The 131,914-nt window shown below is 45.7% G+C and overlaps 1 protein-coding gene across 3 annotated transcripts; it reads left to right on the plus strand.

Moving 5' to 3' along the window:
• Positions 1-10,493: 10,493 nt before the first annotated feature.
• Positions 10,494-113,364, plus strand: Sppl3 (signal peptide peptidase like 3). 3 transcript variants are annotated; one of them, XM_059248742.1, is made up of 12 exons: positions 10,600-10,726; positions 12,651-12,912; positions 66,251-66,328; positions 83,684-83,772; positions 101,614-101,733; positions 102,233-102,311; positions 103,878-103,990; positions 107,124-107,230; positions 107,631-107,794; positions 110,839-111,038; positions 111,597-111,706; positions 112,816-113,364. In XM_059248742.1, coding segments are annotated over exons 2-12 (1,134 nt in total). In that variant the 5' UTR covers positions 10,600-10,726; positions 12,651-12,910; the 3' UTR covers positions 112,888-113,364. The 3 variants fall into 3 exon arrangements, with proteins under 3 accessions (XP_059104724.1, XP_059104725.1, XP_059104726.1); XM_059248741.1 differs by lacking the exon at positions 12,651-12,912 and having other exon boundaries at positions 10,494-10,726; XM_059248743.1 differs by lacking the exons at positions 10,600-10,726; positions 12,651-12,912; positions 66,251-66,328 and adding an exon at positions 67,125-67,145.
• The last annotated feature ends 18,550 nt before the right edge of the window (positions 113,365-131,914 follow it).

A 131,914-nucleotide genomic window follows, 5' to 3' on the forward strand; every position in this document is an offset into this window, starting at 1 on the left:
GGAAGACCCGATCTCCCCCCTTAGTCGTTGATCGCCTATAGCTCTTTGTCTAGGGATGGGGTGTCAACGTGGCGTGGTGGTTGTTTTGTTTTGTTTTTTACATGTGGACATACGTATGTGGTGTGTGTGTTTCCTGAATCCTGGGATTTATGTGGGTGCTGTGGATCTGAACTCTAGTCCTCGTATCTGGCAAGCGCTTTACCCCCTGAGCCATCTCCAAGGTTTCATCCCGCAGGCGTCCTACAAACAAGGGACGTGAGAAACTCCAAGAGAGCCTAGGACGTTTGTAACTCAGCAAATGGGAGCTTTTGGCTAATGCCATGAGTAAATGTTTAGCGAGTATTTTGCCAAGTGTTGGAAATCCAGAGGGGATGAAAGACACTGTGGAAAGTGGATAAGGTTAGGTAAAGAATATACTGTGCTTAGCTGGGTGGTGGTGGTGCACGCCTTTAATTCCGGCATTGGGTAGGCAGAGGCAGGCGGATCTCTGTAAATTTGAGGCCAGTCTGGTCTACAGAGTGAGTTCCAGGACAGACAGGTCTACACAGAGAAACCTTTTCTGGAAAAACAAAAGATTTAAAAGAAGAAGAAGGAGGAGGAGGAGGAGGAGGAGGAGGAGGGGGAGGAGGAGGAGAAGGAGAAGGAGAAGGAGAAGGAAATATACAGCACCTGGCAGGAACAGGATGCCCAGGAAACAGTGGGGCCTCCACCTTTCTTCCCAGGGGCATGCCCTCGCTCTGAGAAAGCCCCAGTGCTCATGGAAACCTACAGACCTAAATCTCTGAAGCGGGAGGATGAGCTGCAAGAGATGAGCCAATCTAGTCACTAGAGAATGTGCCAACCAGGAAGTTTCTCTGGGAAATGTATGAGATGGGCGAGTTTTGAGGGTGGCAACCAAATCCTCGCTTCTAACCTCTGCTCATATGTTCAGTTAGCATCTAAAAATGAGACAGGAAGTGTTTGCCTTCTCTGGTCCTGGGACAGTCCTGATTTCCGTAGGATACTGTGATCCATTCTTAAATCTCCAAAACAGAAATGGGTAGTATCACCCGTTGGCAGCTGACTTTGCAGTCTTCATACCCCATTGAGAGTTGCTACCTCAGACTTCATAGTCCGTGTGGTCTCTAACAAGCAGGGAGGGCCGTAATCTGAGGCTGGGGGCATCTGGACACTTATAAGAGGTTCTTTGGGGCTCTGGGATAAGTTTAAATGTTTCTTATTTTGAGAGTGTGGCTTGAGGGGAAGAGTATTTCCCTAGCATGTTTAAGGCCTGGGGTTCCATCCCTGGTACTGCAAAAATAAATAGATATAGAAGTGCGTCCTGTTTTTCGAAAGAAGCCCAGAAATGGAATGGATGGATTGAAGGGCAGAGGCTGGGGGAAGGGATTCTGAAGTAACTTAGAGAACACAGGTATAATTTGACTATAGACATTTGAGATAATATGTCAGAGATTGTGACAGAAGGAAATGGGAGGGAGACTATGTTAAGAATTACATACCAGGGCTGGAGAGATGGCTCATTGGTTAAGAGCACTGGCTGTTCTTATAGAGGACTCAAGTTCGGTTCCTAGCACCCACATGGTGGCTCACAGCCATCCACAATTCCAGTTTCAGGTGACCCAACATCCTCTTCTGGCTTTCTTGGGCACCCAGCATGCACATGGTGTACACACATGTATGCAGGCAAAACACTCATACAAATAAAGTAAAAGTAAATAAATGTAAAAAAAAAAAATTGCGGCCGGGCGGTGGTGGCACACGCCTTTAATCCCAGCACTTGGGAGGCAGAGCCAGGCGGATCTCTGTGAGTTCGAGGCCAGCCTGGTCTACTGAGCGAGATCCAGGAAAGGTGCAAAGCTACACAGAAAAACCCTGTCTCGTAAAAACCAAAAAAAAAAAAAAAAAAAAAATTGCATCCTAGTCTGGGCATGGTGATGCACACCTGTAATTCCAGCACTCAGGAGGCCGAGGGAAGCAGATCTCTGAGAGTTCAAGGCTAACCTGGTTTATATAGCAAGTTTTAGGATAGCCAGGGCTACTTAGTGAGACATTTCTTTAAAAAAAAAAAAAAGATATTTCAACCTAGAGGCTGGAGAGATGGCTCAGTGGTTAAGAACACATCCTATTCTTGCAGAAGACCAGAGTTGGGGTCCCAGTACCCACGTCAGGTAACTCACAGCTGCCTGTAACTCCAACTCCAGGGCTATCTGCTGCCCTCTTCTGGCCTCCACAGTCACTGCACTCACATGCACACTCCGCCCCATCTCTAACCCTAACTCTAACCACAAATAATCTTTAAAAAAATAAAAATGTACAGCCTGCTGGATGCTGAGGGGGATGCTGGGCATTCCCTCATTCCTCACGGGTGTTATCTCACCACAGACCCCTGAGGCTGGTGCCAATTTTTAATCTTCATTTAAGAGAGGAGTCAGGGACCCCAGAAAGAGAACCATTCTTTCCTAAGGCCTCACAACTAAGAGACAGGACCTGATGGCCAAAGGGGCGCTTCTAGAACCTGAGCACTCACGTCACCTGCTAGGTGAAGCATGATGGGAAAGTAGGAGTCTTGAGCAGAGGAATACCCGTGGGAGGGACTGCCTTGGCCGGACGGGGTTTTCGCCTGGCTGAGTTCCAGGGAAGTGGAATAAATTGCTAATTTCTCTGTCCCTACTGCAGAGTGATTACCTGGGTAGATGAAGCATGCCATCTCTATCTTGCATGGATTCTCGGATGACTCTGGTGATTGACAGCTTATCTACTACTCTGAATAGGGGTTTGGAGAGCTCTCACTTCCTCTTGGCCCCCAAGGATCTTCCAGAGGCGTCTAGGCTGCTGTCCAAACCGCTCTGAAGGTGTGGTGGGGAAGTGAGGGCGAGCATTGGGATGGTATCTCACGGTTTCAAACCCTCCCTCCGTCCTGGGCTTAACTGTGTGGCCTTGGACAGCTGGTTTCACCGTTTTGGTTTCCGGTGCCTCAGTTTCCTCACCTTAGCAATGGGAGGGCGCTCTCCAAATGCTCAATGAGCTGGACACGGTGTTGCGTGACTGGGACCCCAGCACGGGGAAGCTAGAGCGAGGACAGAGAATATGAAGCCAGCCTGGGTTACACGGGGAGTTCCAGGCCAGTGCGGCTCTCAAGGGTGGGGGCTGGGCTCCCAAGCGAGGTTTCTGTATCTAGTCACACTTCCCTTAAAAAAGAGTGAAATATCAGCAGACCTGTGTTATAGGAAATATGGAACCAAGCTAGGCATGCAGGCCTTTAATCCTAGCACTCGGGAGGCAAAGACATGCGGATCTCTGAGTTCAAGGCCAGCCTGGTCTACAGAGTGAGTTCCAAGACAGCCAGGGTTATATAGAGAAACTCTGCCTTAAAAAAAAAAAAAAAAAAAAAAGTTGATTGGGGTAAGTTAAAAATCCGTGACATTCATTCTTACGGTAGCAGCCAGTACAAAGCAATTTGAAGAACATAAAGGGAAAAAGAGTGAAAAGAAAACCAATTAAAGGAATTAAAATATAATACTAAAATTATTCAAATCACACACTAGAAAATTAGGGAAGCAAAACAAAGGGAAAATAACAATTAAAACAGAAGGATGGAAGGCTGGCTCAGCAGATAAGGCATTTGCCACAAAAGTGTGTGGACCATGGAAAAGAGGGTCTGCATGAAGCACTTGTAATCCCAGCACTGGTGGGGAGCAGAGGCAGGGGATCTCTGTGAGTTCGAGGTCAGCCTGGACTACAGAGTGAGTACCAGGACGGCCAGGACTACACAGAGAAACTTTTCTCAAAAAAGACAAAATATATTAATATTAGATAAAGGAAACTTCAAAGGGGAGATTTAATAAAAAAGGCTCTTAACTGGGAGAATATTATAACTTTAAGTGTGTATTAACGTAATCATATAGGGTCTGGGCTGTATTTGTGGCTCAGTGGTGGAGCATCTGCCTAGCATGTGTAAGGCCCTGAGTTCAATCCCCAGCACCACACACACATACAAAAATGTGTATTAAATACATAAAGGAAATTGGATAGAATTAAAAGAAGCAGACAGCCATAACGTGTGTGGGGTGTGTGTGTGTGGTATCTCTGCAAGTTCCACTGCTGGCAGAGGAATGAGAGACAAGAAGGAACCTGGTTCAACACGACTCAGTTAGGCGGGCCGGTTCAAACTTCTGGAGTCTGACCCTGAGTGGTTTATTTTCTTACATAATTAAACACAGTACAACTTTGGTTTTCTGTGACAATCCTCACAGTAAAGCTCAGGGCATGACTACATCAAAACTCCTTTGCAAAGCACCTGTGACCTCTTCCACAAGAATGGGTTCTGTTGACCGAGAAACAGTGCTCCGGATAAGGGGGATTCCAGTGAAGCCTGGCTCCACAGAATAGCAGAGATTCCCAGGTTATTAACATATCCACTCCCATCCTTCTGGGTGGAAAATAGGTATGCATATCCCTTCTGTTGAAAAGTCTGCATGTTTAACAATTCTGGTTTATTTTTATCTGTAAGCACGTGAACCTTTTGCCATCTACAATAACACAATTACTTCTGCTTTTTAAAAACGGAGCTGGAGACATGGCTTTAGCGGTTAAGAGTACTCGCTGCTCTTGCAGAGGACCAGAATTGGTTCCCAGCAGCCCACGTAGGGGCTCGCAACCACCTGTAACTCCAGGTTCAGAGGATCTGATGCTCTCTCTGGCCTCTGAGGGCTCCTGCACCCACACGGTGCACATAAACTCAAGCAAGCACATGGATACATAAATAAAAATAAATTCATCTTTAAATATTGCATTGCTAGAATGTGGCTAAAGCAAAGATCTTTAGAGAACAGGGCCAATTCAACTAATGCTGCTACCACACACACGTGAAATCAGTAAAGATAGACTGTATGGACATTATTGACCACCTTGAATTAATTTACTTGGATGGAACACCAACCCCCAAATAACACAATTCTAACTGAACAAAGAGTGCGCAAAAACAAACCAGATGCTGGGTCATAAGCACATTTTAATAAGCTTCAGAACATTGAAATCTTACAGAATATGTTAAATTTGAAAAATTCAACAATAAGATATCTGGAAAAGCCATAAGTGTTTGGGAAATTAAACAATATGTTTGCAAAAACCCAAATAAATGGCACATATGCCCAAACAAAGTCTGCTTGTGGATGTTTATCATCATGTTATTCATAATTTCCAACACTTGGAAGCAGCCAAGCTATCCTTCAGTAAGGGAATGTATAAACAAGCCCCAGGATTTTCACATAAAAGGGTATTGCTTGGTGACTAAGGAGGCTCTGGGCCTGGGCCTGTTGATGCAGGCTTGTGATCCAAGCACTCGGGCCCCTGACCCGGAACACATAGGTCTGGTGTTGCTTTTCAACACTTTCATGTGTACATGTGGAAGTCAGAGGGTGTCTTTCTGGCGCTAGTTCCCTTCTATCTTGTGAGTTCCAGGGACTGAACTCAGGACATCAGGCTGGGCAGCTAGCACCTTTACCTGCTGAGTCGTCTCACAGGCTTTCTTTTTTGACAGGGACTCACGCAGCTCAGGCTGGCCTCCCACTTTCTGAGTGTGTGAGGATGACATTAAACCTGTGATCCTCCTGCCTCCACCCCGCAAATGCTGGGATTGTAGCATTTTACGCGGATCAAACTGGCGGGCTTCGTTCATGCCAGGCAAACACGCTTTACCACCTGAGCCGCATTCCCAGTCCTAGCCTGGATATAGGGCAAAAATCTGTCTCAAGTTTAAAAAAAAAAATCTGGGACGAAGAGCTAGCTCAGCAGCTGAGAGTACTTACTGCCCTTTCAGAGGCCTTGGGTTCAATTCTCAGCACTGACATGTAATTTCACAACTATCTCCTGTGGCCGTGGTTCCCAACCTTCCTCCTGCGGCAACCCTTTAACCAAGTTCCTCATGTTGTGATGACTCCCAACCATTATTTTGTGGCTACTTCCTAACTGTAATTTTGCTACTATTTTGAATCGTAATGTAAATATCTGACATCTTGAGAACTACTGCTCTGTGGGTACCAGGCATGCACATGGTACACTTACTTACATTCAAGCAAAACACTCATAGAGATAAAATAATAAACCTTAAAAAGGTGTTTTGAAATCTATGAAGAAGCCATGACAAGACCTGGAGAGGGGCTGGATCGTAGTGCAGCTGGTGGAGTCCTTGCTTAGCATGCGTACAGCCCTGGGTTAGACCTCCAAATAATCCGGGTGTGTGTGGCCCAGAAGATCTCAGCAGGAGGATCGGAAATCCAGTCCTGCCCAGGACACACGAGACACACAGAACCTGAACGTGTGTTTCTAAGTGATAAAGGGCCTATCTGAGGGAGCTACATCGTGCATTGTTCTAATTGCAGGACATTCTGGAAAAAATTAAAACGATGAAAACGGTAGAAAGATCACGGGTCCTCCATGTCTGAGGGGACAGACGAACAGGCACGACCTGGGAATTTTTAAGACGACATTGGTCATGTGACACTGTAAAGGCCGATACATACTGTGACCAGCTTGTCCAAGCCCACAGAACTAAGATGCATCACAGAGGGGAGATGCACAGTGTTACTGGTGAATCAGTTAGGGGAAGTTGTCAGAGAATGCTCTGTACTTTCCCATAATTTTTTGCTGTAGCTTGAAACTATTCTCTTTCCACATGTATGCGTGTGTGTGCGTGTGTGTGTGTGTGTGTGTGTGTGTGTGTGTGTGTGTGTATGCTTGCTTGTTTTTCTTTTGGTACTGGAGATTGGACCCAGGGTCTTGTGTGTGCACAACACACGCCCTACTACAGAGCTACACACTTCACTCCGTGTTTAGGGCCAGTGAGATGGTTCAGTGGGTAAAAACACCTGCTCCCAGGCTTGACGACCTGAGTTGGGCTCCCAGGACCCACGTGTGCAGGAGAAGAAAGCTGCAGGTGGGTACAATGAGGAAGCTGCCTGCACTTCATCACCGATAATGGAAGCAAAAGAGAACACAGGCCATCGGGGACAGACAGGTGGGGCCTCGGGGAAGACCAAGTGTCCCCTGCTTGTTGGTGCAGCGGAAGTGCGAAGCCAGAAGTGAGAGAGAGGCTGGAGGGGCAGGTAGGGCTCAGGCCAGACCTGAGCCCTCGACCCTCACAGAAGCATGCCTAAGCCAGACCTGGCAAAGTCTGCTCCCTGGAGTCTGTGCCTAAGGCAGATGATGCATCCTGGGAGGCTCTCCAAGTCTCCTTTGAACACACTCAGTGGATAGAACTATCCTATAATTACCATGGGGATAATTAGAGGCGCTTTCATGGTCTCTTTCAACAAACATTACACAAGTTATGGCCCTCTCATCTTGGGGGTAGGGTTGGTGAGGGTTGAGCATCCCTCCTGAGGGACAGCCGACACCTGAACTCTTGCCAAACACACCTGACTCCTCGGCTGAGGCTCAGAGATGCGCAGATACACCTGGGGCCACTCCAGCTTGGGGCCAAGAGCTGGCGCAGGCCCTCGAAGTCACTCCTTGGGTGCCACGAGCTGGGAGACTTCCAGCAATGCTCGGGTTTCTAGTTTACTCCAGAATGGCCTTCCCAGAGGATTGCAAGCTTGTGGAGATCTTGATGTTGACCTGGAGGTGTCTACTACATTCTCATAGCCTTAGGTACTCAAGTCACAAGGCTCCGGGTTCTCTTCATCCCGAGGGACCATGCTCACAGGGTTTCTGGGGTCTGGATGATCTCCTAGCCCCACCAAGTGCTATTTGGTACTTGTCATAGACGTCCTGTGTTTTCCTAAGAGACACTTCGGGAGCCTCTGGTTCAGATCTCTATTCTATACCTCCACCAAGCCCCGCCTCCCTCCTTTCTTACACCAAAACTTCCCCCACTGGGGAGTGTAGTCTTCGCTTCTAGTAAAGCTTTGGCGTTGTTCTCTCAGTCTTTCAGCCACTCCTGATCGGTTCACCTCATACTAACTTCTCCCTTGGCTTAACTTCCTGTGACTCACTGGGAATCAAAGCCGAAGAGAATTGCCCAGAGCACCTGCTTGTCATTTTTTTTTTTTTGTTTCATTAACGACACGTCTGGTTTGTTTTGTTCTTAGCTCCCCTGGGAAAGAGCTTCGGTACCTCCCACGGCCACACCTGCTTATGGCTTCGGGCTTTTCCCATGGGATCTGAAACCTCACTCGCTGGGCTTAGAGACTCAGGATGACTGTGTCACACTTAAGGTCACAGCCGGCTTTTCTGTAGAAGTACCTAAGAAACTGTAAGGAGTTCCATGCACGTCAGGAATGTGGGATCTTAGCTGTTTCATCTCCCCATGCCACCCGTGGGGGCCGTGGCTGGGCAGATGCTTTCTGCGTGGTTAGAGAGAGGTAGTTTGGGATTAAACCCTCCCTGACACCTCTTCTAGGGCCTTCTCTCTGGTGATGCTCAGGAGGGGACACCTAGACCTAGGCTGGTCCTAGCAGCGCCTGGTGTTGGGGGGAGAGGAGGGAGGCGGAAAGCTTGCAGGAACTGTGTACTTGGCCTACTCGGAAAGTCTTCCCCTTTGGGGACATGTAAGCAGCAGCCATATGGGTAATGGCCAACTCATCTTTTTGGAGATAGATTCGGGGTGTGGAGTTCCCTGTAAGCCTGGGCAGGCCCTGGGAAACTGGAGCAGAGTTACAGTCTGGCCTAACTAACACTGGGTGAGCCACCGAGGATCCTGGGTGTGCAGAGCACAGCTGTGCAAGCCTTGCTCTCTGTGAAGGGAGGAGGAAAGGGGACCTCCAGGAAGAGGAGTGTGCTCCTTAGCCAGCCATGTTTCTGAAACCTGATCATTTTCATTCACGAGCACAGTAACTGAGAGGGAGGCGTCGGGAGACCCTTCAGAGCCTCCACCCAGCATTTCAGTGTCTTCGGTCAACAGCGTATAGCACAAATCACCCATGCCCTGCCTGGCTCCAAGCTCAGCCCAGACATTTCCATTTCTGGGTCTTGCTTGGTGCCACTCTCTTGCCAAAATGATTTTTCTATTGGTAAGCTGAAGGGGAAGGGGGGACGGGGGCTTTCAGTTCATCCCACCATTCCATTTTTACCTAAGGCCTAGGTTCCTGAGGTGGGTCTCTGGTCTATTAAGTTTACATCGGTGGCAGTTTTCTCACTTCTCTTGTTCTTTCTCTTTAAATAAGGTTTCATTTGCTCAGCCTGGCCTTAAACTCTCTGTCAAACCCCGTGAGTCAAATCCCCCGTATAGCTGAGGATGACCCTCATCTTTTGCTCCGCTTACCCCCACTTCTGCAGTTCCGGGGTTACAGTGTCATGTAGCCCAGTTTTGTGGCTTTAAAAATCCTCTATTTGTCCCTCCGGCCCCAGATGCCCAGTGACCTTTACATTGTTTCCATAGTTATTGTTCCAGAATGTCATGTGATCAGAAACATACACTATGTAGCTTTCTCAGATACTCTTACATTTAGACATATGCTTTTCGCTTTTCTCCGTCTTTCTTATTCATTCATTTACTTATTTATTTGCTACAGTGCCTCTCTATGTAGTCTTGGCTGGCCCGGAACTCTATATAGAGATCTGCCTGCCTCGACCTCCCGATTAAAGGCGTGCGCCACTAGACCTGGCCATATTTTTTTTTCCCCTAAGACAGGGTCTCACATAGCACTCTACCAACTGCGCTGTGCCCATCCACCCTATCTAAAGTAGCCTGCGCCTTTCCTCTCTGTCCCTTTGTAAACAGCTTCCTAACTCTGCAATCATCTCCGTGCTTCGGTCGGCGCGAACAACTCATGCCTCTCTTCCTTTCGCTGAGACTTGTGTCTGCAAGGACAAGGGCCCAGGCGAAGGAGCTTGTCACCCAACCAGGCTCCGCTGATGGGCTCGACGAAGACAAGCCGTGGAGCATCGGACTTGGCACCCGGGCGCCGCGCCGCGTGAGCTACGGGGCCGGCCTGCCTGCCTGGCACCGGAACGCCACCCGCTTGAATGACAGTTGACGGGCCGTTGAGGACCCAGGTCAAAGCACGGATGACGGAAGCCTTGACAGTTGAGTGGCAGCCGAACGACGGGCGCACCGGGCGCCTAGCACGCGGCTGCGGCCTCGAGAGAGCCCGGGGCTGGCCGGAGGGGCGCTCCGCGCATGGGCCGCGCGCGCGCGAGGGGCGGGGCGCGGGCGCGCGGGGGTCACGTGAGCGTGTTTTGGCCACGTGACGCGCGGCCCGGGCTCTCTCCGCCTCCCTCCCCCCCCAGCCCCCCACCTCCACCCGTTCCCTCCTCCCTCGGCGGGTGTGCTCCGAGCGGCCTCGCCTCACCGCCTAGCGCCCCCGTCAGCCGTTGCCGCCGCCGCCGCCGCCGGCCATGTCCCCCGGCCGCCGCCGCCGCCGCCCGAGCGCGGCGCTCCCGCGGCCCGGCGCGCACTGAGCGCGGGCCCGAGCTGCCGTTCGCCCGCGCCCGGGGCCCTTGTTCTCCGCCGCCGCCGCCGCCGCCGCCGCCGCCATGTTGGGTTTGGAGCCGCAGCGGAGCCGCCGCCGCCGCCGCGGCTGACGAGGCCCGAGCGCGGAGCCCGGGGCCGCGCCGGGGCCCAGGGAAGCGGGGCCCGTCGGAGTGTCCCGTCGGAGCCCGAGTTGCCCGTCCGCCGTGCGAGCGAGCGAGCGAGCCGCCGGGCCCCCGGCCGCGCCCTCTGCCGCCCGGCCGAGCGAGCCGCGGAGCCCCGAGAGGCAAGCACCATGGCGGAGCAGACCTATTCGTGGTGAGTGCGGGCTTTGGGGGTGGTGGTGATGGTGGTGATGATGGTGATGATGGTGGTGGTGGTGGTTGGAGCGGGGGAATCCGGGCCGCAGGTGGCGTGCGGGGCCGGGGTGCGGGCGTCCTCGGAGCCCAGGGGGAGGGGCGGGCATCCGAGCTGCACCGCGGAACCGACTGGCGCGGGTGTCGGCGGGCAGGAGGGACTGGAGAAAGGGTGGGCAGAGGCGGGCCTGGGTGGAGGTGCACCCCACTCTGGCGAGAACAGGTGGTAAGAGGCGCAACTTGCAAGTAGTGGGGTGTGTGTGTGTGTGTGTGTGTGTGTGTGGCGGGGGGTGCGGTGGGGTGGGGGGAGCGGCCGCCTCCACGGTGGGCAGAGGCCCTGCGCCGAGAGCGAGCGAGCCTTGCACGGCGGCGGCGGAGGGGAGTGTGTTCGGATGACCACATTCTGGAAAGGAAGTCGTCGTTGGTAGCAGTGGGGGCATGGGCCGTCTTTGTAAGGGTTGGTACTCCGCTGTAGGGATTCGAGGTGTGCTCGCGTCGTCGTCGTGTGGGTCGATTACGGAGATGGAGGGCGTGCAAGTTAAGTCCCTTTCTGGGGGACTTGTCAGCGTGTTAAGGGGACTGAGTGAGACACAGGCTTGTACTTTACAGGGGGTGTGTGTGACAAAGGCGTTCTGATCCAGGGAGTCCCAAGTTTGGGGCGAGAGAGATGTGAGAAGTGCAGAGGTGTGGAGTGTTTGCAGTGGAGGGAAGTTGATTATATTCGGGACGAGTGGAGAGGGTGTAGTTGAGCAAGTAATGGCTTAGGGGGGATGAGAAAACAAGAGATGGATGGTAGGTTGTAGGTGTGGGGCGGGGAGGGAGCCTGGTTGCAGTCTGGAGAGGCTGGAGGTGGTTTGAAGCACTTGTGGTTTGTTACAGAGCTGTAGACTCTCCCTAGAGTAGGGTTGAATGTCCACTTCGTTTTGTCATTGGAAAAGTGAGTGAGTTCTTCTTTCTTTTTCCCTGAACTCTAAAGTACAAGAATTGCCTTTTCCACAGCCTGTGCGGATTAAGTGGATACCCTCACAAAGCACAGGACAAGCTGTCAGGTGTCAACATTATAATCGTCGTTGTAGGGAGACAGTGAAAGAAATGGGTTATATATGAAAACAGAGAATGGTTATGGTAAGTCAGGAACTCATCGTGATTGGAGATAATTTAATACAAACTTCAGTCAAGTGTACATGGCCTCAGAAAGAAGAGAAACTGAGAGGAAGTAACTGAAAGAAAGTTAGGTTTTGGTTGACTACAGCTGTGTTTTCAAAGGACAGACTGACAGTTTTTGGCAGCAGTGAGGGCAGGTGGTGTGGGACCCGGGGTTACAGCTTGCTTTCCTGAGGCTGGAGTAGGAAGTGAAGGGGCTGGGGACAGTGATGCTGCCTGCAGTGGGCGGTGGCTGTGCACCCGGAGCTGGGCCTGCACCACAGGACTCCTGCACCGGGAACCCTGTGGTACTGTGAAAAGGCTGGGGTTGGTTGGAAAAATAACACAGTGGTCAGGAAATGGGGAAACTGCTGTACATGGTGGCACACACTTGCAGTCCCCGTTTGAGGCTGGCCTGGGCTGCAAAGTCATAACCCTGTCCATAAACTGGAAAGGTAAAGAGTCTTTCTGTGACACTCATGGGCCCTACTGGTTAAGGAGAGCCCATGTGAACTACTGGTTAAGGGGAGACCATGTGAACTACTGGTTAAGGGGAGACCATGTGAACTACTGGTTAAGGAGAGCCCATGTGAACTACTGGTTAAGGGGAAACCACTTGGTGAAAGCTGAGCATTTACAAGATACAGTCTCTTGAAATATTTCCTTAGGTCTCAGCTCTGAGGATTGACCGTTGAGGAAGCACCTTGCCATCAGGATGCTCAGCCTCTCTTGTGTGTTTTCAGGTGCAGACAGTCCACAGCGTCTTGAGAGAGGATGAGGAGGCTAGGCTCTTACCCCATTGTGTGGGTCTTCCCAAGCCAACCAAGGGACAGAAGACTAAACACACAGTGTCAATCTGCAGCCGTTTAGTTCCCGCTTGTCTCTACGGGGAATCATCCCTAGTTTCAGAGGAGGAAACATGCCGAGTATGGGCCGCAAGTTCTCTCCTCACTTTACCCATTCTCACAGACACACCAACGTGGAGGAGGAATCCTGCACATAGATGTGGCTGAATTGGGGTTTCTGTCATTTGCAGTATCTTTTGTCATTCTTCACTTGAATTATACAGATACATAAAAAATGGTTTTTTAAAAAAACAAAATCGTGTATGATTACTAGTATTCTGCCTTAAGGAAAAATTTACTATGACCCTGTACACGGTCTGAGAACAAGTTCAGAAGGAATGTAGTATTTAAAAAATAAGCTTAAGAAGTAAGAAGCCAGGTAGTGGTGGAACATGCCTTTAATTCCAGTCCTGGGGAGGCAGAGACAGGGGAATCTCTGAGTTCGAGGCCAGGCTGATCTCAAAAGCGAGTTCCAGGACAGGCTCCAAAGCTACAGAGAAACCCTGTCTCGAAAAATCAAATAAAACTAAACAAAAATAGGCGTATGTTATAGGCTGTGACATGTAAGTTGTATATGAAACAAGATTGCTAGGATTGCTAAATACTGTGATCTCTCATATCTGTTATTTTATTCTGTTGTTTTGTGCATGTTTAACTTTTTTTGTAATAAAATTAAAACATTAAACTCTGCCTATAAGATTGTATGGTTCAGAGTTCTTGTGCTTGCTCATTTCCTAGAAGATTCTGTCACCCAAGGTCTAGCTCAAGCTCCATCTAGCTGTGAAGTATTTTTTGCCCACTCCTGAAAGGTGGTCTTTTTATTTTTAATACTTGATATCATCCTGTCTGCATCACCCCTTCCATTTCTTGAGTGAAAACTGAGCCTGCTCACTAAACTTTCAGAGGGAGGACCACGTGACACTAACCTTTGTCCTCTAGTGCCTAGTGCACCGTCTGGCACATAACTTCTGCCGGGTAGTAAATATTGTGTGATTAATGTGATGGCATCTTTTCAGTTTATCTTCTGTTGAAAGAATGTTGAGTAGGAGGAGGGGCTACTGCAGGATTCCTGTCTACTAGCTTTTCCTGATGTCCCGTTGTGTTTACAATATGGAGTGTCATACTTTGTTTATACTTCTGAGACAAGATCTCACTGTAGCATCCAGACTGACCTGGAACACAATATGATTTCAGGTTGACCTTGAACTCACTGTCTTCCTGTCTGCTGGATGCTGGGATGGCAAGGCTGCCACACCACTCCCTGTTAAGGTGTGAAATAAAAGTTGCTAACAGAAGTTTAAAGTAGTTGGTAGGGACACCAGGGTCTTCTTTATGTAGCTGAGACTGGCTTTGAATCCTGATGGTCTCTTCCTCTCTAGTGAGTATGGGCACTTGTGTCGCATTGGTTCATCAAGTGCTGGGATTAGACTCACAGTTTTACCATTCATGCTAGGCGAGTAGTTACTAACTGAGCTACATCCCAGCCTCAAGAATTAGCTGCACGGTTCTGTTTCTGTCCTTTTTACTCACAGTGAGGAAGTAAAAGAATGCACGCAGAAACACAAATTGAAGGTTGAAGGAAAACACTTGGCTAGTGTATACTCAGGAGTAGTTGTTTCAGTGTCAGTCTGTGAGAAGCCCCAACTTGGCTCTTGAAATCAATGCAACCCTTGTTTAGGATTGCCCTTCAACCTGCAAGGGATGTGCTTGGCTTACTGTTTGTAAGGAGAAGGCCATCATCCTTAAACATTCAAGTGAGTCTCATTACCAAAGAACTAGCATAGTGATTTATTTTGTATTTCTGTGTGTTCATGTTTTGAGGATTGCAAAGGAAAAAAACTGGGGTCCAAAAGAGTATAAGGTGGGAGTGATGAGATGGATCACCAGGTAAAACTGACTGCCTCACAAGCCTGGCCTCCTGAGCGCCGCTACTGGAAGCAACGTAAATATAGAAGAAGAGACCCAGCTCCACAAAGTTGTCCTGTGCCACACTTGAATGCTGGCACTCAGATGCACATATCACACGCATGCACATGTTCCACATACAAACAAAATGAAAAGTTTAAAAGAATGCAAGAAACTCACCCAAGGATACAAACCATAAAAGGGCTCAGAGTCCAGACTGTTCGACAGTGATACTAACACAATCTAAGTAACTCAGGCAGAGATGGCTGTGAGCTGGAGGCCAGCCTGGTCTACACAGCCAGTTCCAGGATAGCCAGAGCTCCATAGAGAAACCTCAAGAAAAGAGAAAGAAAAAGAAAAGCAAACAAGCTATAAACATTGAGTTTAGGAGCTTAGGGAGAAGACAGGAGGAGTTTGTGTTTATGTGAGAGAGAGAGAGAGAGAGAGAGAGAGAGAGAGAGAGAGAAGGCTTTTACCAGACAGTTGTGTATAGAAATGAAATAGGGTTTTAATAAAAAATCTGATTAGTGATCAAAAAACCCAGAGTCTGTGTGGTATGTTCCTACAGTCCTTTTCCAGTGTCTTCTGTCGCTGAGTTTCTGTGTTGGCTTCCTCTTTGGAGGCCAGTTTTCTGAGTGGCCTTCTGTGATCTAAGTTAGATTATAGCAGTCCTATGCTAGTGGTTTTGGCCACAGTTGAATAAAATTCCAATTCCTTAGTGCAGTCCTTCAAGGTTTAGTCTGTTTCTCCGAGAGATGACAGATGGCAAACAAAATACCCTACAGAAGGTGAGTGTTTGTGCTCTGTGGACTTCTTGCTCTCTAGTAGGTGATTGGTACTGAGCAGATGAATGAGAATACTTCTGCCTGCACTGCTGTCTAAAATCAGATCCGATTCCATTAAGGTGGTGGTGGTCTGTGACCATGGACATTATCATTCATGTGCAGAGAATGAAAAACAGGTCTCCAGAGCTGCTGGAGGTCAGTTCTGATTTAGGGTATTGTGTTTGTTCTGATCATCACTGTTTTAGCAGCTGCAGCTTTTTCAGAACGTAGTTTAAAACACCTAGGGCCGTGGGCTGGTTTATTCAGACGTGTTTTGCCTATAGGTTAAAGTGCTGTGATGATATAATTTGGGTAACAATGAGATTTAAGCTAAAATTAACCAACGTTAACACCTTAAATTTGTTTTTAAATCACTTCTCAATTTTATGATGAAGTCCTTGAGGGGAAAAGAAACTGGACACATTTTTATGTGATCGTTTCCTTTACAGATGGCAGATGCCATGGTAGTGTGAGATGTCACACAGCTGTATCTGATTGTAACGTCAATAACATCAGTAAATCACTAAGTTTCATTGTTCTTACCTGTTTCTTCAAACATTTCATGCAAAATGAAAAGCTGTTTTGTAGACCAGGCTGGCCTGGAACTCACAGGTTCACCTGCCTCTTGCTCTGGACTGTGGGATTAGAACCTCACACCACTTCTGGGCTGGAGAATATTTTGAGAGTAGCTGACCAAGCACGGCTTTAGTTGGGTGTCGACATCTGAACACTTAAGTAATTTATTGCCCTGACAATAAGCCATGAGGACATTTTGACTTTTAAAGTGCTGTAATTTATTTTTTAAAATTTTTTTAAAGTTTTTTTGTTTGTTTTGTTTTTGTTTCTTTCTTTTTATTTATTTATTTTTGTTTGTTTTTTTTTTTCTTTTTTTTTTTTTTCTTCTTGAGACAGGGTTTCTCTGTGTAGCCCTAGCTGTAGGCCTGTAACTCTCTCTGTAGACCAGGCTGGCCTCAGACTCAGAGATTTCTCTGCCTCTGCCTCCCAAGTGCTGGGGTTTTTAAAGGCATGTGCCACCACCATGGGCTATGTTTTTAAAGTTTAATAATTCTTTTTTGGAAGTTAAAATATTTGTTTTACATGATTCTGTAAACTGAGAAGTATCTGTAACTTGGAGTTTCTGTATCACATTTTCTAAACTTAAGGAGTTAAGAGCAGAATGCCTTAGAGTTTGAGCCTTTTAGGTATCCCCAGGGACCCCCAGGTAACCAAATTGAATTTTATAGGGAAAAATTCTGCAGTTAGTTCCTAGGACCTTTGGAAAGAATCGGCACCTTTCGGATTTTAGTAATCACTCTCACTTGTGCTGTATCTTAAAGAAAAAAAGCTCATTTACTGATGGAGCCCCAATAAAAAGGTTGTAGCTTTAAAAAACAAAACAAAACAAAAAACTGTTAGACTAGTCACTGCACTAGCCTGTCAGAGACCTTCAGAAAAGTGTTGTTTTCTTCGCTTGTAGGATTTACTGTAACTTGTAGAAAAGTTGTAGATGAACTCTTGGGAATTGAGTACTGATGGCCCCCTCCCATCTAGACAGATTCTCCTCTCGTTTTCACTGTGACTTCCACTGAATGAAGTGACTGCTCAGAAGCGGTCACCTTCTGACTGAAGTTCAGTTTGAAATCCCAAGGTGGAATTCTGCTCTTGGACTGGAATCTTTGTTGGAGAGTGACTTTTCACCTCTGATTAACTGTGACCTCACTGTATCATAGGTGCAGTGTTTCCTCAAGCACTGTACCACTGACAAACACCCCCCCCCCCCCTCCGGGCTTCTACAGGTCCTGCCTCTGCAGGGCTGCAGAGGTTCTGTGAGATGCCCTGTAGAAATGCTTTCTGTTTTCTACAGCTATCTCTGGTAGGCTCAAAACAGGTCTTTAGCATAGGAATGCTTTCTCTTGTTGACAGTCTAGCCAGCATTTAAACTCTTGAGACGTCCACTTTATCAGGAATGCCAAGTGATGATATATAAGAAGAAGGAGAATAACTTGCAAATTGCTACTGACTTATAGGTCTGAGTAGTCAAGTCACGACCTTCACAGGTTTCATTGTCCACCCCTGCAGTTCACAGCGGAAGAGAAATCGTAAGGTTACATTTATTTTCATGTAATAATTAGTGAGTCCTTTCAGGGCAAGTGGACTTTCCCTGGATTTCTCTGTAATGCACAGGAAAGTTTTCTATTCTTCTAACGGCCAGGGCAAGGCTTTACCAGTTTCTTATCTGTTTCCTTACCCACAGAGTCTGAAGACACACCCACTTCCCTCTATCTAGCAGCAGGCCTAGCCTTCACTCTTGACCTAAATAGGACATACTCGCTAGAATTTTGTCCATTGTTTCTTCAGCCTGGCTGCACAGACATTCTGACTGTTGTGCCTGACTTCATTTTGTTGTGTCTTTGTCTTAATCTGTACATAATATCCTCTAACTTTACCTTCAAAACTTGATCAACTTTAGGCCTTGCTTTTTTTTTAAGAAAATATTTTGTTGGCATCCAGAGCTCTTTCTTGTTGTTCTAAACATCTACACACTTGAATCCATTCCTCAGAAATTTTATAAGAATCTTAGAAGTAGGAATTAATTGTAAAGAACCAATTCTCTTTGCTTTGGTTAGTGCAAACGTTTTTAGCAATGCTGTCTGGTACCCCAAGCCCGGTTAGCCAGCAGTGAGCCAGAGAGAGAGAGAAGGTCAGTAACTGAGTGAGGGCCAAGAGTAGACGACCAGACACTCTGCACACTTGGGAAACTTAACGGTGAGAAACAGGAGGGAGAGGAATCAGAAGCTGTGTGAGGCAGAGTGATTGGGAAAGTGAGGGGTACAAAAGGAGTTTGAGGAGCAGGACTGTAAAAAGCTTTGGGATTCAGAGGGGATGACTTTGCAAAGGAATTAGTGGAAGTGTGCTGGTGAGATCAGAGCAGAGGGGTGGGACGCAGGAGGGCTGGACAGTGGAGGTGTAAAGGCCTCTCTCTAGAGAGGACCAGGGAAGGAGGGAAGAGGTGGCTGGGTACCAGTGGGGCCCTAAAGGGTGGGTTTTCACTCTGAGTCAGAAAGAATTGTGTGTGAGGGCGGGAAGAAGAAACTGATTTTGGAAAGAGAAAAGGCTTTGTTTTGTTTTCTTTGTAGTTTAGAGTTTACTTTTCTTTACATTATTATGGATATTGTCTAAGAGCTGTACACTTAGTGTGCGCAGCTACCCTTTGTCACCTGGCCTGTGTTATGTGGTCACTAGAGCTGTACACTTAGTGTGCGCAGCTACCCTTTGTCACCTGGCCTGTGTTATGTGGTCACTAGGTTTGGTGGTGGTAGATTTAGTAATCTTTTTTTCAATTGCTTGGATATAAAATTCAACCTCTTTACATCTGACATTTGAACAAATACGGCCTTACAATCCCATTTACCTTAAAAATGTTATTTCAGCTAAATTAAATAACTGGTTTGTCTAGTTACAGGGACTTTTAGGTGGTCCTTGTCCATCTCTAGATGTGTGTAGGTCCTACCTGTCCTTTCAAGGTCCAGCGGAAATGTTGTCCTCTTTAAAACTTTATGAAATTTCTCTGTATTTTACTTGTTGGCAAGTGTGTGCTGATGTATGTGGGCAAGCGAACTATGGATTTTGTGTGGAGGTCAGAGGACAACTTTTGGGAGTCGGTTCTTGCTGTTGACCTTTTAAGGTCCAGCCTAGGCCAGGCTCGGCAGCCAGTATGTTACCTGAGGAGCCAGCTTGCTAACCCAAATGTTGTCCTGCTGTTCCAAGGCCTTTTGGTTAAACCTATAGCTGTCTATTTGTTGTGCCATATGGGCAGCACCTATGGTTTCTGACTTGGTATTGACTGTATTTAATATGGTTCTTTTCCCACCTCGTGACAGTAAAACTATAACAAAGTAGGATTCAAGCTATTTGTTTGGTCGTGTAAGGACCTATACATAGTAGGTGCTCAGAATTTTTTTTTTAATTTAGTTTTTATTTTGTGGTGTTTCAAGACAGGGTTTCTCTGTGTAGACCTGGCTGTCCTAGAACCCATGCTGTAGACCAGGCTGGCCTCTGTCTCCAGAGTGCTGGGATTAAATGCATGCACCACCACTGTCCAGCTGGGTGGTGGTGGTTGTAGACAGTCAGTTCTTTTTCTTTCAGTTTTTATTTTATGTGTATTGGTATTTTCCCTGCATGTGTGTCTGTGTAAGGGGGTTGACTTACAGATAGTTGGACTTAAAGATAGTTGTGAGCTACCATGTAGGTGCTGGGAATTGAACATGGGTCCTCTGGAAGAGCAGCAGCCAATGCTTTTAACTGCTGAGCCGTCTCTCCAGCCCTAGATTGTGAGTTCAAAAACAGCCAGAGCTACATAGTGAGACCCACTCTCAAAAAAGTAAATAAATAAATTTGTTTTTTGTATTTATTTATTTTGTGGGCCGTGTGTGTGTGTGTGTGTGTGTGTGTGTGTGTGTGTGTGTACACCAGTACCAGTGTACCACAGTGCATGTGTGAAAGTTGGAGGGTAACTTTGTAGAGTGGGTTTTCTCTCCACCATGTGGGTTCCAAGGACTGAATCCAGGTCACTTGACCTGCTGAGCCACCTCAAAGACTCTGAAGTTCCCTTGTAACTTATACTTGTTTCATGTTTGATCATCGTTATCCAGAAAGGGTGATTTAGAGCAGTTCCGTGACGTGTCTGTGTGCACTGCCTTCCTACCGTGGCAGTGCCTCAGTCTCAGGTCATGGTTGTGTCCTGGTGGCTTCTGTGTCTTTACATGCAGTCACTTTAAAGTTTTACCTTCTCTCACTGTCCTCATTCCCCCAAAGAGAGAAGGCTCTTTTCCTAGACTTGCCTCTTGCAAGAAGTGTGGGCATTTGTTTTTCGACAGGCTTTCACACTGTAGCTCAGGCTAGCCTGGAACTTGCTCTTTAGCGCAGGTTGGTTTTAGACTCTGGGTATTCTTACCGCCTTAGCCTTTCACATGATGGGATTGCAAGAGCAAGCCACTAAACTAGGCTCTCCTTCTCCCCGAAATGGGATCCTCCTGCCTCAGCCTTCCTTGTGCTAAGATGACAGGTCTGCACCGCCACACCTTACTCTTGTCTTCTCTTTCTTGTATCAAGTTTAAGAACACAGTCAAATGCTAACTTGTGAGGAGTTTATAAGCTTGGCTCCTCTGCCTCAGATTAGGCCTGTAGCTTTGGAGATGGGGAAGAGGCGACAGGATATCCCTCCCCCTTCCCTTAGGTACACTAGGGGAATCACAGAGGTAAATTGCATGTGACTACAGTTTCACCTGTCCATGGAGTCCCAATAGTAAACTGTGGCTTATTTCAGGGCGTATGACAAGTGACAGTTACACTACAGCAGGAAACAAGACTCATTTAGAGCCGTCTAGGGAAGAGAAGCCAGCAGGGTTTCTCTCTTACAAGTATGGAGCAGGGCCGGGCTGTCGTGCCTGGTTATCTCAGATAACAGACTGATTTAAGGTTAATTGAAAGATTGTTGGGGATATATAATTTAAATATTATATCTTTTATTTAATTATTAAAATTATTTCTATTAATACTTAAATACATCTTATTTAAACAGTAGTGTCAAGGGATGATCAGCAAATGAATGAATAGTAGCCAATTTGTATCAAGTCGTTTGTCAGCTGTGTTGAGACTCAGTCTCTTGGTTAGGTGCTTTGGTGAGGGGAGGCTGTGGGGTGGGTGGTTTTGTTTTGGAGACAGTCTTGGAGTCTAAGCTGGCCTTAAGTGTGCTAGGTAGCTGGGATGACCTTGAGTTCGTGATTCTTTTTGTACTTTCTGAGTGTTGGCATTACAGGTGGGCACTACCACCCACGTGGTTAGGCATTGCTTTTAGTGTTTCATACGGCTGACTGTGTCCTAATGGGTTTCTTGGTTTTGAGACAGGATCACTGCAGCTCACAATGACTGGCCTGGAACTAACTCACTGTGCATTCCAGTATATCCTTGAACTCATGGAGATTTGCTGTCTCAGCCTCTCGAGTGTTGGATTACAGGTGTGAGCCCCATGCTCACTCACCTCTTAGGTTTTATAGAATGTTCTTTGGTATTTTGCCCATTTATTTTTCCAACTTTCCAAGTTCTGTAAAGTATCTTAATGTTTTATTTGAAAGTTGATTATAGTAGCTGTTTAACTCCGTCTTTGTGATCTAGTACAGTTTTTCTCTACAGCTATGTTAAAGCCCTAAAAACTTACATTCATTACATTGATTACCTAGTGTTCTGTGCTTGTTGTTTCTGTCCTAATGGAGATATTGCCTCATTCTTTTTGCAGTTGCTTATGAATGACTCAGAATTCTCCTTGTAGCCCAGGCTGATATCGAACTCAATACCTTCCTTTGCCTACCCAGTGCTGAGATTATAGGTGTGTGCCAACTCACGCAGCGATGCGTTTATTAATCTGTGTCTTTATATGTACAGTAGTTCTCGATGGTTGGGGCTTGCTTGTTGTCTGATTTGGCAATCATTGTCCTTTTTTGTGGTCTTACTAACACCAACTATTTTCTGCCATTGAGCTATACCCCTGCAAATCTTTATTGCATTTTAATTGAAGAAGTTAGCTTACATTTGATGTAATTATTTAATATGCTTATATTTGATTCTTTTCCTTTTTGAAACATTAGTCATCTTTCCTTTCTTTCCTACTTTTTCCCTTAACGTGAGTTGAGGGGTTTTTGTTTGTTTTTAGAATTATATTTAATTATGTGTGTGTGTTTGAGGGTGTATGCACATGAATGCAGTTGCCTACAGAGGCCAGAGAGGGGGCTTGGATCCCCTGGAACTGGAGTTACAGGTGGTGGTGAGTCTTTTGACATGGGTGCTGGGAACTTGACTTGGATCTTCTGGAATAGCAACACTTGGATTTAACTTCTGAGTGCCTCTCTAGCCTGGAGTTAGTTTTTATGGCTTCATATTTGTTACATTCTCTCTCTCTCTCTACTTTTTTCTTTCTTATTTCTCCCCCCACCCCCAAAACAGGGTTTCTCTGTGTAGCCCTGGCTGTCCTGGAACTCACCTTGTAGACCAGGCTGGCCTCAAATTCAGAGATCCGCCTGCCTATGCCTCTCAAGTGCTGGGATTAAAGGCATACGCCACCACCGCCTGGCCTTATTTTTATTTTTAATGTTCTTGTTTTGGTTACTTTAGTGATTCAAGAATCACCAGTAAGCTGGGTGTGGTGGGTACTCCTTTAGCCCCAGCACTTGGGAGGGAGAGAAACCCTGTTTTTGGGGGGGAAAAGGAATTATCAGTAACTCAGTACTAAAATAGCATTATACCAGCTTGGTCTGTAGGTTGAACAGAAAATGGGGCACAGTAGAAAGGTGTGCCCCACTCCAGGATGCCTGTGGCTCTTCTGAGGGAGCTCAAAGCTGGGACTGGAATTATCCGAAGGTGGTGTTTGGATGGCGGTTTTGTATTTAAGATGGTGTGTCATTGCATAGGCCTGGGCTCCTCCTGCCTCGGTTCCCTGAATTTTGGGGTTACAGGTGTATACTGCACTTAGCTCTGAAGGTTTGCTTACTTACATATCATGTTTTTTTTTTTTTTTTTTTTTTTTTTGAGACAGAGTTTCTCTGTGTAGCCCTGGCTATCCTGGATCTCACTCTGTAGACCAGGCTGGCCTCAAACTCACAGAGATCCACCTGCCTCTGCCTCTCAAGTGCTGGGATTAAAAGTGTTTACTACCACTGCCCGGCCATGCTCTTTGGTTTTTTTTTGTTTTGTTTTGTTTTGTTTTGTTTGTTTTGTTTTGTTTTGTTTTAAGATTTATTTTTAGTTTTTTTAAGTGCGTTTGTTTGTGTGTATGTAGGAATGTATCCTTTGTATGTAGAGGCCAGAGTGGATGTTATATCCCTGGAGCTGGAGTTATACAGGGTTGTGAGCTGCCCATCGTGGGTGGAACCGAGCCCAGGTCCTCTATAAGAGCATCATGTGCTCTTAACCACTGAGCTATCTGTCTAGGAACCTCCTTCCTCCACCCCCAATTAATTTTTCTTCTAGTTATTTCACCTTTTCCTGCTTCTTTGTATGTCTCGACATTGTGAATTTTGTGTTTTCCTTATGCTGACTTTTGTTCCTTCATAGTCAAGTGGCTTTATGCTGTACCTAACCTTTGGGTACTGTAATGCTTTGTTAAGGTTTCCGTGACATTCACAGACGTTACTGTGCATGGACGGATTGAGCTCCCACTGCTAAGGGTTCCTCACAGAGATTCTTACAGAGACTTTGGTGTTGGGCTCTGTGGTGGTTTCTTTATTCTGACCAGTGGACCAAAACTGTTTCTAGTCCTTTGTGAGCTCTGGTGTCAGGTACTTGAGACTTAGGGGATTTCTGAAGAGTGCAGGCTTTCTGCGCTTTCCTTTCTCACAAGTCCTAGATGGTTCCTTCCCCCGAACTCTGTCTTCTCAATTCACTAAGACCTTCAGAGTCAGTGTTCTCTCCTTTCTGTAATTCTTTCTGCTTTTTTTTTTTTGTATTTATATTTGCTTTTATATATATATATATGGGCTGGAGAGATGGCTCAACAGTTAAGAGCACTTGGATGCTCTTCCAGACCAGGTTCAATTCCTAGTACCCACATGGCAGCTCACAACTGTCTGTAATTCCAGTTACAGGGGACCTGACACCCTCATACAGACATACATGCAGGTAAAACACATATTAAAATCAGTATATAAAAATACATATTTTTGTTGACAGAACAAAATGTTTTTTTTTTTTTAAGATTTATTTATTTATTATGTATACAGTGTTCTGTCTGCACATATCCCTGCAGGCCAGAAGAGGGCACCAGATCTCATTACAGATGGTTGTGAGCCACCATGTGGTTGCCGGGAATTGAACTCAGGACCTCTGGAAGAACAGCCAGCGCTCTTAACCTCTGAGCCATCTCTCCAGCCCCCAAAATGGTTTTTTTATGGTCTAGTCTGTAAAAACTGACTCTTTTTCTTAAAAGTTAACACCATTTTATTACCTTTTTGAAGAATTTTTTCACAAATTTTAAACTTAAATAACTTATATTCTGAAAAAGTATGTTATCATCAGTGTTTTTTGTTTTGTTTTCTTGCCCTGTGACAGATTTTTATTTTAGACAACATACTGGTGGGAGTGGCTTGCTGGTCTAGTAAATGCAATCTCCAGAGTTCTTGTCTTTTTCTCAATACATACTTGAAATTCCTTTTTATAATTCTATGTTATTTCAATTCTCCATTGTATTTGAGCTGTGTTGGATTACACAGCTTACAGTGTATGCATTCATAGTATTTGTTTCTGTACTCACAGCTTCTCCTGAGTTCTAACCACAGAGCAGTACTGTGTAGCACCAGACATACTTGCTTCAGGAAATGTGCAGCAGGTGCCAAGCCTTGCGCCCTCTTACCTAGTCGTGGCACGGATCCACATGTAGTGACCCTCTTTTGGAGTGTGTGTTTGGTTGTCATCCTGGTGGGGCTGTTGCAGGTGTTTGGTGGGCCGGCTTAGCTCTGTTAACTTCTGCAGTGTGGAGACCAGCATTCTGTAGTGACCTAGTCTGTCTCTGTGCTGGTTGACTCTTGTTTGGTTACCTAAGTCTGAAATGTTTTTGCATACAAATTCAGAGCATTTAACATGGTGCATTGTCCCTGAATCTCCGTGTTCATATGTTGGAGTACACTGTCCTTTTTTTTTTAGAGTTTGGCCAACAGTCTGTCATTTGGAAAGCATGTCACATGCACCAGTGCTCCTCTGGGGGTTCTAGTCACAGCTTAGCTACAGTTAGGACTTCATAATTGATTTCCTTAGTTTTCTATTTTGAGACAGGGTTTCACTTTGTAGTTCAGGCTGATCTTAGATTGAATTTATGGCAGTCTCCTTCAGTCGTCTGCATAACCTGAAGACAGTTTTATACAAGATTTTAAATAATGTTTTTTTCTTAAAACAAAAGCTTGTGTTCATTGGACTACTAGAAAGGAGCACTGTCACTATTTTAGCCATTCTGGTGTTGGTCTGTTTTTACCAGCCCGAGTCATCCCTGATTCTGAATCTATTGGCACTAATAAGGAATCATTTTCTTGCACTTATTTGCACATGAGTAGTTGCCAGTAAAAATCATGACACATGACTGCAGTGAATCAGTGATGTGTTTAAGGAAGCTAAGAGCAGTGTGGCCATACATCATCAGAGCACTGTATCAACCGTCACACATCAGCACAGCCACCAACAGCTGTCAATCTCCATTCTGCAGTGCTGTTAAAGGTTACTGTAAGCTGTAGTTTTCCTGTTTTATTTTAGTTGGGAACAAATATTAGAGGCAGTTTAATGGCCATGAACGTAAGGCTTAAGGAGACATTGTGCTGAGTGGTTTTCAGTGCCTAACTAACAGTGTCTCTCTTAGAGGACTGGCTTTGTGGGCTGCATTATTGCTTGTCTGTCAGAAATGCATGTGCTCTGGTCCTTTGATGAGCACTGCTTCTTCGCATTATTAAAATACCATCTTCAGCCAGATGGAGTGGTGCACTGTAGATGGACGTTTCCTGTCCCAACTGCCCGGTCTCAGGTAATTAACTCAGAGGCTTGTATTAATTATGAATGCTCGGCCAGTAGCTCAGGCTGTTATTAGCTAACTCTTACGGTTTAAGTTAACCCATATTCCCTATTTACATTCTGCCACATGATGGGACCTTTATTGGCATGGCACATTCATCTCCTGCTCCTCTGTGTCTGGCTGGCCACTCTTGCCTCGCGCTTCTCCTTAGTTGGACGTCACACCTATACTTCCTGCCCAGCTATTGGCCAATCAGTGTTTTATTAAACCAATTTGAGTGACAAATCTTGACAGTGTACAAGAGGATTACAGCAGTGCACACTTTTAATCCCAGCACTTGGGAGGTCAGAGGCAGATGAATTTTTGTGAGTTTGAGGCTAGCCTTGTCTACATAGTGAGTTCAAAGAAAGCCAGGGCTATAGAGAGATTTTCAAAAAACAAACAACTAAAAAAGGTTTAAAATTCATTGTCACTACTGACAACCCCCCCCCCCACACACACACACACTTTTCTGTGGTGTTAAAACATTTTTTTTCTTGCTTCATTGCCAAGTTGCAGTACCAGGTAGAATTTTATTGTACCTATTGTCATACTCCTGAGACAGGAACAAAAAAAAAAAAAAAAAAAAAAAAAAAGGAAAATAAAATAAAAGACTAGAATTTTAGTGCTGAACCATCAATACGAGTTAGCTTCCTGGATAAGCCGCTGCCTGCAAGGACAGAAAAGAGAAAGGTTAGACCTTGAAAACGTAAATTGTCTGCATAGTGCAGCAGTGCAAACGTGTGTGATCTGATCTAAGATGGGAATTCTGGGTGCTGAGGGGGTTAAAGGTAGAAAAGCGAGCCTTAAAGTCACCCTACCCCATTTGAGACAGGGTCTCCTACATCCCAGGCTGGCCTCAGACTCTGTGTCTCAAGGTCATTGAAAATAACCTTGAACTTCAGATTCTTCTGCGTCAGCTGGGAGTGTTGGGAGGCGCTCCTGGGAGAGCACACCACCATGATCTGTTTACGAGGTGCTGTGTCCAACCCTGGACTTGATACATGCTAAGCAAGCACTCCACCTGTTATGCCGCATTCCCAGCCAGAGGACGTTTTCTTTCACTGAATCACCTTTATAGGTGTTCTTCCAGAGAGCAGGTGACATGAACACATCTTACCATTTTCTTCTGTGTAAATAGTACCCAGCTATCCTCAGTATATTTACAGTGCACCTCAAGTATAAGGAAATGATACAGTTTTGATCCTGTACTGCGTTCAGACGTACTAGTCATCCCCCAGACCTTAACTGTATGCCTGCACCACTTACCAAGACATCCAGATGACAAAGAAGCCTGCTATCAAAATTCAAATTTAAGGGGACAAGACACAAGTATTCTTTCTACTGTCCCTGTAAAAATGTTGGATGCTGGCTAAATTTGACCCTTACATAGAATTTAAATAATCCCATCACCCCCCCCCACACACACACACACACATCCCAGTGCTGTTAACCTGCTGCCTCGTCCACAAGGTCCCCGATTGCAGGGACAGTTCTTCACTCCTTCCAAACGGCACTGGGCACCTGTGCTGACTTCTGCAGTTGCTGTATAGGAACAACAAAAGGTGCTCTAGTACGAGAAAGTGCAAGGAGTGATGCAGAGTTTGGCCACACTTAGTACATGCAGCCCACACACAGACACACAACTTGTGCACACCGCTTTTAAATTTATTAAGGGAAATACCAGTTTGGATGCACACGCCGCTGTGTTTGTTGAAAAGGTACTGATTCTATCCCATTCCGAAACTCTCATCTTCTCATTCTCACTGGAACCCTCCACTTCCACCCCATGGCTTAGGCTGCCAATGTTTTGTTTGTTTTGTTTTTATCGAGACAGGCTTTCTCTGTGAGGCCCGGGCTGTCCTGGAACTCTCTGTGTAGACCAGGCTGGCCTGAACTCAGAGATCTGCCTGCCTCTGCCTCCCGAGTGCTGGGATTAAGGATGGGTGGCTACCAGCTTTTTTTTTTCTTTTTTCTTTCTTTCTCTTTTTTTTTTTTTTTGTTTTTGTTTTTGTTTTTGTTTTTGTTTTTGTTTTTCAAGACACGGTTTCTCTGTGTAGCTTTGCGCCTTTCCTGGATCTCGCTCTGTAGACCAGGCTGGCCTCGAACTCACAAAGATCCGCCTGCCTCTGCCTCCCAAGTGCTGGGAGTGCTGGGACTAAAGGCGTGCGCCACCACCGCCCAGCGGCTACCAGCCTTTTTCTCCCCCAGCACCAGAAATTATGTCTTGTCATCTTTCTACAAACCATTTACGAAGTTATTACACCACCACCACCCCACCATCCCCCCCCCCCACACACACACACACATACTTTCTCCTAACTGCTGACTTTACACTAGAAAGCTGGCAAGAAAGTTCACCTTGGGGCCAGGCTGGAGACACAGGCAGCTCTTCCAGGGTGAAAGAGTCCTTCTGAAGAGAGCTCCGTCCACTCACAGCTTCCTGATCTTGGAAACCATTGCTAGGTGCTGCTTTCTCCAGTGTAGGTGGGAAATAAAACAACAAAAAGAACCTGGGGCACCTAGAGTCTGGTCTTCCATGAGGTGCACAAAATTGATCTTACACCCTCTGAAAACTTCCAAGGGCCAGGAGGCACCCTGGCTGTCCCCCAGACCTGCCTATCAGGGTCTGGGGGAAGGAGCTAAACACTGGGTCCTCACCTTCTTAATATGGGCGGCGATGTCCATTTCTCTTATTTTTCCAGTTGATTTCTGCCTGGGTAGCACACCCTGTTAAGTCCTGTTTCATCTTTTCCGGCATCTGGATAGTGTAGCACATCATTCTCTGTGGTGGACTCCAAATCCCCACCTCCTTTCTCTGCCAGCATAGTGAGGTTTGTTGTCGGGAGTAGAGGGTAGAAGTCTTAGGAGGGCAGGACTGCAGACATCGTCTGGGGAGGCCGCAGCTCAGCACAGTGGGAAGTGGATGATGCTGCTGCCTTCTGGTTTCCAGAACCCACCCCTGCCTCGCACCACTTGTCCCTATTGGCAGAACGTAATCCCCAGAATTCTCCCATTGGTCCGTTGACGCAGTGGTTGCTGGCTGGGTCTTTGCTGCTGCTTTGTGGTGAGGCACACCCGGCAGCTTTTCCCAGGTGTGTGGAAAGCCATGTAAAATCCCAAGTGGCTGTGAGTGTACTCAAGTACGCTCTTCAACGGCGGCCTCCAGGAGGTGGCCTCTCCCTTCTTCCAAAGGTACCCGAAATAGGGCCGGCTGGGCTACGGGGGTATGCAGGGGCGTTGGCACCGGAAGAGCCCTTGGGCTTCCACCGCTTACATTCTTAGCGAGGGACCAGTGTGAGGGCACTGGGGATGAGAAGGGAAGGAGATTTATGTTTGAACTCAGGATTATCCCCAGAGGGATCTCCACCAGGCAGTGCAGATTTAATTTAAGAAGTTGGGGCTCTGGATGGATCGGGGCTTATTGAGCCCCAAGATGTATATAAGATGTGTTTGCCCAGGGAAGGAAGTATTTACTCTGTGAGAGTCTCTCCTAATTTAGGATTGTATCCAGAGGGAAATACCCCAGTGGAGAAGAAGGCATTCTTCAGAGATGTCTCCCCTAATTTAGGGAAACTGATCACTGCAGTGCTTTCAGAGCAGTGAAGGTTGAGGGAGAGGGGCAGGGTCAGATCTGGGTGTGGACAGTATCGTCACACACTAGCTGTTTCAAGTTGATGGCTTTTGTTTTTACCTCTGGGAAGATCCTCAGCACAGTGTGGCACATAGTAAATGCTCAGTGAATCTAGTAATTGTATTTTGTGGAACTATCCCAAAGCCACAGAAGGCTTTGAACAACTGACTCTTAAACGCCTATATATGTAGTTTTGATCCTTCATACATAAAGTGTATGTTAAGAATGTAATTAGAGCCGGGCGGTGGTGGCGCACGCCTTTAATCCCAGCACTCGGGAGGCAGAGCCAGGCGGATCTCTGTGAGTTCGAGGCCAGCCTGGGCTACCAAGTGAGTTCCAGGAAAGGCGCAAAGCTACACAGAGAAACCTTGTCTCGAAAAACCCAAAAAAAAAAAAAAAAAAAAAAAAAAAAGAATGTAATTAGAAGCTTCCTGTTTACATTTCCACATTTTTCTCTTAGTCTGATTAACAGTTTGAACACAAACTGTGGTGGTATTGTGTTCTCCAAAATATTGTGTATGCTAATAAACTTATCTGGGGTGAGAGAAGAGAACAGCCACAATATTAAACATAGAGGATAGGCAGTGGTAGCACAGGCCTTTAATCCTAGCATTCCAGAGGCAGAAATCCCTCTGGATCTCTGTGAGTTCAAGGCCACATTGGAAACAGCCAGGCGTGGTGACTCACTCCTTTAATCCCAGAATGCGAGCCTTTAATCCCAGGGAGTGGTGGTAGAAAGCAGAAAGGTTTATAAGGCATGAGGACCAGAAACTAGAAGCATTTGGCCTGGTTAAGCTTTTAGGCTTTCGAGAAGCAGTTCAGCTGAGATTCATTTGGATGAGGACTCAGAGGCTTCCAGTCTGAGGAAACAGGATCAGCTTAGGAACTGGCAAGGTGAGGTAGCTGTGGCTTGTTCTGCTTCTCTGATCTTCCATCATTCACCCCAATACCTGGCTTCAGATTTGTTTTAATTAATAAGACCTTTTAAGATTCATGCTACAAGAGACACACAATATAAAGGAGAAAGATAGTAACAATGAGAATTTCTCCCAGGAGCAATAAATATATATCAAAATAAGAGTCCCTTTCTTCCTGCTTTTTCTATTGCTGGGCTTAGGAGTTTGAGGAGTTGATATTTCTATATGGTGTCTGTCCGGAGGAAGAAGTAGCACTAAGTGAGGCTGGGTTATTGTCAGTACCAGCTTGGGCCTAAGATTCAGCACTATGACTCTAATGATGATACCAAAATCTGAACCTCTGATACACACACACACACACACACACACACACACACACACACACACACTGCCCTCTGATCTAAGACTTGGCCAGCTATGTTTTATTTGAATAGAAGAACTGAGAGTTGTTTTTTTTTTTTTTTTTTTTTTGGTTTTTTTTTTTGGTTTTTCGAGACAGGGTTTCTCTATGTAGTTTTGGTGCCTGTCCTGGATCTCACTTTGTAGCCCAGGCTGACCTCGAACTCACAGAGATCCTCCTGGCTCTGCCTCCCGAGAGCTGGTACTAAAGGCGTATGCCACCACCGCCCGGCAAACTGAGAGTATTTAAGGAGAATGAGGGAAGGTCACTGAGTGGTTATAGCCATCCGATTCAGCACCAGCAGTCACTGGCAGTTGCTCAGACAGCAGCTCTTCCTGGGGCCGCTTTCTCCTTTCCTTTTGGCAAAGCTGTCTCCTCATTTAGACTCCAGCTTAAGTGGTACCCTCCACCCTGTTGTTTCTGCTCTTTTGGGGGCCCGCTACTGCTACTTAGCTCCCAAATAAATCACACACAGAGGCTTATTCTTAATTGTGAATACTTAGCCTTAGCTTGGTTTATTTCTTGCCAGCTTTCCTTAACTTAAATTATCCCATCTACCTTTTGCCTCTGGACTTTTCCCATTCTCATACTTCTGTAAATCTTACACTTACTCCGTGGCTTGCTGTGTAGCTGGGTGGCTGACCCCTGGAGTCCTCCTCATTCTCTGGCTCCTTCTTCTTGATCTTCCTCTCCTCCCAGATTTTGTGAGAGCTTACAAGGACTTGGCTTTGTGTCTTGATTTCCATGTTGACTCAAGGGCAGAGAGTTCAAGCTTGTCTTCGTTCCTTAAGGTCAAGCTTGTCTTTATTCCTTAAGGTTGGCTTAACAGCATATTTGACCCAAGGCATGATTACCAGGTGTCTTGAGAATTAAGGAGGTGTTCACACTTGTTTGTACCTTGAACATGATGTCCTTGAGAGGGAGAGGTCTTTTTCCCCCCTTGCTTTGGGTATAAAAAGGCTGTGAGAAATAAACTCAGGGCTGCTGTGGTATTGACTTAGATTCCTCCAGACTCTATTTTTCTGTCTCCAAACAAGACCACACCTCCTAATGCTTCCTAAACAGTTCAGCAGCCAGGAACCACATATTCAAATATATGAGCCTATAAGGCTCCTCTTCTTCCTGCAGGCTGCAGGTGTCCCATTAGCAGAAAAGTGCTGTGTTGTGCAGCTTTCGGAAGCTTGAAGTGTGTGTGGAGCCTCTTAGAATCCCACCCTCAAGGAGCTTCTGGATAGTAATAAACTACTTCTGGTGAGTCCTGAGAACATAGCAAATGAGTGTGAGCTAAGTGGGAATAGTGGGAACTGGTAAGTAGAAAAGCCCCTATAGAGATAGCAGCCTAATGCTGCCATTTAGAAGTGCTGCCCTGCAGTATTGCTAATATTTCTGATTTTTAAAGAAGAGATCAGCTATCTATTCTTTTCATGGGTATATCCTCATTTTGAAATGTAAATTCATTCACTAACGTATTTTACAGTTTAAATATAGCCTGGGCCTCCTACCTGCAGCCTCTCATTTCTTAGTCTGGCCTCAAATTCAGAGCTTTGTTATAGCGTCAGACAGGCTGGCTTATTCTTGGGTGCCAGGGCATTTCTACTTCTGTGGGGGCAAATGGGTTATATTACCTGGCCCATGATGTTTACTCAGTGAATCCTGAATAAATGAATGACTGTAGCACCAGCATCCACTTGGAGCTGCAGGAAGACAATCTAGTACAGTTTTGATTGGCATCCCGGAAGGTTTCCTTTGAAAAGTCAAGAGTAGGGGCTCCAAAGTCTTCTGTCCTGTCCTGTTGGACAGACAGACCAACTATAGATCATCCCTGGGTCCTCGGGAGCTGCTGCTGCTGCTGCTGAAGTAAGGCCCTTAAGAGTCCTCCCCACAGAGCCACCACCGCAGAAGGTGCTGTAGAGACAACTCAGTGGGTAAGGGCACTGGGTCCCAGCACTCACAGCTTCACTGGCGGCCAGAGAGGTGGCCCCACAGTCCAGAATGGTAGATGGAGTCCGTGAGCCACTCCACCTTCCTAGACAGCAGGGACTGTACAGACTCAGCGCCCTTGGCCCGTGGTAAAGAGCCTTCTAAATATGTCTAACTAGGTGAATGAAAGAAAGAAATGTTGGGTATTTCTTTTCATTCTTTACTTTTTTTTTTTTTTGAGATTTACTTATTTTTACTTTGAATGGTTGGTTTGCCTGTGTACCACAAGTGTGTAATACCTGTGGAAACCAGAAGAGGGCATCAGATCCCAGGACAGGAGTTACAGATGACTGTTAGCTGCTATGTGGGTGCTGGGAACCGAACCTGGGTCCTCTGGAAGATCAGCCAGTGAGTGCCTTTAACTGCTAGCCAGCTCTCCAGTCCCCAGTGTTGAGTATTTCTGACTAATGCAGCATTGCTTCATCAGCAACCAGTGCTCAAAACTTGATTTTTTTTTTTTTTTTTTTTTTTTTTTTTTTGGTTTTTCGAGACAGGGTTTCTCTGTGTAGCTTTGCGCCTCTCCTGGAACTCACTTGGTAGCCCAGGCTGGCCTCGAACTCACAGAGATCCGCCTGGCTCTGCCTCCCGAGTGCTGGGATTAAAGAAAACTTGATCTTAAATCAGCTGTAGTTGGAATTTTCTTTGGGCCACCAACCAGCTCCCATATAAAGACATGGAGACTTAATATTAATTATGAATGCCCAGACCTAGCTAAGGCTTGTCCTACTAGCTCTTTTAACCTAATTTAACCTGTTTTTTTTGTTTTGTTTTGTTTTGTTTTTTGTTTTTTTAAGATTTATTATGTATATAGCATGTATGACTGCAGGCCAGAAGAGGGACCAGATCTCGTTACAGATGGTTGTGAGCCACCATGTGATTGCTGGGAATTGAACTCAGGACCTTGGAAGAGCAGTCAGTGCTCTTAACCTCTGAGCCATCTCTCCAGCCCATTAACCTGTTTTTATGTACCCGTATTTTGCCTCCAGGCTTTTTATCTTTTATTCTGTATGGCCTACTTTCCTACTTCCTCCATGTTTGTCTGGCTGGCCCCTGGCGTCTCTCTTTCTTTCTTTTCCTGAGCCTAAATTCCTCCTCCTCTCCCTGCCAGGAAGTCCCACCTATATCTCCTCCCTTGCTATTGGCTGTTCATCTTTTTATTAGATCAATCAGTTGCCTTAGGCAGGCAAGGTAAAACAGCAACACATCTTTACATAATTAAACAAATGCAATATACCTTTACATAGTTAAACAAATATTCTTCAACATAAACAAATGCAACACATCTTTACATAGTTAAACGAATATTCTGAAACAACCAGCCCTTGATCATTTTGATCTTCCTAGTACAGAAAAGCCTTTCTACTCTGGTCTCCAGACTTTTCCAAGGCTCCTAGAAAACGCTTCACGGTTGTCATTCACAAGCAGGCAGAGTGATTTCTTGTAGAGCCTGGAGTGCTTTCTACCCACATTCTGACTAAAAAGAACCCTTGGCCTGCTCTCCCCACTGGCCCAGGATTACTCTTATTCTCTTGAGCTGTCTATTAAGCTATGAGTTCTGTGGTCATACTAAGCAGGAACTTCAGTCTTCCCTAATCTGAAAAAGATGGAGGGATCCTTGTGATTCCAGAGTTGACAGGATTCAAGGAGGAAGTTGTAAGGTCTAGATCTTGAACCGCTGTCCTGTACCTGGTAAAGCTGGGACTGGCAGCTGAGCTTTGGAGCTAAGGATGGTACTGCAATGTGGGCAGAGTGAAGCCAGATAGGGTGAGACAACTCAAGGCCCCTGTGATCATAGCCAAGCCTTGCCTGAGTAAATGGCACCCTGCTGTGTTACATACAGAGTGTCTGATAGGCTTCTCAGCTCCTAGTCAGTGGGCACAGCAGTTGTAGATCTGAGAAGGTAGGCGGTAGAAGGATCATGAAAACAACCTTGGGTCTACATCCCAATTCTGCCCCAGCAAAGTTTAATTTGGCAATTTACTCATTTACGAAGGGGGCTGTGATGGTCCTTGTTTCTTAGGGGCAGTTTGGAGAGGAGGTGAGATGCAGTATTCAAAATATGTGGTACAGTATACATCTTACCAAAGATGCTAGTAACCGTTTAGCCGTACCCTAAAAACCAATATTAATGTTTGGACTAGAAAGTTTTCTGTTGTTATTGTGAGTTGTCCTGTGCATCAAAAGATGTTGTCAAAGGATACAGTTAGGACAAACTTAAAGATCTGAATTGGTGTTAGTTGTGATTCTACAGTCATGGACACTTCACATAAAATTATTGTCTTTCTGTTCCCATGTGCTAAGCAGAGGAGGTTAGTTTATAGGCTCAAAGAGGCTGAAGGAAGTAAAAACACAGGAAAAAACAAACAAACAAGCTGCTCCTTTCCTTGGCAGATGGTAACAGGGAGACCGAACACTAGGAAGTAACTGGCTAGTTAAAATGTGTTGCTTTTGTAAAGTTCAAAGCAGAGGGGAGGGACTTTATTTTCATGCACATTGAAACTGGCCTGTTCGGGAAACCTTACTGTCCCATCACCTTGGAGGAGGGTCACATAGTTCATTTTAGTTTGATAAGGTGGAACTTCTGTATTTAATAACTCCGTCTTCACTTTTATCCTGGCCTTTTAGGGCCTGTTGTAGGAGCTTCGTGCAGAATAGGAACCTCCTACGGTTTTTAAAATTAGCAATTTAACACATATCTGACCACTACCCAGTAGATGCTGTCACACTGCACTTCCAGTGTTAAGAACAAAAATGTATGCAGAGAGTGCCAGATGTCCTCTGAAGGGTAAAACTGCTTACTTCTTGTTGAGCAACCACCCCAGACGGTCTGGACGGAGCACTTACCTCTCTCAGCAGCACATGAAATCTACAGGGCATTCAGGCCCAGGTACAGATGAAAGGCTGGAAATGTCCTCCATTACAGATCATACTGGCTCAAGAGTATACTGTACCATAGGACCTGTACTCAGCTCTCGGAGCTGAGGAGCTGGATCTGACTCAGAAATTGACCTCAGTGTCATGCTTTATGTATAGTGAGGTTCCTGGGTAACACTTGGGTTTTCTTCTTGCAGTTAGTGGAACAAAGGCCTGTGTATGACTGGTATGTATTGTATCACTGGGCTGCAACTCTCAATCATTACAGGCTCACACTGGGATATTCTAATTCACTGACTAGGGGAAAAAAATCTGGCTGTCCAGAAGTTAAGAGAGTTTGTTCAGACCTTTATGAAGATTACTGAGAGGGGCTGGAGAAATGACTCAGCAGCAAAGAGTGTTTGCTGCTCGTCCAGAGGACACAGTTCCCAGCACCCACATAGTGACTTACAGTTGCCTGTAACTCCAGTTCTAGGGGAGCTGATACATGCATGGTGCACAGACATACATGTAGGCAAAACACTCACATTCATAAAATAAGCTTGTTTGTGTTTGTGTGTGTGTGTGTGTGTGTGTGTGTGTGTGTGTGTGTAAGATTACTGAGAGATTTTTTGAGAGTATGCTTGTCATACTGTTCTAGGTGGTATGGATGCAAAGTGAGCAGTCTTTCTAGAACTTCTGTTCAACAAGACAATAAAGGTAATAAATGAGAATAAATAACATGGCCCTGGCAAGTGCAATAAATAAAAGCAAAGAATCAAAGTTGACAGGATGGAAAGCTTTGCTGTAATAGAATCTCAGGAAGATCTTCCTGAGAAATGCCCTTGGACCCTGGATGGGATGACCTAGCTCCTAGGTAGAGGACAGCCTTGGGAAGCCAGTGCACACAGATGAGTTAGTGATTGCTGCAGTAGTTAGGGCTAGTCATGCTATCTGATACCAGATAGCAATGGCAGAGATGAGGCAAGCGATGGCCAATTCCAGCTTTAAGGTAGAGCTGACGGATTTGCTAATGGATTGGATACAGAATAGGAGGGAAGGATAGTCAAGAAAGATTCCAGCTCTATGACCTGGACAGTGACAGGAATAGATTGTGATACACAGACTGGTGAAAAAAGTTCTGTTTGTGCCATGGTTTGGTTGAGGTACTTTTTAGACATTCTCAGTGGAGGTGTTAAATACACAGTTGCAATATATAAGTTCTTCGAGTAAGTGCAGCCTAGAGATAGAGTATAGGGAATCATAAACTTCTAGATGATATGTAAAGTGATGGGACTTGATAAGATCATGATTAAGGGAAGAATATGTGTAGGTGGAGGAAAGTAATGCTTATTCAGTTTGCATTTTCTCCTGTGTATTTACTGCAGACCAGGCTTTAAACAAAGTACAGATGGACTTGTCACCTGCCCAAGAGAAGTCCTATTACATATTATAATGTAATACAAATGGTTGTCTTGGCAATGTGCTAAGGTGGGTTGGGAACCACCTAGGTAAGTAAGCCACACCTTTGGGTGTGTGTGTGTGTGAGGGTGGTCCAGAGACCATGGGCTTTGACCTGATGGAGAGGTGACAACAGGTAGGAACTCCACTTTGGGGGCAGTATGTTACTCAGCATGTGTCCCATCCCGCCCTTCCTATATTCCCATCTGCTCTGCTTCCTGTCTGCCATTAAGTAAACAGCTTGTCTCTGCCACAAATGCCACATCCATCATGTTGTGCCCAAGCACACAGAGCCCAGTAACTGGACTGAAGTTTCTGAAACTGAGCCAAAACAAAGCTTCCTCTGAGTTGCCTTTTTCAGGTACTTGGCTACATTGTTTGTGAAACTACTTGGTACAAGGTGCCCATCTAGGCATTCAAGATAAAAAGGAGCAAACAGACATGGCTCTTCATGGAGGAGTCATTTTGTGGTGGAGGAAACAGCTGTTGAACAAGAGTACACCACAGGATGTGACGAAGCCGATGGGGTAGATAGCAGAGACTTTCCGAGTCTTAGTGAGCTTCCTTAAGGCATACAGACTTCATCCTGAGACATGGTGGCCCTGAAAGGTTATGTGGGGCTCACATGACTAGATGGCCACTGAATAGACTGAGGTTCAAAGGACACCAGAATACCAGTGAAGAGGTTCTTAAGGCCTGCGTCTCTTAGATCCTCTATTTTAAACATGTGTTTGCAGCCTGCATGTGGTGGTGCATGTCTGTGATCCTAACAATGGAGCTATAGGAGGATCAGGTGTTCAAAGCCAGCCTCAGCCACATAGAGTTCGAGATCAGTCTGGGCTATGGTGTGAGACCCTGTCTAAAAAATCTCAAAACAAATAGACAGATAAATAAGAACACATGTGTTCATAGACCCTCAGTTGGGAGGGAGGGAGGGAGGTGTGCATGACGTTGTTATTCTCTGTCAGTGCAGGACTCCTGGTAGCCCCCAGATTTGTCATGTGGGGATCATAAAGCCAAGGCTTAAGGCCAGACATAACAGTCTATTTCTTCTGCAGTGGGACGCTTTCATTTTATTAGCTGGTCCTAGAGCCTCTGTGGCCATATTCTATTTGAGTTTATGAAATCATCCTTCCTGGACTTACTTTGGAAGTATAATAATAAAGTAAGTGCGGCGACTGGGCCTGTCCTCAGTTTTCGTGTTACCCCTTGCACCTGGGAACTGTTTGTGGGAGCATAGGATCTCATTATATAGCCGTAGTGGGCCTGAAACTTGCTATGTAGGCCAGACTGCTTAGAGCTTATAGAGTTCTACCTGCCTCTGCTTTCAGAGTCCTGAGATGAAAGGTATATGCCACCATCCCTGACAACAATTATAAAAATAATAAATGTACATAGGAAACGATGTAGGGACTAGGAAGAATGCATGATAAATGTTGAGTATACAGAAATAGATGGCTATTAATGTTGTTCCTTAGATCTAATTACTTTGTGTGTCTGTATCCATAATCGTATCTGTAATGTGATATTTTATCTATTTCTATTACTTTTAAGCTTTCTGTAATATCAGTTTATGATAGTTTAATAGTTCATAACAGTTTTTCTACCCATTCATTTTTAAAAATAATCCCTTGTGTTAGATGTCTACATTATTTCCAGCTTTTCAGTATTATAAATATTACATATGGGTATATAATATTCCCACAAGAATTAAAAGAACCATTGTTTTAAGTTGACTTTCCAAATTTACTCACTGTTTAAAATCCAGACACTGAGGGAATTTAGAGCCTGAAGGCTGAGTTCCTGGTAATCTTACAACTCACAGATAACTTAAAATTATATATATAATTTTAGAGAGAGAAACTTTATGTATGTGTATGAATGGAGGCCAGAGGTCATGTTGGGTGTCTTTCTGATCTTATTTTTTGAGAGTCTCCTACTGAACCGGAGAATCACTGATTGGCTAGGGTGGCTGACCAGTAATTCCCTAGGGATCCACCTGTTCCCCACCACTGCCTCCACTGCACCTGACCTTGACGTGGGTTATGCTGAGGGCCTGAACTCAGACACTCAGGCTTGCCTAACATTCTTTAATGAGCCATTCCCCAGTTTACAAAAATGTCTCTCGATAATGTGATAGATTACCCCATTCTTCTAGTGAGCTTCTCCAAGTCCCCCCACCTCACCTGCTCACCTGCATCTGCTTGCAGCCTCTGCCCCCTTCCAGCAGAACGATCCATGCTCTGTCTCAGGCCATCACCCTGATTCTCAGTCCACCTCCTCCTGTGATCATCTTTTCTTCCTCTGCTACAGTCATTGCCTTTGGGATTGACCCGGCTCAGACAATAGAAGACACAGAAGAGCTGGAATTGGATGGGCCATGTGCTCTGATGGAGATACATCAGCAGCCTGGTTGTTGTGTGTGTGTGTGTGTGTGTGTGTGTGTGTCTGCCTGCCTGCCTGCCTGCTTGTCTGTCTGAAGGAGGACACAGGTCTGTCTGAAGGAGGACACAGGTTAGCTAATATCAGTGTGGTGTCTTTGTTGCTCTGCCAAGAGTTGCCTGTACTCACTGTCTGTCCTCTTGCTCTGTTTCAACCCACTGCACCAAAAATTTCTCAAAGTCACCAAGGACCACTGTGCGGCTGAGCGTAATTGCTTGATTAATTCTCCGTGTATCGACGCGCTTGTTCACGGTTGGCTGTCTTTCTTTAAGAAGCTTGTCAGGTCATCGCTTGGCTTCCAGGGTCCTACATCCTGTCATCTCTCTCCTGTGTCACTGGCTGCACCGTCTCAGTCTAGTACTTTTTCCAACTCTTGTCTCTCAGCCCACTGGCCATCACCCTCTTTCTCCCTGGTCTCCATTTTCATGGCCTATTTACTGTCCCTGTGCTTACAGCTTCCACATTTGTCTCCCCCTCCCATTCACTCCTAAACATTCAGCACAAATTTCCATCCTAGGTGAAACACTTCTGGACTAATAACCATCTCAAACTTAATGTCTGTCAGCCCTAGCACTGGGAGGCAGAGGCAGGAGAATTTCTGATTGGAGGCTAGCCTGGTATACATATCAAGTTTCAGGCCAGCCATGGCTACATAGTAAGACCCTGTCTCAGGTCAAAACCGAAACACCTAGTGCCTGCCCGCAGTGCTTCTGAGCCTGAGCTCTGGCCCTACCCCCAGCTGCTGTGAGGAGAAGCTGCTGCTTTGTTCAGAGTCTTGGGAAGAAATTGGATTTGTTGTTGTTGTTGTTGTTGTTCTGCCTCTTAGTGTTTCTTGGAGACACAGTAAGAAGTTCTCCTATGGGGAGATTTTAAAGTTTTATCTATAACAAAACTTAAAAGGTACTCTAAGTGAAATGCGCAAATAGCCAGGCTTTCCCTGCACTTGTGATTTAGAAGATAAAGCCCTCCCTACTAAACCTGGTCTGGTGCTACTCTCCTCTCCTGCACACTCCATGGTCACCATCAGGCAGGCCCTGTGTGTGCCTCCTTCTCTCCTGTCCCTCTCCTTGCTGAGCAACTTCACCAGCAACACGCACATATCGGAAAATCTAGCATGCTATATATAATTAGTCTCCATTCGTTTCTTAAATATTATCGCTACAAGAATGTTTTGCAGGAACGCGTTGTCAATTGAACTGGCTTCTATTATGCCAAAAACAAAGTGCTCTGTTTTGGAAACACTGGACTAAGCTATTGTTCAAAAGAACTAACAAGAAGTTCAAATCTCCATTCTGTCATAGAATGATTCCCAGACTTTGTGGCATCTAAATTTTAGGTGGATTCAATTAAAAGCTATTTTGAGTCTTAGAAATACTTGTAATATTATTAGAAATGTTTCTGTCTTAATAAAACATAAAGGATTTGTGGTGATATTGTGTTCCCCAAAATATTGTGCACCCTAATAAACTTATCTGGGGTCAGAGAACAGAACAGCCACTAGATATAGAGGCCAGAAAATGGTGGCACACATGCCTTTAGTCCTAGCATTCCAGAGGCAGAGATCCATCTGGATCTCTGTGAGTTCAAAGCCACACTGGAAACAGCTAGGCGTGAGGACGAGGAACTAGAGCTGGTTAAGCTTTTAGGTTTTCAAGAAGCAGTTCAGCTGAGATTCATTTGGATGAGGACACAGAGGCTTCCAGTCTGAGGAAACAGGATCAGCTGAGGAATTGCTAGACCTAACAAGGATTTAATCATTTTTTACTGTTACAGCTTTAATGGAACCTAAGACTCTTGCCCTTTGGTTACTGTTTCACTGATGGGAAAGAGTGTGTTACAAAGGAGGTGATTCTCTGGGCAGTGGTGCGCACACCTTTAATGCCAGCACTCGGGAGGCAGAGGCAGGTGGATCTCTGTGAGTTGGAGGCCAGCCTAGTCTACAGAGTGAGTTCCAGGAAGAGCTCCAAAGCTACACAGAGAAACCCTGTCTCAAAAACCAAACAAACAAACAAAAAAAGAGGTGATTCGGCCAGGCAATGGTGGCGCCCGCCTTTAATCCCAGTACTTGGGAGGCAGAGCCAGGCAGATGAATCTCTGTGAATTTGAGGCCAGCCTGGTGTACAGAGCAAGATCCAGGACAGGCACCAGAACTACGCAGAGAAACCCTGTCTTGAAAAACCAAAAAAAGAAAAGGAAAAAGGAGGTGATTCAGCATATAAGGGAGGAGGGAATCTGTGCTGCCTGTTTCCTTCTCTATACTTCATTAAAGAGTGTGTGTGTGTGTGTGTGTGTGTGTGTGTGTGTGCGCGCGCGCTTCTGAGCTTGTGCATGTGCTCATGTCAGAGGACAACTTGGTGAATCGGTTCTCTCCTCCATCTTTCCTTGGGTTGAGCTCTCGGGTGGCCAGGCTTTCCTAGCAAGAGCCTTACTCTCTGAGCCATCTCACTAGCCTATCTCTGTATTTTAGATCAGTATATCAATAAGACTAGATTTAATTACATCCAACTACTAGCATACATAATTTAACAAGTACTAACAAAACTTACTAGATTCAGTGGATCATACTTAATATATATCACACCCATTCACTGAATTTTTTTTCCATTTTGTTTAAATAGAATGTTTTATTAGTGTATTTTGAGGATTTCATACATGTACACAATGTTTTGTTTTTTGTTTTTTGGATTTTTTTTGTTTTATTTTGTTTTGGTTTGGTTTTTCAAGACAGGGTTTCTCTGTGTAGCTTTGCGCCTTTCCTGGAACTCACTTTGTAGACCAGGCTGGCCTTGAACTCACAGAGATCTGCCTGCCTCTGCCTCCCGAATGTTGGGACTAAAGGCGTGCACCACCACCGTCTGGCTTCCCCTCATTTTTAAAATACTGCTCATATACCCATGGGTATACTACAATGTGGTTGACTTAACAGGCCATACCTGTAAAGAAAACTGACTATCCTTCCCCAGAAATTATCCATAGCTCCTTAGTTAGGGGTGGTGACTGGTGAGTCCCTTCCACCTCCATGCTGGAATGCTGATTGGCTGCACAAGGCCGCACATGATGAAGCCAGTGCAGCTGCTGTGAGTTTGTGAGTGCTGTGCCCCATGAGAAGGCATTGTATTATTCTTGTCCTCCCTGGCCCTTGGCTCTACAGCCCTTCTGCCCCCTTCTGTGCGGATCCTTGAGCCTTCAGCACAGGATGGGATATAGATGTGAGCTTCCCTGGCACTTATCTCTACTTTGTTATGAGTTTCTGTGTTGACCACTGTCTGCTGCATAAAGAAACTGCTGGTGAGATCTGAGAGCTGCACTAATCTATGAATACGGTTTGATATTAGGTCCATTTAGCAGAATAATAGAAGGATCACCCCGGGGTTCTGCAGCCTCCCTAACCATGGGTTCTTGGCCAGATTTGCAGAATCAGGCTTGTGTTTCTCCCTCTGGACTGGGCCATAAACCCAATCAGGAGGCAGGTGGTGACCTCCATGACATTCATGCCACTATTGCCCTCGTGGATAGAAATGGGATCTTCGGTAATTTGTTAGAAAAAAAGAATACATCAAGGTCATAGATAAACGCAGTTTTAGTCCTAGTAATACAAAGAAATTTTATTGCTATCAAGTATGCATTAGACCCTGAAAGAGTGTGAGTAAAACAAAATAGAAGTTAAGTGTTAAAATGTTAAAGTTAATGGCTGGAGAGATGGCTCAGCAGATAAGAGCACTGGCTGCTCTTCCAGAGGTCCCAGGTTCAATTCCCAGCACCCACATGGTGGCTCCCAACCAGTTCCAGAGGAGCCTCCTCTGGTCTCCATGGGCACTGGACATGACATGGTGCATAGACATACATGCAGACAGAGCACCCATAACATAAAATAAAAAATTTAAAATGATAGAAGTTATTTAAATCTCTGTGTGCTTGTTACAGTTGTTGTACATATTGTTGATTAAAGAATAGTTCATAGCCGAGTGCTACGGTGTAAACCTCTTATCCCAGCACTCAGAAGGGTCAGGAGTTCGAGGTTGTCCTCAACATGCAGCATATTCAAGGCCAGCCTGAGTTATATGAAGTCTGTCTCAAAACAAAAACAAACAAACAAACAAACAAATGAGAATTTTTATCTTCAGTGCTTGCTTACATGTCACGTATAAGGAGATGTGACAAAAGGACTGACAGTTAAAGTACCAGTGAGGACCCAGCCGTTGGTGTACCTTTGGGTAAGTGGGATTTTTGGGAAATGGAACACTCAGTAGTAGTTAATGAAAATTAGGAATTTGGCTACCTTTAATTGTAAGTATGTAGTTCAGTTACACAGGTATATGTAAAATATGCCATTTAAAATAATATAACAATTCTAAAAAAATACTTGTGAAGCTAGCTCTAGGCATGGGGCAGCAAGGAACTCTGGGAAAATAAAGCTCTGTCATTCTGACCAGTCCAGGCCACTTGGACTAGCCTAGAAATAGCATCTGCCCCACACAGCCCTCCACCTCTTAGTTGAAGCTCGGTAACTTGTAGTGGTGTGAGGATAGATAGCTCTAGATCCAGACCTACTCCAGGTTGCCTTAGGACTGTTGGCTGTGACTAGGCACTTCTTGAGAGGTGCCCAACATGGATTATTCTGTTGCTGGTGTATTAGGAACTAGCTTATGAAGAAAATGAGATGAGACATTCAATCTACCTTTGTCTCTTTGTCAGAAAGCAGAAAAGTCAGTGCTGTTGAGTCGTCTTCTCTCCCTGTAGTAGATCCTGGCTGTTCCCCTCCTCAGGAGGTGGGAGTGGCCTGGGTTACATTATGCTCTCCCTGGCACATAGGTACCTCCTTCTCACCCAGTGGTGGTGATGCAAGCAACATTAGGTTGTTGAGTTTTTTCCAGACTTCTTTCTTTCACTATTGAGCTGCTTGTAAAAATTATTCTCTGGTTCGAGAGATGGCTTGGGTTACAGTATCTGCTCTTACAGAGGACCTGAATTCAATTCCCAGCACCCTTATCAGGTTGCTCACAACTGCCTCTGTAACTCTAGTTTCAGAGGACCTGATGCCCTCTTCTGAACTTCACAGACAACTCGCATACCTGTACCTCCCGCATATGCATAATTAAAAATAGTAGATATTACATCTAAAAAAATTATTCTCAAGCTCGTGATTATGCTTTTTAAGAGGAACAGAGTTGATATTTGCTGAGACAAATGAATATGGTACAGGATACAGGAGAGCAGGGAGACAGCACTGTGCTAGGGGATGTGAAGTTCAACACTATCATTCATCAGAAACCAGTTCAGTGTGTCCCTTAAAAGTGAGCCTGGGCCGGGTGGTGGTGGCGCACGCCTTTAATCCCAGCACTCGGGAGGCAGAGCCAGGCGGATCTCTGTGAGTTCGAGGCCAGCCTGGGCTACCAAGTGAGTTCCAGGAAAGGCACAAAGCTACACAGAGAAACCCTGTCTCGAAAAACCAAAAAAAAAAAAAAAGTGAGCCTGATCTATTCTTCAGACTCCCCAAAGCAAGGAGCTGCGTTAGCCCTTTCCTCCCCTGTTCCTTTATAATCAGCACTGACCACCTCTTCCTTGTCGCTTACATCTGTTCTGTGCATATGGACACTCAGCTATTGATGTAGGGATTCAATAACATGAAACTTCATTTATTTGTATTTATTAAGCCAAAATGATGTTGTACTTCTTGAGCCTCTGGAGAAACCTTGAAAAATCCATTGGGACTTAAGGTATAATAAGCACACCACACTCACTTAATTACCACCCTGAGCTTAGTCATAGTTCCCTGTCACAAATAGAGGGCTTGAAGAAGCCGCCACACCTCCACAAGCTCTGGGCTTTTCTATTCCTGTCCTCTGTCTGGCAAATAAAACCTTCTGTGAAAGCAGTTAGAAACTTGAGGCACCCATACACACACATCTCAGCCTCTAGAGCAGTAAGAAATACATTTCTCTTGTTTACACATTAACAGTATCAAATTTACTGTATCTGTTTTAGCAGCCCAGTCTTAAGATACTGTTTTCTTCTTTTCCACTGTTTTTTTTTTTTTTTTTTTTTGTTTTGTTTTGTTTTTGTTTGTTTTTTTGGTTTTTCGAGACAGGGTTTCTCTGTGTAGCTTTACGCCTTTCCTGGAACTCACTTGGTAGCCCAGGCTGGCCTCGAACTCACAGAGATCCGCCTGGCTCTGCCTCCCGAGTGCTGGGATTAAAGGCGTGCGCCACCACCGCCCGGCTTTTTCCACTGTTTTTGAAATAACTTCTTTCTTTCTTTCTTTCTTTAATGTGTGAGTGCTCTATCTACATGCACACCTTTATCCCAGAAGAGGGCATCGGATCCCATTATAGATGGTTGTGAGCCACCATGTGGTTGCTGGAAATTGAACTCTGGGACCTTTGGAAGAACAGCCAGTGCTCTTAACCACTGAGCCATCTCTCCAGACCTTAAAATGGCTTCTTCAACAACGTGTGTGTGTGTGTGTGTGTGTGTGTGTGTGTGTGTATACATACATGTCTGTGCATTCAGAAGAGGACATCAGATGTCCTGCACCCGTCTTATTCCCTTGAGACAGGATTTCTTACTGAACCTGGAGCACAGCTGGTGGCTAGCAAGTCCCAGCAATCTGCATCTCTTATTTTATGAGTGTGAGTGTTTTGGCTGCATGTGTTCCATGTGCATCCATTGCCCACAGAGCCAATAGAGGGTGTCAGATTCTCTGAAACTGGAGTTACAGGTGGTTATGAGCTGTCATGTGGGTGCTGGGAACCGAACCCAGATCTTCTGCAAGAGCAGCCAGTGCGCTCTCCAGCCCCATCATCTTCTTAAATAAGCATGGATCCTGGGATCCAAACTCAGGTCCTCAGGGTTGCATAGCAAGTGCTCTTACCTACCTCCAGTACAAACCTTGACGATACTCTTTTCTCTCCTGCCTGCAGCCATTTTGTAGTGACATACATACATACATACATACATACATACATACATACTCACTCCCTGCCCTTGCCTTAAGAGTTTCTGGTTTGTCTGTAGTCGTCCAACTCTATGGTACCTGTTGTATCATGACTTTCCTCAGTCAAGTAGACCATCAGGAGACTTGCATAGCAGTCTCTCCTTTACCTGAGCAGCACCAGCTTCCTGTGTGTGCTTCAGGCTTATAGTTTCAGAAATCTTGTTTACTTCTTAAGTCTGTATTGGTCTGGGACTGCTGGAGTTAGAGACCCTTCTACTTCTGGCTGGAAGCACCGCCTAGCTTGCCATTATGGATTTTTTTTCCCTGTACCTTATTTTCAATCTAAATTCCTGAATACAGTCTGTCTTGACAATTAAAATTATTTCACCCTTAAGATCCTCAGATGTACAGTTCCAGATAATAAGAAAGTACTGATGGGGCTGGCTGGGTGGTTAAGAGCACTGGCTGCTCTTCCAGAGGACCTGAATTAATTCCCAGCAGCACATGATGGCTCACAACCATCTAAATCTGCTGCCCTCTTCTGCTGTGCAAGCATAGACAACAGAACACTGTATATATAATAAATAGTAAAATCTTTAAAAAAAATTCATAATGTGGAAAATTGGGTCAAATGGAGAGATGTCTGACAAACTATTTTTTCCACTTAAACCAAAGAGAGCTAAAAAACTATTTTAATGGTTCAAGGGTTTGTTTGCCTTTTTTTTTTTTTTTTTTTTTTTTTAAATCTTGTTTCTTGTGGTAACAGCTTTCCACCTAACACAGGCATACTCTTTTCAGGTTGGAGAAAGGTAGTTTGGATCCCCAGGAACCTATCAGGTGGGCATGGTTAGCCACCCTAAGTCCAGCCTAGAAGAGTGGAGAGGGGATCCCTGGAGCAAGGCTCACAAGGCTAGCCATGCCTGTGAGCTCTGAGTTTGATTAGGAGGCCTTCAGTGAATAAAGTGAAAAGGCAGTCAGGGATAATTTCCAGCATCAGAGCACACACCATGTCATGTCATGTGTCACACCAGTAATGCCTTCTTTTCAGTGGCTCAAAAGGTCCCGTTACATTGCTCCACCACAGTTTGTGGATCCGTTCCTTTGGTAGTGGACATTTCTGCTATGCTTTCCTTTGGATTATCATGAATATTGCTGCTTTTAAACATGAAAGTACACATGTGTGTGATGTAAACATGTTTTTAATTCTGAATTAACTGGGTCATATGATTACTCTGTTTAATGTATTTTAAAGATTTATTCTTATTTTTAATTACATGTATGGGTATGTATATATGAGTGCAGGTTCCAGAGGTATCCTGTCCCCTCATGCTGGAATTACAGGAAGTTGTAAGCCACCCAAGGTGGGTGTTAGGAACCAAACTCTGGTCCTCTGCAGGAGCAGGAGGCTCTCTTACTGCTAAACCATCTCTGCAGCTCCCATGTTAGGGTTTGGAGGAGCTGTCAGGTTTGTTTCCAGAACGGTTGCACGGGCACACATTTTACAGTCTGTCTGTGTCTCCCCTGCCCTACCCCTTGTATGGCTGCAGTATTTTAGAGCGCACACACCCCCACCCCCACACACCCCCACAGCCCCCCCACCCCCACCGCCCACGTGCTGTGGGTGTGTGTGTGTGTGTGTGTGTGTGTGTACACACCATGGGTGTACCCAGAGCCCTGTTCATACTAGGAAAGTGCTTTACCACTGAGCTGTGGCCCAAAACATGGTCTACTTTGGTGTTTAGAGATAGGCTCTCATCTGGTTTTTCTTAAATAAAATAAGTTGTTGATTCATTAGGAAAATAGGATGTGAAGGTGTAAGTGTATACTGAGTTTAGCCACAGAGCTCAGGACTTTAATCTGCTTTCCTCTCCTTTTAAGGACTGCTTTTAATTTTAAACTGTTGAAGAGGTTGGGAGTGGTGGCGTACACCTTTGATCCCAGCCCTCGGGGCAGAGGCAGGTGGACTAGTCTCTGTGAGTTTGAAGCCAGCATGGCCTACTTCGTGAGTTCCAGGACAGCCAGAGCTATACAGTGAGACCCTCTTTTAAGCTGCCCCACCCAAACAAGGATGAAAAAGTACAGAAAGTCCTTCAGTTAGTTTTTTTTCTTCAATCTGCATGCTTTTTTGGAATGGTGATTATATACCTTGGTAGTCTTATAATTTTTCATTTACTCTTAATTTAGTGAAAATTTATCAGTTGAATGATTATATGCAAATAACAAAGCAGTCCAGTGACAAGCAGTAAGTTTCCTGATAGCGGTTGTGGAATGTCCATTCTACTCGTTCTGGGACTAAGTTCCTCCACATCTTCAACAGAAGTGTCAGTCAAATCTTTTTTTCTTTTTTCCCCTTCTTAAGACAGGGTCTCTGTTTCAAAATCAAATCTTCCTGGCCTCGATTGCTCTGCCTCCGGTTGCCAGCTTATATTTGGTTATAGTTTAGGATAAGCTAGAGCTGAGGATGTGGAAAATCCAACTTGGGGTTCTGCTAGGAGAGCAAGAAGAGTTTGTTGAAAAGATATGAGCAAGTCTGCACTTGAGTCACACTTTGTGTAGATGCGTGTTCATGAGTGGGAGTCTGTATGTGACAAACTCCCATTTCTTTCTCATGTATTTTGAGGGTCCTTTATATGTCTATGCTTTTTATTTAAATATTTGTTACATTTGAAAATGTATTGAAGTTGTGGGGCTAGCACCTGCCATGGTTCATGTGTAGAGGTCAGAGGACAGTTGTAGGAGTTGGTCCTCTCTCTCCTTTCGCCGTACGAGTCCTAGGGATCTTAGCTGTCAGGCTTGGTGGCATGTGCCTTTACCTGCTGAGCTCTCCTGCCTGCCAAGTGTGTTTGTTTTGTTGCTGTGTCTGACAAAGTCACCTTAAGGGAGGGAGAACTGACTTGGACTCTGGGTCTCAGAGGTTGGATCCGTGACTGGATAGTCTCATTGCCTTTTGGCCTCCAGCAAGGCAGACTCATGGTATGAAGGCAAAACAGAGGGACTCTGCTCACCGTGAGGCAGCTGGGAAGCAGAGGGATAGAAAGGAGCCAGCAATAGCATGTCCCCTGAAGTGCCCCTCGCCAGCTTCCTCACTGGGCCCCCAACTCCTAGTTTGCACCTCTTCCCAACAGTGCTGTCAGATTCTGTACCTATTAGTGGGTCAGTCTGCTGATTAGTCAGAGCTATCATTTGGTCCCTTCTTGGTTGAGCCGCCAGCTGAGGACCAAGCCATTAACACAAGTCTTTTAGCAGGGTACTTCTTACCCAGGCCATTGGGGATCAAGTGGCTGGTTGAGTTTAATGTTACATGCAGAAGAGGAGAAGGCCATATTTTCTTTTAAGAAGATTTCCTTATAAGTTCCACACAGAATTTCTACTGTGCCATCTTGGTATTGTCAAAATTTAGTTTCTTTGCTACATGTGACTGCAGGCAGATTCAGTGGTAGAAGACTTGGCATGCACACCTCCCTGGGTTCAGCAGTCGGGAGAGAATAGAGGTGGAAATGGAGCTTGCAGTCTCTGTTGTGTTAACAGCTCTGTTGTTTTCTTTTGTCTTTGTCTTGTCCTGTGCTAGTCAAGAGAGGTTATAGTGTAGTTGTTAATACAGTGAGTATTTGGGGATGCTGTGTAGGTGGCTGCCTGCTAAGTTGTGTTGGTGGAAGTTATTAATCTGTTGCCTTGTAGGGATCTCACCTCCTTCATAGTGAATGTAAGTTACCGTATAAGTAAGTGTGAGGACAGATGTGCTAATTCTCAAGTTGAGTGATTATACAGGGAAGAATTAAGACATCATTTGAAATGCACCTAATTTGAACTCAAAAGAATGATTGGAACATAATTTGTTTCAACTAATTGAAGATTGATTTTAAGCGAACCATTCTTTTTATGCCACCAAAGAAAAATAAGCTGCCCAATTTTAAAATGTTCTTTAGTTTCAAAGTTGCTAAAACGTGGAGCAGGTGGATCTTTACTAGTATTAACTTCTTCCACGATCGGCTTTTGTCTCCTGTTTCTCTCTAGTCAATCTAAGGGATAATTATTACATGCCATTGAGAACTGTGTGGTTAAATGCAAGTGTTATCTTTCTTCATTTTTGAAATGTGAATTACTTTGAAATCCTATAAAAAGCAAGAAATAGAATGTGATGATTGCATAGCTTCCTTTTGCAAACAACTGCTTCACATAAAACAGGTTCTGTTGCAAGGCAAGTTGCCAGAGTTAAATTATCAACTGTGTTGAGGATTCCCGAGGTGTCTGTAGTTTTTGCAGAACAAACGATTGCTTCAGGTGGCTGGTAGGACTCGAGGAATGACTCACCGCTCTCATTTACCCAGGCCGGCTGTTTCTTGTGCTCTTAAAATAGAGGGGGCTTGTGGACATAGTTCCAGATTCTGTGGTGCTAATATTGGGAGACCACACAAATTGTGCTGTTTTAGGCAAGGCATGTACAGATATTCTAGGGTATTTTTACAGAACAGACATTTTAAGAGGGTAAAGAAGGAGAGAGACTTTTTTAGACAAGTAATTGAAACTAGGAAAGCATATTTCTGTGAGATGTTTAACTTAACTTTGCTGTGAAAGTGACAGTGGAGTGGGATCAGAGGTTTAGGTTAGCTTCTTCAGCAGATCTCTGTCCTCTGTGTGTGTGTGTGTGTGTGTGTGTGTGTGTGTGTGTGTCCGTCCGTCCCAGCCTGGCCTCAGTAGTGGCTTTGAACTTGTGATCTTTTTGTCTGTGTCTCTTACACTGCTGGGATAATAGATGTCCTTACCTTGCCCAATTTATGTATTGCAAGCTATGGAACCTGGAGCTTTGTGAATGTTAAGCGCACACTTTACCAGCTGAGCTACAAACAACCCTAGCCATCTTTGGCAGATTTCCATTTATTTCTTTATTTCTTGTGTGTACGTATATGATGTAAGTGTGTAAGTGTGGACATGCTCCCACCACTTTATGGTATGGAGATCAGAGGACAACTTGTAGGAGTTGATTCTCTCCTTCCGCCATGTGGGTCCAGGAGTTCACACTTAGATCATTTGGCTTGGCAGCAGGTACCATTATCTACTGAGCCGTCTCAGTGGCTCTGGTATTGAATTTTTTTGTTTTTGTTTTTGTTTTTTGAGACAGGGTTTCTCTGTGTAGCTTTGGAGCCTGTCCTGGATCTCGCTCTGTAGACCAGGCTGGCCTCGAACTCACAGAGATCCACCTGGCTCTGCCTGCCAAGTGCTGGGATTAAAGGCATCCACCCGGTAGTATTGGATTAAAAAAAAAAACAAAAAACTTTTATTTTGTGTATATGTATGTCTGTGCACTACATGCATGTAGTGCCCTGGAGGCTGGAAGATGTTGGATGCCCTGGAATTGGAGTTATAGATGGTTGTAAGCCACCATATGGGTGCTGGGAATCGAACCCGTGTCTTCTGCATGAACAAGTGCTCTTAACCACTGCACCATCTCTTCAGCCCCTGTACTGAATTTTTTTTTTTTTTTGTTGTTTTGTTTTTCGAGACAGGGTTTCTCTGTGTAGCATTGCACCTTTCCTGGAACTCACTTTATAGACCAGGCTGGCCTTGAACTCACAGAGATCCACCTGCCTCTGCCTCCTGAGTGCTGGGATTAAAGGCGTGTGCCACCACTGCCCGGCGAGTTCTACTTCTTTATCAGTACTTGTTTGGGGCATGTTTCTCTTTTTGTTTTTGTTTTTGTTTTTTTTTAACTTGACCCATTCTAATAGACACAGAGTAATCTTCACATGTTTACGTTTTAATGTTCATTTTGTTGTCTAGATAGGAATGATGAGATGGTTCAGCATCTCCATGTGCTCACCTGCCATTGCTTTCTCGTCTTTAAGAAGGGTTTATTTACAACTTCTGCTTAGCTTTTAAATTACGTTGTTGTTATATCTATGTAAATGGAAGGCTTCACACACCACGCTTACTAGTCTTTGTCTGATGGGGACATTGCAGCATTTCCTCCCAGATTGACTTTTCATTTTCTTCTTTCTTGTGATGGTGAGGACTAAGGACTCTCACCCATGCTAGGCAAGAGCCTTTACCACCAAGCTATCTCCCCAGCCCTAGGAGGTGCACTTTGATCTGTCATACAACTTAATGGTCCCAGATAAGGTTGGGAGATACCAGAGCTAAGAAGGAGGTTGTGGCTGGTTAGGGAGGGCATGGCCTCTGGATGTGGAGCTAATGGAGCTAGACTGTTGGTAGAGCTGGACTCTTAGTGGAGCTGGACTGTTGGCATCCAGATGCCAGTCCTCTCCAGGTTTTCTGGCCTGGGGCATAGGACCTTACTCCCTCACCTGAGCATCAGCTCTGGAGTTCATAGGGAAAGTTCTTCCTCAGAGGGATGATGGAGACATGAAGTGAGCAAAATGTAAATGGCTTGTATAGTGTCTCGTACTTAGGAAGAACCCCAAATAGTATTTGCTATTAATGTTGGCCTGGTAGCAGTTTGATTTCTTAGTCTCATAGGTCTTTCACATAGGGCTTTGTTTGGTTGCTTAGATACTCTTCAAAGAGGTTTTCCCCTTTTAAAATATTTTCTTCATGTTTATTGTATCTGAGAGGTTATATAACATTTGTTTGGATGTTATGGTATTCCTGACTTAAAAGTTTGGCAACTTGGGCTGGAGGGATGGCTCAGAGGTTAAGAGCACTGCTTGCTCTTGCAAAGGTCCTGAGTTCAATTCCCAGCAACCACATGGTGGCTTACAGCCATCTGTAATGAGATCTGGTGCCCTCTTCTGGCCTGCAGGGATATGTGCAGACAGAACACTGTATACATAATAAATAAATAAATAAATCTTTTTTTTGTTTGTTTGTTTTTTGTTTTTTGAGACAGGGTTTCTCTGTGTAGCTTTGCGCCTTTCCTGGAACTCACTTGGTAGCCCAGGCTGGCCTCGAACTCACAGAGATCCGCCTGGCTCTGCCTCCCAAGTGCTGGGATTAAAGGCGTGCACCACCACCGCCCGGCCAATAAATAAATCTTTAAAAAAAAAAAAAAGTTTGGAAACTTTATGGAACTCAAGCCTTTAAAGTACTGAATACAAATTCTAACAGAGTTTGACTCAGTCACTTTCGCCCTGAAAACATTCTCAGGATTGGCAGACATCTCCACTGTAGACTTGAATCCAGCAGTCTTAATAACTACCAAGCAAAAATAATCTTTTCTTAGAATGATTTTTAAATTTTGACATTCATTTTATGTATGTACCTTTTCTTGTCAAAATTAATTAGAAAATTCATAAGATTACCTAGAGCCTCTCACTCCTCTTTCAGTTTCCAGTTTTGTATTTGTGTTTTTACATTTCAACTGTTGTAGACAGCAGTTGTTCATTCTAGTCTTGTGTTGTGTGCTTGGAGGTATGTGCATATGTAAGTGTTGGGGTGTGTGTTCATGCGTGTATGAGTGTGTAGGGCCACGTGCATGCAGAAACCTGGGATGATGTTGTTTTGCTGCTGCTGTTCTCTGCTTGATTGTCTTGAGACAGTGTCTCTCACTCTGAGTGGAAGTTCTTACCTTTTTGGCTGGGCTGGCCGGCCGGCCAGGAGGTCTCAGACCCTGTCTCCGCCCCCCAGTGCTGGAGTGTGGTGTGCACGCCCATGCCTGGCTTGTTATGTGCGTGCTGGAGGTGAAAACTCAGGTCTCGTGTTTGCAGAGCAAGCACTCTGACCACTGAGCTGTCTACCCAGCCCTGGATCTGAGTCTGTAGAGAAATAAAAGTGGCTTCATCTCAGCTAGCCACCTGTCATGGGTCCTTTGTTAGACCTCTGAAAGAACAGGTATTGATTATTTTTGTTGTTGCTAAGGATGTAGAACAGTTTTCTCTACATAGCTGATTACTCGCTCTTTGGAGTACACAGTGTTCTGGGCTCATCCTGAGCTACGAGTCTAGACTCTTAATGCCAGCTTTGTAACAACTGAATAAGTTTCCCTCATCTGTTTCTACTTTTATGAGTTAGGGATACTAAACGTCACATATTTCATAGGATGATAAATAATGAAATTAAAAATATGTATAATGCTAGTTGCACATAATACTGAAATATTATTTGCTGCTGCTATTGTGATGATTTTGTTTTGAGTGCTTGAGTCAGAGGTTTTCCTACCCTTAGGTTTTAGAAAATAACCCTCTTGGAGCAAGACTTCACAAAGTGAATATTTTGGAATATAAAATCTACTAGATTCTCTAAGAAAAAATGAGGAAACAAGGGTAAGATTTGTGGGCAGTATACGTCAGAGAGTGCTCTACTAAAAAGGCCAGTAGTTTGGCATTTACCAAATGTGTCTGTCCATCACTGCTGTTAGTCACATAAATCAGTTAGAGACTGGAGATAGCTCAGTGGGTAGAAAGACTGCTGTTTAAGAACGAAGACCTGATCAGACCCCACATAAAAGCCCTGGGAGCTGGGACACAGGAGAGCAAGGCTTGCCGGCCAGCTCATCTAGCAGAAAACAGCAGTTGGCTCCAGGGTGGGTGAGAGGCTATCTCAGAACAGGGGAGAGGGATGGAGGAAGTCACCCACATCAAGCTTGGCCTCCTTTGGCATATGTGCGGGTGAGCCCCCCACCCCCCAAAAAAGAAGGAAATCAAATTAAGAAACATTTATCTTATAGAATCTGTTTTGAGAAACATTGTTTAAGAATGCTTTGAGTAGGCCAGCAAGACAGCTCCGTGTGTTAAAGTGCTTGCCTTGCCTGAGTTTGATCCCCAGCATCTGTGGAAAGGGAGAGTCACGAATTGTCCCGAGACTTTCACACATACGCAGCCCCCTCCCAACAATACATGAGTAAATAAATGAAAACATTTGAAGAACTCTTTGACGGATAGTGCAGTTTGCTGAGTGTCTGCATCTTGTCACCTTTGGTTTGCCTTACTGTTTCTGTTCCCTGGGGTCACTCAGTCTTTGGTGTGATCAGGGTACCTTAAATAGACGCTGCATTTCTCTCTAGTGGCTTCTGTGTGGACGCTCAGGGTAGAAGTTGGGTTAGAAGTTCAAGTAAGAAGTTAGTATAAGCTCCTGGGGGCCGGAGCACTTGTAGTTTGAGTGCTGCCCCTGGTAATGAGCGTGGACTTGATGGTTTGCCATGTTTAACATCGAGTTAGAACATCCTTAGTCTCAAGTCAGCCCTCAACATTCCTAGCGTTGGGTTTATCTAAATGAGTCTATAATAAAAGGTCATAAGCTGGCAGGTACTGTACACCTGCAATCCCAACACTCCAGAGGCAGGAGAATTGAGAGTTCAAGGTCATCCTCAGCTGCATAAGAAATTGGAGGCCAGCCTGTCTCAAAGAAGGAAAATAAAATGATAAGTTAAAACTTGATGACTGAGCATTGGTGGTGCACACCTTTAACCCCAGCACTCAGGAAGCAGAGCAGGCGGATCTCTGTGGGCTCCATGCCAGCCTGGCTACAAAATGAGTTCCAAGATACCTAAAGCTGTTACACAGAGAAACACTGTCTCGAAAAACCAAAAACCAACCAACCAAACAAACAAACAAACTGGAGCTTAGGGCAGTTAAGAGCCTGTACTGCTCTTGGGAAAACCTAGGTTGTTTCCCCGGCACCCACGTCATACAGCTATCACCATTGCCCATGACTTCAGATCCAGAAGGAATGAATACCTCTGGCTTTCAAGGATACCAGCACAAATCATGTACTCATACACAAACACACACATATACATAATTTAAAATTAATGTTTTAAGCTTTTAGAACTCATGTATGTAGGTATGTGCATTTTTATGGTGTGTGCATTTTCAAGTCATGTACATGACAATTGGTGCAGCTGGAGGTGTCATAGTAAGCAAATTGGCCAGCCTAGAAAGATTAAAAAAAAAAACACCTGATGTTTTCTCCTCATCTGTAGTTCATGGATTTTATACAGCCATGTGAAATGTGCACATATGTCAAATGGAAAGTTGTAAAACTGTCTGGGAGAAAGGGTGCCTAATGGAAAGGAAGAGTAGTAGCGAGTGGGGGAACGTGCTCAGCATACAGCATGCACTGCGTGCCCCTTCAGAGCTGGCCTCAGTCACCCACCCTGCTTTTCTCTGAGAGCATTCCTCCAGGGGCACGAGGGAAGCTTGTGTTTACTGGTCTGTGGAGACGGACCACCTGAACTTTCTTGGCCATGTCTGCTGTAGGCAGTGTAGGACAGTCTTCAGTATTCTCCAGTCACAGTCTCAAGGCACATGCTTTTCAGTTGTGACCTGAGGAAGCAGAGTCTTCGTAGGAAAGAGTCGAAGTTGTAATGAGGACCTCCATGTGCGGTCTTCGGCTCTGCGGATTCCTTCCTACCTGCCTCAGGCTACCAAGGAAGTGCTTGTGTAAACCAGCTCTAGCTCATCTCTCTTGTCTTGGAGACTACGCTTTTGTTTTTGTTGTTCTTTTTTTTTTTCATCTGATTTTGCTCAGTCATTGGTATGATTGATGGAAGTAATCTTTTTTTGCCATGTTACTCTTGGTAAATGCAGCTCTTAACATATAGTTAGTACACTTTGTGTATGTTCTTTCTGTTAAGTATTTGATAGTCTTGCTTGATAATAATAAAATTATATAAAATATAAAAATGATAGTAAAAATAATAAATTGCTTGATCCTTATGAAAGGATGATATTTTGATACTTGGCAACACCCTCTTACCATGGTCTGACTCTAGGATGCTGAGAACTGCTGCTAGTTTGCACACACACAGTTCCTGTGTTCAGAGTAGCCAGGTGGGTTTAAGGCACACACACACACACACACACACACACACACACACACACACACACACGACCTTTGTGGAAAGAAAATCCACCCATCTCTCCAGTTGAGTGCACCGTTCACTAGAACATGATTCTGCTTAACAGATTGAACCCACCGTAAAAATGAATCCATGGCGGGGAAGGGGTAGGTTGTCCTTACCGGCTGTCTTAGCCAGGTGTCCTTGTTGAGAAAACAAGAGGACATAGCAGTGTCTGCAGACTTTCTGTAAATGTTCAAATAGTAAATATTTGGAGCTTTGTGAGCCATATGGTGTCCGTCACAAACACTCAGTGGTTGCAGTGCTGAAGTGGCAGCCTGGACAGCACATAAAGGACTGGACCTGTCTTTGTCTGTTGGAATGCAACAATTGCCTGTGGTCTGCTGAGTCCCTGAACTGTGTTGACCCATCCCGTAGCTCTTTATTTCTCCCCAAACTTGATTCTGCTGCTTTGTGTCCTGTGTCCTCACAAGACTGCAGTCCTCCTCGGTACTCTTACTCATGTTTTGTACAAAGTGAAGGATTTGTTGGATGTTTATTGGATAAGATACTGGCTCTGTCAAGCTTAGAATAAGTGTGTCACTGGAAGTTTTGTCATTGTGCAGACATCACAGGTTGTACTTAGACTAACTTGAGCTGTCTGTGATTCTTGACCAAAATGTCTATGTGGCATAGTCTATATTGGGATTTTCACTTTAAAAAAAAAAAAAAAAAGAGGAGAAATGTGGAAAATAATTATTATGTGCATTATAATGTTAGACACATGTTTGAGTCAAAATGATTGGCTAGCCAGGCCACCACACCTTTAATCCCAGCACTTGGGAGGCAGAAGCTGATGGATCTCTGAGTTTGAGGACAGCCTGGTCTACAAAGTAAGTTCCAGGACAGCTAGGGCTACATAGAGAAACCCTGTCTCATAACACAAAACAACAACATGTTGCACAAATCCTAAATGGTCTTATAATAAAAACCCAGAGCCAGAGATCAGGGTGAAAGCTGAAAGATCAGAGAAGCAGAGCAAGCCACAGCTACCGTCTCTTATCTCACTAACTCCTCAGCCTGACAGAGCCTCTGCAAGAGAGCAAATTCCTGTCTCCTCCTGCCTTATATTCCTTTCTCTGCCCAGCCATATCACTTTCTGTCTCAACCTTCCTAGTGCTGGGATTAAAGGTGTGTGATCCCAAGGGCTGGAATTGAAGGTATGAGCCACCACTGCCTGGCAGTTTCTTTTTTAGACTGGATTGATCTCATGTAACCCAGTGTGGCCTTGAATTCACAGAAATCCAGAGGATCTCTGCCTCTGCCTCTGCCTCTGCCTCCTGAGTGCTAGTATTAAAGGTGTGTGCCATCACTGCCTGACCTCTGTGACTAACTTTGTGACTGGCTCTGTCCTCTGATCTTCAGGCAAGCTTTTTTTCTTAGATTACAAATATATCACCACAACAAAATGCTTGTGCTAAAAGATGGCTCACCAGATAAAGGTGCTTACTGTCATGCCCAGCAATTTTTTTTTTTTTTTTTTTTTTTTGGTTTTTCGAGACAGGGTTTCTCTGTGTAGCTTTGCGCCTTTCCTGGAACTGACTTGGTAGCCCAGGCTGCAGCAATTTTTTTTTAATCATTAAAATTTATTTTTAGACTTGATATGTCTTGAGTGTTTTGCTCACTTGTATGTCTGTGCTTTGTGAGTGTGCCTTGTGCCTTTGGAGGGCAGAAGGCACTGGATCCCCTGGAACTAGAATTACAGATGCTGCTATGTGGGTGCTGGGAATCAGACTTGGGGCCTCTGGTAAATTCTGTCTCCGGGACATACATAGTAGAAGGAGAAAAACCAACTCCTGCATGTTGTCCTCTGACCTTCATACCAGACTGTGGCACATGCACTCCCACACATGTATATATATACACACATACACACAAAATGAATAAATCTACTAAAAAATGTGTCAGTGGCCTATATTGTTTGGAGTAATTTAACCACCAGAAAAGCCCCACTGTGGACCCTGAAAATCTCACTGTGGTCATGTGAACCCAGTGGCACCTCACTGTACTACTAATCATAGTGTTGTTCAGCGGGCATGCAACTTTTGTTTTTAAGGCCAGTTTCACCCTAGAATGAATGTTCTTGATGAAGCAGTAAAGATTCCTTAAGTCTCAATCCTTACACACATATTTTGACAAGAAAGTGGGAAGTTCCCACAAGCGTCTGTGCATAAGACAGAGTGTCATTCATTGCTCCTCTTGAGCAGAGTACCTATGCAGTTGTATGACACGCTAGCTGGGGGAGGATGCCATTTGTACTTGTAAGAACATGGTGGCAGACTAGAGTTCATCAGGCTTACATGTTGTTAGTTCTTCAAAGCAAAATAAGCCTTACTAATGGTGCAATTTGAGCTTTCAAATAGAAATTAGAAATTTGGGGGATTTTTATCCACCTGCACAAACTTGAGGAATGGCATTAACAGATGGGAATTTTCAAATATTGTGAAAGGAAAACGTTGAGAAGAACTGTACAAATTAGTGCACCAGCAGCTTGCTTATTGCTTACATCATGTTACAAAACCTTCCATAAATAAAAAGATCACCCAGAGTACAAAATAGGCCATCCAGTTTAGATGTGATGTATTCTTGTCATTGTGGTTACTCTGTAGACAGGGTTTCAAATCTCACCTTTAAGAAAATTACTCCAGTTAAGTGTGGTGGCTCATGCCTGCAATCCCAGAGGCTGAGGCAGGAGGATCGTGATTTCAAGGCTATCCTAAAGTGGATAGTGAGACCCTGTCTTAAAAAATGTAAAACAACAAATTACTCCATGAACATCAGAGCAAACTACCTTCCCCCCATTAGTTGAAAAGGCTGTTTAAACACCTCCTCTTCTGCAGCTGCATGTAGCATGAATCTTAGGTCTTATTAATAAAAACAAACCTGAAGCCAGTTATTGGGGTGAATGCTGGAAGATCAGAGAAACAGAACAAGCCACAGCTTCCTCACCTCGCCTCCTCAGCTAATCCTGTTTCCTCAGACTGGAAGCTTCTGTGTCCTCATCCAAATGGATCTCAGTTGAACTGCTGCTCAAAAGCCTAAAAGCTTAACCAGCTCTAGTTCCTGGTCCTCACGCCTTCTATACCTTTCTGCTTTCTACCATCACTTCCTGGGATTAAAGGCTCACTTTCTGGGATTAAAGGCATGAGTCACCATGCCTGGCTGTTCCCAGTGTGGCTTTAAACTCACAGAGATCCAGACGGATCTCTGCCTCCCAAGTGATAGGATTAAAGGCGTGTGTGCCACCATTTTCTGGCCTCTATATCTAGTGGCTGTTCTGTTCTCTGACCCCAGATAAGTTTATTAGGGTGCACAATATTTTGGGGAACACAATATCACCACAGCTGCATGCCTGAGTTTTGGCTGGGTTTTCCCCACAGAGTTCAAGCCTGGCATCGTGTGGCTATAGGGATGTGGAGAAGCACACAGAGAATCCAGCTGTATAAAAGAAGGTCCTTTTCAATTTTATGTTTTTCAGAAAATACTATTTTTCCCTTTAAGGTGTTATTTATTTTCACAGACAGTAATTTCATTTTAAGTAAATTAATGAGTATTTTAAACTTCTCAATTTCTTGTGTTTTTGTTTTGTTTTGAGATGGTATCAGGTAGTCTAGGCTGGTCCTGAATTTCTGCCTCCACCTCCCAAGTGCTCTAATTACAGGTTTATATAATCAAGTTACTCAATTTTTAATATAGTAAATACCATAAACTACAACTTGCCCCCCAAAAAGCTTAACTTAGGAGTCCCCAGGTTTAGGAGTGTAAATGGTCACACAGCCAAAAAGTGTCGGACTTGCTGGTCTGAGGCAGCATGTCTTCAGAGTTGGGATAGGATGACTGGCTTTGTTGATGGACAAGAATGCTTTCATTGTACTGCTGCAAGACCGATGCGTGGGACACATTATTCAATAGTGCTCTCTGTGTCTTGGCTTGGCAGGACTTTTTAGTGTTACTTACACTCGCTGGTAAAGCAGCTCGAAATAGATTCTAACTGCCCGAGTTCCTAAAGTCCAGCATGATTCCGATGTTCTTAGGACACACACAGCAACATCTTGGATATTAGAGGACTTCTTGGCGTTGTGTATTAAAGTAAAGGCCTGGTGGGATATGGTTAGAGAATCCATGCTTTTTATACTGACCCTCAAATGTTTCAGCTCAGCACCTGACATACATCAAGAAATCACTGGCCAAGTTTTCCCATCTTGTACAGTAGGCTGACCTGATTTTGGCATGTTTCAAATGTATATATTTAGTTTCCTGTTGTATTTCATAAGAATTTGTTTATTTCAGAAAACAGGATAGTTCTGTCTTTAATGTGCATTCAGAGTCTTTGGGAACAGACCCACTAAAGGGCCCGAGGTACAACACATTTCCAGGAATGCTCTGACAGAGGTGGAGATGGAGGAGAGCAGGAAGAGGCTGTGGAGTAAGGTTGCTGGGCAGAATGTCCTAGAATCCCCCCAATACCCACCCATTTTCTTGACACAGCTACCTACCTTTCCCCCCTTCTTTTGGCTGGCCTTCCTGAGTCATTATTACCTTTTAAATAATAACATTGTGCTTCAAAAAAGCAAGAATACAAAAGCTACATCATCACCACAAACCACCATCAGAAAGCAAGCCCTGAGGAGAGCTCTTTGTTATATCTCTAGTCAGCAGAGAGAACAAACAATTTGAAATTGCTTTTCAAAATACCTTCTACAAAAATCATACAGGCAGCTGCCTAACCTCATTTTTAACAAAATTTTAAATTGTAACTGAAATGACGTGCAAATGGAAATCATACTAGCATAGCGATTTTCAAACATGGTGACCTTGGTAGAGCTTGAGGAAACAGGAATTTGAATCCGTTCCTGTGTGAGTGCAGAATGGCGTTCTGTCTGTAGAGGCAGTGTGGTAAGTCTGTCACATCGTGAAGACGTGTCAGTGCCTGCTCGACTCTTAGAACTTTGCACATGTACATCGTCTCACAATGCAAGCCGAGTACAACATTCAAGAGTCTTTAATACAAAATAGTTTAGCTCTAGCAGAATTTTTATAATTTTATTTATTTTTATGTGTATGAGTGTTTTGTCTACTGGTATGTATGTGCACCACCATGTGTGCCTGGTGCCTACAGAGGTCAGAAGATGTCGGATCCCCTGGACCTGCTGCCACTCTTTGAGTACTAGGAACCCCACCTAAGTCCTCTGAAAGCGAATCAAATACTCTAAAGTGCTGAGCCATCGATTCATCAGCTGGAGTAGAATTGGAAACAGTTCTAATTTGTGTCCATATGGGCTGGGGCCGGGGAGAACAACCAGGATTGGAGAGGTGAATTGGCACTGAAGAGCGTGGACCGCCATTCTTTGAGGGTCCTGAGTTTGAGTCCCACCGTCAGTTTACCAGCTGGGCTGTCCTGCCAGCCCTCATACTTTCAATTATAATCGAAGACTTTGCCTTGGGTTTTGCCAGAGTCGGGGAGTGTGGCTCCGTTAGTAGAGTGCTTGTCTGGCATGTTCAGTATCCTGGGTTCAGTCCCCAACAAGAAAGGAGAGAGAACTAGCAATAATAAAATTAGACATTTTCTTTTTTAAATTGTATTATGTGAGTCTATGGATGTGGGCAGTCAGAGGACAACGTGTAGGAGTAGGGTCTCTCCTTCCACCTTGGGGGACTGAGGGATTGAACTCATGGTGTCAGGCTTGGCTGCAGACACCTTTACTCACCAAGTCATCCTCTCAGCCACGACTCTAAAGCAAAACAAGAAATATTGTATTATTGAAATTTTCCAACATATGCAAAAACTGGAAGACTATACTCTGTACTGGTTATTCTAACTTAAGTATTCCCCCTGGGTTTGTTGTTGTTATTGTTTTGGTTCTGGTCTATCTTACCTTTTTTTCTTTCTTGGAGCATTTGATATTTTAAAAATGGATATTTTACTTATCAAAGGGTAGACTTAGGTCTGTTAACTTCTCATTTAATCTGGGAGCCCCATTGATGACAGGCTTTCAAAAACAAACAAATACCTTTGAGACAACTTTCTAACCCAAGCTGGCACTGAACTCTCTAGGTAACTAATTTGACCTTAAACTTCTGGTCTTCCTGCCTACTTCCCAAGTGCTGGGATCACAGGCATTAGTCAATACATCTGGTTTAAATAAGGCGTTTCCAAAAGCAAGACAACGAAAATTGTTTTTTGATGGGTTAAAGTAGAAAGTCCCAGTTAGACATTAGTTGGCAGTTTCTGATTGGGTAATATGCTATCAGGTTTTGATTTACTTAAGGTTGGAGTCATATAAGCCTTGTGAACTTCCACTAAATTTTGTTTGTTTTAAATACACCCATAAGTACTTGAAATATCTGTAATAGCTACTACTCAGAATCTGGCTGCAGGGCTGGCCAGATGGCTCAGCAGGTAAAGGCATTGGCTGCTCATAAGCAATAACCAGAGTTGATCCCCAGAACCCACATAATGGAGGGAAAAAAATTGAACCCTGGGGGTCTCACATACCTGTGTATGCACACACACAAAAGTAAATAAATAAATGTAATGATAATTTCTAAAGGTAGACTGGCTGTGAACCCCAGTGTCTTAACATGAAGTTTTATTGTTTATGTCTTTAAAAATAAGAGTGGGGGCATGGTATTGGGAGCATCTCCTGTAGGTCAGACTTCACTTTGTAGCCAAGGATGGTCTTGGACTCCTGGTCCTCAAACTTCCACATCTGAAGTGAATGCTGGGATTGCAGGTGTGCACCAGCACACCCTACTAAAGATCCGAGGACACAGAACCGTTCCCTCCTCATTAGGAAGTACAGTCAGCACACAGAAAGGACGGAGTGTCTCCCATCTCTATAAAACTGCACTTTTTTTTTTTTTAAAGTAATAGGCACACACCACAGCACATTAGAGGTCAGAGGACAGCTCTCAGGAGTCGATGTCCTTCTGTTTCTTTTTGGGATCAGGAACTCAGTGAACGCAAATCCTCACCGCACCAGCGTGCTCACTGAGCCGTCTCCAGCTGCCCTTCTGTTTTTCTTTCTGGAGAGAGAGAGAGAGAGAGAGAGAGAGAGAGAGAGAGAGAGAGAGAGAGAGAGAGAGGAGAGAGAGAGAGAAGAGAGAAGAGAGAGGAGAGAGAGAGGGAGTGTCTTACCTCTATTTTTCTTCACTTGAATTTCTTACCAGTTCCTATTTGATACTCCTCACTCCGTTAGAGCACTCTTTGCTGAGGTCACCACTCCACGTGACACAGACAGCATTGAGTAACTGCTACACCCAGTGACGGCCCTGTGTAGTGCTGCTGTTACCCCAGTTCGCAGACGGAAAAGACGACCTGTAAAGAGGTTTCAAGCTCAGTGCAGTCTCACTCTGCTGCTTCTTTAAGCCTCTGCTGTCCTTGGTTCCTTCTCTTTCTCCATTTTGATTTCCTTTCCAGGGTGCCTCCTAGCTGATGTTCCGATTTGGAAGGGTCTCAGGCCACCACCATCTCTGGCCTCTTCCCACTCACCCACACTTGTGATTTCACTTCCAAAGAAGCCAGTAAGCCCCCAGCATGGAGCAGCCCCAGGCTCTGCACCTTACACCTCGCTGTTGGCGTGCTCAGAGCTCCACTCTGACTCTGCTCCTGTGGTCCGCATGTTACCACACATGCAGTGTCTGTTCTTTCTCCTCTGCAGCACTGCCCACAGTTACATTCACTTGGGCGGGGGGTGTCCTCATTCCTTTTCATTCCTTTAGAAAAGGCATGGAGGCAAGGACCAAGGGCAAGAGTCCAAAGGACCATTTATTTTCATATCCCCAAGTGGCTCGCTCTCAAAATACTCTGGCACATAAACATCATTAAATATTGTCAGAATTAGTGGGCTGGAGATGTCATTGAGTGATAGAGCACTTGTTTCAAATGCTCACAATGTACTGAGTTCAGTCCCCAACACAACAGAATCTTTACCTGGTGGCGCACACCTTTAGTCCCAGCACTTGAGAGGCAGAGGCAGGAGGATTTCTGTGAGTTTGAGGCCAGCCTGGTCTACATAGTGAGTTCCAGGACAGTCAGGGCTACATAGACTTTTTTTGCTGAATTAATAATAATAATAATATAGATACTTGTTTTGCTCAGGACTGGGTAGTGTGAATGGTGAGTTCCCGGAGGTGCTGGAAAACAAGATTTTGAGCAGTTGAGCATGGGAGCTAAGGCACTGGCGGTGGGACTGGTGGAGGTGGTGGGGGTGTGGAATTGCAGGGCTGCCGGACATCCAGGTTGTAAGAGAAGCAGCCATCAGGAAGATGTCAGTTTCTTTAGGCAATCAGGAATAAAGTAAAAAATAGTAACTAGTTTTAGACCCTCCATATCACACCCAGATGGCAATAACCAGTAGACATTAGGAAACGAGACAAGGAATCGAGGAGAGATGTGTTCTCTACCTCATCATTAATTCAAACCAATAAAGGACTATTGGTTTTTCTCTGTAAATTCATGAAAATTTAAGCATTGAGATGTTTTTTCATTGGAATAGTGTAAGTTGGTAGTGGATGTTACAAATGGATTATATATGTAATCATACGGAGGGAAGTTGTTACACCATTATCTTTAACATCCTAGGAATGTTAACTAACAGCACTATGAAGCTGTCAGTGTATCCCATGTGGTAAGTGAGCAGTTGAAGGACTATAGTCTCATTTTAATGATGTTATTTTGCTAATGCTAACTTACATCTCACTTAAAGACAGGGACTGTGAGCTCCTCAGCACATGCTGCATGTCAGTTAATGTTTGTCCTCTTATCTCTCTAGGGCCTATTCCCTGGTGGATTCCAGTCAAGTGTCGACATTTCTGATATCCATTCTTCTTATAGTCTATGGTAGTTTCAGGTAAGACATTCTCATGGGGTTATATTTGGTTGCAGGTGGGGAAACATTGCTCTGTGGAGTGGAGAGAAATGGGTTTTGTGAGGACTTGAGTTCCGGTGGGTAATTCTAATATCCGTTCTTCAGTTGACTGCTGTTAAACAGTCATGTTGAACATGTCTTGTTTTTACTTATGACTTTAGCATATTAAAGCAAATATGTAAAAACTAATTGCTTAAAATTATGTCTGCAGATAGTGGTTCATTGAAGAGCAGAGCTTGTTAGGAAGTCTGAGGAGAGCTGACAGGGACTCTGGTGTCACAGGGATCAAAAATGTAGACAGAAAGACAACTTAAAATAAAAAAAAATACATGCTACAAAACGAATGATAAATAGTAACTGATCTGTCTGGTTTTTTCTCCAAATCAAAGTGTAGTCGAAGGCCTTTAATAGACAGAAAAGGATCAAGTAAACCCAAATGCAGCTGTGCTCAAGGAGCCAATGAAGTTCTCCTTGTCCTGAAGGGCTGTTCCATGACTGGCATCTCTGCAGAAATGAATTTTTCCTTACTACGAAAGCCTTGACATAGGTTAATCCCTACAAATTGCTAACAATAGACTTTTTGTTTTACCTTCAGAAACCATTTCATGTAACTCACCCTGTTACCAGAGTTGAATGTGGTAACATTACCAAGTCTTCTCCCTGTTGCCTTTGGGAGTGCTGAGACTGGATCCTGAGGACTCCATACCCATCCTAGCCCTCAGCTGTATGACTAGGAGGAAAAGCTAAAGAAGCCAGACAGCTGCCCCTTCTCAGGAGCCGCAGTTGAAGGACTATAGTGGTGTGTAACTGAGACCTCTGTGGGGCTGACACAGTCAGAGTGAAGCCTGTGGACGGGGGAGGGCTCAGCAGCCAGGAGTGCTCCCTGCTGGACACTCGCTCTCTAGCACCCGTTTAAGATCCAGCTACAGGGGGTCCAACACCCTCTTCTGGCCTCTGAGGGCACCAGCACACGGATGGCATACACTCCAAAAGACACAACCCACACATACACACAAAATCTAAAAGTGAAAGTAAAGGCTGCCTGGGAAATTTGAAGTTAAGAACTTGAAACAGCATGAACGGTAAATATGTCAGCAAAAGGATTTTGAACTATCTACCATATCTGGATTGTGAGAAGTACTTTGTAAAATCACAGACTTGCAGTCCTATATTACAGCCATTATAGAAGAAAGATGTATTACTAATACATACACAAAGATGTCTCCAGAAAGCCATAGGTTCTTTTGCTGGGCCTTAGCTTTTTTGTTGGGTGGTGGTGGTGGTGGTGGTATTGTTTTGTCAACACAGGCTAGAATCCTCAGGGAAAGAGTGAGCCTCTGTTAGAAGACTCCTCTATCAGATTGGTCTGTAGGCAAGTGGGGGTGCACATATTCCTGATTAATGATTGATGTGGGAGGGTCCAGCCTTCTAGGCCAGTGCCACCCCAGACAGGTGGTCCAGGCGGTCCTGGGTTGTATAAGAAAACAGCTGGAAAAGCCATGGAGAGCAAGCCAGTGAGCAGTATTCCTCTGTGGTTCTGCTTCAGCTCCTGCCTCAGAGGTCCTGCCCAGTCACCCTCAGTAGTGGGCTGTGATCAGGGTGTGTCAGCCAAATAAATCCTTTCCTTCCCGGAATCACTTTTGGGTGTGATGGTTTTCCAACAAAGTAAAATGGGACACAGTTTTTATTTGCATATGTGTTTACTTCGAGACAGAGTCTCTCTATATAGCCCTGGCTGTCCTGGAAATCACTTTCTAGACCAGGCTGGCTTCAGCTCACAGAGAGATCTGCCTGCCTTGGCCTCCTTGAGTCCTGGGATTAAAGACATGTGTCAACACGCCCAGTTTAGGACACAATTTTTTGTTTGGTTTTTTTTTTTTTTTTTTTAGACAGGGTTTTTCTGTGTAGCCCTGACTGTCCTGGAACTCACTCTGCAGATTAGGCTGGCCTTGAACTCACAGAAATCCACCCCCGAGTGCTGGGATTAAAGGTATGCGCCACCACCACCCAGCTAGGGCACAATTTTTTTTTTTAATTTATTTATTAATGTACACAGAAGAGGGCACCACATCTCATTACAGATGGTTGTGAGCCACCGTGTGGGTGCTGGGAATTGAACTCAGGACCTCTGGAAGAACAGTCGGGCTCTTAACCTCTGAGCCATCTCTCCAGCCCCTAGGACACAATTCTTAACCCCTTCTAAGAAGCCAGAGCAATTTAGAACCTTACCAAAGTGATCAATATTATCAATATATTGTATTTCTACCCCTAATATTTTATCTTTTTTTTGTCACTGATACCATGCATCAACATTTTTAAGAGACTTTACAATTTAAAACAAAAAGAGCCATCTTTATAGTTACAGCTCACATCACTTTCATTAGTAGAAATGACCTTTTCTTTCATACATGTGGTGATATATTATGTACCCCAATAAACTTGCCCGAGGATCAGAGGACAGAGCCAGCCACTAGATTAGATACAGAGGTCAGGCAGTGGTGGCACACATCTTTAATCCCAGCCCTTGAGATCTCATGTCTTTGCTTGGGAAGCACACACACCTTTAATCCCAGGAAATAACATGGCAGGACAGAGAAAAGTATAGAAGGCATGAGGAAAAAGGAACTTACTCTCTTTAGGCTGAGGATTTCGTAGAGGTAAGAACTAGTGGCTGGCTGTTCTGCTTCTCTGATATCTGGCAAGTTTATTGGAGTACACAATATATCACCACACACACACACACACACACACACAGAGTTGTATACATTTAGAAAGTTAGGGTTGGGGCTGGAGAGATGGCTCAGAGGTTAAGAGCACTGCTTGCTCCTCCAAAGGTCCTGAGTTCAATTCCCAGCAACCACATGGTGGCTCAGAACCATCTGTAATGAGCTCTGGTGCCCTCTTCTGGCCTGCAGGGATATGTGCAGACAGAACACTGTATACATAATAAATAAATAAATCTTAAAAAAAAAAAAAAAACCTTAGAAAGTTAGGGTCCTTTGTATACTGATTGTTTCCACACAACACCCCAAGTGTTTTCTGTAATCATATATTAGTATTTAGTAATTTAATATTTCTTCGTAATCATATATTAGTATTTAGTAATTCAGTATTTCTTCGGGCTACTTGGGCTCTGGTTTTGTTGGACCTGTGGGTTGTTAACTTTTTTTATAAAATTTTTTCCCCTTTGGTTGAAGTCTGTTACTAAGATGAACATTTACAGCCAGTAAAATGGCTCAGCAAGTACAGGCACTTGTGACACCAGCCTGGAAATCCAAGGCCGATCCCTGGAACCCCTGTGAAAGGAAGGAGAGCCCAACTACGCAGAGTTGACCTCTGACCTCCACGTGCACCATAGCACACATGCCCACATCCACATCATGCCTGCGTACTCCCTCTCTCTCTGAAATAAATTTGTTTTAAAGATAAACATTTAAAAGTTGAATTACTTAATCAGAGAGTATGAACTGTCTCTTCCTACTACATGCTGCTGTATTTCCAGAAAACTGCACCAGTGTAAGAGTGGGCAGATCTTGACATTGTGTTAGTAACATAGAATTGTATAGGTTTCAAGGGTCTCTTTGGTGAACCTCCTGGTTTACAGAGAGAGGACTGGAGCACTGCTTGTGTACCTGGGAGATCATAAGAGGGAATCGGAACTCCTAAAAGTGGAGTTACAGATAGAGGTGAGCCGCCACATGGGTGCTGGGAATTGAACTTGGGTTCTGTGCAAGAGCAACAAGTGCTTTTAACATCTGAGGTATCTCTCCAGCCCATTTTGTTTCTTTGTGAGACAGGATCTCACTGTGCTGTGCCCTGACTGGCTTGGAATTTGCCCTTGAACTTACAGAGCCCCAACTTCCCGATCCACAGTAGCACTAACCTCTCTCTGGATATGCCTGCTCTGGACACCCCAGCCATGGTGTCTTAGGAGGTGGCATCTACGTCATACCCTGTTTGTATGTTTCACTCCTTGTATTTCTGAGCAGCCTCTCTGGCTGTCTGGGCTGCTGCTATGCTGGCTGTTGTAAGTAACGATGCTGTGGATGCTCGTGTACAAGTGTTGATGTGAGCGCATGTTCTCATTCCTCTGCAGGAGCAGAAATACTAGATGCTATGTTCATTCTTTGATCTCACATTCTAAGAATTGCTACTGTTTTCCAGGACATCTGTACCGCTTTATGTTCTCACCAGCGTTGTATGAATTTCTTCACATTCTCACCAACTGTTCTCTTTTGAATGTTTTCTTTATTTTTGCTAGCATGTATTCATTACGTATCATAGACTTCCACTATGTGATTTCCATACCTGTGTATCAACATTTTCCCCTTAGTCACATACAAGCACATTACTCTCTTACCCCCTCTCCTTCTGGCTCCATTCTTCTTCCCCAATACTCCTTTTCTGCTTCCATGTTTTTATTTATGTTATTACTGTTCAGTCTACACTTGGCATATAAAAGCAAATGTAACTTTTGTTTTTCTCAGTCAGGATAATTATGCTTAATATGATGAATTCCACTTTTACCTATTTTTCTGCACGTGATATAATTTCATTTCCTTTATGGCTAAATAAAGAGTGTGTGTACACACATGTACACCACATTTTAAAAATCCATTGGTCCATTAAGGAACATCTAAGAAAATGCCTGTTGCTACACATTGGTGTAGAGGTGTCTCTGTTGTGTTCTGATTTAGATTCCTTTGAGTCTGTAACTAGAAATGGAGCAGCAGGATCATACTGCAGTTATATTTATTTTTTAAGACCCTGAGTCCTGATTTCCGAGGTATTTGGACTGATTCACATTCCCACCATCTGGGTGCACATGTTTCCCCTTTGCCCCCGTGTCCTGACACCAGCATCTGGCGTGTGTGTGTGTGTGTGTGTGTGTGTGTGTGTGTGTGTGTGTGTTGTCTGTTGTCGGCCCCTCAGCATCACTTCGGGGACTGGTCGCTGTCCTCATCTTCATTCTTCTGTTACCCTGCGGGCATGAAGTGGTACCTCATTATGGCTTTGGTTTGCATTTCCCTGGTGACCTCCTGTGTCCAGGTCTTTTCATGTGTTGTTTTATCATCCATGTAGAGTTTTGTGGTCCCCGCCCCTAGCTCTGGGGTCAAGTCTAGGGCCATGAGCATGCTATACTTACTCTGAGTCCCTCTCCCCATTTTTATCTTCCTAGTGTTGGATTTAAGAGTTCTTTATGTACTGGGAAGATATCTTTACTAGATACGTGCTTGCAAAACATTTTATCTTTCTTCCAGTCTCTGGGTTTGTCTTCTTCTCATTTTCTATATATTTGTAATGGTGTATTTCCTAGTGGACTGACCTTTGTAAAATATCCCTCTATACCAGTGGTTCTCAGCTTGTGGATCGAGACCCCTCTGACAGACCTCTGTATCCAAAAGTGTTTACATTCTGATTCCTGACAATAGCAGAATTACCGTTAGGGAGTAGCAACAGAAATAATTGTGTGGTTGGGGTCAGCACACCGTGAGGGACTGTATTAAAGGTTGCAGCACAGGGAGATTGAGAACACTGTCTCCACCTTCCTAATAGCTTTGTATTAACATCTCACTGAGTCTGACGTTTGCATACCCACTCAAAGTCTTTCATTTTTTTCTGTTTTCAAGGATTTGTTAAATATATATCAGAATCAAGCTACAGTGACAGATTTAAACATGAGTCTCAAGAATCCCAAAATTCTTTTTTTTTAAACATTTAATTTTTATGTGTATATGTGGGGCGTGCACACATCAAGTACATCATTTCATAGCCCTCTTCCTTGGAGGCATTCAAATAAATAAGCGTTTGTTAAATGGCTCATAGTACTTTTTAATAGAAACGTTTTGGGAAGTATTTCAGCCACAATTGAGGGTGCAGCCGACAGTGGGGTTGTGGTCCAGAGCACAGGGTTACTCTCACGGGTCGCCGAGGTTGTCGTGCCATCTGCTGCTGACCCTCAGCGCTCCCTGACCATTGAGCTTGCACACTGGGGAGCCAGGTGTGTACTGTTGCCCCCTGAACCCAGCCCTAATCGCCTGCCCTCTCACAGCACCTCGTCAGACCTGAGGCACATAGTGTAGGCTTTCCACAACAGGCTTGGCTCAGAAAATCTTTAGAGGCTGAAGAATGAGTTGATTTCCAAAGTTGATGGAGTGAGGGTGTGTGGCTCAGCGTAGCACGTTGACTGCCTGCCATGTTCCCCTGGTTTTGAGCTGCAGCAGCACAAATGGTGAAATGTTTGGGGTGTCTGTGGTGCCTGTCCGTGTTGTGTGGGTGTGTGCATGTGTGGGTGTGCACGACAGTGGACTCTTCAACAGCACTCCGCCTTATTTTTTGAGATCGCATCCTCACTGAACCTGGAACTCATCGATTCAAGTAGGCTGAGTATCACTAAGCACTAGGAATCCATCCACCTGTCTCCAGCCCCAGCACTGGGGCTGTAGACTGCCCTGTGCACCTGGCCGCTCCTCTGGTCCTGAGGGTCTGAGCTCAGGGCCTCATGCTTGTGTGCTTTACTGACTGAGGTGACTGTCTTCCCAACCCTAATTAATTCAAATACAATTCTGTTCCTTTCTTGGGAATTAATTCTTACCTTTAAACAAAGAAAACATATAACTAGATCTCTACCTCAACCTAAATGAAGTCTTGCTAACATTCAGTGTGTTAAACTGCTTCCTGATTCAGTGTTATGATAAACTCTGGTCATGACCACGATCTATCTGACACTAATCAGCTGGCCTTTGGATTTCACTCAGCTCAGGATTAAGCCATAACATCATGTCAAAGGTTGCCGACCTGACATTGGTCTGCAGTGAGGCAGGACATGTGGAAGTCATTCAGGTCAGAGAAACTGCAGTAGCTGATCTCTAACGAGGACTGTGGTGATAGGAAAGCTAGCCTCAGCACACTGGTGCATGGGAGATCGGGGGGATGGCGCTGGGGAGAAAGCGGAAGGATCTGCGTTCGCATCTCCAGCACACGTGGCAGTGGGTGCCTATCACCCCAGCTTTTGGGGATGGACACAGGCAGAGCCAGTCAGCTTAGCCCAAACAGCATGTTCAGTCACAGACCATCTCAAAAACTGAGGTGGAGTGTGATGGAGGAAGATGCCAGAAGTCTTCCTCTGTCCTCTGCAGGTGCTTGTATGGTTGTGTGTTCCTGCATACAACAACACACACACACACACACACACACACACACACACACACACACACACACACACACAGAGAGAGGAGAGAAGGAGAGAGTATAAATACATACTAAATGTATTTATTCCTAGAGGATATTGTTGCATGTTTTGTAACTATCATTTAAGTTATTTTTCTGGGGGTAGGGGGGCAGAAGTCTTGTTTGGGGGCAGCTAAAGGTCAGGCAGGGGACATGAGATGGTAACCCAGTAGCTCTAGTGCTGGAAATCCAAAGGCCAGCTGATTATGTCAGATAGATCCAGGGCTGCCTAATAAACCTCAGACTGGCTGGTTAGACAGCAAAGAGCTTTATTGAAGTTCTAGAAGCTGAAAGTCCAGGATCTCAGATGCCAGCAGGGTGGGCTTCATCCTGACACACCTCCTTGCTCGTGGACTCGGTCTTTACACATAGATGGTGCCTTCACACGTTCTCTCCTGACTGCACAGATGCCTGCAAGGACCTCTGTCTCTCCCTTTCCCCTTTCCCTTGGCCACATCTGCTCCTCATTTCCTTTGATACCATCCTAAGCCAGGGGTGGTGGTGCACATCTTTAGTCCTAACACTTGAAGAGCAGAGGCAAGTGTACTTCTGTGAGTTCAAGACCAGTTTGCTAGTCCAGGGCTAAGGCTGCACAGTGAGGCTCTGCCTAAGAGGGGTAGAAAAAGGAAACAATCTTACCTGTAATACCTCTTTAAAACTGTCTGCATACCTGCATACAGTCAGTCACATGTTCAGGTCCTGTGGTTAAACTGCAGATAGGAATCTTGTGAGTATACAGTTCAGTCCAACATAGGTACTGTCCAAACCACAACACTCTGAATGATTTTGAAGTGGGGTACTTTAATCTTGCTAGGAAAATATGAATAATTGCCTAGGATTTTGTAGTCCCCTGCTTACAGAGTTACTCTGAAAATCAAGAGAAATCTTGCCCTGGGCAGTGTGACACACACCTTTAATCCTGTTGGGAAGCCTAGGCAAGCCAATCTCTACCTCTGTGAGTTCTGGGACAGCCAGGGTTGTTACACAGAGAAACTGTCTCAAACACGCATGCGCGCGCGCACACACACACACACACACACACACACACACACACACACACACACACAGAGAGACAGAGACAGACAGACAGATCTTGGGCTGGAGAGTTGTAGTTCAGTGGTGGAGCCTCTGCAGGTCAAGTCTGAAGCCTTAAGTTCCATTCCCAGCACTGAAGAAAGAACCATACCCCACACAGTGCCTGGCCAGTGTGAGTCAGTTAAGGCTATGCGCCTGTTATCCTTGCAGTGAGAAGATAGAGGCAGAAGTTCAAGGACACGTTTGGTTACATAGTAAGTCCAATCCAGTCTCACGCCATCCTCCCCCCCAACCCCCCCAGTTCTCTACTGTCATTATTTTGGCCCTCAGAATATTTCCAGCCACTTCATCAGAAGACCATCCTCTTCTCTGATATGCATCCATAGTGGGTCATTTGGTCAAGAGACAGGATTTCTTATCTCTGTAGCCCAACTGGCCTCAAACTTGCCGTTCTCCTGTGTCTTCCTCTTGAATGATGACTGTGTGCATCAATAATTGGATATTCGCCTCCTATAATTTGACCTACTACTTCCTGATCAGTTATAGTTGATATAAAGTAGAAATAAAAATATTGGTTTGGGTATTTTTTTAAGATAGGACCTCACTATATAACACTTTTGATCCAAACTTGCTGTCCTCTTGCCTCAGCCTCCCAACTACTGAGAGTTTGGGCATGTGCCGCCATGTCCAGTTCCTTCTGTTGGTCATTTTCTTTCTTATTGTTTATATATTTGTGAGTGAGTGATGTGTTTGTGGCAGTGTGCCCCAGCATGTGTGTGGAGGGACCACTCTGGAGTTGATTCTCTCCTTCCCTGTTTGTGTGGCTTGAACTCATATTATCAGGCATGCATAGCAAGCCCTTGACCTGCTCAGCTGTCTCCTGGCCCATGGCGATCATTTAAACATTGATTTCAGGAACCCAGATGTGCTCTTTGTTCACAAATAGCCAGGGTGCAATCTGAATGGAGTGTGCAGTAATAACATTGTGGTGTGCTGGCATCATACTGTGTTGTTGTATAGCAGTAATAAGATTGGGTTGTGGGACAGGGCTAGGGAACAAGGGTAATCATCTATGAGGACAGAACAGACGGTTGAAGGTCTAGCCAAGCACTTTGATGTCTGTAAAGTTAATAAGTTACCAAGTAAGTGGGAATAAAAGCCCATCATTCAGAGTACCCCAGAGCTCTAAGGCAGAAGTCCTCTGTACAGGCAGTATTTAAACAGCTGAGATCTGCTGTCAGCCGTGCGAGTATACTGAGCTGTGACTGGATCCCAATCACAGGGGCCTGCCAAAGCCAGGCCTAGTGATCTAATGCTTCCCAGCTTGAACAGATGTATTCAGCCCTCCACTTTGCTTACCTAGATTTCTGTGTTGTCCAGTGGTGACCCTAATGATCAGACAAAGCTTGATTTTGAGCAGGATTGAGGCAAATGAGAAGCCCAAAGTCAATTACATGAGACCTGGTGAGAACACCGTCTCCATAGCACCTGCCTGGGCTGCTTTGGCCTTGTCTCTGCAACAGGACCTGCCAACAAGAGAGGAAGAGATGTATTTGTTTGCTCAGTTGATTTGTTTGAGGTTGGGTTTTATTTTAAGATACTCTTTTAAAATTACATGTATCTGTATGTGTATGTGGGTGGGCATGTGTATGTGTGAATACAGGTACCCAGCCGAGTCCAGAACAAGGCATCTGATCCCTTGCAGTTGTAGTTACCGGTGGTTACTAGCCACCCACATTGGATACTAGAAACCAAGCTCAGGTCCTCTGCAAGATCAGAGGACACATTTCTAACTGCTGAATCATCTCCCTAGTGCTTGCTTTTTAATTTTTATTGTTCTTGGTAAGGCCTCTAGGTAGTCGAGGCTATCCTCTAATTTGTAGCAGTCTTCCTCAGCCTTCGTGTACTGAGATCATAAGCCTGTGCTGCCATACCATCTTCACGGTGGAGAGATTTTTAAGGGGCGGGGTAGTGGTACAGCACTTTGCTTCTTTGCAAGAGTTCCGTTATGTGTGTGTGCGTGTGGGTGTGTTCCTGTGAGTACAGATGCTTGAGGAGGACAGAAGAGGGTGGGCTCCCTGGAGCTGGAGTTACAGGTGGCCATGAGCTGCTGAAGCACTGGGAAGTGAACCCGGGTCCTCTGCAAGAGCAGTGCCCACTCTTGATGGCCGAGCCATCTCTCCAGCCCCTGCTCTTCCTGATGCTGCTTTTATTAATTTTTATTACATGCAAATAAGTGGGTTTGTAACCTTTCCTATGTACATTCTCGTTACTGACCTCCCACTCCACTCCTCTTTCTCCCACAAATAGACCCTTTCTGCCTTCTTGGTATATATGCCATTACCCGCTTGTTGACTCCTCCTCTGTGCCTTTAGACAGACGTTCAGCAAAATCAGCTAGAATAGGAAAGACAAATGTCACCTGCGTTCTCAGATGTGTGTAATCTAGATTTATAGACATGTATGTTGGACTTTCTTGCCAGATTTCCTTTGGATTGGCAGTAATGACCCAATAATGACACAAAGACTTCTTTTTTTTTTTTTTTTTTTTTTTTTTTAAAGATTTATTTTTACTTATTATGTATACAGTGTTCTGTCTGCATATACACCTGCAGGCCAGAAGAGGGCACCAGATTTCATTACGGATGGTAGTGAGCCACCATGTGGTTGCTGGGAATTGAACTCAGGACCTTTGGAAGAACAGGCAGTGCTCTTAACCGCTGAGCCATCTCTCCAGCCCCAAAGACTTCTTATTAATTATAAAAACTCGGCCTTTAGCTTAGACTTGTTCCCAACTATCTCTTATAACTCAAATTAACCTGTTTATATTCATCTATGTTCTGCCATGTGGCTAGTTACCTGTGTTCCATAATGTACCTCCAACTTCCTCAGTGTCTTGCTGGTGTCTCCTGCGGTGCCAGATTCTAACCCTGAGTTCCTCTCTCTGCCCGGAAGTCCCGCCTATTCTCTCCTGCCTAGCTATTGGCCATTCAGCTCTTTATTAAACCAATCAGGTGCCTTAGGCAGGTAAGGCACACCCTAGATAACATCTTCACACAATGTAAACAGATACCCTACAGCACGTGTGTAATACAGAGATAGGGAATGACGGGCTGTAAGAGGAGAGGAGGGAGGTCAGCTAAGAATAAACTGAAAGAGTTAAATAGCCCCTCAACCTGCCTAGCCCTGACCTCAGCACCCAGGTTCATTCCCTCCATCTTCTCAGAGAGGCGGTGTAATGTCTGTGCCTCTGGTAAGACCAGCTGGCAGGTTTCCAGTCCAGAGTGTCAGGATGTGCCAGCAGGAGGAGTAGAAGCATGGCCCCAGGGAAGAGATGTGAGTAAAGATTCTTGTAAAGTCACCCAGCCGTCCCCAGAGTCAGAGAAGCAGTGTGGACATAACAAGTATACTTACTGTTATTATATTCATAAGTGGATTTGAAAACTCAGAATGAAGCACGTCTTCCAAAAGCGTGCCCTCAGGGAAGAGGCCGTCTTTGTGTTACACTGGCTGCAGACATGTCCCCGGGCACTGATCACCAGTCTAGACTTCCGGTCCCTTCAGATGATTAGCTGGCTCTGCACGAGACCTAATGAAAGTCTAGAGTACAGAGGGATGGAACCATACACTGAAAATTACCACAGGTATTGATCGTGGCAGAAGAAATTAGTTTTAAAATGTCGTGTACAGGGTTTTTGTGTTTTAGGTGTTTTGTTGTTTTATAGACCTAACTCAGAATCGAGAAGTGACAGTTTGTCCAGCAACCAGTCACTATATCAATTCCTCTAGGACGGACAGGCATGAGACAGTTAAGTTAGTCTTTCATTTCCTGCCAAATCATCTTCCTTTGGTGGACCTAAAAATAAATACAAGACCCCAAAGTATACAAGCAGGTGAATGTTAGAATTGGAAAACTGAATAGTCTAGATTTGTGTATTATTATTATTGGTCTTTGTGTGTATGTGTGTATCTATGTGTATGTTTGCATACAAAATATACAAAGTGACATTTTCAAGATAATATTCTTCAGTTAGCAAAGGAAAGAATCCTGACTCACAATGGGTAGCCCTGTTTACTGGCTCAGGCTTCCAGATCATGCTGCAAAGACCATTCCCTGAGTCGGGGTGATCTGAGAGAGGATGAATCCATGCACGTGAGGAAACCATGTGACAGTGTTAGAAGGGAGAGTGTCTGTTCCCACTAGCCAGGCTGGAACAATTTACTATTCACACAGCATTGAGTAGAGTACTCAGTGATAGGAAATAGTCACCCAGACTGAGTGCTGCTCCACATCACTCCATAAGTACCAGAGCAAGGCCTGACCAAGTGAGAAAGCAGACAAATAGTTAGGACATGAAAATAGTAAGCAGCCAACGTGAGTGTAAACATCTTGGAGCAGTGGAGACAGCAGGTGGGGCTCAGTGGTAGAGCATGTGTCTCCCTTACACAACGCCCTAGGTTTGTAAGTGAGACACATGCACCACAAAATGAGAAACGAGTGTTCAGACAAGGTAAAAATGCACAGTGTCAGCAAAGAGACCTATGCTGAGACTGATCCTATCAACACTCAGATGTTAGAAAAGTCAGAGAAGTAAACCAGACAGAACTGTGTGCTTCATATACAAAAAAGGTTGATTAAAGACCCAGATCAAGTGGGTTTGTTTGTTTGTTTGTTTGTTTGTTTGTTTGTTCCAGATTATTTTGTGTGGATAAGTGTTCGCTTGCAGTGTATGTTTGTGCACCATGTGCATGGCTGGTGCCCACAGAAGTCAGAAGAGGGGGTTGGTAGTTGCGGGCAGTTGTTAGCTGCTTAGTGGCTGCTGGGAACCAAACCCAGATCCCGTAAGAACAGCCAGTGCTCTTAACCACCAAGCCATCTCTCCAGCCCCCAAATCAAAGTTACAGAAATGAAGTGAAGTAATGCACTGGGTGGCACTGTCAGCTATTAGATACTGCAGAAGAGATCGTGGGCCTGAAGACAGAGACTGCCCAGAGGAGTGCAGGGAGAGCCTTGCTGAACTGACAGCAGAGAGCTGCCATTGCTGCTCCTGTAACCACCCCTGGCTAGATAGTGACACCGGCCTCCAGACAGCCTGAACAGTGAGCTCATTGCCATATAGTCTCCGGGTGGCTGAAAACCATGGTTCACAGATTCAGGAGCCTCCAGAAACTCCAGGCACAAGAAGCTTGACTTGCAGCATCTCAAGGTTCAGCACAACCTTGGAGTAATAGCTTGGTTAGAAAAGGAGATCCTGCAAGCCTCAAAGGGGCAGGTCAGCGACCGAGAAGAGAGAAGGGTGACACTCAGTTTGTCATTAGAAAAGGAAATCAGAATGTCGGGGTATTAGAGAAAAGCTCATCACTGTAAGAGTCCGTGGCAAAAATGTCTTTCAGGAATAAAAATGTTTTTAGATAAACAGGACCTGAAAGAATTTGTCTCCAGTTTCCACTTGAAGAAATTTTAAAGGAAATCCTTCAAACCAAATCAGAGTGGCAGCAGTCGAGTTGGGTGTGGCTCAGAGGCAAAGCAGGTCCCTCTCTGTAAGGTTGAGGCCAGCCTGGTCTTCGTGGCAGGTTCCAGGCCAGCTAGGGCTACGTAATAAGACCCTTTCTTTCTTTTTCTCTCTCTCTCTTTTTTTTTCTCTCTCTCTCTTTCTTTTTCTCTTTTTTCTTTCTTTCCCGAGACAGGGTTTCTCTGTGTAGTTTTGGTGCCTGTCCTGGATCTCGCTCTGTAGACCAGGCTGGCCTCAAACTCACAAAGATCCACCTGCCTCTGCCTCCCAAATGCTGGGATTAAAGGCGTGCACCACCACAACCTGGCCCATAAGACCCTTTCTTTAGGGGGGGAAAAATAACTGTTTGTGTCTGTGTGTCTGTAGATATGGCTCAGTGGTTAAGAGGACCTGGGTTCAGTTACAACCATCTGTAACTCCAGTTCCAGGGGATCTGATACCTCTTTCTGACCTCCATGGGCTTCTACAAATGAGTTCCAGGACAGCCAGCTAGCCAGGGCTACAGAAAAACCCTGTCTTGAAAAAGTGAAGAAGAAGGAAAAAAAAAAAAAAGCAAATCGTGATTCAGGAGATGGCTCAGTCCCTCAAGTGGCTTCTTCACAAACACAAGGACCTAAGTTCAACAGTTCAAATCCCCAGAGCCCCCATAAAAACTGGGTGCCACACAACTAGGAGGCAGAGACAGTTGGATTTCTGAAACTCTGGTCAGCCAGTCTAGCCTAATAAAGATAGAGGTGGAAAATAATAAAGGAAGACATTTAACATTAACCTCTAGCCTCCCCACACACACACACACATAAAATATGCGCGCGCGCACACACACACACACACAACACACACACACACACACACACACACAACCCATAATTGCTGTAAATATAAAACTAAAAAAGTTTAAAAGGCAAGCCAGGCAGGGTGGTCCCAGCACTCAGGTGATAGAGGTGGATCCCTCTGAGTTTGAGGCCAGTCTGGTCTACAGAGTGAGTTCCAGGACAGCCAAGACTACACAGTGAAACCCTGTCTTGAAATAACCCCCCCCCCAAAAAAGTTGAAAAGGCTCAGAAAAGATGCCTGTTGCTTGTATTCGTCAGTGGGAAGGTAGAGTGGTTCCTGACAGGCAGAGCCGCTTCCAGAGCAAACTGCATTTCCACAGACAGAAAACAGCTCTGAGTGTTGACTTTCATAAGGAATATTGGTGCGGAATATTTGTTTAATTATGTAAAGATAGGTTGCATTTGCTTATGTTGTGGACTATTTGTTTAACTATGTAAAGATGTATTTTATTTGTTTAATTATGTAAAGATGTGTTGCTTTTTTACCTTGCCTGCCTAAGGCACCTGATTGGTCTAATAAAAAGTTGAATGGCGGACTGGAGAGATGGCTCAGAGGTTAAGAACACTGGCTGTTCTTCCAGAGGTCCTGAGTTCAAATCCCAGCACCCACATAGTGGCTCACAACCATCTGAATGAGATCTGGCTCCCTCTTCTGGCCTGCAGGGATATATGCAAACAGAACACTGTATACATAATAAATTAAAAAAAAAAAAAGTTGAATGGCCAATAGCAAGGGAGGAGGTATAATGAAAGAAAGGTAAAAAGCCCCAAGACAAAATGTAGATGAATAGAAACAGGTTGAATTAAGTTAAAAGAGCTGGTGGGACAAGCATAAGCTAAGGCCGAGCATTCAAAATTAATAATAAGTCTCCGTGTCTTTATTTGGGAGCTGGTTGGCAGCCCAAAGAAAATTACAACTACAGAATACCTTTTGTACATTGTGTATCTGTGTATGTGTGTGTGTCTGTCTGTCTGTGTCTGTCTGACTGACTGACCAACTGACTGTCTGTCTGTCCATCCACAACTTGCAGGAATGGTTTCTCCCATTCCACCACATGGATCCAGGAATTAAATTCAGGGAACTGGACTTGCAGCAGTCTTCTCACAGGGTCTCCTAATTGCTTATTTATATGATAAAAGATCTTCGAAATCTAACTGGTAAAGAGGAGCCTCATGGCAGTGGTGCACGCCTTTAATCCCAGCACTCGGGGCAGGCAGATCTCTGTGAGTTTGAGGCCAGCCTGCTCTACAAAGTGAGTTCAGGAAAGGCTCCAAAGCTACAGAGAGAAACCCTGTCTCAAAAAACAACAACAAAAAACTGGTAGAGAGGAAAACAAAACTCACAAATATAACTGAAGATAATAGTGTCCCTCATTCAGTAATTGAACAAGACAAATAGGAATAAAGTGAACAGCGATACAGTGAATTTAATGTTCTTGTATGTCGTGTGTGTGTGTGTGTGTGTGTGTGTGTGTGTGTGTGTGTGTGTCGTGCACAGGCCAGAGGTAGACAGCTGGTGTCTTCTTCCTCAGTCTGTCTCTCACAGAACCTTGAGTTCATCAGTTGGGCTAGACTGGCCAACCAGTAAGCTTCATGGATTGCCCGGTTCTGTGACACACACTCCCTTTCCCCCAGCACGGGATTACGGCTGTGTGCCACTACACCAGCCTTTGGCAGGCGTGGGTTCTAGGGATCCAAACCCATGGCTGCACAGCAGTCTTGACTGGGCAGTCCTATCAAGTCCCTCTGAACATTGCTCTCTGTCGTTTGATCCAGCTGGCACTTGTGAAATGCCCGAACAACAAAACATGTTCTTATTTAACATACGTTTAGATATTTGCTAATGTTGGACATATCAGAACACATGAAACCAGTTGAAATAATAACATATGATCTGCACTCTATATTAGCTCACAGCCTCCATAGCAAAATGCCATAGAATAGCCTAGATGGCTTGAACCACAGAAATTTCCTGTCTCGAGAGTTCTGGAGGCTGGAACTCCAAAATCAGATGCATGGTTGGACTCTTTGCCAGACTGACTGACCCAATTAACGTCAGCAGCTCAGTGTGTAAGGCTCCCAGCCTCGTCCTCCCAGCACTTGACTGTTACCTAACTTGATTCTCTCTCTACAAGTTCTTAGCAGTTACAGGATTTGCAGGTATTTTCTTCCATCTTGGTGTAAGTGGTCCTTGTTTGTTTATTTTTAAAAATGTTGTTAGAAGTGCAGATGTTTTTTCACCATAGAGAGTCTTCAGCACACTCTGTCTAAAAGCTGTTGTTTGGGTAGAAAAATCCCAAAATATGCTTGCTCTTTACCCAGCATTTCTCTTTCCAGATTTTATCACAAGAAAATAATTAAAGCCGGGCAGTGGTGGTGCACACCTTTAATCCCAGCACTCTGGAGGCAGAGCCAGGAGGATCTCTGAGTTCGAGGACAGCCAGGGCTACACAGAGAAACTCTGTCCTGAAAAACTGAAAGAAATAAAGGAAGGAAGGAAGGAATTAAGGATGAATGTTAAGGGAGACTGGAAGATTGAGCTGCACTGGAGTGCATTTTTTAGTAGTCAAGACAGCTGTTGAACTGGCCTGGTAGACTATTTTCGTAGTTCAGAAGAGATTGTCATTCCCCCGGTAACTTAGCATTTAGAATACTGTCTCATGACTGGCCTTGTTGATTTCTTTCTTAAGCAAAACTGAAACCTAACCTGTTCAATTTTCCCCACAGGTCTCTTAATATGGACTTTGAAAACCAAGATAAGGAGAAAGACAGTAACAGCTCCTCTGCGTCTTTCAATGGCAACAGCACCAATAACAGTAAGACATGTCATGTTAGTCACCCCCATCCTCGCCCGCATATGCTCTCCTCAGCTGAACTCCCGTCCCTCCATTTAATCATTCAATAAGATCCAGGCTGTACTCTGTGTCTGCTGAATCTTTATGTTGTAATATGTTGTAATCAGAACCCACTACTGCTTGAGTACAAGAAGCTTGAGCCTAATGCTCACTACTGAGGTGGTTCCTTAAAGATCCGTGGGAGTGGGTGTGCACCTGTTGTAACTTTGTGGGCTCTCCTGGGAGGTTGGGAACTTCATACTGATGGCAGTTTCATTTCCGAGACTCTGAGAGAGCAGCCAAGTACTTGGAAAACTGAGCATCAGGAGTGTCTCCTGATTTCGAAGATCTTAAAAGAATACACATTCTTTTTTTTTAGAGAGCGATGAGTTTGTAAACGTTATCATTATACAGTGAAATATTATTTCCTATTTCATAATGCAGGACTTAGGGTGCAAGGAGATGACCTAGTCAGTAAAGTGCTTGCCCTGCGTGTCTGGGGTCCTGAGTTCAGATCCCAGTACCCATGTGATCATCTTGGCATAATGGCGGGTTCCTGTAACCCCAGTGCGGGGCCCAGGGGTGGAAACATTTCTGCGGTTTGCTTGCCTGGGAGCCTGGCCTAATCTGTTAGCCCCAACTGGAGTGAGACCTTGCCTCAAAAAATAAGTTGGAAAACAGAAGACACCCAGAACTAACTTCTGACACGCACACATGTATACATTCACTTCACATACAAACATGTATACTGTATACATACACCATATTCATAAAAATGAAGTTCTGGTACATGCTACAATACAGATGAAGCTTATACTGTGCTAAGGAAAGGAAGCCAGGCACAGTTGCATCCTGTATGAGTCCCTTTATATGAAATCCCCAGACAACAAATGTGTCTGGACAGAAAGTGGATTAGTGAGTGGTTGGTTGCCTGGGGCTGGAGAGAAGTAGGAAGATTAACTGCAAATGGTGTGATCTTACTGGGCTGATTTAAACAAAAAAAGAAAACACAAAAGCTAGAGTGTAGTGATTTCAGAGATCATAAGTTTACAAAAAAATGCATTGAAATTTTATAACTAAAATGGGTTAGTTTTTACATGTGTGAATTCTCCCTCAGTAGAGTTACAGAAACTGCAATGCTTGTTATGGAAAGAGATGAGAAGTAAGAAGAGATGGGGTCTGGGTTGATCCATGCAGTAGACTTGGTCACTACATGTCTGAGATGTGTGTGAGGTGTGATTCCCAGTACCACAGAAACAAAGAAGGCTTGCGGATAGCAACATCTATACTGAGTACTTGCCATTGACTCACGTTTTGTTACATATGAAAGGACCAGAGCTGGTCCCTCCTGGTGGTTTAGGTGTGAGGGTGTGAACTGCACCAGACAGAGCTGGTCCCTCCTGGTTGTTTAGGTGTGAGGGTGTGAACTGCACCCAGCACCTCAGAAAGAGACAGGAATGAAAGTTCTGGAGGCCAAGTCATTTCACTCCCTGGGAAGAGGACAAAGAGAGCTGACTGCAGCGGTGGGTCACTACGGCCTTTTCTCTGGAGAGTGATCGGTCTGACGCTGACAGAGAAATGGGCCTTCCAGGAGAAGAGAGTGTGTGATTTCAGACAGGATGAGAAAGGGGGCATGACACATAGAACAGGTTGTTACCGCCTGCTAATGAGGTCTGCCTCTTAGAAACAGTTATTAGACTATGGTAAGTGGAAAGAGACCACTGAGTGCCATTTCTTTTTATTTAGTTCCTTAACGCTCCATGACCAGACCGCACTTGGTCAGTGTTGACCTCAAAGTGAACGGAACGTGACCAAGACCGTGCAAGAGTCACTTGAGCAGGATGAGTCTTAGCCCGGCGTTGGCGGTGGTGCAGGAGCGGCGCACACCTTAAATCCCAGCACTCCAGAGCCAGAGGCAGGCGGAGCTCTATAAGTTTGAAACAAGCCTGGGCTACAGAGTGAGTTCTAAGACAGCCAGGGCTACACAGAGAAACCCTGTTTTTTTAAAAAAAAAAAAAACAAAACAAAAAAAACAGAATGAATCTTGAGCAGCCTGAGGTAGCCTTTAATTTTATTCCTTGAGAAACAGAAGCAGGTGGATCTCTGTGAGTTTGAGGCCAGCCTAGTCAATATAGTGAGTTTCAGGACAAAGGGCTACATAGAGAGACTCCACCTTAAAAGAAAAAAAGATGTCTCTTCAAAAGGTGATAAAAATCTTCACATGAAATAAAGTCTGGACCAGTAATTTCCTAGAAACCACACTAAATGCAGTGTGAAATCTGATTTTCAGACTGATGTATTGCATAACAGTTATCTTCTGTTAGTACTTCAAGCCAAATCACTTATACCCTGTGACTTGATTTTTTTTTTGTTTGTTTTGTTTTTTCGAGACGGGGTTTCTCTGTGTAACTGAACTTGGTGTGTCCTGGAACTCGCTCTGTAGACCAGGCTGGCCTTGAACTCAGAGATCCGCCTGCCTCTGGCTCCCCAGTGCTAGGACTAAAGGTGTGTGCCACCACTGCTTGTCTTGTAACTTTATTTCTAAAGTCTACAAATGGTTTAATTAAGACAGATTCTAATCTCTGGTACACTGTATCATAAGATCTAAGGGAAATATGCAGAATGTCTAAGTAAAATCTCATTCAACCTAGAGTGGAAGGAAGTACCTGCTAATGTCAGTATTTATTTCTTGTTATTCATCAGGGTCAAAGGAGAGTCATACACCTCCACAGCACACACTGAGACCCAGACACCAAGAAGATTATGATACTAGTACAGTTCTCTGTGATAGAATGTAGGAAAATATTAAGAAAGAAAAAGCTGTTCTAGAAAAAATCAGCTGTGGAGTATTCCATCATTCTAGGTTGAAAGGACAGTATGGAAAACAGGTCACATTTTCAAAAATCATAGAATTAATGTCCAGAAAGCTGAATGGGTGCGCAGGCAACTGTGTGGGCACTAACGATACCGCGGTCCTCAGTGACCCTCATGAACGAGAGTTGAGGGACGCTCTCAAGAGGAAGGTGCTAAGTTAGTGCCCAGGACCTTAAAGGGGAGAGGGACCCAGGAGTCAAGGGAGTTGTAGCAAACAAACATGAAAGGAGGGAGTGCAGGTCGCGGGCCACCGTCCTGAGTGGGAGTGAGTGTAGGTCACGGGCCACCGTCCTGAGTGGAAGGCAGAATAAGGGGTTCTAGGTTCCTTGCCTTGGCTGTCAGGAATTACTACTCTGTCCCTGACTGTTGAAGGAGCTGGAAGTACTAAATGATAAACGGGTTAGATCAGCCACATGACCTGCATATCAAAACATCAAAACTGATAATGGTAACTGTTTCCTCCTGTGGGTTCCTAGGATACCTGACCAAAGATCAGGAGTTATCACTTCAGATTATGGAAATGCTCTACGTGTTAGCTCAAGGGTAGGAGAGCCCTCCTTGAAAGTATAGCACTCAGTGCGTTAGAAATAGGAAAGCAAACTAAACTGTCTGAGATGCACTGCACAGCCACCAGGACAGCTCAGGATGAAGCCCTGGCCACACCGAGGGAGAGTGCACAGTGACAGTTCCTGTGCACACTGATGACATTATCTACTGAGGGTAAAGGTCGGCCACCCTCAGACCCAGTAGTCACAGGCACATGTAGGGGAAGGCTGGAGAGGAGAACGTGCAATACCAGGGTTACGGGGTGAGCAGGAACCCCAAGGAAGGGCTCGCACCTGTGCTCTGAGACGGCCAGACTAGCCCGATGAAAGAAGTGAAATGGTTCTGGGAAACAACAAAGCGGACCCCGCCCCTGCAAGGAGCATGTGGCCTGTTGCCCTTCCCTAGTGAACGTCAGAACTCTGCTGTGTCTGGTGCGTCTGTGTGTGGTCGACTGCAGTGTGGATAAGGACAGCTTTTAGAAAGCCGAGGGGCACAGCCAAGCACCTCAGGGGTGGGTAAGAGAAAGCGGATGGCAGACGAGACTTGGAGGTCCAGGTCCTAGAGGCAGCCTTCCTGTGACTGCTGAGCTCCCCGCCTCACTCTGAATGGTGTACTTGTGCGTTTCCTTTTGTTGTCTGCCAAACCCTTGGCTGCTCTTAATGCCCAGACATGAATTCTCCTTGCAGAGCACAGGAGCTGGTACTGTTGCCATGGTTGAGATCAGAGGGATTGATTGGGGAGAAACATCACCGCAACACAAAGGTAGCTGCAATCTCAGTTTGGGGAAACCGAGGAAGGAAAATTGCAAGTTTGAGCCCAGCCTGGACTATAGAGCAGCTTCCAGGCTAGCCTGGGCTACAAAGTGATAGTCTCTCTCAAAATAATAGTAATAATGATACTAATGGATTGCAGAGATGGCTCAGTGGTTAAGAACACCAGCTGTTCCACCGGAGGGTCCAGGTTAGGTTCCCAGCACTCACATGGTGGCTCCCAATCATCTGTAACTCTAGCTCTAGAGGATCTGATGCCCTCTGCTGACCTTTGAGAACACTGTATGCATGTGTTGGATAGACAGTGTAGGCAAAAGACCCATACACACACAAAATTTATCAAAAACACAAAGTAGAATTATTTGTAATAGCCAAAAATTTAGAAGAAAATACCGTAAATGTCAGCAATAGAATGGATGAATTTTGGCATAGTTCATACAATGAAGTCATAGAATAGAATAGGATATTCTTATAAAATAGTGTTTCATGAAAGAAGCCAGACACACATTATTCAGTGTGTGAAAAGTTCAAACCCAGGGGGCCTGGAAAGATGGCTCAGTGGTTAAGAGCACTGGCTGCTCTTCCAGAGGACCCAGGTTCAATTCCCAGCACCTAAATTGAAGCTCACAACTGTCTATGACTCCAGTTTCAGGAGACCTGACACCCTCACACCAATGCACAATTTTTTTGCTATTTTTGTTTTTATTTTAATTTAACTTTATTTTATGTGCATTGGTATGAGGGTGTTGGATCCCCTGGAACTGGAGTTACAGACAGTTATGAGCTGCCATGTCGATGCTGGGAATTGTACCACAGTCCTCTAGAAGAGCGGCCAGTGCTCTAAACCGCTGAGCCCCATCTCTCGAGCCCCCAATGCACATTATAAAAAAAATGTAAAAAAGTTCAGAACCAGGCACAGTAAACATTAATATCTTAGGGTTCCTGACTAGGTGAGAAACATACAAAGAAAGCCTGGAGACTTGTGCCTGTAATTCCAGCACTTGACTAGGAGTGAAGATCTCCAGCTCAAAGTTATCCTGGGCTCATTATAGTAAGACCCTGTCTTTTTAAAAAAAAAAAAAAAAAAAGTCAGATTTAAACAATACCTATCCACAAGTCCAGCCCTACAGAAAGTACTAGAAGGAAAACTCCAACCCAACCCAAGAAAGTTAGCTGCACCCAAAAAAACACAGGCAATAGATAATCTCACACCAGCAAATCCCAAAGAAGGGAAACACACACACTACCATCAAAAAATAACAGGAATTAACAATCACTGGTCATTAATCTCTCTTAATATCAGTGGACTCAATTCACCTATAAAAAGACACAGGCAACAGAATGGATACGAAAACAGGATCCATCCTTCTGCTGCATACAAGAAACACATCTCAACTTCAAAGAGACATTACCTCAGTAAAGGGTTGGGAAAAGATTTTCCAATCAAATGGACCAAAGAAACAAGCTGGTGTAGCAATCCTAATCTCTAACAAAATAGAATTCAAACTAAAATTAATCAGAAGAGATGGAGAAGGACATTTCATATTCATCACAGGAAAAAGCCATCAAAATGAAGTCTCAATTCTGAACATTTATACCCCCTTTATGCCACATTTGTAAAAGAAACATTACTAAAGCTTAAATCACACATCACACCCCACACACTAATAGTGGGAGACTTCAACACCCCACTCTCAACACTGGACAGGTCTGCCAGACAGAAACTTATCAGAGAAATAAGGGAACTAACAGATGTTATAACTCAAATGGACTTAACAGACATCTATAGAGCATTTCACCCAAACATAAAAGACTATACCTTCTTCTCAGCATCTCATGGAACCTTCTCTAAAATTGACCACATACTCGGTAACAAAACAAATCTCAACAGATTTAAAAAAAAAAAAAAAAATTAAGCCTGGTGGCCATGGCACACACCTTTAATCCCAGCACTTAGGAGGCAGAGCCAGGTGGATCTCTGAGTTCGAGGCCAGCCTGGTCTACAGAGTGAGATCTAGGACAGGCACCAAAAACTACACAGAGAAACCCTGTCTCAAAAAAACAAAGAAGAAAAATATTAACTCACTATATCTTACCAGATCACCATGGCTTAAAGTTAGACGTCAACAACAACACAAATTACAGAAAGCCTACAAACTCATGTATGGTGGTATTGTGTTCCCCAAAATATTGTGCACCCTAATAAACTTATCTGGGGTCAGAGACAGAACAGCCAGTAGATACAAAGGTTAGAAAATGGTGGCACTCACACCTTTAATCTTAGCACTCCAGAGGTAGAAATCCCTCTGGATCTCTGTGAGTTCAAGGCCACATTGGAAACGGCCAGGCATGGTGACACACGCCTTTAATCCCAAGAAGTGAGCCTTTAATCCCAGGGAGTGATGGTAGAAGGCAGAAAGATATATAAGGCGTGAGGACCAGAAACTAGAAGCATTTGGCTGGTTAAGCATTTGGCTGGTTAAGCTTTTAGGTTTTGAGCAGCACAGTTCAGCTGAGAGCCATTCGGATATGAGGACACACAGGCTTCCAGTCTGAGGAAACAAGATCAGCTGAGAAGTTGGCCAGGTGAGGTAGCTGTGGCTTGTTCTGTCTCTCTGATCTTCCAGCTTCACCCCAATACCTGGCTATAGGTTTGATTTTATTAATAAGACCTTCTAAGATTCATGCTACAGTCATGGAAACTGAATAATGCTCAACTGAATCACCACTGGGTCAAGGAAGAAATAAAGAAATTAAAGACTTCCTAGAATTCATTGAAAATGAATGCACCACATACCCAAACTTACGGGACACTATGGAAGCAGTGCTAAGAGGAAAATTCATAGCACTAAATGCCCACATAGAGAAGTTGGAGAAATGTCACACTAGTGACTTAACAGCACACCTGAAAGCTCCAGAACATAAGAAGCAAAGTCACCCAGGAGGAATAGAGGACAAGAAATAATCAAAACTGAAGGCTGAAATCAATAAAATAGAAACAAAGAGAGCAATACAAAGAATCAATGAAACAAAGAACTGGTTCTTTGAGAAAATCAACAAGATAGACAAACACTTATCCAAAGTAACCAAAAGCAGAGAGAGATTATCCAAATTAACAAAACTAGAAGTGAAAAGGGGGATATACTAACAGACAACAAGGAAATCCAGAGAATCGATAGTTCATACTTCAAAAACCTGTACTTCACAAAATCAGAAAATCTAAAAGAAATGGACAGTTTTCTGGACAGGTACCACGTACCAAAATTAAATCAAGACTAGATAAACAATTTAAATAGACTATAAGTTTATAAGACTGTAAACCCCCCTAAGGAAATAGAAGCAGTCATTAAAAGTCTCCCACCAAAAACAGCTCAGGGCCAGATGGTTTCAGTACAGAATTCTACCAGAATTTCAAAGAAGAGCTAATACTCTTTAAATTGTTCCGAACAATAGAAACAGAAGGAACATTGCCAAACCTTTTTACGAGGCTACAGTTACCCTGATAACCAAACCACACAAAGATGCAACAAAAAAAGGAGAATTACAGACCCATCTCCCTCATGAACATTGATGCAAAAATAATCAATAAAATATTGGCAAACCAAATCCAAGAACATATTTTTAAAAAAAAAAATCGTCCACCATGATCAAGTAGGCTTCATCCCAGAGATGCAGAAGTGATTCAACATATGAAAATCTGTCAATGTAATCCACCATATAATAAACAAAAAAAAATCATATGATCATCTCATTAGATGCTGAAAAAGCCTTTGACAAAATCCAACACCCCTTCATGTAAACATCTTGGAGAGATCAGGGGTACAAGGAGCATACCTAATCATCATAAAGGCAATATCAAGCCAACGGCCACCATCACCTTAAATGGAGAAAAACTCAAAGTGATTCCACTAAAATTGGGAACAAGACAAGGCTGTCCACTCTCCCCATACTCATTCAACATAGTACTTGAAGTTCTAGCTAGAGCAATAAGACAACAAAAGGAGATCAAGGGAATACAAATTGGAAAGGAAGAAGTCAAACTTTCACTTTTTGCAGATGATATGGTAGTATACATAAGTGACCCCAAAAATTCTACCAGGGAACTCCTACAACTGATAAACTCCTTCAGTAGTGTGGCAGGATTTAAGATTAACTAAAAAAAAACAAAAAAAAAAAACAAAACAAAACAGTATCCCTCCTATATACAAATGATAAATGAGCCGAGAAAGAAATCAGAGAAACATCACCTTTTACAATAGCCACAAATAACATAAAATACCTTGAGATAACTCTAACTAAACAAGTGAAAGACCTGTAATGACAAGAACTTTAAGTCCTTGAAGAAAGAAATTGAAGAAGATATCAGAAAATGGAAAGATCTCCCATGCCCACAGATAGGTAGAACCAACTTGGTAAAAATGGCCATCTTAACAAAAGCAATCTACAGATTAAATGCAATCCCCATCAAAATCCCAATACAGTTCTTCACAGACCTCGTAAGAACAATACTCAACTTCATATGGAAAAACAGAAAACCCAGGACAGCTACAACATCCTGTACAATAAAGAAACTTCCAATGGCATCACCTTCCCTGACCTCAAGCTCTACTATAGAGCTAGAGTAATAAAAACAGCTTGATATTGGCATAAAAACAGACACATGTATCAATGGAATCGAATCAAAGACCCTGACATAAATCCACACACCTATGAACACTTGATTTTTGTGTGTGTGTGTGTGTGTGTTTTTTTTGTTGTTGTTGTTGTTGTTTTGTTTTTCGAGACAGGGTTTCTCTGTGTAGCTTTGCGCCTTTCCTGGAACTCACTTGGTAGCCCAGGCTGGCCTCGAACTCACAGAGATCCACCTAGCTCTGCCTCCCGAGTGCTGGGATTAAAGGCGTGCGCCACCACCGCCCGGCTGAACACTTGATTTTTGACAAGCTAAAATTGTACAATGGAAAAAAGAAAGCATATTCAACAAATGTTGCTGGCATAACTGGATGTCGACATGTAGAAGAATGCAAATAGATCCATATCTATCACCATGCACAAAACTCAAGTCCAGGTGGATCAAAAACCTCAACATAAATCCACTTACACTGAACCTGATAGAAGAGAAAGTGGGAAGTAGCCTTGAATGCATTGGCACAGGAGACCAGTTCCTGAATACAGGAATACACCAGTAGCACAGACGCTTGAGATCTACAATTAATAAATGGGACCTTCTGAAACTAAGACGCCTCTGTAAGGCAAAGGACACAATAAGACAAAAAGGCAGCCTACAGAATGGAAAAAGATCTTCAACCCCACATCTCACAGAGGGCTGATTTCCAAAATATATAAAGAACTTGAGAAACTAGACATCAAAATACCAAATAATCCAATTAAAAAGGGTACAGATCTAAACAAAATTCTCGGCAAAAGAATCTCAAATGGCTGAAAGACATTTAAGGAATTGCTTAACATCCTTAGACATCAGGGAAATGCAAACAAAAACGACTCTGAGATACCATCTTACACCTGTCAGAATGGCTAAGATCAAAAACATTGATGACAGCTTATGTTGGAGAGGATTCAGAGCAAGGGAAACACTCCTCCACTGTTGGTGGGAGTGCAAACTTGTACAGCCACTTTGTAAATCAGTATGGCGGTTTCTCAGAAAAATGGGAATCAGTCTACCTCAAGACTGAGCAATACTACTCTTGGGCACATACCCAAAGGATGCTCCATATACCACAAGGAAACTTGCTCAACTATGTTCATAGCAGCATTATTTGCTGACTCCCATGGGAGGCCTTATCCTTTCTGGGGAGCAGATGGGGGGCGTCATGTAGAAAGGAGGTGGGGGAAGGGAACAGGAAAAGAGGAGGGAGGGGAAACTGTGATTAGTATGTAAAATAAATTTTAAAAAATTTAATAAAGTCAAAGCTAGGTGGTGGTGGCGGCGGCGCACGCCTTGAATCCCAGTACTTGGGAGGCAGAGGCAGGCGGACCTCTGAGTTTGAGGACAGCCAGCACTGTTACACAGAAGCTGTTTTTCAAAAAATAAAAAAGTCAAAATTCATACATACATAAAACAATTAGGCAGAAAGAGGCAGGGGTTTCCATCCAGATCATCTCCCTGTGTCTGCTGTGAGAGGCATGTAGAGATCTCTGTCATACACACCAGTCTGTCCGTCGGTCCGTTCTTTATTAGATAGGGTTTTACTGTGTAGCGTTAGCTGGCCTAGAACTCAGTATATAGACCAGCCTGGCCTCAGATTCATAGAAACCCACCTGCCTTTGTCCTCCCGGTATTGGGATTATGAGTGTTGCGCCACAGTGTCCGGCCCAGCCCTTCATTCAGTTAGGAGCAAGCCTTCTTTTAAAAACCCACATAAATTCCATTGCCTGACTTCAGTTCTTACATGGCCTCCAGGGACAGATCTGATGGCTGGTGAAGGAAGGAAGCAAAGACAGACTCACAGAAGGAAAATCTGGGATAGGGTAGACTGAGTTCCCTGTTGGAGAAACTGCAGCCATGAGGCTTGTGAGTTTATTACGTAGAGTTGAACAGAGAGGCAGGACTTATGTTCTACAGCGGGATCAGGGAGGCAGGTTTAGCTAAGCTCAGCTGGAGTGGGTTGGAGAGCCGCCTTCATACCCTAAATATCCCCAGGAAAACACTACCTCCCCCATGGACTCCCAAAGAAGGCTTTGCCATTTCTCTGAGCCTCAGCAGGAAGTTGCCATTTTCCCATGGGTTTGAAACATTGGGGCCCTTGACACGGCCAGCTCATGTCAACAGCACACATCCATTTGGGGCTTTCTCCGCTCCCTGCACCAGACACCTTGAAGTACTGAACTATGAAAATGGTGGATATACACTTGGAATCCTCTTGTTAATAAAGAATACACATCTTTAATCGCCCTGTTTTGACTGTAAAGCCCATAAAAACTAGAGATTTCTCCTAATCCCTCCTGTTGCATAGTCTATGATAGTTATTGATAAATAGTTAATCAAAAGATACAAAGTCAGCGGTGTAACAACTACCAGTTCACACTGGTACTCTCACTGTCTGCTCCATGACCAGGTGTGTGTTTTGCCTTTGGCTGTGTTCACTAATAATGGTGTGAGCTGGGCATGGTGGCTTACTTGACAGGTGAAGGGAGGGAGTTAGGAGTTCAGGGTCATTATCATGAATTGGAGGCCAGCCTGGGCTACGTAAGACTGGGTTCCAAAAAATAAAAAACTGTGTTTTTAATTCCATAATCATGCCTTTGTATTAGATTGACTTTAGTTCTAAAGATAATGCAGTTGGACCTGTGTAAGCCTTGTGGTTATTGTTGCTATTTTAAGTGTCCTGCTCTATTTTATTTTGCATTTAAATTGCTGGCTATCCCTTCTCCTGTAGAACCTTTCTCTCTGGTGCCCAGGAAGTATAGAAGTATAGTGGCAGCAACTGAAAGAATTCCCCTTGCTCAGTGACATCTTGGTTTAAACTTGGTGGTTCAGAAGAGAAACCCAATGCATTGTAGCATCTTCTTTGTTCTTTGTGTTCATTTGTTTTTAGTTAACATGCCAGATAAAACTTAGATTTACTAGAAATACATCTTACAGGCTTGCTAATGTGATCTTCTTTCTAACAAGCATCTTTTTTTTTAAAGATTTATTTATTATTATGTATATAGTGTTCTGCCTGCATGTATGCTTGCAAGCCGGAAGAGGGCGCCAGATCTAATTACAAATGGTTGTGAGCCACCTTGTGGTTGCTGGGAATTGAACTCAGGACCTCTGAAGGAACAGGCGGTGCTCTTAACCTGAGCCATCTCTCCAGGCCTCTAACGAGCTTCTTCATTTTTGTGTGGGTCAGGATGACCTCACAGTCACTAGATAGCCAAGTATAATCTTGATCTGCTACACTTGCCTCAACTCACTGGGGTCATAGCCAGGCACCACACTCAGAGATGAACTGATTGTGTTTATCTGTAGATTGTAGCATGCTTTGTTTTACAGGAGAGGAGAGAATGTGGACATGGTTTAGGTCTGTGGACTTTGTGGTGACAGATTTTGTACCCTAATAAAATTTGCCTGAAGATGAGAGGACAGAACAAGCCACTAGATTAAACATAGAGGCCAGGCAGTGGTGGCACACACCTTTAATCCCAGCACTGGGAAGGAAGTGATGGCTGGGTGGAGGAAGGTACATAAGGCACAAGGAGACAGGAACTGAAGGCTTTTCAGGCTGAAGAGTCCTAGAGGGTAAGACGTGGCTTGATCCTTTGTCTCTCTGATCTTCCAGCATTCACCTCAATGTCTGGCTCCAGGTTTTTATTGAAAGACCATTTAGGAATTAGTGTTACAGGACTTAAAAGGGGGTTTGGTTTGTTATCTAATAGCAGAGTCATTTATGTTCAAGACAATTGCTTCTGTACTTTTCTTTAGCTCTTTGAACTACAGAAGAGTCCCTGTGTTCAAAATTGTTTAGGGGAAATGGTGTCACAGAGCTTTGTCCCGTAAGTGCACACTCAGAACCCATGTGGCATGCTCAAAGCAGACCATTTCCTGGGTCATATCTGTTTGTCACCACACCTTGGTCACTTTTCCCAAGTGAAATACTTGACCGTCACCTAACCAGTAAGAAGCAATATTGTTAGCCGGGCGGTGGTGGCACCTTTAATCCCAGCACTTGGGAGGCAGAGGCAGGCGGATCTTTGTGAGTTCAAGGCCAGCTGGTCTGCAGAGCGAGATCTAGGAAAGGTGCAAAGCTACACAGAGAAACCCTGTCTCGAAAAAAATCACACACACAAAAAGGAAGCAATATTGTTTTGAAGAAATATTTAATGCTTTATTTCCCCTAAAACTCTAATAACTCTTGGGATAGGCCAATTTAAATTCTTAAGACCAGAGTTTTTTGTTTGTCTTTTTTTTTTTTTTAAGACAAGCTGTCCTTGAGCCATAATCCTCCTGCCTACATTCCTCAGGTATTAAGATTATAGGCTTTTGCCACTGCCCGTTTCTGTTTGTTCTTTCAAAAATGTATTACTTTCTTTTTGCTCAGGTTGGGGGCAAGATACAAGAGTCTCTGTTCTTCATTATGCAGGTCCTGGGGATGGAATTCAGGACATGCAGGACATTAGGCTTGGCACAGGTGTCTTTGCCCAACAGTGAGCTCTCTGACCAGCCCCCATGCCTGGTTTTGAGAGCAGATTGGTGTGGTGTGTGTGTGTGTAAGATTTATTTTAAAAGGAAGTACATATGTATATGGGAGGGCATGGGCACATGAGTGCAGGTAGTTGTAGAGGCCAGAAGAGGGCATCGGATCCCCTGGAGCTACACATCGATGCAGTTGTGAGCTGTGTGGTAGGGGTTCTGGGAAGGGAACTCAACTTGACCTCGGAGAGCTGTCCCCAGCCTGACGGTGGTGTTCAGTGGTGACTGGTCATCTCAGCCGTGACGCCCGCGTCTCACCCTAGCTGTGTGTCTCACTTGCAGCCTTAACACAGTCTCACTTCAAATTGTCCAGTGTAGTAAACTGTGTGACAGTTTTTCATGACATCTCAGCGGGACAGTTATGTGGATGGCATACAAGACACAGCAGGGCGGTTCCCTTCCTCCACTGACATCAGTTTGTCAGTCCCTTCTCTGTCCAGTACTGTGCTCATAGTTCTCAACTCGGGTACAAAGTAAACTTCTCTGTGTAGATTTTTAGCTAGAGCTAACCCTAGAAATTTAATTGCAGTTATCTAAAGTGTAATGTTAAAAACTCGTCAGAGCCAGCAGGGTGGCTCAACAGGACGCTTGTTGCCAAGCCTGATGACCTACCTGAGGTCAGGCTATGGCACACCCACACATAAACACAAACATAGTAAGTAAGGGCTGGAGAGATGGCTCAGAGGTTAAGAGAACTGACTGCTTTTCCAGAGGTCCTGAGTTCAATTCCCAGCAACCACATGGTGGCTCACAACCATCTGTAATGAGATCTGGTACCCTCTTCTGGCCTGCAGGGGTACATGCAGGTAGAACACTGTATACATAATAAAAATAAATAAATCTTTAAAAAAAATAGTAAGTAAATAAGTAACTGTAATTCTAAATAGTGACAATCTCTTTAGGTGATTTCAATGGACAACCAACAATTAAGAATACTGAGTCAGCCTAGAGAGATGGCTCAGAGGTTAAGAGCACTGGCTGCTCTTCCAGAGGTCCTGAGTTCAATTCCCAGCGCCCACATGGTGGCTCACAACCATCTTTTTTTTTTTTTTAAAGATTTATTTATTTACTGTGTATACAGTGTTCTGTCTGCAGGCCAGAAGAGGGCACCATATCTCTTTACAGATGGTTGTGAGCCACCATCTGTAATTGCTGGGAATTGAACTCAGGACCTCTGGAAGAGCAGTCAGTCAGTGCTCTTGACCTCTAAACCATCTCTCCAGCCTTTTGTTGTTGTTGTTTTGGCTTTTTGAGACAAGGTTTCTCTGTGTAGCCCTGGCTGTCCTGGAACTCACTCTATAGTCCAGGCTGGCCTTGAACTCACAGAGATCCGCTTGTCTCTGCCTCCAGTGCTGGGATTAAAGGCGTGCGCCACCACCACCTGGCTCACAACCATCGATAATGAGATCTGGTGCCCTCTTCTGGCATGCAGGCAAACATGCAGCAGAACACTGTATACATAATAAATCAATCTTGCCGGGCGGTGGTGGCGCATGCCTTTAATCCCAGCACTCGGGAGGCAGAGCCAGGCGGATCTCTGTGAGTTCGAGGCCAGCCTGGTCTCCAAAGCGAGTTCCAGGAAAGGCGCAAAGCTACACAGAGAAACCCTGTCTCGAAAAACCAAAATAAATAAATAAATAAATAAATAAATAAATAAATAAATAAATAAATAAATAAATAAATAAATAAATAAATCTTAAGGAGGAAAAAAAAATGGGGGCCTGAAGAAATGATTCAGCGGTTAAGAGCACTAACTGCTCTTCCAGAGGACCAGGTTCAATTTCCAGCACCCACATGGCAGCTCACATCTGTCTGTAACTCCAGTTCTAGGGGATACCCTCACACAGACAAATGTGCACATAAAATACAAATAAATAAAATATTTTAAAAAAAAAAACCACTGAGCTACATCCTGCTCTATCCCAGGACTTTTCCTCTATTACTCTCCTATTCTGGTGCCTTAAAATTTCACACACAATGCCTTTTCCGATTGGCTGTTTGAAGCTGTCTTTCCTCCAGCTCCCTACCAGAACGAGAGTAAATCCACTGACCGAGAAACGATGTTTATTCTTTTTCATCATGTGTACATGAGTGTTTCTGTATGTGGGTATGTGCATGTGAGTGCAGGAGTCCTCAAAGGCAGGAGGAGGAGAGTGTTGGATCCCTGAAGGGGAGTTACAGGTGGTTGGGTATGCTTTTAACCAATGAGCTTCTCTCTAGCCACAGGAAGTTTTCTGTTAGGATTTTATTTTATATTATGTGTGTAAATGTATTTGCCTCTGTGTCTGTGTCTGTGTGTGTGTGTGTGTGTGTGTGTGTGTGTGTGTGTGTACATACCATGAGCATGCCTCATGTCCAAGGAAGCCAAATGATATTAAGTCCCCTGGAACTGGAGTTACAGACTTGTGAGCTGCCATGTGGGTTCTCAGAACTGAACTTGGGTCCTCTGTAAATGCAACAAGTGCTCTAAACTGCTCTTTCCATCCCCAAAATTTTTAATGCCTGTATGTAAGCATGTGTGTGCTTGTGTATTAAACTGGAGGACAACCTTAGATGTCACTACAACAGTGCCGTCCACCTCCTTTAGGACAAGGGCTCTCATTGGCATGGGGCTCAGCAGTTACTGACATCCCGCCCCAGACACCCTCTTGTCCCCTCTGCCCTAGTGCCGGCCAGCATCCCAAGTGCACCACTGCACCGGGTTTTGTTTTGTTTTTTAACGTGGGGTTTTGGGAATTAAACTGGGGTACTTGGGCTTCCAAAAGCAATGTGTTACCAACTGAGCTATTCCCCAGCTCCAGGAAATTATTGTTTTTTATTTTCCCTTCGAGACAGTGTCTCACTCTGAAGCCCTAGCTACTTGGAACTCATGCCGTAGACCAGGCTGACCTTGAACTCATAGAGATCTGCCTACCTCTGCCTCCCGAGTGCTGGGATTAAAGGTGTGCGCCATCTCGCCCAGCTCAGAGGGAAGTGTTCTTGGTCACTGTCGTAGTGAAAGCCGCAAGGACAGCAAGCCCCTCACAGTCTCTGGCCTAGAACCCCCAGGTCACACAGTAATCCCAAGAGCCCCTGCATGAAGTGTGTGGACACATTCCCGCCAGCCTGAGTGGGAAGCTAGATTCCTTGAAGGACAACGATGGCAGCTATAGGACCTGCAGTTTGAATAAAAATTGAAATCATGGCAAGTCTAGAAACTGATGGCCCTTGCTAGTTCACTGGTTTGTAGCTGTAGTTTTCCCGCCAGTCCCACAGCCGCTCTGACACGACCAAGTAAACACAGAGACTTATATTGCTTACAAACTGTATGGCCGTGGCAGGCTTCTTGCTAACTGTTCTTACAGCTTAAATTAATCCATTTCCATTAATCTATACCTTGCCACATGGCTCGTGGCTTACCGGCATCTTCACATGCGGCTTGTCATGGTGGCGGCTGGCAGTGTCTCTCTGACTCAGCCTTCCACTTCCCAGCTTTATTCTCCTCCTTGTCCCGCCTACACTTCCTGCCTAGCCAACGGCCAATCAGTGTTTTATTTATTGACTAATCAGCAACACATGTGACATACAGAACGTCCCACAGCACTGGTCTTAGGAAATCTCTCTAGAGCTGGAAGGGTGGGTGGCTCAGCAGTTAAGAGCACTGGCTTTTCTTGCAGAGGACCTGAGTTCCAGCACCCACTTAGAACTGCCTGTAACTCCAATTCTAGTGGGATCTAGTGCCCTCTTCTGGCACTTCTGGGCACTACAAATCTGTGGTACACAGACCTACAAATGAGCAAATCTCCATATACATAAAATAAAAAATTTAAAAATATTTCAGAGTTGGAAAGATGACTCAAAGGTTAAGAGCATTTACTGCTCTTCCAGAGTTTCTGAGTTCAAGTCTCAGCAATCACATGGTGGCTTACAACCATCTGTAATGAGATCTTCTGGCCTGCAGACAGAACACTGTATACATAATAAATACATACATTTTTTTTTTTCCCAAGACAGGGTTTCTCTCTGTAGCTTTGGTACCTTTCCTGGATCTCGCTCTGTAGCCCAGGCTGGCCTCAAACTCACAGAGATCCGCCTGGCTCTGCCTCCCGAGTGCTGGGATTAAAGGTGTGCACCACCACACCCAGCGATAAATAAATCTTTTTTAAAAAAAATACATTTCAGTATTTTCTATACTCTCAGGTAGATGAATTCTGTTCTGGCCACATACTGAGGTATTTCCTTGATGCTCTGTTACTTTCCAGTTAAGGTCTTAAAAATCCTTAAGCTGTGAAAACAACATAAATGGATTCTAAAATGTCTGAGCTCTTCTTTTAGCCTGGAAAAGGTAATGTCAGCTCACTGTGTAAGACTCGGCCTGTACAGTAAATTATGAAGGGGGGTACGTGGACATCTTTGCTGTTATGAAGTCAGTGGTTAATGTGTCCTGTTTCCTGTTTCCAGGTATCCAAACAATTGACTCCACCCAAGCTCTGTTCCTGCCGATTGGAGCGTCCGTCTCTCTCCTAGTAATGTTCTTCTTCTTCGACTCCGTTCAAGTAGTTTTCACAATATGTACAGCAGGTAAGTTAGCTTCCAGTGTACTGAGAGGAGAAATCCGTGTCTTTAGTCACTGTTGAAATATGACCTATCTGCCATGCCATGTGAGTTGTGTCTTCACCGTCTGTGAGCACGATCTGAAAGGAGGGCGGGCACTGGAAAACTCGGTAGCTTTAGTGACACCAAACGCTGGGACTTATTTCTGGCAGCAGGTACGCAAAGGTCTCGGTAGGCATGGCAGCCGTTCACCCTCCGGTAACGTGTTTGCAGATGGAACTACTGACAGCTAATCAAAGTCCTTAGCTGCCAGCTTTTAAAAGTGAACAGAGGTCAGGTGACTTGGGGGTTCCCCCTTTGCCTGCTGCTTACTCTTTCCTACTGAGTTAAGAGACTAAGAAATGTCTTTAGGTAACTTTCCCACTTGTCAAGAGATGTTAGAAAACTATTTTACATGAGTTAATGCCATTTTTCCTGTAATTCGTAAAGAAAATATTTTTTAATGAAATGTATTTTCTTTCCCTAGTTCTTGCAACCATAGCTTTTGCTTTTCTTCTCCTCCCGATGTGCCAGTATTTAACGAGACCCTGTTCGCCTCAGAACAAGTGAGTTCTTAGGACGGGGATTGGCTGAAATACACAGACGGCCAGAGATTGGGGGTTGGGATGCTTGGCTGCACTTGCTGAAACTGGAAGATGATGTCCCCTTTGTACAAGCGTCATGGCAGAGGAACACGGACAGGTGTTCAGAAGTGGGAATGGCTGGACTCTGCTTCCTGCTGAGCTAGATGAGGAAGGACCAGGCAGTGAGGGTGTGAGAATAGTGACTGACTTCAGAACTCCCTACTGCTCTGGTGAGCTGCATAGACTGCTGCCTTGTTCAGTGTGTGGTTCACACCCTCTCCTCCAGGAGCCATCGCTCCATGTAACCAGTGTGCCGGTGGAGATAGCGTTGGGATTGATCAGTTATGGCAGCTGGTTTTTCCAGAAATTAGTGGTGACTAAGTAGATTTTCCTCCCAGCTTACAAATCTTAATTATTTCATCATTGCTAAATTAATGGAATCTGTTCCTTCTCTTGGTTTTTTCTCTTAAGAATAGGATTTCCCTTATGTTGGGCTCTCCCAGAGCCTGAGGTTGTTAGTAAACTTCTGGAAACCCATGTTGATAAGTTAGTATAAAAACATACTGTCCGAGCAGTGCAGTGGTCCCGGGCTAACAGTGCTGTTTGAACTAGCCTGATGGCTTGATCCTTAGACTCTGAAGTGGAAGGACAGACAGACTCCACAGAGTTGCCACCTGGCCTCCACACACGTAATCATAGTAATACGTACAATGTAAATCTTAGAAGTGAAATGCATTTCTAAATGAGAGCTAAAGAATAATTGCTGAGTTTTTCTAAGATGACTCCAACAAGGCTTGAATCTTATAAATAAAATCAAACCTGAGGCCAGTTATTGGGGTGAGCACTGGAAGATCAGAGAGACAGAACAAGCCACAGCTAACCTCACCTGGCCAACTTCTCTGCTGATCTTGTTTCCTCAGACTGGAAGCCTGTGTGTCCTCATATCCGAGGACATGGCTCTCAGCTGAACTGTGCTGCTCAAAACCTAAAAGCTTAACCAGCTAAAATGCTTAACCAGCCAAATGCTTCTAGTTTCTGGTCTTCACACCTTATATATCTTTCCTTTCTACCATCACTCCCTGGGATTAAAGGCGTGAGTCACCATGCTTGGCTGTATCCTTGAACAGATGGATTTCTGCCTCTGGAATGCTAGGATTAAAGGCATGTGCTACCACTTCCTATCCTCATGTTTAATATTATGGCTGTTCTGTCTCTGACCCCATATAAGTTTATTATGGTGCACAATATTTCGGGGAACACAATACCACCACATTTCCCCTTTTCATCTAATTAAAAAAGCTTATAACTAATACAAGAAAAATTATATCCAGTAAGTATATACAATACACACAGTCAAGATTACATTAACGATGTCAAGTCCATGAACATTTGACAAATTCAGACAAATTCAGGGTCTTAGTTTCCCTGGTAATTAGGTGTTTCCTACGGCTCTGCTCAGCCATTCTGAGGTCCGGTCACTAAGAGCCACAGGGGCATTTGGTTATTGAACGCAACATGCCCCTCACCCCGATAAACGTGTGTTTCCAGGATTTCCTTTGGTTGCTGTGGGCGTTTCACTGCTGCGGAGCTGCTGTCCTTCTCTCTGTCTGTCATGCTCGTCCTCATCTGGGTTCTCACTGGCCACTGGCTCCTTATGGATGGTGAGTAATTGGACCTAGCGTGCTTTCATAGGTCTCGACTTCACCTGGGGCCGGGACCCACGTGAGTAGTGAATTGTAAAAACAACAGGACAACCAGTCAACAGTAGGAGGTTCCCGACTGTGCTGTGACCAAAGGTTAGCTCCAAACCAGACACACGGTGCTCCAGTGTTGTGACAGTGTGCTCCATGGTGCAGCACCATGTGCCTTCACCAGACCCTTGGTCCTGAAAACAGTGTCTCTGCCGCAGTACAGAGTTCCCTGTCCCAGAAACACGGTGCTATAGTAGAAAACGGAAAGTTTTCATGTTCTCTGCTGCCGTTTCCCAGCATGTAAATACTGGATTAGCATAGCTTGGGGTGGGGTGTGCTAGAATACTGACTTTTACAACTGCTGTCTGAGCCAGGCTTGGTGGCACAGGCTTTGTTTTTTCCAAGACAGAGTTCTTCCGTGTAGTCCTGGCTGTTCTGGAACTCCTTCTGTAGACCAGGCAGCACATGCTTTTAATTCCAGCACTCAGGAGTTCTTGAACTCTGTAAGTTCAAGGTCAACTAGTCTACAAAGCAAATTCCAGGAGTCAGGGTCACATGGCGAGACCCTCTCAAAAACTAACAAAGAAATAAATAAAATTGCTATTTTGGGTTGCTGGCCTAATTTTCATTTTAAAAGAAATAATTGAATAAATTTTAGCTTGGAATTAGGACAGAATTTCCAACAATTTCTAAAATGGTGTTAAGCATACTTCTAGCGTTTTGTATTGCATATTTATGCAAAGCAGCATTCTTGGCATTGACAGTGATAACAAACAACTCTAGGAAGTACTTAAGTTTATAATTTTGATCAGTAAGTGTTTGCTTTGTATACCAGTTTATATGCCTACTCTCCAGGGTCACATCGAAATGTGTTCTGAGTCTACGTCACAGACAGGCAGTCCTAAAACACTCCTGTCCCTGGTTCTCTCAGTGAGACCAGCCACAGCCTTGCCTGCCATGACCTGCCTTGGCCCTGGCATCTGCCAGTCGGCTTTCCCAGGCTGCATCTGACTTCTTCTAGTTGAGTTGACAAAATGTTTTCAAGGTCACCTGTCACTAGTTCTTCCTTTTGAAGACTGTTCGGAGGACCTGAGTTCAGGTAGCTCACACAGCCTGTAAGGATAGCTTCGAAGGATCCCACCCCTTCTGGTTCTGCAGGCATCTGCACACCCATTAAAAGTTAAAATATTTTAAAAAGCTATATTCTAGCTGGGAGGTGGTGGCTGCATGCCTTTAATCCCAGCACTCAGGAGGCAGGTGGATCTCTGTGAGTTAGGGGATAGTCTGGGATACATATAAAGATCCTGTCCCAAAAAAATAATTTTTTGATAGATGTAAGGTATTTACTGAAGACAAAGTACATTTCAGTGCTCGTGGGGCCAGAATGCTCTGATCTCAAGGTGTTTCCCAGGGTGAGGCTTATTTACTGCACTCTGCTCTCCACTATTTAAAACAAAACATGCAGCCAGGCAGTGGTGGCGCGCGCCTTTAATCCCAGCATTGGGAGGCAGAGCCAGGCGGATCTCTGTGAGTTCAAGGCCAGCCTGGGCTACAGAGTGAGTTCCAGGAAAGGCGCAAAGCTACACAGAGAAACCCTGTCTCGAAAAAAACCCAAAAAAAAAACAAACAAAACATGCATACTAACAAATTGGATGTGCTTATTTACTTTTACATATGTGTGTATATGTATACACACACACACATATATATATATACATATATGCTGAATGTTTCATTTTGCAAGATGTGTAGAATACCCTTGGTGTTTTTCAGAGTTGATCAGTATCTTGAGTTTATTATCATCAGGGCACCAACAATGCCATTTCACAGAAACACAGTACAAAATGGCAGAGGGTGTTCAGGGCCAGAGCAGAAACTGTTGGCGATTGTGTCCAGATCCCAAGTCAGAATTCATTTAACAGTTATTTATGAAGTTCAAGTCCGCTAACATGTTACAATCCAAAACGAATTGATGCATGTTAACACAGGAAGAACGATGGTGTGAAACCGGTCTTCATGTCTGTGATTTAACCATTGTTCTGTGAGGGCAGAAAGAAAACTCCTGTGCATGAAGATGCTGGATCTCCTTGTGCAGTGGCTGGGTTTCAGGCCACAGTCATTGATACTACATGGCACATGAGCAGTCCGGTGCACATGGTCATGACCAGTGCTTCCGTGAGGTGCTGTGGGGGTACAGAGGTGAACACTGTTGGGCCTCCCAGTTGTCACATTTGATTTTTTTATTACTAATTTTTGACTGTTGTTAGAAATCCTTACTATTGACTAATTTTTTGCTAAACACAGTTTAAGAAACGTGCTTTAAAGGGTGTTTGTATAAATCAGGTCAGAGAAATAGGAGAAAGGTTGCTAGAGAGAAGGCTGTGGACAAATATTAAGGTTGACAAATTGATGGAGGAAATGCCGTGGAGGGAGAAGAGTGAATCACTGAACAGTGTGTCTAAGTGAAGTAAGGGGATGTGACTCGGAATAAGTTGCCCCCCCCCCTTTTTGGAGATAAGGGAGGGTCTCTCACTATGGGGACCATGTTAGCCTTGAACTCACAGAGATCCATCTGCCTCTGCCCTTCCGAGTGCTGGGATTAAAGGTGTGCCACACACCTTTAATCCCAGCACTCGGGAGGCAGAGGCAGGTAGATCTTTGTGAGTTCGAGGCCAGCCTGGTCTACAGAGCGAGATCCAGGAAAGGCGCAAAGCTACACACAGAAACCCTGTCTCAAAAAACCAAAAAATAAAAAAATAAAGGTGTGTGCCACTCTGGCCAGCTAAGCTGACTTCTTAACAAGAATAATATATATGCTCTACCTGCGGTGTTGAGAAACGGGTGAGGAGGTATCTTCCAGGCCTGTAGCTAACGCTGGCCCAGTCCCCGGGTCTCCAGACAGCCCAGCTTTGTGTGGTAGTAAGAGAAGAGCTGCACCTACCCAAAATCCCAGCGCTCCAGGTGGGCTGCTGCGGGAAGAACAGTTGTCTGGAAAAACTCAGAGCACTCCTGCAGACTCTGGAGGGCTCGGTAGTCAAGAGCTTGTGGGAAGAGACCTACCATCCACGTGCTGACCGCTCCCCGTGTTTACCCCTGCTCCCAGCTCTGGCCATGGGTCTCTGTGTTGCCATGATCGCCTTCGTCCGCCTGCCCAGCCTCAAGGTCTCCTGCCTGCTTCTCTCAGGGCTTCTCATCTACGACGTCTTCTGGGTGAGTGTCTGCCTCAGCAGCGGCCCGTTCTCCTTTGAGTTTAATTGAAGCTAAATACCCAAAGCCTGGCGTGCCACCGACCATCTCGGGTGAGTCCTGCTGCTCCAGGGCTGCAGCTGTTGAGCACGTACAAGCACGTCTGTCCCTTTGAGGCGGCCTCTAATGCAGTAGGTAGTGTGTGTGACGGGGCAACAGGCTGGGAGCACTCTTGCCCAGGAGCACTCCGTTCTAGTGGGAAGACGCAGCACCCTGCAGGCCAGCACGGGAGTGAGAATTCTCTTCCCCTTCACACGTGCAGTCAGAGCCTTGAGCAGCCTTACGGTCTGGTTCCAAGCTGTTTGGACAACAGAGCGGGTGGCTGCAGCTTTCTTCTCTCACAGTCGTCTCTCCGTCTGGGCAGGTGTTCTTCTCAGCCTACATCTTCAACAGCAATGTCATGGTGAAAGTGGCCACACAGCCCGCTGACAATCCACTTGACGTTCTGTCTCGGAAACTCCACCTCGGACCCAATGTCGGGCGTGATGTTCCTCGCCTGTCTTTACCTGGGAAATTGGTCTTCCCAAGGTAAGACTGGCCTGTGGGTCCCCATCCTGCAGTGAACGAACATATACTGCCTTCTTGTGTGTCTTCCCCGCCATGGGAATCCATCTCTCTTCTGTAATCCCAGTAACAAAATGCCCACCGAGGCCCCGGAGAGGACAGGGTTACCTTGCTCACGATCTAAGGGGGCGCAGCCCATCCTGGCAAGGGAGGTGCCTGTGGGGGCTACAGCTTCACCACTGGTGTGGGGAGCCTGGGGTATGGCTTGTTCTCTCTCCAAGGAAACAGAGTCCCTCAGGATGCACACCATTGCCCCAGAGGGACCCCTTCCTCCTGCTAGGCCTTGCTTCCTGATGGCTTCACCACCTTGGAAAACAGCCGTGAGCTGGGAAGTATCCAAACAGCCTAGCAGGCAGGACACGGGTTGTAGTCTTTATACTATTCACCTCTGATTCTGCTCTCATATGACCTGAGAGGATCCATGAAATTATTTCAGGGTTAAGACTTACCTTACGGGGCTGGAGAGATGGCTCAGCGGTTAAGAGCACTGGTTGTTCTTCCAGAGGTCCTGAGTTCAATTCCCAGCAACCACATGGTGGCTCACAACCACCTGTAATGAGCTCTGGCGCCCTCTTCTGGCATACATAATAAATAAATAAATCTTAAAAAAAAGACTTACCTTACTGCCTAAAATGTGATGTGGTTGACTTTTTTTTTTTTTTTTGGTTTTTTGAGACAAGGTTTCTCTGTGTAGTTTTGGCGCCTGTTCTGGATCTCACTCTGTAGACCAGGCTGGGCTCGAACTCACAGAGATCTGCCTGGCTCTGCCTCCCGAGTGCTGGGATTAGAGGTGTGCACCACCACCGCATCCCGGCCAGTGGTTGACTTTTTTTCAAATTTGATAGGCTACTGAGAAGAATGCGTATTCCACAGCTGTTGGAATATTCTATAGACATCTAATTTTTTATCTAAATCAACTACATTTGTATCAACGGTTCTCAACCTGTAGGTTGAACAACTCTTTCACAGAGTTGCGTGTCAGATGTTTACATTATGATTCATAACAGTAGCGACAACAATGATGTCACGCTTGGGGTCAGCACAGCATGAGGAGCTGTGTTCAAGGTCGCAGGGTTAGGAAGGGTGAGAGCAGGCAAGAGTAGTCTGTCTGTTGTTTTGGAAAATGAGGAAGCAAACCGCTCTGTGCTGAGGACTGAGCCCAGCACTGTCACATCCCACCAGCAGTGACCGTCCTGTGTGGAGGATGTCACCTGTCCTCACCAGAGACACAGGACTGCCATCCTCGGGGCACTTCTGACGTTGTCTAAAGCCAGACCACCTCCTCCAGCCGTCCCCAGACTGTGTGACATGTGACTAGTTCCAGTTTTCAGAGTAGCTCATTCTCAACTGAACCACCTCATCTGGCGCCTGGTTCTAAGCCTCCGAGATGGAAGAGTGCCGAGTGAAGCTGTCTCCGTGGCTGTCCTGGCACACGGGAGGCACTGTCATGCCATGGCCCCCAGCTGCATTTGTTCTCCCCAGCCACCTGGCTGGTTCTGGAGAGGAGACCCAGGCTCCCCTCCCTTCCTGGGCCTCGGGACAGGGCCCGTTTCTCACTGCGCACAGCCTTTCTGTTGCTCGGCTTCTCGGCTGGCTGGCACCTCACATGATTTCTGGTGACGTTCTTTGTCACCCTGGCCCTTCTCATTCACAGCACCATAGAGACATTAAGCTGCCTCCTCCACCTTGACACGGGTGCTCATTTATCACACAGCGGCATGTCACTGCGGTTTCTGCTTTTTACAGTCGGCTGAAATGAACAAAATCTGGGGTTTTTTTCTTGAGACATTTGTAAAAATATGTTCTCCTGGTAACAGTCTCAGTGAAGCAGTCTTGGCAACCAGTGTGCTGTTTCAGTGTCTGTCTAGATTTGCCCAGGGGACATTAAGTCACACAGAATTTAGCTAAGAGTGCTGCCTGCAAAGTATCCGGAGTAAGTAGTTGATAACAAGGCTTGCTAGAGATAACTTAGGATACTAGGGTGTAAATATTTGCTCCCCAGGACTCACCAGCTGTAATCCCCCAGTCCTGTAACAACGGAGACACCCCTCACGGAGAGCCCCAGTCCTGTAACAGAACACTCCAGCTGCGTGCAGGGTCACACCCCCAAGTCCCCAGCACTCTTACCAAGAAAAGCATGATGGAGTTAGTGGGCAAGATGAGCCTGGGTGACAGCTATTCCAAACACCACGCTGACGTACTTCCAGTGGTTCCCACTCTGCGGTGTTAATCTCTCCTCTGCCTGAGTGACCAGACTTGCAGTCTCCTGTGCATTTCAACTGTTCAAAGTGTAGCCTGGGCCCAAGAGCCGAAAGAGATTTAGGGATGACAGTGTGTGGAGTGCCCAAGCCTAAGCCGTCTGGAAGTTAGTGACCCCTTCTATTCTGTCGGCTCCTCTTGGGACGTTAGCCGCAGTCCGCCTCATGCTTTTTTATTCTCTCAGTGAAGAGCTTCCTCCTTTCCTCCCCAAGTGTGCGCAGTCATTTCTCACTGGGGAGCGTATTTCTGTAACATGTTGACAGGTAGTTTCAGGAGTGAACGGGTCACAGATGGTGATATTCCCGTAAGGGGTCACCCAGCACTCACTGTTCCCTGGAAGCAGTGGCGGCTCCTTGGAGACTGCCGAGGCCAATGCTCTGAGGTCTTTGCACTTTTAGAAGCTAGTGTTGAACTTGCTGTTAGTGGTGCATGCCGGCAATCCCAGAATTCAGGAGCCCAGGGAGCGATGTTAGTTTGAGACCAGCTTTGGCCCAGGCATGGTAGCACACACCTTTAATCCCAGGATTTGGGGGAGAGGCAAGTCAGTGACCCCTTCTATTCTGTCGGCTCCTTGTGAGTTCACAAGTGTCAACTTGTGAGTTCCAGGCCAGCCAGGGCTCCAGAGAGACCCTGTCTCAAACCAAGAGAGACAGGTAGAGCTCCTTCGATGTCTTAAAAGCTAACAGACTTCAGACAGAAGCATAGGATTGTGGAGTGCGCTGTCCCTGACCTGTGGTACTGTGTTCCAGCTCCACTGGCAGTCACTTCTCCATGTTGGGCATCGGGGACATTGTGATGCCTGGCCTCCTGTTATGCTTTGTCCTTCGCTATGACAACTACAAGAAGCAAGCCAGTGGTGACTCGTGCGGCGCCCCTGGCCCGGCTAACATCTCTGGGCGCATGCAGAAGGTCTCCTACTTCCACTGCACCCTCATCGGGTACTTCGTAGGTGAGAGACCGGCAGGACAGCGGCCAGTCCTCCTTCCCCAACACTCAGTGAGACCAGAAGAGCAGGAACTGCTGCTTAGAACCCGAGGGGTCCTGGAGGGGGTGTGCGCCACGCGCCAGCTCTCAGTCCCCACACACTGCCCTCCAGCGGTTCCAGTGCATACACATCTCTGACTTCATGCACACAAACGAGCACAAACGGGAAGCTCAGTGGTCACTAGGCCAGAAGTAGAAACAGTACGTGCGCGTGCTCGCGCTCTCCCTGTGCCCTGCAGAGTGTGTACAGAAGCCCGGTGGGTACCTTCACTGACCTGGCATACACCTGAGGTCTTGTCCGTCTGTGAACCCCGAGGTTTCAGGCTAGCATCCCCATCTAGCAGGTAGAGGCTGAGAGGGAAGGCTCAGGCAAGCTTGTGAGGCTGTCGAGTGTCCTAAGTCTATCCTCACCTCAGGAGGCCGTCCGCAGAGTGGGCTGTGAGCCAGGCATGGGGTTTGGAGGGGCTTCACTGGCCTCCGTTTCCATGACGATTCTACCCGTTAACGATGTCTTCTCGCCTAGGTCTGCTCACTGCGACGGTGGCATCGCGAATCCACCGAGCCGCCCAGCCCGCTCTCCTCTACTTGGTGCCATTTACCTTATTACCGCTCCTCACCATGGCCTACTTAAAGGTGAGCGCGCGCGGTGGCTCCTCCATAACCACAGGAAGGGCTGATGAAGTCACTGCATCGTCACGGGTCACGATCCAGTGGTTAGCTGAAATCACATGAGTCACCCCGCTGGGACCTCGTGTTTGATTGCAGCAGCGACCTCGGCCATGGGCACCAGGGCAGTCCTGTCCCCTCAGCACTCAGAGACTGAGAGTTCAGGACCAGCCTGGGCAGCTTAGCACCATTTGGAAAGGGCTGGAGCTCAGTAAGGCACCCAGAGGCCCCGTTGCCCCTGGTGGCTTTTACTATCAGCTTTGTTTGAGAGAAATGATGTAATACTGAGGCAGGAAAGATGGGTCAGTCGCTCAGAGTCCTTGCTGTTCTAGAGGGTCCAACTTCAGTTTCCCAGCACTGTGTGCCCATCTGTATTATCACTCTAGTTCAGGGGATCCAGCACCTTCTCTAGGACTTCATGGGCACTGGGCACACAGGTGCTCAACATCCACACATGCAGAATCTAAATAAGTAGTTACTGTTAAGGCAGTATATGGCCCCTGTCCCCCAAATTTAGAGTATTTTTTTTCTTTTTAAAGATAAAGACAGGGTTTCACAATGTAGCCCAGGCTGGCCTACTCACAAGGATGCACCTGCTGACTGTATATACGACTGTGCACAACCCTAAAGGTGTGTGTGTGTACCTGTGTCGGCCCAAAGAGTGATTCCTGGCCGGGTGGTGGTGGCGCATGCCTCTAATCCCAGCACTCGGGAGGTAGAGGCAGGCGGATCTCCGTGAGTTCAAGGCCAGCCTGGGCTATAGAGTGAGTTCCAGGACAGGCTCCAAAGCTACACAGAGAAACCCTGTCTCGAAAAACCAAAAAAAAAGAAAAAAAAAGAAAAGAAAAGAAAAAAGAAACAGAGGTTCATGAACATGCTAGAGAGAGAGAACTTCCCTCAGGGCTCAGGGTGGGTGTGAGGAGTCCCCAGCGATGAGCTTCTGCATACCCAAGAGGCCTGGGGCATCTGCAGTGAGGAAGGTTGATGCTCTGTGATGGCCACAGAAACATTCTGATAGGAGAAAGGACAGGTGCCTCCTGTCTGACCCTGAGCTCATCCGTGTCCCTTGTCCCCAGGGTGACTTACGAAGGATGTGGTCTGAGCCATTCCACTCCAAGTCCAGCAGCTCCCGGTTCCTGGAAGTATGATGGATCACGAGGGAAGTGACCAGAATGTTGTCATCGCCCTTCTCTCTCACCTCACGGTTTCGTTTCCTCTAAAAGCTGGCCTGCTCCGCGCAGGAGCAGCAGTGTGACTGGGGTTTGTCTGCAGGGAGTGCAGGAGGGTGCTGGAGCCTGCCTGGGAGCCTTCTCTTCTGCACACTGCAGAGTGGACCCTTCCAGAAGTGACTGCCCTCTCCGGGTTTATGGATCGGCACCGGACTGTTTCCTTGCGGGAGCAGCAGAGCGGACTGACTTAACAACTCGAGACGGCCAGGACTTGTTCCAGAGCGTTGAACACTAAAGGACGGGGAAAATAGCGAACGCAAGTCTTCAGTGAACCCTCCAAAACTTTGGGACCAGTTCCTATGGGGGACTCCATTTCAGAGACCTGGGACAGAAGGTCTGTCCTCCTTTTTTTTCTTTTGGATTTATTAAATATTTTCTGTGGTGTGAAGTGACTTATTCAATCCACAGACATGACTTCTTACAACGTACACCTAAGAATCTGTTGTAATGACTGTCCAGCCGTGTTGGCAGTGAGCGAGAACACGGTTTTATACATACGTACATATATATATATATATATATATATCCGCGCACATAGCTAGCTAGGAGTAAGCAGCCACTGACCCTGCTAAGATCATGCCGTGTAGCAGACAGGCTTGCTGTGGTTTGAGCATGCAGAGCAGTTGACTATGGCTTCCTTGCATAAGCTGTCGTCTCCCCGACGAGTCCCCTGCAGTTGTGAACTGTGGACGCGTTGAACGGAGAGACTCTTGAGCTCTGGGGACTCCACTTCTTTTGATCAGTGTAGCAAATTAGGGATAAAAAGGTTGAACTTTCTGACCCTTTTCTTTTTACAGGCTTCTCCTCGCAGTTTTTAGTAACCGCCTCTGAACCAGTGCATGTGTTAGAGCCGCCAGGTGTCTGTGCTTTCGGATCATAGTAATGTACTACCTGTAAATACATTTTTCTATTTTCTATTTTTTTGTATTTTTTTTGACATTCGTTTCATTGGTGCGCTGTATTTTCCATACCCTCACTCCTCTAAGAAAAATCAAAAAGGAAAAAGCAACACAGTCCTGTCCCTGCTGTGGTGATTACAGTTTGGTTCACCTGTGGTGACGGTGGGCACTGGGGACAGATGTCAGTTGCCTCTCTGGAATTGGGACTAAAGTCCACGAGCTGGTGAGCTGGGCCTGAAGCAGGCTGTATCATCGCTTCAGATCCTGGCCTTGTGCCGTCGGTGGCCTCCGCAGGGCCGGGCACGGCGTCGGTGTCAGCCTGGTGACCTGCCTGGGTTCAGCGCAGACAGGGCACGGATCGGAGTCTGTTCTTCCTGGAGTCGTCGCCAGCCTGGCCTGCCTGTGCAGGGAGTTGGTGCTGTGGGCCCCGGGGCCGGCCGCTGTCCCCATCTCCCCAGCGGAGCAGGACGCTGGCAGCACGGTGTGGGTTCCCGTCGTCGTCGTCATTCTGCTGAAGGGTTTGAGGGGCTGGGTTTTGTCTCTAATAAATGACTCCTTTTTCTAGCCTTTGTCCTGACTTCACTTTTGGGGGTTGGTGCTGAGCTCCTCCAACTTCCTTCCTCTGTGCCAGAGACTGATGGGAAACCCATCCCCTGTCGTCACCTGCAACTCTGGCTCCATGGGGGCGACGTCACAGTGCAGAGGCTCCCACTGTCTGCAGAGCCGACTGCTTAGTGCAGGGGTGCTGGTGGGGAGGGGACTCCACGGTAAGCGCCTGCCCGGAGGGGCCAGGAGGGCCTGGTGGGCGGTCAGTACTTCAGTTCCAGACCAAGGAACGCCATCTGTCTCTTTGGCGTGAGTTAGTGGGAAGAAGTCTTGCGTGCCGCCCTGACTTCAGCGTCCATCCGCGAGCCTGTCTTCAGAGCCTTTGAAGTACTCCCCAGAGCCTTGGCAGATGCCCGGAGGTCCTCCAGTTCTGGAGGGCTATCAGAGGGAAGTGGGGCCTCGGGGAGACCCAGTCCCCTGCCTGTGCCTGTTACACCCTGTCCTGCTCTTCCTGGTCACTCAGTGGAAGGTTCTGACATGTTCTCAGGTCTGTCAGGCAAGGTCTTAACCAATCTCAGGTTTGGTCCCCAGAGAACCTGCATGCTGCTTTCACACCTGTTCGTGGGGTGAGCTGATAAACATCTCACCCCAAAGCGTGGCGTGCTCCGTTCAGACTGCCATGGTGTCGGCCATCTTCAGAGCAAGGTGTGCCACACAGCTCCCTGTACAGGACAGCTGGAGCTGTGGGGTCCCGGGCAGCAGGCTACTAGCTTAACTCCCTCTACAGGAGGCCAGCACAGGCCTCCATTACCCAGGTTGGCTACTGGACCCACAAGAAAAAAGGGTGGTGGGAGGGGATTTGGTCTCTTCACTAGTGTTAGAAACAGAATTGAGTCTGTACAGCTCCCTCCGGCTCACCAGGCCAGCCCATGTGGAGACGCTGCATGGGAGGCAGTTCTTCAGAGCCAGGAAAGTAAATGGGTTTTATCTGCAGGTCTTAAGGGCACAGCACGTGCTTGTCTGATGTCCATGGAGAGCAGAAGGTTCCAGCTCCTCAGGAACTAGAGTCACAGACGGTTGTGAACTGTCTTGTGGGTGCTAAGAACCAAATCTGAGTCCTCTCCAAGTACCCCCTTTTAAAAAAATGTCTGTGGGTGTTTTTTCCTGCATGTATGTATGTGCAATACATGTGTGCCTGGTGACCGTGAAGGGCATTAGGTTCCCCCGGAACTGGAATTAGAAGTGTTTGCCAGCTGCCACGTGGGTGCTGAGAATCAAACCCCGGGTCCTTTGCTGTTAAACAGCCTCTTGAAGGCGTGCAGACAGGAGCATGCATGCTCCCTCTGCAGGGCACGCCGCTCAGCCTCACCACTGCGCCCATTTCTCCGTTTGCCCGTGGCAGTGAAATATCTTTGGAATGGTGGCCCCTAATGTCTCAGCAGGAGAGACAAGCACCGAGCTGAAACTTGGAGACAGTATCTACAGACTAGCTGCTCCTGGGGAGTGGAAACAAAACTCAGACTTGCCAGGGTTTGTATCAGCCTCCATTTGTTCTCCCTGAGACCCCCAAGATCCTTTCTGCCCTTCCAGGACATTCAATCATGTGTCAATACAGAGCACTGGGTATTCACGCTAACCAAGTTAAACATCCTAGTCCCTTACTTTTTTGGGGGGAGGGGTGGGTTGGAGGCAGGGTTTCTCTGTGTAGCCCTGGCTGCCCTGGATCTCGCTCTGTAGATAGACCAGGCTGGCCTCAGACTCAGAGATCCGCCGGAGTGTTGGGATTAAAGGCGTGTGCCACTGCCAACGCCCGGCCCAGTCCCCTTACTTCTGCAGTCAAATTGGTAGGACGTCACACAGCGGCTCCATGTTGAGCTCAATAGAAGATCCCATGGCTTGCTCCCTACTCTCTCGATAGCAAAGCATCCCAAGTCCCGTGGGGCAGAGCTAGACCTGCCAGCTAAGAGAGGACTGAAGGACAGGTTGGTGCAGAAGCCAGGGCTCCTGTGAGATGTCACACACAAATGGCCACCAGGGGAAAACACCGCAACAGCCTGCGACACATTAACTTTCAACCACAACAGGGCTCAGAAGTCAGCCGTTCCTCTGCCAAGAGGCTGTGACAGCCGTGTGTGTGTGTCACTTAGAGCTGGTCACACCAGTGGCTGTTGCCTGAGGTATTTGAGTCATACCAGCTGTGGTGACCTACATAAGAACATTCCAAGATAACCGGGTGGTGGCGCACGCCTTTAATCCCAGCACTCAGGAGGCAGAGAGAGGCAGGCAGATCTCTTGTGAGTTCGAGGCCAGCCTAGTCCACAGAGCGAGATCTAGGACAGGCACCAAAACTACACAGAGAAACCCTGTCTCAAAAAACCAAAAGAACATTACAAGATCAAAAGAATTACAGATTCCAGCATGGAAGCTTGGAATGGTTGTCCATGCCTTTTCCTTGTTTTTTCGAGACAGGGCTTCTCTGTGTAGCCCTGGCTGTCCTGGAACTCGCCCTGTAGACCAGTCTGGCCTTAACTCAGAGATCTCCCCACCTCTGCCTCCTGTGGTTTGGTTGTTCATACTTGGCCACATTCTTGTTCAGTGGACCATGTGAAAATGTGAAACTTGGTGCTGCTTCTCCAGCAACAGAGGCACTGAGGGTCTCCATCCATGAGCCTCAGCTTTTCCGAGTCCCCCCCACCCCCCCAGAGACAGAAGGCAGACAGGAGGGAGGCTCTTGGACAGGGGTGGAAACAAGGCTGAGCCAAAGGCTGGGGAAGTCTCCCAAGCAGTGGGCAGGGGGGGGGGGGCTGCGCCTCGTAAGGAATGAAAGCAGTGGGTGTCCACAGGACAAAGAGCAGGATGGCAGCCTGCCAGCATTCCAGGCCATGAGGACCAGGTCCTCTGCCTCGCGCTGGCACACGCCCATGTGAGAGACACAAAGTGCAGCCCAGGACCACACAGCTAGACCTGGCTTGGAACCAGGTCTGCTGCCTGAGACCCTAAGGACAGAGGACAGGAGGAATGAGGCTGTCAACCCAGGGAAAGTTACAGAGTGGTGAATTACAGCACCAGGCATCAGTAACCGCTCCCCAGGGTCCTTTGTAGTAGGTGATGATAGTGTCATAGGACCGGCCACACCACCAGGATCACTGAATTAGAAAAGACTTCCACCCACCAATACAGAGAAGGCTTTAAACATTCCCACATGGGGCCCCTCCCAAGCCCAGCTCCAGGGGGATGCCACGCCTAGGTCCTTGCACCTGCGGACACACACACTTTAAAAAACAAATCTCTAAACTACTATACATATGAACAAGCATTGTTTTTCCCAACCGTGATCGAAGCCTCAAACAAACCAGGACTCCCCAGGAAGGAGGCAGCGGACACATGCGCCCTGCCAGCCAGGGTCCTAACACACTTGATGTCCACTGCGGGGCTCCTATGGCCCATATGAAGGAAGACTGCAGCTGCTGCTGAGACTTCAGTGAGAGCCGGGTGCTCCTCAGTCCTGACAGACAGAACCATAAACACAAAACAAGAGGATGTCCCAAGGGCACTGAAAGGGTCCCAAGTCTGCCACGGGGCAGGAGCCCCTGTCCACACAACCCTCCTGAAAATGACAAATGTCAAGTCCCAAGTGACAGAGCAGGGTGAGAAGGCGTTGGGAATCTGCCCTGTGTCTGAGGAGGGGCCCCCCACGAGCCTCCGTAAGGCACAGCTAAAACACGAAGTCCCTGTCTTCAAAAACTAAAGAGCTGGGGAGGTGGCTGAGTTCCCAGCACCCAGGGACTGCTCACAACTGCCTACAACTAGGACCTCGTGTGTGTGTGTGTGTGTGTGTGTGTGTGTGTGTGTGCGCGCGCGCGCGCAAGCTGATTGTGTCCCTAACACACTCAGAGTCCAAGCAGCCCAGAAACTATTGAATGTTAGCTGCTGGCCATCACAGAGGGATTAATTTGAAGTCTTGAGTTAGACTTAAGACTTAAACGCTGGCGTGAGTGCATGTGCGTGCCACAGCATTCGTGGAGATTACAGGACAATGAGTCCGTTTCTGTCCTCCCCTTGCTGAGGCAGGGTCCCTGGCTTCTGCTGCATTCTTCACCCTGGCTGGCCCTGAGCCTCAGGAGGTTCTAGCACTCTTGGAGTACTGGGCTAAAGGTGTGCCCTGCCACATCTGGCCGCTTTGAAGGTTGCAGGGATTGAACTTGGGTCACCAAATTTGAACAGCTAGTGTTTTTACCCACGGAGCCCTCGCCCAGGCCTAAATGCCCACATTTAGAGGAGACTCCTCGGCAGAATTTCTGTGGTGGTTGGAGTTCTCAGGACACAGCCTAAGTTGTACACATTTGAACAGCAAATGAGATCAGTACTCAAAGGCAGTTTGCACCAGTTGAAGTGGCCCAGGAGTTAGACCCTTAAAGGTTTCTAGATCATTATTTTTTTATTATTATTACTTATAAACATGTATGCTGTGTCTCTGTTTATGTGCATATAAACACTGTGTGTGTGGAGCTCAGAATGGGGGGGGGGGACTGCCTATTTCTGAAACAGATATCCATGGGTTACCCAGGCTGCCCTCCTGGCTGTAACTGATCCTCCTGAGGAGCCAGGACCCCAGGCACAGGCCCTCGAACCTAGCAGCGTTCAAGACTGTTTTCAGACATGGTCTCACTTTGCAGCCCTGATTAGCCTAAAACTATGTAGGCCAGGCTGGCCTCCAACTCACAAAGATCCACTTTGTTGTGCTGGGATTAAAGGTGTGTGCCACCATGCCTGGAAACATTCAGGACTTATAAAGCAGTTATTATAACTACATTCTAAGATTCACAGGAGAATACACTCACAATAAATGAACAAGTAGAACTGTCAGTAAAAATATAACAATGAGGCTGGAAAGATGGCTCAACAGTTAAGAACACTGGTTCTCTTACAGAGGACCCGGGTTTCAGTCCCAACACCCACAAGGCAACTCCTAACTATCCAGCCCTGGATATCTGCTGCCCTCTTCTGGCCTTGCTCGGTACTGCATGCACAGGTAGGCGTGCAGGAAAAACACAGTAAATAAATCCAAACCAGGTAGCACATGCCTTTCATGCCAGCACTTGGGAGGCAGAGGCAGACAGAGCTCTGTGAGTTCAAGGCCATCCTGCTCTACATAATGAGTTTTAAGACAATCAGAGCTACACAGTGAGACCCTGTCTTGAAAAACCAAAACAAACTAAGAGAACCAAATTGGCCAGTCCTGGGGCCAAGCCAGGGACTGAGCTTCCAAAGCCTTGCACGTTAGAATATGGCTCAATGTCTACTTCACACTCACTCAGGAGGCAGTGTGGTCTGTGCAGTGAATTCTAGGCCAGCTTTAAGTTTCATTTAAAATAAAAAAAAAAGAAAAAAAAAAAAGAACTACTTCTCAAACCCACCAGAGCTAGGAAGGGTGTAGCACCCTCATTTAGACCCCATGAAGAGGGGGACATGACACTACGTGACCACAGCCCCCAATGATTGCCACCTGACTGTCTGGTGTCTATCGAGTGAGGAGCAGGCAGAGAACGCCCAAGCATCCCAGGGGCTACAGCTCAGCTCAGTTCCTACTGCTTGTGTGGCCTGTTTGAACTGCCGACCTCCATGTGGACCCATCCTGCACCTCTCCACAGGCCTCAGCCCAGAAGCCCGGCCACTTTGCTCAAAATCTCTCCAGCTGGTTCTGCTGCTGCTGCTGCTACATTACCACTGCAGTGACTTAGGAAAATGGTCAAGAAGCCCACAAAGTCCCAGGTGGAGCAGAAGAAAATCACCTCATACTTGGGAAACTGAGGCAAGAGGACCACTGCAGGTTCAGGGCCAGCCTGGGCTACAGGGTGAGGCCCTGTCTCAAAAAATTTATATATACACGTGTGTGTGTGTGTGTGTGTGTGTGTGTGTGTGTGTGTGTGTATAAGATACTATGTAGTCGGGCAGTGGTGGCGCATGCCTTTAATCCCAGCACTCAGGAAGGTAGAGGCAGGTGGATCTCTGAGTTCCAGGACAGCCAGGGATACACAGAGAAACCCTGTCTTGAAAAAAAAAAAAAAAAAAGATGCGACACATGCCAAGTATATAAATGGACTATATTATAGAGAGATATATATGTACATATATGTATATACATAGATATATACGATGATGGGGAAAGCGAGCACGCCACACTTAAGGACTTCTTAATTAGAAAACCTCAAAAGCAACAGGAGGGCCGAGCAGACGGCTCAGCACTTGCAACACAAGGACCTGGACCCCAGCACCCATAGAAAAGCCAAGCATGGCACAGACCTGGAACCCCAGCACTGGGTAGGGACAGAGACAGGAGGATCACTGGGAATTCCTGGCTGCCAGCCTAGCTCCAGGATTGGTGGGACAGCCTGTCTCAAGGGAACCATCTACAGCCATGGGATTCCACAGAAAGCACTCAGAAAGTACGCTGGAGAAAAGACAGCCTCTTCTGCAAACGGTGCGGGAATACTACATGGGAATTCATCCATTACTTCTCTCTCTCTCTCTCTCTCTCTCTCTCTCTTTCTGTGTGTGTGTGTGTGTGTGTGTGTGTGTGTGTGTGTGTGTGAGTGAGAGAGAGAGAGAGACAGAGAGAGACAGAGAGACAGAGAGAGAGACAGAGAGACAGAGAGAGAGACAGAGAGAGAGAGAGAGAATGAGCTGATTGTGTCCCTAACACACTCAGAGTCCAAGAAGCCCAGAAACTATTGAATGTTAGCTGCTGGCCATCACAGAGGGATTAATTTGAAGTCTTGAGTTAGACTTAAGACTTAAACGCTGGCGTGAGTGCATGTGCGTGCCACAGCATTCGTGGAGATTACAGGACAATGAGTCCGTTTCTGTCCTCCCCTTGCTGAGGCAGGGTCCCTGGCTTCGGCTGCATTCTTCAGCCTGGCTGGCCCTGAGCCCCAGGAGGCTCTAGCATTCTCTGAGTACTGGGCTAAAGGTGTGCCCTGCCACATCTGGGCTCTTTGAAGGTTGCAGGGATTGAACTTGGGTCACCAAATTTGAACAGCTAGTGTTTTTACCCACGGAGCCCTTGCCCAGGCCTAAATGCCCACATTTAGAGGAGACTCCTCGGCAGAATTTCTGTGGTGGTTGGAGTTCTCAGGACACAGCCTAAGTTGTACACATTTGAACAGCTAATGAGATCAGTACTCAAAGGCAGTTTGCACCAGTTGAAGTGGCCCAGGAGTTAGACCCTTAAAGGTTTCTAGATCAATATTTTTTTATTATTATTACTTATAAACATGTATGCTGTGTCTCTGTTTATGTGCATATAAACACTGTGTGTGTGGAGCTCAGAATTGGGGGGGGGGGACTGCCTTATTTCTGAAATAGATATCCATGGGTTACCCAGGCTGCCCTCCTGGCCGTAACTGATCCTCCTGAGGAGCCAGGACCCCAGGCACAGGCCCTCGAACCCAGCAACGTTCAAGACTGTTTTCAGACATGGTCTCACTTTGCAGCCTTGACTAGCTTAAAACTATGTAGGCCAGGCTGGCCTCCAACTCACAAAGATCCACTTTGTTGTGTTGGGATTAAAGGTGTGTGCCACCATGCCTGGAAACATTCAGGACTTATAAAGCAGTTATTATAACTACATTCTAAGATTCACAGGAGAATACACTCACAATAAATGAACAAGTAGAACTGTCAGTAAAAATATAACAATGAGGCTGGAAAGATGGCTCAACAGTTAAGAGCACTGGTTCTCTTACAGAGGACCCGGGTTTCAGTCCCAACACCCACAAGGCAACTCCTAACTATCCAGCCCTGGGTATCTGCTGCCCTCTTCTGGCCCCGGTAGGTACTGCATGCACAGGTAGGCGTGCAGGAAAAACACAGTAAATAAATCCAAACTGGGTAGCCCATGCCTTTCATGCCAGCACTTGGGAGGCAGAGGCAGACAGAGCTCTGTGAGTTCAAGGCCATCCTGCTCTACATAATGAGTTTTAAGACAATCAGAGCTACACAGTGAGACCCTGTCTTGAAAAACCAAAACAAACTAAGAGAACCAAATTGGCCAATCCTGGGGTCAAGCCAGGGACTGAGCTTCCAAAGCCTTGTACGTTAGAATATGGCTCAATGTCTATTTCACATTCACTCAGGAGGCAGTGTGGTCTGTGCAGTGAATTCTAGGCCAGCTTTAAGTTTCATTTAAAAAAAAAAAAAAAAAAGAACTTCTCACACCCACCAGAGCTAGGAAGGGTGTAGCACCCTCATTTAGACCCCCTGAAGAGGGGGACATGACACTACGTGACCACAGCCCCCACTGACTGCCACCTGACTGTCTGGTGTCTATCGAGTGAGGAGCAGGCAGAGAACTCCCAAGCGTCCCAGGGGCTACAGCTCAGCTCAGTTCCTACTGCTTGTGTGGCCTGTTTGAACTGCCGACCTCCATGTGGACCCATCCTGCACCTCTCCACAGGCCTCAGCCCAGAAGCCCGGCCACTTTGCTCAAAATCTCTCCAGCTGGTTCTGCTGCTGCTGCTGCTACATTACCACTGCAGTGACTTAGGAAAATGGTCAAGAAGCCCACAAAGTCCCAGGTGGAGCAGAAGAAAATCACCTCATACTTGGGAAACTGAGGCAAGAGGACCACTGCAGGTTCAGGGCCAGCCTGGGCTACAAGGTGAGGCCCTGTCTCTAAAAATGTATATATACGTGTGTGTGTGTGTGTGTGTGTGTGTGTGAGTGTGTGTGTGTGTATGTGTGTGTATAAGATACTATGTAGTCGGGCAATGGTGGCACATGCCTTTAATCCCAGCACTCAGGAGGGTAGAGGCAGGTGGATCTCTGAGTTCCAGGACAGCCAGGGATACACAGAGAAACCCTGTCTTGAAAAAAAAAAAAAAAAAAAAAGATACGACACATGCCAAGTATATAAATGGACTATATTATAGAGAGATATATATGTACATATATGTATATACATAGATATATACGATGATGGGGAAAGCGAGCAAGCCACATTTAAGGACTTTGTAAGTTCAGAAACTAAAATTAGAAAACCTCAAAAGCAACAGGAGTGCCGAGCAGACGGCTCAGCACTTGCAACACAAGGACCTGGACCCCAGCACCCATAGAAAAGCCAAGTATGGCACAGACCTGGAACCCCAGCACTGGGTAGGGACAGAGACAGGAGGATCACTGGGAATTCCTGGCTGCCAGCCTAGCTCCAGGTTTGGTGGGACAGCCTGTCTCAAGGGAACCATCTACAGCCATGGGATTCCACAGAAAGCACTCAGAAAGTACGCTGGAGAAAAGACAGCCTCTTCTGCAAACGGTGAATTCATCCATTCCCCCCCCCTCTGTGTGTGTGTGTGAGAGAGAGAGAGAGAGAGAGAGAGAGAGAGAGAGAGAGAGCTGATTGTGTCCCTAACACACTCAGAGTCCAAGAAGCCCAGAAACTATTGAATGTTAGCTGCTGGCCATCACAGAGGGATTAATTTGAAGTCTTGAGTTAGACTTAAGACTTAAACGCTGGCGTGAGTGCTTGTACATGCCACAGCATTGTGGAGATTACAGGACAATGAGTCCCTTTCTGTCCTCCCCTTGCTGAGGCAGGGTCCCTGGCTTCAGCTGCATTCTTCAGCCTGGATGGCCTTGAGCCTCAGGAGGTTCTAGCACTCTCGGAGTACTGGGCTAAAGGTGTGCCCTGCCACATCTGGCCGCTTTGAAGGTTGCAGGGATTGAACTTGGGTCACCAAATTTGAACAGCTAGTGTTTTTACCCACGGAGCCCTCGCCCAGGCCTAAATGCCCACATTTAGAGGAGACTCCTCGGCAGAATTTCTGTGCTGGTTGGAGTTCTCAGGACACGGTCTAAGTTGTACCCATTTGAGCAGCTAATGAGATCAGTACTCAAAGTCAGTTTGCACCAGTTGAAGTGGCCCAGGAGTTAGACCCTTAAAGGTTTCTAGATCATTTTTTTTATTATTATTACTTATAAACATGTATGCTGTGTCTCTGTTTATGTGCATATACCACAATGTGTGTGTGGAGCTCAGAATGGAGGAGGGACTGCCTTATTTCTGAAACAGATATCCATGGGTTACCCAGGCTGCCCTCCTGGCCGTAACTGATCCTCCTGAGGAGCCAGGACCCCAGGCACAGGCCCTCGAACCCAGCAACATTCAAGACTGTTTTCAGACATGGTCTCACTTTGCAGCCTTGACTAGCTTAAAACTATGTAGGCCAGGCTGGCCTCCAACTCACAAAGATCCACTTTGTTGTGCTGGGATTAAAGGTGTGTGCCACCATGCCTGGAAACATTCAGGACTTATAAAGCAGTTATTATAACTACATTCTAAGATTCACAGGAGAATACACTCACAATAAATGAACAAGTAGAACTGTCAGTAAAAATATAACAATGAGGCTGGAAAGATGGCTCAACAGTTAAGAACACTGGTTCTCTTACAGAGGACCCGGGTTTCAGTCCCAACACCCACAAGGCAACTCCTAACTATCCAGCCCTGGATATCTGCTGCCCTCTTCTGGCCCCGGTAGGTACTGCATGCACAGGTAGGCGTGCAGGAAAAACATAGTAAATAAATCCAAATCAGGTAGCACATGCCTTTCATGCCAGCACTTGGGAGGCAGAGGCAGACAGAGCTCTGTGAGTTCAAGGCCATCCTGCTCTACATAATGAGTTTTAAGACAATCAGAGCTACACAGTGAGACCCTGTCTTGAAAAACCAAAACAAACTAAGAGAACCAAATTGGCCAGTCCTGGGGCCAAGCCAGGGACTGAGCTTCCAAAGCCTTGCACGTTAGAATATGGCTCAATGTCTACTTCACACTCACTCAGGAGGCAGTGTGGTCTGTGCAGTGAATTCTAGGCCAGCTTTAAGTTTCATTTAAAATAAAAAAAAAAGAAAAAAAAAAAAGAACTACTTCTCAAACCCACCAGAGCTAGGAAGGGTGTAGCACCCTCATTTAGACCCCATGAAGAGGGGGACATGACACTACGTGACCACAGCCCCCAATGATTGCCACCTGACTGTCTGGTGTCTATCGAGTGAGGAGCAGGCAGAGAACGCCCAAGCATCCCAGGGGCTACAGCTCAGCTCAGTTCCTACTGCTTGTGTGGCCTGTTTGAACTGCCGACCTCCATGTGGACCCATCCTGCACCTCTCCACAGGCCTCAGCCCAGAAGCCCGGCCACTTTGCTCAAAATCTCTCCAGCTGGTTCTGCTGCTGCTGCTGCTACATTACCACTGCAGTGACTTAGGAAAATGGTCAAGAAGCCCACAAAGTCCCAGGTGGAGCAGAAGAAAATCACCTCATACTTGGGAAACTGAGGCAAGAGGACCACTGCAGGTTCAGGGCCAGCCTGGGCTACAGGGTGAGGCCCTGTCTCAAAAAATTTATATATACACGTGTGTGTGTGTGTGTGTGTGTGTGTGTGTGTGTATAAGATACTATGTAGTCGGGCAGTGGTGGCGCATGCCTTTAATCCCAGCACTCAGGAAGGTAGAGGCAGGTGGATCTCTGAGTTCCAGGACAGCCAGGGATACACAGAGAAACCCTGTCTTGAAAAAAAAAAAAAAAAAAAGATGCGACACATGCCAAGTATATAAATGGACTATATTATAGAGAGATATATATGTACATATATGTATATACATAGATATATACGATGATGGGGAAAGCGAGCACGCCACACTTAAGGACTTCTTAATTAGAAAACCTCAAAAGCAACAGGAGGGCCGAGCAGACGGCTCAGCACTTGCAACACAAGGACCTGGACCCCAGCACCCATAGAAAAGCCAAGCATGGCACAGACCTGGAACCCCAGCACTGGGTAGGGACAGAGACAGGAGGATCACTGGGAATTCCTGGCTGCCAGCCTAGCTCCAGGATTGGTGGGACAGCCTGTCTCAAGGGAACCATCTACAGCCATGGGATTCCACACAAAGCACTCAGAAAGTACGCTGGAGAAAAGACAGCCTCTTCTGCAAACGGTGCGGGAATACTACATGGGAATTCATCCATTACTTCTCTCTCTCTCTCTCTCTCTCTCTCTCTCTCTTTCTGTGTGTGTGTGTGTGTGTGTGTGTGTGTGTGTGTGTGTGTGTGAGTGAGAGAGAGAGAGAGACAGAGAGAGACAGAGAGACAGAGAGAGAGACAGAGAGACAGAGAGAGAGACAGAGAGAGAGAGAGAGAATGAGCTGATTGTGTCCCTAACACACTCAGAGTCCAAGAAGCCCAGAAACTATTGAATGTTAGCTGCTGGCCATCACAGAGGGATTAATTTGAAGTCTTGAGTTAGACTTAAGACTTAAACGCTGGCGTGAGTGCATGTGCGTGCCACAGCATTCGTGGAGATTACAGGACAATGAGTCCGTTTCTGTCCTCCCCTTGCTGAGGCAGGGTCCCTGGCTTCGGCTGCATTCTTCAGCCTGGCTGGCCCTGAGCCCCAGGAGGCTCTAGCATTCTCTGAGTACTGGGCTAAAGGTGTGCCCTGCCACATCTGGGCTCTTTGAAGGTTGCAGGGATTGAACTTGGGTCACCAAATTTGAACAGCTAGTGTTTTTACCCACGGAGCCCTTGCCCAGGCCTAAATGCCCACATTTAGAGGAGACTCCTCGGCAGAATTTCTGTGGTGGTTGGAGTTCTCAGGACACAGCCTAAGTTGTACACATTTGAACAGCTAATGAGATCAGTACTCAAAGGCAGTTTGCACCAGTTGAAGTGGCCCAGGAGTTAGACCCTTAAAGGTTTCTAGATCAATATTTTTTTATTATTATTACTTATAAACATGTATGCTGTGTCTCTGTTTATGTGCATATAAACACTGTGTGTGTGGAGCTCAGAATTGGGGGGGGGGGGGACTGCCTTATTTCTGAAATAGATATCCATGGGTTACCCAGGCTGCCCTCCTGGCTGTAACTGATCCTCCTGAGGAGCCAGGACCCCAGGCACAGGCCCTCGAACCCAGCAACGTTCAAGACTGTTTTCAGACATGGTCTCACTTTGCAGCCTTGACTAGCTTAAAACTATGTAGGCCAGGCTGGCCTCCAACTCACAAAGATCCACTTTGTTGTGTTGGGATTAAAGGTGTGTGCCACCATGCCTGGAAACATTCAGGACTTATAAAGCAGTTATTATAACTACATTCTAAGATTCACAGGAGAATACACTCACAATAAATGAACAAGTAGAACTGTCAGTAAAAATATAACAATGAGGCTGGAAAGATGGCTCAACAGTTAAGAGCACTGGTTCTCTTACAGAGGACCCGGGTTTCAGTCCCAACACCCACAAGGCAACTCCTAACTATCCAGCCCTGGGTATCTGCTGCCCTCTTCTGGCCCCGGTAGGTACTGCATGCACAGGTAGGCGTGCAGGAAAAACACAGTAAATAAATCCAAACTGGGTAGCCCATGCCTTTCATGCCAGCACTTGGGAGGCAGAGGCAGACAGAGCTCTGTGAGTTCAAGGCCATCCTGCTCTACATAATGAGTTTTAAGACAATCAGAGCTACACAGTGAGACCCTGTCTTGAAAAACCAAAACAAACTAAGAGAACCAAATTGGCCAATCCTGGGGTCAAGCCAGGGACTGAGCTTCCAAAGCCTTGTACGTTAGAATATGGCTCAATGTCTATTTCACATTCACTCAGGAGGCAGTGTGGTCTGTGCAGTGAATTCTAGGCCAGCTTTAAGTTTCATTTAAAAAAAAAAAAAAAAAAGAACTTCTCACACCCACCAGAGCTAGGAAGGGTGTAGCACCCTCATTTAGACCCCCTGAAGAGGGGGACATGACACTACGTGACCACAGCCCCCACTGACTGCCACCTGACTGTCTGGTGTCTATCGAGTGAGGAGCAGGCAGAGAACTCCCAAGCGTCCCAGGGGCTACAGCTCAGCTCAGTTCCTACTGCTTGTGTGGCCTGTTTGAACTGCCGACCTCCATGTGGACCCATCCTGCACCTCTCCACAGGCCTCAGCCCAGAAGCCCGGCCACTTTGCTCAAAATCTCTCCAGCTGGTTCTGCTGCTGCTGCTGCTACATTACCACTGCAGTGACTTAGGAAAATGGTCAAGAAGCCCACAAAGTCCCAGGTGGAGCAGAAGAAAATCACCTCATACTTGGGAAACTGAGGCAAGAGGACCACTGCAGGTTCAGGGCCACGCTGGGCTACAAGGTGAGGCCCTGTCTCTAAAAATGTATATATACGTGTGTGTGTGTGTGTGTGTGTGTGTGTGAGTGTGTGTGTGTGTATGTGTGTGTATAAGATACTATGTAGTCGGGCAATGGTGGCACATGCCTTTAATCCCAGCACTCAGGAGGGTAGAGGCAGGTGGATCTCTGAGTTCCAGGACAGCCAGGGATACACAGAGAAACCCTGTCTTGAAAAAAAAAAAAAAAAAAAAAAGATACGACACATGCCAAGTATATAAATGGACTATATTATAGAGAGATATATATGTACATATATGTATATACATAGATATATACGATGATGGGGAAAGCGAGCAAGCCACATTTAAGGACTTTGTAAGTTCAGAAACTAAAATTAGAAAACCTCAAAAGCAACAGGGAGTGCCGAGCAGACGGCTCAGCACTTGCAACACAAGGACCTGGACCCCAGCACCCATAGAAAAGCCAAGTATGGCACAGACCTGGAACCCCAGCACTGGGTAGGGGACAGAGACAGGAGGATCACTGGGAATTCCTGGCTGCCAGCCTAGCTCCAGGTTTGGTGGGACAGCCTGTCTCAAGGGAACCATCTACAGCCATGGGATTCCACAGAAAGCACTCAGAAAGTACGCTGGAGAAAAGACAGCCTCTTCTGCAAACGGTGAATTCATCCATTCCCCCCCCTCTGTGTGTGTGTGTGTGTGTGTGTGTGAGAGAGAGAGAGAGAGAGAGAGAGAGAGAGAGAGAGAGAGAGAGCTGATTGTGTCCCTAACACACTCAGAGTCCAAGAAGCCCAGAAACTATTGAATGTTAGCTGCTGGCCATCACAGAGGATTAATTTGAAGTCTTGAGTTAGACTTAAGACTTAAACGCTGGCGTGAGTGCTTGTACATGCCACAGCATTGTGGAGATTACAGGACAATGAGTCCCTTTCTGTCCTCCCCTTGCTGAGGCAGGGTCCCTGGCTTCAGCTGCATTCTTCAGCCTGGATGGCCTTGAGCCTCAGGAGGTTCTAGCACTCTCGGAGTACTGGGCTAAAGGTGTGCCCTGCCACATCTGGCCGCTTTGAAGGTTGCAGGGATTGAACTTGGGTCACCAAATTTGAACAGCTAGTGTTTTTACCCACGGAGCCCTCGCCCAGGCCTAAATGCCCACATTTAGAGGAGACTCCTCGGCAGAATTTCTGTGCTGGTTGGAGTTCTCAGGACACGGTCTAAGTTGTACCCATTTGAGCAGCTAATGAGATCAGTACTCAAAGTCAGTTTGCACCAGTTGAAGTGGCCCAGGAGTTAGACCCTTAAAGGTTTCTAGATCATTTTTTTTATTATTATTACTTATAAACATGTATGCTGTGTCTCTGTTTATGTGCATATACCACAATGTGTGTGTGGAGCTCAGAATGGAGGAGGGACTGCCTTATTTCTGAAACAGATATCCATGGGTTACCCAGGCTGCCCTCCTGGCCGTAACTGATCCTCCTGAGGAGCCAGGACCCCAGGCACAGGCCCTCGAACCCAGCAACATTCAAGACTGTTTTCAGACATGGTCTCACTTTGCAGCCTTGACTAGCTTAAAACTATGTAGGCCAGGCTGGCCTCCAACTCACAAAGATCCACTTTGTTGTGCTGGGATTAAAGGTGTGTGCCACCATGCCTGGAAACATTCAGGACTTATAAAGCAGTTATTATAACTACATTCTAAGATTCACAGGAGAATACACTCACAATAAATGAACAAGTAGAACTGTCAGTAAAAATATAACAATGAGGCTGGAAAGATGGCTCAACAGTTAAGAACACTGGTTCTCTTACAGAGGACCCGGGTTTCAGTCCCACACCCACAAGGCAACTCCTAACTATCCAGCCCTGGATATCTGCTGCCCTCTTCTGGCCCCGGTAGGTACTGCATGCACAGGTAGGGCGTGCAGGAAAAACATAGTAAATAAATCCAAATCAGGTAGCACATGCCTTTCATGCCAGCACTTGGGAGGCAGAGGCAGACAGAGCTCTGTGAGTTCACGGCCAGCCTGCTCTACATAATGAGTTTCAAGGCAATCAGAGCTATATAGTGAGACAAAGTCTTGAAAAAACCAAAACAAACTAAGAAAACCAAATTGGCCAGTCCTGGGGCCAAGCCAGGGACTGAGCTTCCAAAGCCTTGCACGTTAGAATATGGCTCAATGTCTATTTCACATTCACTCAGGAGGCAGTGTGGTCTGTGCAGTGAATTCTAGGCCAGCTTTAAGTTTCATTTAAAAAAAAAAAAAAAAAAAAGAACTTCTGAAACCCACCAGAGCTAGGAAGGGTCCTGCACCCTCATTTAGACCCCCTGAAGAGGGGGACATGACACTACGTGACCACAGCCCCCACTGACTGCCACCTGTCTGTCTGGTGTCTATCGAGTGAGGAGCAGGCAGAGAACTCCCAAGTGTCCCAGGGGCTACAGCTCAGCTCAGTTCCTACTGCTTGTGTGGCCTGTTTGAACTGCCGACCTCCATGTGGACCCATCCTGCACCTCTCCACAGGCCTCAGCCCAGAAGCCCGGTCACTTTGCTCAAAATCTCTCCAGCTGGTTCTGCTGCTGCTGCTACTACATTACCACTGCAGTGACTTAGGAAAAAGGTCAAGAAGCCCACAAAGTCCCAGGTGGAGCAGAAGAAAATCACCTCATACTTGGAAACTGAGGCAAGAGGACCACTGCAGGTTCAGGGCCAGCCTGGGCTACAGGGTGAGGCCCTGTCTCAAAAAATTTATATATACACGTGTGTGTGTGTGTGTGTGTGTGTGTGTGTGTGTATGTGTGTGTGTGTGTGTATATGTGTGTGTGTGTATGTGTGTGTATAAGATACTATGTAGTCGGGCAGTGGTGGCGCATGCCTTTAATCCCAGCACTCAGGAGGGTAGAGACAGGTGGATCTCTGAGTTCCAGGACAGCCAGGGATACACAGAGAAACCCTGTCTTTAAAAAAAAAAAAAAAAAAAGATACGACACATGCCAAGTATATAAATGGACTATAATATATAGAGATATATATGTACATATATGTATATACATAGATATATACGATGATGGGGGAAAGCGAGGCAAGCCACATTTAAGGACTTTGTAAGTTCAGAAACTAAAATTAGAAAACCTCAAAAGCAATAGGAGGGCCGAGCAGACGGCTCAGCACTTGCAACACAAGGACCTGGACCCCAGCACCCATAGAAAAGCCAAGCATGGCACAGACCTGGAACCCCCAGCACTGGGTAGGGACAGAGACAGGAGGATCACTGGGAATTCCTGGCTGCCAGCTAGCTCCAGGATTGGTGGGACAGCGTGTCTCA

This window comes from Peromyscus eremicus, chromosome 23, assembly GCF_949786415.1.
Source record: "Peromyscus eremicus chromosome 23, PerEre_H2_v1, whole genome shotgun sequence".
NCBI lineage: Eukaryota > Metazoa > Chordata > Mammalia > Rodentia > Cricetidae > Peromyscus > Peromyscus eremicus.

Excerpts from the sequence above, each read along its gene's own strand:
- Sppl3 (XM_059248741.1), top strand. The coding sequence starts at position 10,704 with ATGGCGGAGCAGACCTATTCGTG. Across the intron at positions 83,773-101,613 it reads TGGCAACAGCACCAATAACA|GTATCCAAACAATTGACTCC; the intron begins GTAAGACATGTC and ends TCCTGTTTCCAG. Across the intron at positions 107,795-110,838 it reads GGGAAATTGGTCTTCCCAAG|CTCCACTGGCAGTCACTTCT; the intron begins GTAAGACTGGCC and ends ACTGTGTTCCAG.